Source organism: Dryobates pubescens, chromosome 21 (genome assembly GCF_014839835.1).
Source record: "Dryobates pubescens isolate bDryPub1 chromosome 21, bDryPub1.pri, whole genome shotgun sequence".
Lineage (NCBI taxonomy): Eukaryota > Metazoa > Chordata > Aves > Piciformes > Picidae > Dryobates > Dryobates pubescens.
This window is the reverse complement of record NC_071632.1, coordinates 16388434-16531355: the sequence shown is the minus strand read 5'-3', so window position 1 is coordinate 16531355 and position 142922 is coordinate 16388434. Positions and strand designations below refer to the sequence as shown.

The window sequence follows — 142922 nt, the reverse complement described above, 5'->3', positions numbered from 1 at the left end:
AATGAACCTTTGCCTATAAGGCCCATACACCTTTTGGAGATCAAATCTTTGTGGACCCAAAATTTCCTCCAGGGGCCAGGCCTTGGTGCTATGCACCAAGCATCTTCAAATGGTCCAAATTCCCCAGAGAGGTCAAATATTGCTTGTGAACCCCAAACTTCTCATAGGGCCGTTCAGGGTCCACTGCTTGTGGGGCTTGAAGCTGTTGTAGCTGCTGCTGGGCTTTCTGAGCCCAGCCCACTCATGAATACCAAAATCCTTATGGATTCCCCAATCCCCTTCAGGGATCAACCCATGTTCATCAACCCAAAACCCCCTTGTAGGGCCATAACTCCCTGTGGTGTACAAATCTGTTGTGGGATCAAATCCCTGCCTGTGAGCCTCCAACCCCCTGTGAGGTCCAAATCCTTTACTGGTGCCCAGTCTGTTTGTGGGCCACAAACCACTGTGAGGTCCAAATTCCTGTGGTGCCTCACTCCTGTGATACAAGCTGTGCCTGTGGGTCCCACATCCCTTGTGGGTCCCAAACTCCCCGTTGTCCTCAAATCTGTTTCCAGGTTCAGACTTTGCTTGCCACTCCCCAACCCCCTTGCGGGTCCACAGCACCCTGCGGTGCTCAAAATCCATTATGGGGTCCAAGCTGTGCCTGCAGCTTCTCAACCCCCTTGCGGGTCCACAGCACCCTGCGGTGCACAAAATCCATTGTGGGGTCCAAGCTGTGCCTGCAGCTTCCCAACCCCTTGCGGGTCCACAGCACCCTGCGGTGCTCAAAATCCATTGTGGGGTCCGAGCTGTGCCTGTGGGTACTCAGTCTCTTGCGGGACACCGACTCCCCGTGAGACTCATACCCATTTTGCAGTCCACGCCCGCTTGTGGTTCCCCAACCCCCTGGTGCTCGGGCACACACTCCCACTCCCTCCCCCGCTCCCCGGCCCGCCGCAGCGCGGTGCCGGTGCCGGGGCGGTGCGTGCCGCCGGCCCTGACTCAGCGCCCCGCCCCTGGGGGGGCGGCAGGAAGCCGGGCGGGCCGGGCCGGGCCTGTCACCGCCTGCGTCAGAGCCCGGAGTTTTCCACTGACGAAAAAGGGCAGCGCGGCGCGGCGCGGCGCAGCCCCGGCCCCGGCAGCGGCAGAGCGGGAGCCGCCGCGCCAGCCATCGCCGCTGCAGCCGGAGCCGCCGCGCCGACACCCGCAGCAGCCAAGGTAGGGCCCGCCGGGGGGGCAGCCGGCGCCGGGATGGGGCTCGGTGCTTCTCCGTCCGGAATCGAGTGTCGGGGTTCGGTGCTTGCTTGTTGAGAGGTCTCCGGTGCAGTGTCCGGCGCGGTGCTTGGCTCTCGGGTCGACCTGTTCAGACCTACATCGGTGCTTGCTTGTCCGGGGTCCAGTGCAGTGTCCGGCGCAGTGCTCGGCTTCGGGGGTCCGAATCGGAGCCCGTCCCGCTGTCCCGGTATTCTGGTGTTCCGCTGTCCCGAGGGTCTGTCTCGGTTCCCCCGCCGTCCAGGCGCCGTCTAGCCGGGCCGCTCCTGCCCGGGGGTGAGAGGAGCCCGGCGCGGCTGGGGCTGAGTCTAGCCGGGCGTGAGGGTCCGAGAGCCCCCAGGGCAGAGGGACCGCGTTCCTCGGGGGGCCTTCGGGGCTGCCCCCGGCTCTCCCGCACTTCCCATCGGCAGAAGACGCAGCGCTATCTATCCATAGAAATGCCGATATATTTATTGGGAGTAGCGCTGAGTTTCCCCTCTGTCAGTTCAGGCTTTTCTCCATCTTTACGGCTGCGGTTCAAATTTTCTGATGTTGAAAGAAAGACTTGGGGGGGTGGGGAGGAGGATGTTGGAGGCGGGGGGAGAACCTTGCCGGCTCGCTCTTCCCCGAGTCCTCCCGACCGGGAATGCTTTCCCGTCGCTACAGCAACACCTACCGACCGGCACACGGATGGACCGACCGAAGGACGGACGGGGAGCGGGCACCCCTCCTATCCCGTCCCGCCGCCTCCAGAAATAAAAATCGGAGGCTTTCACAGCGCACCTGAGGAAAAAGTGAAAAAGAAAAAAGGAAAACAAAAAAAATAGAAGAAGAAAAGCAAACCCCCAAAATCTCACCAGATAAACAGCAACAAACAAACAAAACCCCCCAAACCAACAACAAAACTACTAAGTTTTTTTTTTAGTGGTGGTTTTGGGTTTTTTTTTCCTCCCCTTTATGAATGCTGCCTCCCTCCTCCCCTCCGCATCCTCCAAAGTGTCTGTCACCTCTCAGTTACATAATATCGCTGTAGGAAGAGGCGACACAGGGGGACAACCCATTCCTAAAGCAGCCCGGCTTTACTAGCGTCTGTACTGACAGCGCCTCGGTGGGATGGAGAGGAAAAACCCTCACGGCCATTTACAAACCTCGAAGTCTTGTCATTCGTTACAAGCAAACTCATCAGCAGTTATTTACTTTTTAGTTATTTTTTTTTTCCACGAGAATTTTATTTTCCCCTCTCCTCAGCAGTTTGCAGATGAGATTGGAGAGTTTTATTTTCATAGAATCATGGAATCGTAGGTTCGAAGGGATCTCAAGGATCATCTGGTCCAACCTTTCCCGGCTCGGGCACGGCCGGGTTGGTGCTTTTGCTCTCCGTGTGGAGAGACTCTGCAGCTCTCGGCAAGCCTTTAATAATTCAGCACAGGAAACGCGTGCGTATATATAGCAGGCAAGGTAACGCACAGCGTGTACCTACAGGAGGACAAATATGGAAACCTGGTGTGAATTATTCATGAGGTGTAATCAAATAGAGGATTTTCCTAGACAAAGCACACTTTGCTGTTTTCATATTTATTGCAGCACAATCTGCGCTGGGTACATTTGAACCTCGTTTCATTTGGGCCGTGTCAGATAACCTTTAATGTATTTGCTAATGTTTCTTATTTACCTTTCAAGCTGTCAGCAAGAAGTAAGGGCTTGATAGACAAATCTTAAAAGCCTTTTGCATTGTGGCCTTTTGAAAATTAGTAGATGGAGTACATGCTTCTGATGCTCTTCCTGGGGAAGGCATTTTGCCTGTTCAGTCCCTGGCAAGAGGATAAACTCGTGGTGCTGTGAACTGATTCATGCTCCTGCTCTGTGGCACGGGGTACTTTGGGTTTTGCTGTTGCATAGTAGGCAGAGGCTATTTTTAAACCAAGCAAGGTTATGAAACCTTAGACCCAGCTGGGTGAAAATAATCTGGTCTGAACTGGAAAGCACAGCTTGCGTAGCTGGAAACACACGGGACCATCGCCTGGAGGGTCCTGATGGGATGATCCTGCTTGCCGTGGGCCAGGTCAGCCCTGAAACTAGGAAATGTTGTCATCGTGGAGGCTGTCACAGCGGTGCTGGGGAAACCACTTAAGAAAATATGCAAAGAATTAAAATAGTTAAACGAACGTGCAGTGAATCAGTGTTGATAGTACGCTGATTATTTGAGTAACCCAGAGGCGTTACAGGCATCACGGCTGCTGTTAGACATCAAGTATCTGCTACAGATAAATGGGAAACTCGGCACAGCACCAGTTTTTGGTAATACTTGCACCAAAGTTGTCTGACAATAAACAGCAGTGTGCAAATAAACACTGGCCCCAGAAACTCCCCCAGGTTTAGCTCCACGAGTTGCATTTGGAGCCGTACCTGGCTAAAATATGTGGTTGGTGTTTTTTAAACTAATATTTACTCCTGCTAGACCTGCACAGCCACTGTGGCTCTGGGGGAGGGAGCAGGAGCTGCTCTGACTCACGGCTCGGCAGAGTTGTTAACTCGCTCCCGGCACCCCAGCCCTTGTCCTGGTGTGCCAGCAAGAGTCCACCTTGGCTTCCCAGGCTGCAGGCAGATGGCTGTGCTTGTAAAGTCAGCAAACCAGCTCAAAAAGTCACTGGAAAATAAATGCTTTTTAGGGCTTTGCACTGAAGGGTGTTTTTAATGTGTCTGGGGCTTGTTTGTTTGTTTGTTTTTACCCAAATTGTTCTGCAGAAGAAAGTTGGCTTACAATAGCTTATGCACAGATTTGGGATCCTTCCCTTCTTAAGTAATCTTCACCGATGGAAACCTCCAGCATTATGATACCCTTGCTCGTAGGTGTGCTACAATACCATGGGAGTTGTGGCACAAGCAAACACAGCTGCTGGACTTGCTGGGAGAAGTTTCCTTTGCCTCCCTTGCCCTGCTGCTTTCCTCTGCCTTGTGCAAAGCACACGGCCCCAACATACATACACCAAAACATCTTCTCCACGCACTTATGCACGAAGCCACGAATCTTCGCCGTGCAGCCTCTTACAGCTAGAGTCACTGGACACTGGTAGGGGTTTTAGCTGCCTTCCTCTGCGCTTGGCTAAACAAATGCCAAACCTTCTTAAATCTAAATTACTCGAAATATTTACTGTCGAGACGTCGTCCAAGAGGAGGATAGTTAAAACATTAATTCCTCACATTCCAGTGCATTAGGGCTTTACCCTGCGCCTTGCCGAGCGCCAGAAATGGGACTTTGCAGATTCAATTCCCTTCCCCCCCCCAACTAGACAGCTACCCCACTACCTCCCCCCACCCAAACTTTAATGCTTGAGAGAAAAAAAAAAAAAAAAAAGAAGGAGGGAGAGCAAAAGAAAGGAATGCACATCTGGGCTAAATATTTGTTAGAAAGTATTCCCAGGATAGTGGGAGTTCTGGTGCCAGAGAGGAATTCCTGCGGGTTTGATCCATTGCATTATGTACTTGTTCCAAAAGCTGTTTTCAGTAAAATAGATGAGTAAGAAGTCTTAGCCAAGAACAGAATGTCTTTTTTGGCAACTAAAAGGAAGATAGGATTATTTTATTTCAGGTTATGTAAAAAAAAAAAGGAGAGAGAGAGAGAGAGAGAGAAGGTGGTAAACTCCTGTGCTCGGCGGTGCCTGGGAGATTTGCAATGACAAGCATGGAGAGAGAGATTTGTAATTTTAGGGTTTTTTTCCCTAAGCTGCTGTGCACGTTTTTCTGACTTCTTTTTAAGCCATCAATGTGGATTTAAGATTATTTGTGGAGTTTGTGAGTTGGCCTCTGGGTGTTTTTGGCCGGGTGGGCAACGTTTTCAGCGACATGGCTTTCAAGGCAGCATCCAAATCACTGGTGTGAATTCTGCTCCCAAATGCTGGGATGGGGAGGGGCACAGAGGATTGTCTGTGCCTTGACAGCAAAACCCCTGTCTGGAGGATTTTTTTGGGGGGTGGATGCAAGTAGACATCAATGGGTGTAGCCCCACTACATGGCCTGTATCTCCTGACAAGGATATGAAAACATCACCCTGAAGATGTCACAGCTATAAATCAGCGAAGGGAGGGAAGGCATTGTGGAGGGAGGGGGAATTAATGTTTTGGCTGGTGGGCAACAGGTTCACCAGCTTTTTCCCATTAATTGAGAATTATGTTTGCATGGCACCTACTTTGCATTAACAAAACAATCAGTGTTTTGAATATGACAGTGTGCCAAAAAGTTGTTGTGGTTCTGTGTTCCCCCCCCATGCATTTGGCATATTCTGATAGATGGGAGATGCACACACCTCCCTTCATTCTTCTGCCAGACATGGTTGATCAGCACTGATAGTATTTTCAAAATACATAAATTAAATGGCACCATTTTCTACACAGCTTGCCTTGGCTCTGACTTTGTGGTTGTGTTAGTTCAGTTAGCTGGCTTGAAGAAAATGCTGCAATATTTTTCTCGCTGTGTGGTTTAGGGGGATGGTGCCATGGCCCGTGATGGGTTTGCACTGTTGGGTATGCAGGTGACCTGAGCATCAGGGCAGCATTGCTCTGCAGCATCACCATGTCTCCTTTATTGCATTGCTGGGGGTTGTGTAAACCAGGTAGCTCCCAGCGGAAATGGATGCCAGGTATGGTTTGGGGGTTTTTTTTGTGGGCTTTTTTTTTGGTCTGGACCTAGGAGTTATCCTTCCTTCAGCAGTGTGGTCTTGGCTGCTTCACTACCCTACAGTGTCTCCTGTGTCACTTGGATGTGATAAACATCACATCTCTGAGGGCATTTTTGTCTTACAGGCTTTTCAGGGAGTTGGTTTCTCCCTTCAGTGGCTAAACAGTGGCTTACTTCAATGGCAATGTTGGAGGTGTGCTTTGGAGCAGTGAGCCGTTGCTCTGCAGCATGAACTGGTGCTCTTTCAAGCCACATATGGGATCTTTTTGCAAAGTTTTTGGCCCCTCCAGGTGGATGATAGGGTCACCTGGGATAAGCAAAGCTCTGGCTGCAGCCCAAGCTTTGATTCGGACTCCTGCCCTGGATTTGGAGGGTTTCCTTGCTCCTGGTTGTTTCTTAAAGCAAGTATGAGACAGAGTAGAAGGTTTTATGAATTTAAAATTGAAAAAAAAAAAAAAAAAAGAAAGAAAGAGAAGATGATTGTAAATGCAGCCAGGCAGCTGGCTTGGGCATCATGGCTGCCTGCAAGCTCTGCACTGCCAGCACACAGGCAGGAAAGGGGTTAATTCAGGTGTCAGGTAGGACATGTGCTGCTGAGGCTGGAGGGTGGCCAAATCCACCTTCTCCCCATCTGTTTTGGATTAAGACCAAATAACCAATCACCCCTCCATGGCAAAACCACCTGCAGCTCCAGGGCTGCTGAGAAGGAGGAGGGATGGAGGGGATTGCCTCTCCGTGGCCCCCATAGACGCACATTGCAGTGAATGATTAACTTTAGGCTGAGGAACTGCTTCATCCAGGGCTTTTTTTTTTGTTGACCTTTTCGGGGACTATTGTCTCTGGGGAAGCTGTTGGTAAACATAATTAAGGAGGGCTGGTGCAGGACTTTGAAGGCACAGTGTGTGCTCCTGTCCTGCTACATGTTCCTGTGCTGTGCTGTCGAGATGTTGAAAATCCCATCACTGGGAGAGTTTGAAGCCTCTGTGGTTTCTGTACTGTCTGCTCAGGGCTGTTGGGAAGGAAGGTTTAATGTTTTCTTTTTTGTTGTTGTTTTCTTTCTTTTTTTTTTTTTTTTTTTTTTGTCAGAGACTTAAATTAACTTCAGACATGCAAAAGAGAGTGAGAAAGTGCTACGGTTACAAAGAACCAATTTAGCTGGTGGAGGAGTTTCAGCTGGCAGGTTCCCGTCACTGGTGTCTGGCACCCCGGTATCTGCACTTTCACCATCCCAGGGCTGTATGTGCCTGTCCCCATGTCATACAAATTCTAGGGATGCTTTAGGTTTTGTGTATTGCCTCTGGTTTTATTGAAGCCAGCATTTCTGGGTGTCTTCCCTCCTCGCTGGAAGGAGTTTCTGGGCCAGGACAGCATCTTCCCCACTGTGGTAGTGCTTTATGCATGGAGTCAAAGCAAGTCACTCCTCCAGCAGTGGCTTGGTTGTCAGCTTTGGGTATGGCTCACCAGTTTCAAAATAAGGTGGCAGTGACTTCTGCAGAAGCAGGAGGATCTGATGTGGTGTTGCCAATGTCTAAAAGGAGAAACAATCTGTTCTTTATGCAAGAGCATCCCAGGTTAGGTGGACTTTGATATCCATTATCCTATTGTAGACAAAGTGTGTATCTGTTTCAGGAGGACAAAAACCCTACAAGCTTTATAAAAGCAAAGGTTAGAAGATGGCAGCAGAGTTTATTTTTTTGTGGGGTTTTTTTTTTTTTTGGTTGGTTGGATTTGGGTTTGGGTTTTTGTTTGGTTGTCTTTTTCCTAAAATGAGCAGGGGAAAAGCATGCAGGAAATTTAGGAATCTAGGCAAGTACAGAACTCCTTTGTTTTTAATTAGCTGCATTGTTTTTAATTGCTACTATGCTTGATACATCACCCAGCCTAAACAAGAATAGCTTATTGAATGGGGGACTGACTATGAAAGGCACCGTGAGGAGAAGGGCTGTTCTTCACAGCTGATATATTTGTATTTCAGTGCTTCATTTAATAAGTCTGTTTCCCCAGGGGGCTGTAGCAAGTAAATCATGCCAACAGATTGTTCTCTGCAAACTGGCTTATTTTTGTAATTAGCAAGACGTTGAAGCTGTAACTGCATATAAAGCGATCTGGGTGAGGAGTTAACATAAAAGAATTAGTAAGCAAAATGTAATACTTATTGTTTGATAACATTTGTGTTGATTGAATTGGTTTCTGGACAGCTTGTTGTCTCTGGTAGTTGGGTTTTCTGCAGCGTGGTACAGTGAGAGAGAGAGATCAGCAGGTGTGCAGAGCAAGGGTGGGAAGGAGTGGGTTGTGGGGGGGGGAGCATTTTTTTTTGGCATTGCACCTGCATGGCCAGGTGGACTGACTTGGTGGAGAAGCCTTGGTGGGGGTTAAAGCCATCCTGCTTGTCACCAGAAACTGCTACTATTTCCCTTGCTTGATTTTGCTTTTCTCCTTTGTTTTGCAGTTATATGAAAAATACAGCATCACCATGAGTGGAGTATTGAAAAGGAAGTACGAAGAGCTGGGGGATGACAATACCTACTGCTCCTCTTCCTCCTGCTCCCCTCTCTCCTCCTCAGCATCCTCGGGCTGGGAGTCAGATGAGGAGAGCTCCCATGGAGAGCCCAAGCTCAGCTCTGCCTTAACACCAAGCTTCACTCGTGAGTATCCCTAGCAGCCCCTTTCCTGGGATCAGACATGCTTCTGGTAGCACGGTGGTGGATCATCACCATGCAGAGACTCGCTTGGAGCACATCTTTATAGAGGGAAGCGGCTGTAACACCAGCTCCCTGTCATTACACCAATGCATCTTGGTGTTAAAATCAGCCAGCATTCCTAGGGTAGTCTTCCTCAACCCTTCCTCCTGGCATTTATTGTTCCTTTATAATTTTTTTTTTACTGAAGTCCAAGTGTCCAGAAACACAAACCTAAGGCCCTGGATGTACAGAGGAATGCAGAAGCCAATGCTGTAGGATGATCCCACCACCCTTCAATTCCCTGCCAAGTTATTCCATAGGCAAAAACTGAACAGACAGCAAAGACCCATAAGGCTGAGTTTAAAAAATTATTAACCAGTGGTGTAATTGCCATTTCAGAACTCGTTTCCTCCATAAGCTGGGTACTTTGCCAAAGAACATGACACGTTTGACATTGCCTCCGCTGTTGGTACAGATAAATGCTACTTTGTTTTCCCAGCAATATCAGTTTTGAGAGCTTTTAGGGAAACACACAGATACAGAAATTTACAACCTTCCCTTCTGCCACGTGAAGGGAAGAATAAAAAATACAATAGGGGAGCATCTTCACAGAGGAGAAGTGGTCCAGCCTAGTAAATTAGACTGAACACCCACTGTATATAGCAGTTAAGGTCCACTTAGCAGACATATACAAACACACAGTGGTCTGAAAAGGCTTTAGAAGTCTTGTAATAATAAAGAGTCTCATTCTTGCTTGTCTTCCCAGGTTTTGTGGCATAACAATGAACTTTTTGTATTCTCTGGCTCAATTGGAAAAGGGTCAGGAACGGGAAAACCACTTTGGAGGAGGGGTGCAGGGAGAGAAGAGCAAATGCCAAAGTGCAGCAGCTCAGCTGATAGCTGATGGTGGTGGTGAACTTGCCTTTTGATAAAGAGCTAATGTTTTAGAAGATTGACTCAAGGTTGTTATGAAAATGCAACGCACAGCGCAAAGATATCATCAGAGCCACTGCAGGGCCCAGTGTGAAACTCTCAGCTATTTAGCAGAAGCTGCTGATGCAGCTGGGTGAACACTTTTTTTCTTCCTCCCCTCCCACCCCCCCCCTTTTTTTTTTTTAATATGAAACTGAAATGCTGTCTCTTGGCAAATGAGACTTGTGAAATGTAGGTGCAGCTAACTCTCCCATCTTGCACTTTCTTAGCCTTTGGGGCCAGGCAAACCAGCCAAGCTCACTTGGGTTTTTGGCTGCCTCCCCACAGCGGGGCTGCCTGTGACTCTGCCATCCAAAGAGCCACTATTTCTGGGTTATTTCATCCCATGTTTTCCACAGTGGCAACCCAGACATCCATGCACCAGCAGAGAATGGAACTGAAAAAACCCACCACTGAATTTGTGTGCAGCTGGCTCTCGTTCCTGAGACAGCACCAAAAGCGTCTCTGTAACCCAGTGCCGCTGCATTTTGCTTTGCTTTCCATGGTCAGCCACATGCGTGAAAACTCATTGACTCTGAAGCTGCCCTGACTAATTAGTCCACCTTCATCTACTATGTTTGCATGTGCAAATGTGCAGAACCAGGTATCTCTAGAGAGCCTCTGCTTTAAATGGTGTGTAGCATGTTTCAGCAGTTTAAGATAAACCAGACTCATGTATTGCCATGTTTACCCTGGGATCACCTGCATAGAGATTAACATCTTTGCAGCTGCTCCCAAATGAGTCTCTGGAGAATGAGCTATGGATTCACAGTTCCTCCCAGTGGATGGTGAAAGGAAGTACCAGAAAACCACTCATTTGCCTATTGTATGCCCTGCCAGAAAAACTGGAGCCACACAGTGCTGGAGTCTTAGTGTTCTGCCATCCTGGGAGCAGACCATGAGCTCCTGAACGTGGGGCAGAGTTTGGAGCAAGACAGGCATGCAGGATGGTTTGTTGCTTGTTCGTTATGCTCTGCTGCATGTGAAGAATAAGCAAATGTATGTTTCCTGGAGGAAGTCAAGCGAGAAGGAGAAGCAGCAGCCACCGTTTCTTAGGGTGAATCTGATCAGTGACTCCACTGCATCAGGCCTTGGCTTAGTTTCCTCCATCTTCATCTTACCTTAGAAGCGTTAGATCCTAAAACGCCACAAGCCATCAAGCAGCGTTCTAACCTTGTCCCGTCATGTCCCTGTTGAGAGAATAATTGCAGGGCCTGCCTGTTTGTAATATTTACAGCCTGATTATAATATTTCTAACCTGCCTGCAGGATGGCAGTACTGACTTTGTGCTTTTTTTTACCCACCCCCCCCCTTCTCCCCGCATTTTTAGCCACGTCTATCCTGAAGAAATCCAAGCGACTAAAGAAGAACAATGTGGAGTTTGACCGGGTCACTGTGTTTTACTTCCCACGCTGCCAGGGGTTCACGAGCGTGCCTAGTCGCGGGGGCTGTACCCTGGGGATGGTGAGCAAACACAGCTCCTCCCGGCAGTTCACCCTCGCCGAGTTTTCAAAGGAGCAGGAAAATGTTCGTCGTGAGAAACTCGAGGAGAAATTAAAGGAGGAGAAATTGGAAGCGCTGAAATGGAAAGTGAGTAGGAGCGTGGGGTTGGGTTGGTGAGGAGCTGGTGGATATCATTAGTAAATGGCCCATTTTTAGTAGGAGCCTCTCTGAGACCTGGGGGCATTAGTCGTCAACCCTGTTTGAGTCTCCAAAACACGCAGGCTCCAGTGTGGGATTTTCAGCTCAGTTCTCTTCCTTTGAGAAGTGACTGAACTCCACATGTCAGGTGACTTTAAGGTCTTTGGGGGCTCTGACACAGATATTGGTCCTGGGGTCAGCCACCAGGGAGGGCAGATCTTCTTTTTTATTTCTCCTGACTTCCCAACAGGTCCTTAATGCTTTGTCTATTTTTTTGCCCTTAGCTAACCATGAATGGCACGAAAGAGTCAGAGGAGGCTAACCAGCTCACCATTGAAGACATCTCTGACGACGACATCGACGTCAGCAACATGGACCTAGAGGATGGATTCTTCCTTCAGCCCTACCCTGCCAAGAAGAGACGTGCACTGCTAAAAGCCATGGGGGTGAAGAAAATCGACAAGGAGGAGAAGCGGGAGCTGCACAACATCCGCCTGTCCCGGGAGGACTGCGGCTGTGACTGCCGGGAGGTCTGCGACCCAGAGACCTGCAGCTGCAGCTTGGCAGGCATCAAATGTCAGGTACTGCCCTCGCCTCTGGGCACAGGGGAAAAGCTGCAGCTCCAGTTGATGTTTATGTTAAAGCAGCAGGGTTCTGAGCAAGCGGGTCAAAGTTAGGGCAGCCTGTAAAATGCATCTGTTCCCACCTGCACTCAAAGCAAAGTAAGCGAGAAAAGCTCTTGGAGATGTTCCCCAGGCTGCAGAGCAGACGCTGCTCAAAAGTGCCTGCTCCCCAGGTCACACATGCAGCCATCCCTGCATTGCCACTGCAGCTGTGAGGATGTGCCTGAGCTCACAGCCTGGAAGTGCCTACCTCATCCATTCCCAGGGGCCCTGTATCTGCTTGGTCTCCTGCTGGAGGTGGGCCACCTGGGAATGTCTTTGCAAATGAAAGCTGCTTGCTCTTCATACGAGGCTGCGGTTTCTCCTCTTTGTTTTCCCTTGCTGTGTGTCACCACTCCCAGCACACTCAACCAAACATGGGAGTGTCATCAGTCCCCAGCTAGCTGTGCAGATCCACCTGCAAAGTGGGATAATCCCTCTATATTCCATTAATTTACCATATTTTTCATTTTATCTTTTCATGAGTGCCTGCCCAGCTGTGCTTGGAGAGCTATATTCCCTGTTCTGGGTGCCACTCGTTCCCTCCATGTGCTGTTTGCAGACTGGGGGCTGTGCAAGGTGGGGACACCCAGACAGACAAGTGCTCCGTGTGTGTGTTCCAGTCCCCCTCTAGTGGCTGCTGTTAACAGGGACATTAAGGCGCCGCAGTCGCCTGTTAGGCAATTTGTCCTTGGCTCAGTGAGGGGCAGAAGCTCACAATACAAGGGAGGTATTAAATATCATGATGCAATATATAAAACCTCATATTTTTCCCCCTTGTGTCCCCTTTTGGAGTGTGATATTTTGATATTTTTCCCCACAGAATTATTGAATCGTTTAGGCTGGAAAAGACCTTTAATGCCATGAAGTCCAACCATTAACCTAGCACAGCCAAGTCCACTGCTAACCCACATCCCTAAGGGCCACATCTGCATGCCTTTTGAGTACCTCTAGGTATTTAAACAGGGCAGCCTGTTCCCAGGGCTTGACAACCTTTCTGCTGAAGAAATTTTTCCTAATAGCCAGCCTAGACCTTCCATGGTGCAATTTGAGGACATTTTCTCTTGTTCTATTGCTTGTTACTAGTGACCTCCACCTCACTACAACTTCCTTTCAGGTAGTTGTAAAGAGCAGTAAGGTCTCCCCTGAGCCTCCTTTTCTCCAGTAAACAACCTCAGCTCCATTAGCTGCTCCTCCTAACATTTGTGCTCTAGACCCTTCACAAACTTTGCTGCCTTTCTTTGGACACACTCCAGCACCTCAATGTCCTTCTTGTGGCAATAAACTGAACACAGTATTGAAGGTGTGGCCTCACCAGTGCTGAGCATAAGGGGACAATCACTTCCATGGTCCTCCTGGTCCTTCCTGATACAGGGTAGAATGCTGTTGGTTTTCTCGGCCAACTGGACGCATTGCTGGCTCATACTCATCTGACTTTTGGAATCTTTTAACTTTTCTTTGATTGTACAGAAGTCCAACTTTTAAAATGTATTTTATTATATTTTTAGTCTGCTTTTAAACCCCTCAGCTGGTATTTGGTTTCCTAGGGTGTAGGCTACAAGTGGTTTCAATTTAGTGCTGCCAGGTTTGGTCCTAACCTTCTGCCTTTGTTTCTTCCTGTGCCAGATGGATCACACCTCCTTCCCCTGCGGCTGCACCAAGGATGGCTGTGGCAACACCGAGGGCAGGATTGAGTTCAACCAGGCCCGCGTGCAGACTCACTTCATCCACACCATCATGAAGCTGGAGCTAGAGAAGCAGCAGCGGAGCAATGAGAAGGTGGTGGAGGCTGAGCCTCCTTTTCGGGAGCGGCTCTCGCCTTTGGGATGTGCAGCAGGGAAGGGCTCCTTGGAAGAGCGTGCAGTGCCACTGGCTCCTGCCTTCCAGTTCAGCCCTGACCTGGATGCCCTGGGAGAGAACAGCTGCAGCAGTGACATGACAGATTCCTCCATCTCCTCCCATCCCAGTGAGGACCTGGAAGAGCCTTACGAGAGCCTCCCTTCTGACAAATCCCAGTCAGATGTGGATGATGACGGTTTGGCACGCATCCTCCACTTCAACGACTCAGATGCTGAGGAGGAGGGTGGCAATGGCCAGGATGACCTGAGCTGCTTCCACCCTGCTGACTTCTTCATTGAGGACCACAGCAGCGAGGCCAAGCCTGTCCCTGGCCACTTGTCCCACCTCTCTGAGTGCCTGGATGAGAATGCTAACCAGGACAGCGGGGGTTTGCTGGAGGATGCTGCCCACGAACGGTGTGATGGGCTGTCCTGCTGCGCCTCATCCCCAGCAGAGCCCTGCTCCAAGAGCTATGCCGACCTCAGCCTTTCATCTGACTCCTTGGATTTCTTCCAGTCCTTCTCAGACTATAATTTGGGACCCCTTTACAACTCCTTAAAGGAGTACGAGAACCTTGATAACTTCTCAGCGTTACAGTTTCAGTTGCCTAATTTCCCTGGCTTCCCGCAAGCTGGAGACCAGGGCTCGTGTTTCTTGGAGTCCCTCATTGGTTTGTCCGAATCCGTCCCTGAAACCCCAGCCCCCTTCACAGACAATCAACTCTTGGAGGACGCCATCAAGTCGTCGCTGATGGAGACGGTGAAAGTGTGAAACGCCCGCGTGGCTCAGGTGGCAAAGACTCGCGCTGAAAGGAAGGGAGAGGAACAGTTGGATGGGCAAAATTCAAAGTGAAAGGACGATGGGCTACTCAAAAGCAACGAGGCAAAAAAAAACAACCCCCCCACCACCACCGAGAGACTTTCTAAGGAAACAAACTATTTTTGGTCTTTGTAGAACTTCAGACGTTTTGACATACCGCAGCTACAATCAGTTCTCTCGCTGTTTGTGCAAAAATTTCTAAACTTTCCTGATGGTTTGGGGTGGGGAGGGAGGGAGGGAGGAAGGGAGGGAGGGAAACAGACTTTGGCCTACGAATTTCCTTGTGTTTTGGGTTTGGGTTTTTTTTTTTTTTATGAGAAGACCTGTTGAGAAATGCTCCTCGCTAACGTCGCCAGTTGTACACACGCAGCCCCTTCTAGAAACGTTTCAGTGTTGCAGGGACTTTTTAAGACAGCCTGGTTTTGAAACTGTATTTATTGTGAAAATCCGTGGTTTGCCTAAGGGCTTGGCCCAGCGTCGCTCTTGCGGTGGAATCAGACAAGGTTTGCGGAAGAGGTCCATGCGCTTTACAACACGATCGTTCTTCATCTATTTATTGCTAAAGGTCCAGAAGTTAACTAGCCACCGAAGCTTGAACTAGCATGAACCCTTATTTAAATTGGGAATACCTCAGATGTATTATGTGTACAATCATCATTTATTATTATTTTTTTTTTTGGCATAATATATCTGTATTTATTTATTTTCTACCTGTAGTACGTGAATAGCACTGTGGTTTCTCAACGACCTGGAAGGGCGGTAAGGTCTTCAGCAGCATCTGTCCTAAAGACAACCCTGGGTTTCATTTTTCTGAATCTGAAAGATGTTGGCTGTTTGGTCTTCACTTTACATTTCTAATAGTGCAGAGTAGGAAGGGACAGGAGAAACATTCATGCAATGTCCTTTTGACTTCTGTCAGCCCACTAGTAGACACAGTGATGGTGTCTGAGCTCTGTAATGCTGCCATGGAGAGCAACACAAACAAAGCCTTCAACTGGTCAAGAAATAACATGAACTAGCTATTAAAAGCAAACCAACAAAACAAATAACACCAGACCCTTTTTCATAAATTATTTTCTAATTTATTAAACTTCCTAAGGATTTGGCCATGAGATCTTTCCTGATCAATTACGGTGCCTGGAATGTGCAGAGGAACCATTAATGGTGGGGGTGTCGGAGAGCAAAGCCAGCAACAGCAACACTTTGCACATGCTCCTCAACAAGTGCTCCTTGGGATTCCCCAGTGTTGAGAGCACTGCAGCTCCAAAATCTGGTGGATAAGACCATTTATACTATTTTTTAAATGTATAGGTAAGATGGATAGGAAGATTATTGGATTACTTATCCCTTTGAGTGTGATTTTAGAGGGAAGAAAAATTAATGCCTCAAGACAAAGCTGAAAAACTTGAAAGCTTTGGGGTTTTTTTTTTTAAATGAGAGGAAATCATGTTTAGGAAGGATATTAGAGGCCCTCTTGGCCTTTTGCTGTTGAAATCAGTCCAAGAACATGACACTGTTTGGCCACAAGGTGTAACCGAACGTGAAGTCTGTACGTCAGTGGTACGCGAAGTGCCAGCAGTATGAAGAACAAACCCAAACGACTTTAAAACCTTCCAGCTTGAAATGTGCACTTGGAAAACGTGAAGTGTGGTGATGGGAATGATGCCTGGCATTACTGGCACCAGGGTTAGCCCCCAGCCCTGCTGCTGTGGGAGCTCCTTGGCTGCAGAGCCACCCAAATGGGGGTGAAAAAATTCCCATAAGTCATCTATTTGAGGCTTTTTCCACCGGCTGAGCTGTGACAGGGATGGTGCTTTTGGGTACCTGCTGCTCCACAGGTGCCTCATGCAAACCTGCTGGCAATTCAGGAAACATCTGGTGTACAAGTATGGCAAAAGCTGGGTTGTTTGGGAGTTTTTAATCGTTGTTACCATTATTTAATTAACCATCTTCTCTGGTATTGGTCAACTGGGAAGCGGAGCTGACCCACCACGGTCAGGAGCGGGTGGCTCACCCCACGCTCACCACTGCATCCTCCCACAAAGCATTGCCTCCGGGGACCTCCCCACTGGGCAGGAGGGCAACTGTAGGAATACTACTGGCAGATGGAGGATTTCCTGGAGATATATATATATATATATATATATAATTATTATTATTATTATTTGTCGTTGTCATTGTTTCTTTGGACAAAAAACATCCCCTTCAGTTATCTCCTAGGTGGTAGTCTCTATCCTTCAGACTGCATCACAGATACTGACAGTTGGAAGTCTGGTACTGGTCTCTATTTATTGGCACTAATATATTTTGTAACATTCCTGGGTTTCTCTGCATATATATATATATATATTTATATATATAAAATATATCCTTATATTTTATATATACCTTTATGTGTATAAAATATGTGCTCATATTTTATATATGTAAAAATATATACAAAATATATCCTTATATTTTATGTATACCTTTATGTGTATAAAATATGTGCTCATATTTTATATGTGTAAAAATATATACAAAATATATCCTTATATTTTATGTATATCTTTATGTGTATAAAATATGTGCTCATATTTTATATGTGTAAAAATATATACAAAATATATCCTTATATTTTATGTATATCTTTATGTGTATAAAATATGTGCTCATATTTTATATGTGTAAAAATATATACAAAATATATCCTTATATTTTATGTATATCTTTATGTGTATAAAATATGTGCTTTATTTTATACACATAATTGTATATATAAAATAAAAGTCTGTATTTTATACACATAAATATGAGAATTTATGTGCATAAAATATATACTTATATTTTATCTCTCTCTCTCTCCACACACACTTGTTTTTTTAATGAATGACGGGGATGGACTCCTGCCTTTGTGGATTATTTTTTGTTGGTCATAATTTATTCTCTTTATTTGTGTTGGTGCCAAAAAAAAAGGAAAATAAAAGATTTTCCCCCTTCCCCCCCCCCCCCCTATTATTTTGTTTTCATCCCCTCCTCCCCCCCCTCCACCAGGCACTGACTTGTAAATATATATATTTTGTTTTGTTTTGTTTTCTCTTCTTGGTATCTGTGTACAAAGTTGCCTGTTAAAACAGTTTAAGGACTGGGTATTTATTGACACAATCTGTAATTATCTAATGTATTTGATTGAAACGCTTCGGTTTCAACATAGCTTTATTTTAGCTTCCTTTGTGTATATATTGTGATTATGTTGCTTAAAGGTACAAGTTAAAAAGAAAAGGAAAAAAAAAAAAAGCTTTATTTTTACCTTATCCATTTGCATTTGTTTATAAAAAAAAAAAAAAGAAAAAGGAAAGAAAAAGCATATTTGTCTACAGCTGCTGTCTCTCATTTCATCAAAGCAATATGAAGAAATTTCCATTACACTTTCAATAAAAGGAGTTTTGTTTGAGTATGGCAGCACCTTTGCCACCTTTATTCTTTACTGTGGCTCAAAAACCTGGAGGAGGAGGATGATGGCCTGCATCAGGAATAGTGTGGCCAGCAGGAGCAGGGAAGTCATTGCGCCCCTATACTTGGCACTGGTTAGGCCACACCTTAAGTACTGTGTCCAGTTCTGGGCCCCTCAGTTTAAGAAGGATGTTGAGATTCTTGAATGTGTCCAGAGAAGGGCAGTGAAGCTAAGGAGAGGTCTGGAGCACAGCCCTATGAGGAGAGGCTGAGGGAGCTGGGGTTGCTTAGCCTGGAGAAGAGGAGGCTCAGGGGAGACCTTCTTGCTGTCTACAACTACCTGAAGGGAGGTTATAGCCAGGAGGGGGTTGGGCTCTTCTCCCAGGCAACCAGCACCAGAACAAGAGGACACAGTCTCAAGCTGTGCCAGGGGAGGTTTAGGCTGGATGTTAGGAAGAAGTTCTTCATAGAAAGAGTGATTGGCCATTGGGATGTGCTGCCCAGGGAGGTGGTGGAGTCACCATCACTGGAGGTGTTCAAGAGGGGATTGGACATGGCACTTGGTGCTATGGTTTACTGGTTAGGTTATGAGGTGTTGGGTGACAGGTTGGACTTGATGATCTTTGAGGTCTCTTCCAACCCTATTGATTCTATGATTCTATGTTGTGTACACTGCACTTTGTTGCAGTTGTCCCTTTTTTGCTTGTTTTTATCTTTTTTTGGTCTCTTTTTAAAGCTAATTAGTGCCCCAGGGTTTCCCCAACAAATACCAAGGTGGGAGCATCCTACAAGTGCAGGAGCAGCCCTTGTCCCAGACTAGTGTCCTCAAGAGGCTTCTCCTGAGCTTGGCAACCCCTGTTGCTTTTCTCAGTCCCCCAAAAACACCCCAGGGAAGAACAAACTCGTGGAGAAAAGGTGTAGGGGGAGCCTGGAAAAGTGAGTACCAGCATGGAGCCAGTCCCATAGCAGGAAACCAGCTGTAGGGTCAGTCCCCAGACTGGAGCCTAATGGAGTGCCTATGATGGGGTCTATCTCTGTTTCCTCAGCTTGCTTGGCTTGTGGATGGTGGCTGCCCATCACCATGAAATGATGGAAGAGGTGGTGGTGGAAATATCCCCATAGCTGAAGGGCACATAGAAGAAATGTTGGGAATCTCTGGAAACTTCCCTCCCTTGTGGGCTACAAACCATTTCTTGTCAGCCCATGGGCCCTTTGGGATTGGAAGGATGCAGCTAAGAAGGAGCATCACCATGACTTTGTGCCTTTGGGGGAAAGCAGAGAGAATATACTTGGTGCTAGTCAAGGCAGGGAAAGAAGGAGAAGGTGAGGATGTGATCCAGCCTGTGGTGCAAAGACAAATCGGGCCCAGAAACCTGGCTGGGGAAACACATGCCTGTCCCCTGGGCTTGCATTCGATAGCATAGGCATAAATCATAACCACTGGCATTGACCTGAAAGCAAGGGAAATTGGCCCAACAATGCCATTGTCTCATTTTCCATTGGGAATCCATTTCTAACACTTGCCATCTGCCCCTGGAGCAGAGAAGCTCAATTAATTGAATAAACTATTTGTTACAAACTATTTTCTCAGCCATAAAAGCAGCAATATTGAAAAGAGTCCTGTCTGTGGCTGCTCTGCAAAGTGTGGTGAAGCCCAGCCCCAGCTTCTGCTCCCAGAGGGATGTGTCTGGATGTAGCTGTTTTTTTTTTTCTCCCATGGAGTTTATGCCAGTAATTTCCTCTTACATTAAGTATTTTCTGACTGGGAGGAGTATACAGCTCCAGCCATCACACTTGTAGGTTTTATGCTCACAGTGATGACTTTGTGCTCTTCCCCAACAAATGGCATCATAGCCCCAGGACCCACCACCCCCAAAGAATGGTGATGGAACAGCCCTGAAGTGCTGGATCCCATAAACCAGCTTTTAGCATGGGAATCTTCAGGAGGAACTATAGAATCATCATAGAATACTTCAGGCTGGAAGGGACCTTGAAGATTATCTAGCTCCAACCCTGCTGAGCAGGATCACCTTCCACTAGGCTAGGTTGCTCAAAGCCCCACCCAGCCTGGCTCCAGGGAGAGGGCATCCACAACTTCTCTGGGCAACCTGTTTCAGTGCCTTGCCACCTTTACAGTAAAGAGTTTCTTCTTTAATCTAAATCTACCCTCTTTCAGATTAAAATCATCACCCTTTGTCTTATCCCTACACTCCCTTGCTAAAAAGCCTATCCCCATCTTTTTGGTAGCCCTCCTTTAAGTACTGGAAGGCTACTATAAGGTCTCCCTGGAGCCTTCTCTTCTCCAGGCTGAACAACTCCAACTCTCCACCTGTCTTGCCAGAAGAGATCTTTCAGCCCCCTGATCATCTTTGTGGGCTCTCCTCTGGACCCACTCCAACAGGTCTGTGTCTTTCTTATGTTGGAGGCCCCAGAGCTGGACACAGTACTGCAGGGGCAGAATTTATCATGGGCTCTCTGTGCCAAGAGGAGTTCATGTTTGCATTGAAAAGGGAGGCAGGAGATGCCCTGGATGGGTTTTCCTGGCTGTTTGGAGATCATCCTTCTGCAAGGTGCTGGCATTAAAGCCATAACCACTAGGTTTTCACAGGGCTGCATCTTAAAGTGGTGAAAGCAGATGCAACCCTCAGTCTGCTCCCTGGCCATGGCAGGGTGGAGGCCAGCTGATTTTCTTGCAGACACCAGGACACACATACCCCAATCAGGTGATGCAGAGCTGGGACTCACACCTCATTTGACAGCAGGCAGCGGTGCTCCTTCCCATCACCGGGAACTGGCGCCTCATTGACCCCAATTAAACCCTGCTGTGCACTCCCCACCTTGCTCAGGGCTTCATCACCCTCTTTATCTTCATTGATTTTCCTCCCCTCCGCCTTCACACAGCCACCCTGTGCACCGTGCTTGTAACACCCAGAGGCACAGAATTACTCATCGCCCCTTTTCGTTTCGTTTTCAGATGCCTCCAAGAGCTGAACCCTGCGCGCAGCTCCCAGAAGAGAAAAGCCTTTCTCTGCAGGTGGTGGAGCAGCCTCTGGAACAGGGATGAGTCATCCGGCCAGCCCACGGCTGCCGGGCATGTGGACAGGACTTGACGCCAGGCTCCTCCAGACCTGGCGCCGGGTGGGAATGAGGTACCCGAGGACTCTTCTCGTCAGGAAATGCTATAAAATGATAGACAGGATGGACTTTATCTCCAACGAGGAAAAAACCAACCTAGAGGCTCCAGGGCAAGGTGAGGGCAGAGGTGTTGGCTCTGCAGCAACAGGGGCATTTCCACAGGGCATGGACGGGCTTGTGTCTGGTTTGGAGGCAGAAGCTTTGGGAGGAAACACATTTTCTCTTCACTTGTCTGGTTGATAGAAGGAAAAGGCAGATTTTCACTGTGTGGCTGAGCACTGCAGAGAATAGAATTGTCCCAGGTCCTCTGCAAAGAGCATAGACGCATCCCAGATTTGAAACCATTACCCCTGTCACTGCACTCCCTGAGGAAGAGTCCCTCCCCAGCTTTCCCGTGGGCCTCCTTTGGAAGGCTGCTCTAAGGTCTCCCTGGAGCCTTCCCTTCTCCAAAGTGAACAACCCCAATACTCTCAACCTGTCCTGATATTCAGCACCACAGAAATCTTCATTGCACTGTCAGTAAGTGTCCTCTCCACCAAATCAACCCACCTTACACACTAGAATTAAAGCAGTTTGATTTCTGCCCCATGTGAGGGCCCCTCTGACATCATTGTCTCTGGAGGAGATGCGAGACCTTAGTGTCTGGAGAAATGGATGATGCTAAATGCACTGAATAAATGTAAATATTCTTGCTTCAGTGGTTTTTTCCCTGCAAAAAATCCTCCTTTGCCAGGGCTCTGGCTGACAGGACACTTCAGGCAAGCTGTTATTCGAGAGACCTAAGTTTTCTCCCTCACAGCTATGACCAGAGTCTGCAATGCTGCTTAATCCACACATTGCCACCAGCCTGTTTAACACCGCTAAGCCTGCTGCTGAATGGCAGTATTGCCATCTACTGGGCAGCTGCCTCCTTCTCCCATCCTCTGGGGGTGGCCACCTTGCTCTTGGGCAGCACCTGTTCTCTGTGGGACCAGAAGCACCATGTATCTCACTAAGGTATCATATTAACAAAAAAAACCCCATAAAATAAAGCAAAACTTAAATCATAAAATTACAGAATGATTTGGGTTGGAAGGGGCTTTGAAGACCATCTAGTTCTAAACCCCCCCCCCCCCATCTTCTTTTCCAAAGGGTCTAGAGGAGAGGTGTGGATGTCCTGGGGCTTAGATGTGTCTCCATGACTGGCATGGCACACACATCCACAGCTGGTGGAAACCATCTTCTGAAGGTAAGTGCTCAAAAACCTCTCACAGATACACCTACACTTTGGCCAGGGAAGCTGAGTGAGGGACCAAAACACCTGTAGCTGGACATGCTCTGACTCCATTGCATCAGGAAGTGTATGAACCCTGCCAAAGCATCAATATCTGTGACCAGTAGAGCTGAAATACTTCGGCATGAGCATAGAGACAGTGAAGACTTTCCGGTTGGTACAGCCAAGCTGACAGAAAGGCTCAGCATGACCTGGGGACCCAATTCCCTGGGTATTGCACGAGCCACACACCAGGGTTAAAAATTACAGGAGAACCCTGCCACCAGGAGGAATAACATAAAATGGTCTTCCTCCAAAATAAACCTGATGAGATACCCTGCTTAGGAAACTATCACCTATTGCACTCCCCTGGAAATAAACACTTGGCTACTACGTTGGGGTCACCAGTGATGAGAACTTAAAGGTCCTTAAGTGCATTTCATAGTCAAAGCATCCCAAAAAGCTTTCCAGTAATGAAAGCTGTATATCTGTCAGGAGGAAAGGGAGCCCATTGTAGTTGTTAGTCATAGCCCCAAATCCCTGTCCCAAATCCCCACCATTTTTTGTCTGCAAGTGATCAAGGGAATGACTAGATGAAGGTACAATTTCAGCTACAGATTTTGAGGGTTATTCTGAAAAATCATAGCAGCGCCAGGGGAGGATTTGGATGAAATATCTATATCCAGAACACTTCTGTTCAGCTGTAGTGTGACTGAAGTCTCTGTTGTTGACCTCATGCCTGTGTGGCTTTAAAACTCCCCAGCTCTTTTGTGTTTTGGCCCAGTTGAGATGCTCCAGAGTATGAAGACATCTCCATGGGGCTGGTGGAGATAACAAGGGACCTCAGGAGAGCTACGCCCCTTTGATATGGCAGGATGGGATAAGATGGGATGTCCTCAGAAATTCCTAATGGCACTAACCACTGTATTTGATCCCTGCACTCCCAAGCTGTGTTTCACATCTACAGCCTTGCCTCCCTAAATAGCTCAAGATACTGTAGCCACTCTTTACACCTCAGCTGAGCACCCTACACTTAGTAGGATCAGCCTCAGGAGATGTCTCCTGTTGCTGCAGTTGTCTCCTTTTTCTGCCCCCCCTAACAGTGAAGGAAGAATCAGTTTCCCAAAATCTAGTTCATTCCCTGGTTTAGCTTCAACCTCACCACCTAGCTTTGGGGAAAATGATGGGAACACTAAGTGTGAGCATTAGAGTGCTGTGCCCAGTTGTGTTTTCCCAGCATCCCTGGGTATTAGATGGCTGTGACACTCAGTATCCTCACACAGTAGAACCTGCGTGAAGCATGGCATTTTTCACAGGCTTCCCGAGGTGTGCCCCTGGGATCACAGCTTTGCCTGGCAGCACTGAGGTACAAGTAGCTCTAGCAAGCCTCTTGGACAGTGAGAGGTAAATGAGGCACAGGAGAAGCACATGCACCCCGTCCGTGTGCTGCCAGGCTATCAGCTTCCTCTCATCCTACGCAATAAATCATGGCTGAGCAGCACAAGCTGTTCCTGTCATCAAAATGTGGAAAGAATAACTTGTCTTGGCACCAGGGACGTGATAATGGCCCTGAATTAAAGCTGTATGTCTCAGGCTGTCTCCTGCTCCTGGTCATGCAGCCTGATGTTCCTCCTCCTGGCTGTTGCAGGAACTGGATCAGGCCTTGCTCACACAGAGGAAGAACTTAAAGGAGCAATGTCCAGCCTGGCTTTCAGAGCACATTGTGACAAGAGGTTTCAAACCCCCGATGGCCACAGCTGCCTTGTGGAGACCAGGGGCAGGTGCATGGCTGCAGGCAGGGGCAGGGACAGCCTCTTCATGCAGGAGTGAACAGAGGATGGCTGTAGTGTTTTGGGTGGTAGTGAGGCACATGCATGCTCAGTAAATTGCTAACCGAGTCCCAGAGTGCTTCTGGCCCAGGGAGCAGCAACCTCCCCAGCAGTTCCCAGGGATGGAGGACTTGGGATTCTCTGTGACATCCCCAAATCCCTCCATGGCCCATGCAACAAGCACACAGAGATAGACTCCTCCAACCCAGGCATCAGGCACTGCAAACCCACCAGGCACTCTGAGCACTTAACTTCATCAGACTAATTTTTGGAAGTGGTTTAAGAAAAAAAGAAATCTCATTTCCTAAACCCTTTGATCTGTGTCTTTTTACTGCCTTCTGAAACTCAAAGGGAAAATCTTGAATACAGCCAGGCCAAGATCTCAGATGCCAGCATGTTTCAAGTGCTCTTATAAGGGACATTACTCCATCACGGAGCCTAACAGATCCAGGCTCTTTCAGGAGAAGTTAAATGCTTGCACTTGATAAAGCAGCAGAAGTCACAAATGCTGTCTTGAAAGGAGCAAGAACCATTCAGTAATTTGAAGGGACAGGAAAGAAGAGATTCAAGGTTTTAACTTGTCAAAAGAGGAGAGTTGCCAAACTACTGAGCAGCCAGGAGACACTGCCAAGTGCAGTCCAATAAAGCAGAGAGCTAAAAATACAGCTGGGACTCCACTCCTTCACAAGCCTGAATGCTTCTGGTTTCGTTTTCGGTTGCACTTGCTGCAATAAGGAAGATTTATCTGTTTGCAAGTCAGACCTCTGGGTAACAGCAGTGCAAAGCAGCTCCTGTGTGTCACAGCTTATCTGTGTGTCTATGAGCAAACACCAAGGACAGAGTGCAAGGGTGCCATTTTATCATTCTTGGCCCAGAAGACCTCTTTATTCGCTGTCGACAAGCGGATTGCATATTGCTTTGGTTTGTCAATGCCCTCTAGTGGCTTTTGGGAAGAAGGAGAGGGCATTGCCAAAGAAAAAAGGTGGGGGGGGTGGGGGTGGCAAAAATCCTGCATTGCGTTGCATTGGTGAGGCCACACTTCGAGTATTGTGTTCAGTTTTGGGCACCTCGATAAAAGAAAGATGTCAAGGTGCTGGAGCAGGTCCAGAGAAGAGCAACTAAGCTGGTGAAGGGCCTAAAGAACAGGGTTTGTGAGAAGCAGCTGAGGCAACTGGAGTTGTTGAGTCTGGAGAAAAGGAGGCTGAGGAGAGACCTTATCACGTGTCACTCTCTACAACTACCTGAATGGAGGTTGTTGTGAGGTGGGTGCTGCTTCTTCTCTCAAGTGACTAGTGGAATGGTCTCAAACTGCACCAGGGGAGGTTTAGGCTGGACATTACCATTTTTTTTTCACTGAAAAGGTTGTCAGGCATTGGAACAGGCTGCACAGGGCAGTGGTTGAGTGAGCAACCCTGGATGTGTTTCAAAGGTGTGTAGATGTAGTGCTTGGGGATGTGACTTAGTGGTAGACTTAGTAGAGTAGGGTCCATGGTTGGACTCAATAAATTTGAGGCCACATTTACACTGAATACAGCAGAAAAATCACATCTTCTAACTGGTCATGCTGTGTTTGATGTACCTCAAGATGCAGTTTACCCTCTTGGCTGCCAGGTCACATTAAGACTCCTGTCAACTAGCACCTCTAGAACCTTTTCTGCAGGTCTGTCCTCCAGCCACTCTTCCCCCAGTTCATACTCATGCCCAGAAATGTCACATCATTGCTCTGCTGACCACCCCTGCTGCTGGTGGGTTTATCCCTATGGGATCCCTCAGTAGAAAACCTCATTGTGGTGATTTTCTGGTGGTTTTGGTGCCAAAATGATAGTCCTAAAGAGTTGTGCTTGCTGCCTTCAACTGAGCCCCAGGTAAAGGACAGGGTCATCACTTTGTATTGTCATGACAGGCTGTGTCACTTGCTGCAGCCTCCTTCCCTGGTGCCTGGGTCTGCACTAGTACAAACACAGCAATGGATCATTGGTTGCAGTCACTGATAATTTATTACACTCTTGGCCAAACCTTGCAACTAACAGCCGAAAGAGATGAAAGAAGTGTTGAGGAGCAGAAATGCTTCTTCATTCTAGCCCTTCTCATATTTGAGCACCAGTTGATTCTTCTCTAGAAACCCCCATTTTCCTCCATAGTCTGGAAAACAAAAGAGGTTAATTCAGTAGAGAGTGAGAATAACACGTCTCCATCCCATGAAAGTGGTCTGAAGAAGGGCTTCTTTCCAGCTGGGACAGGGGACTGCTCTAGCAACCTGTTCTCACCCACAAAGCTTTATAGCCTCCTTCTTCCTTGCAGTGATTTAAAATACCTCTCCCCACTTGTCTTTCCAGCAGGCCCTGTATTTTACAGCAGCATTTTCACAAAGCCATGCCCTGTGCCTGGGAAATGGCTGTTCCTTGTGCCAGGCATCATTTCTAGGAGCAAAAAGCTCATTGCTCATTACCAGATGTAAAGCTGAGAGTGCACAGTGCAGCATCTGCAGAGATGCTTTATGTTTGCTGCATTTGCCCTTAGCAGCAGCTAATGCTTTTCTGCAGTAAGGTTTTGTCTGGGTGAATGGTAATGGTCACTGTTTGGACAGTTCCTGCTTGGCTTGAATTTTGTCCATGTGCCTCAGCAGAGCATTTCAACTCCAAGGTGGCAGCTCCTTCCTTAAAATTATTTGACTACAGCAGAAGTACCATCAAATATCCTGAATTTAGGCCTTCCTAGATCTCTCCGTTCAACTCCTAATGGTTTAGTAAATCAAAGACTCCAACTCCTCTGGTGCTCTCTTGTCCTCATGGGAGATGTAGCAGGCTACCTTGCAGGCACTAAGTGACTTACACTGTAGATCCAGTCCACGTAGGCTGATACACGTGTGAAGACTGTCGGCTTCTTGTAGATGTTACAGTAAGGAGCAAGCCCAAAACTGACAATCCCATGGACTTCCCAGTGATCATCTCTGTAGCAGCTGAGAGGACCCCCAGAGTCCCCCTGGGTCAGGGGAAGGAGTGGAACATGTTGAGCTAAAGTATCTGAGCACCTGAGGAATGACTGGATAGAACTGAGAGGCTGGGAAGAAGAAAAGTGACTTGTGTGTGGGAGCACTGCCTAGCCCAGAATAGAATAGAATAGAATAGAATAGAATAGAATAGAATAGAATAGAATAGAATAGAATAGAATAGAATAGAATAGACCAGGTTGAAAGAGACCTTCAAGATCATCGTGTCCAACCTATCAATCAATCCAACCCACCTAATCAACTAAACCATGCAACCAAGCACCCTATCAAGTCTCCTTGATGATGAAACACGACAGCAACATTGAAAGAGTGGTAAGATGGAAGTCTTACACAGCTTTACCCTTTGGATGAGGGCAGAGAGAACTGTCTAAGTCTCAACCTAGTAGCCCCCAGGATCTGGTCAATGAGATATGCTGCTGGAATACAGGGCAAATCTCCTCTCAAAATCAGAAGATGCACTCTGAGGATTTGGGAGTTTTCTCTCTGCTGGCTGGTTGGTGAGATGTGGAGCACTCTGGTTTAGATATTCAGCAGAAGGCAGCAAAGGGACCAGGATTTGCAGAAGAGCTATTGCAGCAGGTGAAGAAATGGCAGAAACAGATCCCAGCTGAAGCAATAGCAAGGTCATATAGGAAGGAAAGAGAAAAGGGGGGAGTTTGAAAGTCCTCAGATAATAACAGCTCTTACACTGCATCCAGCCCTTGTGCCATCTCCACCTGCACAGATCATAGTGGGTTTTACTTGAGAACCCCACCAGTCCTCCTGGGAGCAGATCTCATAGCCAATCACTGGCAGCATCACCTCCTGCAGTCTGTCAGCACTGACGCCATCGGCTAGCAAAGAAAGGGTGAGGCTTTGGTCCAGGAGCTCCAGTGGCTGAGGAAGGAAGCCTGCACCCTGCCTTGTGCAGCTTTACCTGCACAGTAGCCCCTCTGAAAACAGGAGGGACCCTCAAAACTCCTCCTTCCCCCTTGCTTACCACTAACCAACCCCCATCCAGTCACATAGCAGGGATAGTAATCAGGCAAAATGTCTCCTTGAGGTGGAAGCACTCCCATCTCAACAAACCCATTGGCATAGGCAGAAGATTCGAGGTGCAGCAGGGCAATGTCATAGCTGAAATGAGATACAGGTAAAAGAGTCTTTACTGAAAATCCTCAATTAGTCATAAAGCAGATATTCCTCACTCATATCTCATCCCTTATACAGGTCTCTAGCCTCTGGCAAGGATAGACAAGCACACTGCAAACATCATTAATTATTCCTTATGGCTATCACAGGAAAATGAGAGCAATTAAGAGAGAAGAGGCCATGGTCTGGACTGCCAAAGGGTTCGCCACTACCACCCCCAACCCCAAAATCTCTTTCTCCCTTACAGGAGAGAAATTCACCAGCCTCAAGGTGAATTTCAGTGGACTCTGGGTGGGCAGGCACGCCTCTGATTTAGGACAGTCCTTCAGCATTTCCTTGCTGGCAGCTTTAGCAGATGCAAACAGTGATGTGACTGCTGGCAAGCTTTGGAATCTGCTGCATATCCCGGCTCCATCTGCGAGCCCTCTTGTTCCCCCATCTTGGGCAAAACAGGGCTGAGGTCACCCACACAGACACCCTGTAACACTTCCATAAGCCATGGCCATCTGGGAAATCTCCACTGCATCATCTTGCAGTGCTTCCCACAAATCCATCCTCACTGGGGACCGGGCTGAATATACTCATAAATGCTAGTGTGGCAGGGTGCCAAGTATCCTTCAGCCCTTCAGAATAATTACCCATTGTCAATCTCACTGGGATTCCAGCCATCATGAATGAAGATTCTATCCACATCAATATAGTACTCGGTGCCCTCCTCCTCCGAGAGACTGTGCTCACCCAGAGCCACTCGATAGTTTGTTCCTGGTGGCCTGAAAATGAATCACAGAATATGTGATGAATATAAATGAAATGTAAATGGGTTGCAAAAAAACCTACTCCCCACTGCTAGCTCTGCAGTGTAATTCCTGCACCACTGAGACCTTGCACCAGTGTAATCATTCCATCTTCCACCAGAGGATTTTCGATGGACTGAACTTGATGAACTCAATGGTCTTTTCCAATCTGAGTGATCCTAGGATTCCAGGAGTCCATAAATGCTCTTATGAATTAGGTGAATGCTGCCTGCAGTTTGCTGGGGAAGTGAGCGAAGGTGCAGCATCAGCAAACAGTGCTGAGCTTGGTCTTGAACAAGAACATTCCTTTTGCATCTTTGCCTCTGTCTGAAACAGGTTAAGGATCAGCTTGTTACACTTCACTGTAAGCACCAAAGGCATAAGTAATTAAAGAGGAGAGTTGGCTTGCTGGTGGCACACTGTTGTTTGGGTGGTGCACACTGGACACGCTGCAGAGCAAATTGTGAGTGAGGAAATGCCTTTTGTTCAGTCTTTCCAGCTCTGTGGAGGTTCCTCAACATGCAAATGTTCACGCTCATGCAAATACACCTCCTCTTATGCAAATCAGCAATCAGCTTGATTTCCACTCCCAGGAAGTCAGCAATTAATATGTAAAATCAAGGCTAAAGCAAACAGAGTTTTCCAGTTCCCTTGATTAAGTGTGCAGCGAAGTGTCCAGCTGTGCAAGGATTGGTACCAGAAGGGGAGCTCAGAGGATGAGAAGGGTCTGGCTCCCATCTGCAGCAAGAATGAGGAATAGAACAGAACTATTGGTGCTTTTTGTCCTACTCACATGCTGAGGCAATGGGCTGCAGTCAGGACCCATTGGCCACTGATAAGGGTTCCACCACAAATGTGAGCGTAGTACCCTGGGGAGTCACTGTAGGCAATCTGAAGCGATACCTGCATCAAACAACACATATTTCACATCCAAGCCATGCTGTGCCTCTGCAGGAATGATGTGTGTGGCTTTGGACAGTGAAAGCTGTCAGTATAAGATGCCAGAATTACCTGCCACTTCCAGCTGCGTGGTTTGGCCTCCTGGCCTCCAATTACTCGTCCCGTCAGTACATCCTTCTGAAGAACATCCCTTAGGGACTTCCAGAGATTGCCCCTAACCACATGGAAAAAAAAAGAAAAGGTGCACAGTTTGTCATGTGGATTCCTAAAGAGCACCAGTCACTGGGGGTTACTGCCACCGACAGCCTTGTGCTGTGCAGGGCAGCCAGCTAAGCAAGCCTGAAAAAGCCAGTGATTGAGACTTGCATGTGGTGACACTGTGATTGCTCTTCATCCTGGAGGCTGTCTTTAAGAATCTCCATGGCTGAAAAATACCAGCAAAAGCTCTCACATAAACTGACTTGTTTCCCATACTCCCTCCAACCCCACCCTAACTGCCAGGTGGTTGTGCACCAACCTAAATCGCCTTTCTTTCAGGGTTGAGGTTTCCACTCCCCTCCCTCAGAGAACTACCAGATATTTCTCATGGAGATCTTGTTCTCACAACACAGACAAAAGCTTCCAGTTGTGTCCACATTAGGTTTTGCCCTAGGGCAGTAACTATAGAGAAAAAAATTATGGGTCAGATCTAATCTGCACCACATAGAAGCTGAGAGGTTCATTCTTCCCCATCTCAAATATTTCAGCTGCAACTCACCCAGGCAACGAAGAAAAACCAGAAACTGAAACATCTTTAGGTGAAGTGGTAGCATTTTACCTCCCCTCCCCCCAAAAAAAGAGTCTTTTTATGCTAAAATACCTGATAAGAAGCTGTGTCTAAATTGGTGATCAATACTATTTATCTACATTCCTAACTTATTAAACTGATCAAAAACTTTCCCTATATGGAAAAAAAACAAGAAGGTGGTAACAGTGAACTCTTCAAGGCAGAGCTCAAGGTTAAACAAACAGCTCCAGACTGCACAGTTCCCACAGGGCCATGAAGCAAAAAAACCCTCATTAATAGCCTGATAAATTTGGAGTGCTCCCAGATCATGTCAAAACCAAAGCAGGCCAAACCCAGGCTCAAGAAGCCAACACTTCAGGCTAGCAAGGGTTGATGCAAGTGTTGTAGTCCCTTGTAAGACATTTATCTGTCAGTCCAGCTGTCTGCCACTCCATGCAACATGATCTTTGTCAACTAGCTAAAAAGAGCTATAGCAAACAGGGAGAAGGGTAACCACTCAGAGTGGTTCAGTCTTGGCTGGACATGTTGAACCTTTTTTCAGATAATTTCCTGTTTTCTCTTCCCTGCTGAATAACTTTTCCTCGTCCCGACCCAAAGTGCTGGCTCTCAGTGGCCAGCGGGGAGGTAGGGAGCTGGGCTATGACTAAGAGGGATGCTGCAGCTGGAAGAAACTTGGGCTACCTCTGAGAAACTGGAAAGGTCCCAAAATTACAGAATGGTGGAGTCTGGAAGCCTGGAGGTCATCTGGTCCAATTCCCCTGCTCAAGCAGAGCCATTGAGAGCTGGTTGCCCAGGGCTAGGTCCAGACAGTTTTTAGTATCTCCCAGGACAGAAACTCCACAACTGCCCTGGGCAACCTGTGCCCAGTGCTCAGGCACCCTCCCAGTAGAAAAGAGCACAGGCCATGGTGAAGAGCAGGAAACACGGCTACCATGCTGCTGATCCTACTTGGCCTGTCATCCTTCTGCTTGACACCATCATTGCTTTAACCATGCTGTTCTTATGGCTCCTCCCCAGCAGTGTATCTGAAAGAGTCTCTGCCCTGCTCTCAGTAGCTGGGCTACCACATTACCCCCACCATGCTGATTGTAAAAATTTCTTTGGCCAGGCTTTTAGCTGAGAAAGTTCTTTTGTTGGTTATTTGACAGATGGATCCAACAGATGCCAACAGATAGCACAAGAATGGTTTTACAGTAGGCAAAGAAGGGTTTCTCTATTCAGACAGAAGGCACTCTTGCCTTTTTTGTAGAGATTATATTAGATACATATAAAAAGTAAAACCAAAACCAAACCAAACCAAAGATAGAATGAACAGGCTCTGAAAAAGGTGTTTCCTTCTCCCAGGGAGCTGCCTTCACCAGGGTGGGTAGTAGGAGCCTGGGGGGCTGGCTTCACTCTCGTTCCACCCACACAGATTAGAGACAAGTCTCTACCAACTCAGCAACCTGGCTTTGTTGCCCTTCTCTGGACACATTCCAGCATCTCAACATCTTTCCTAAACTGAGTGGCCCAGAACTGAACACAGGACTCAAGGTGCACTGGCCTAACCAGTGCTGAATACAGGGGCAGAATGACCCCCCTGCTCCTGCTGGCCACATCGCTCCTGATACAGACCAGGATGCCATTGGCCTTCTTGGCCACCTGGGCACACTGCTGGCTCAGATTCAGCCTACTGTCTACCAGTACCCCCAGGTCCCTTTCTGCCTGGCTGCTCTCCAGCCACTCTGACCCCAGCCTGTAGCACTGCCTGGGGCTGTTGTGGCCAAAGAATGTTTATATTATGGTAACATGCTACTGACAAACTAGATGGGATATACAAATCAAAAGCTCTTATAATTGAAACACCTGTAAAAACTTCTCAGCTTGCCTGAACATTGAGCACAGAAGGCACAAAATGAAAACCATCTCCCATGTTACAGGCAAAGACACAATTCCCAGGAACAGCCTTGTACAGCTGGGTGCTGTCACCTGACAGAGTTTCCTCAGTGCTATATGAAGAACTTGGCTTAGTCAGCTCTTAATTATTCAAAACACTGCTAATCAAATCAAAGGGCTCCTTTGAGTAGCAAAACATGTTGCCCACTTGAATATGTTTAATGAGTGATGATTAGTTTTGAGCAGTCATATAGCTCTATTAAAGTCATTAAGCATACATATTCGTGCAGAAGATGCGTGCAATTAAATGTCTTGATAGCTCAAGACCAGAGTGTTCGGAGTGTTCAGTTGTAGTTCCACACTGTGATTTCTCAATATTTATTTGACTACATTGAAAACCTCGGGAAAGGAGCAAAACATCAATAATTCAACTTATTTATGCACAGCACAGAACCCAGAGAGCAAGTCTGGAGAAATGCTGCCCTATTTATTTACTTTTAGCAGCAGAGCTGCTTGATCTCTGCAGAACACTCAGTACATAATTCAGGCTCTTGTTTCAGTTAAGTAACTGTTGTGCTAGAAAGCAGTTTATTGGAACCCACAGATTTCATAACTCTTGAGGAGTTATGGGTGTGATTTTTCTACAAGGGAATAAAGTGTATGCTTCAGAACAAAAACAGGCCATGAAGCTTTGCAAACACTGGGACTCCTAACTCCCCTGAAACGAATGGAAAAGCTTACTATTAATGACATCAGAATCTCACCCAGTGTGTTTACTGGAAAAGTTCTCTTTGACCTTAAATAATAAGGAAACAGAACAAGATAAATAGCCTACAACTGGCTGGAGGAGATGCCCATCTAGATTAGTTTCAGTTAAGCATGTTCGCAGTGCCTGGTATTTCAGCCAAACCAACAAAAGCATCTGAGAAGACAGCAGTTGAGGAACATGTGCACTTGGAGGTACAGAAAGCAATTTTGGACTGAAGACCAGAATTCCTCTAGCTAAGAAGCTTCAGGTGTGCTCTTATTCAGGAGGAAAACCAATATCAGCACCACTGGACAGGGACAGAAGAGCCTGGGATGGGAACTCTGGTCTGAAATGAGTACAAGAAGATCTGGAAGGAAGGGCAGTGCTCTTGGGCTCATTGGATACACACGAACTAGAAGGACCCTGGCCAGAGTAACATCAGCTGAATCGTTACTGGCAAACCCCGCTTGGCAAGTATCCTGAGTGCAGCAGCAGGTGCTGTAACCCTGTTCTCAGAGCCCTGGGTGTTCAGCTGCCTCTGTTCAGGGTCAGCTCTGATACAGTGGAACTGTGACCTTGGATCCTTTCTGTGGAAATGGCTACTTTGTGAGAAAATCATGCTAAATGAGGAAAAGAATAAAGCTGAGACATCTCATCTGAGGCCATACCCATTGAGCCTGCTGCTCGTGCCCCTTTTTACTGGTCCTTGCTTGAGTTGCATTGCTTAGGATACAATTCTCCATCCCTTCTCTCCTCACTCCACATTTCATGGTCATCAGGTATAAATTAGCCCTTTCACTAGTACATTTGAAGCCCCTGGCAGGTATGACATTAAGCAATAAACCTGATGTTAAATGCTTGCTGGTAAAGAAGGTGGAAACCTTGAAGTACCTTATTTATTGATATTATAGCAGTGATATTACTTGTTGCTATGTGTGGTGGGTGGATCTTCTTCATAGAATCATACAATTGTTAGGGTTGGAAGGGATCTCAAGGATCATCTAGTTCCAACCCCCCTACCGTGGGCAGGGCTTTGGCATATTCCACAAGAAGAATGACACATTTTGAGCTTTCAGATCACTGGGATGAACCTTCCAACCAGGTAAGGAGGCAACCATGACTCTTAACTAAGATAGCAAAGATCATCTGAAAGGCATCTTCTACAAGTTTGCCATTGATAAAGAACACCATGAACTTTCTACCCAAGTGGCATACATATTCATGCTGAAGTGACCAGAAGAGTTAGTAAACTGACTAACCCCACGTTCTCCATCTTTAATATCTGTAATATCACCAAACCCAAGCCAAAGCCAGAACTCCAGAGGTTTAGTCAGCTCAACCAGAACTTTTCTACACTTATCTTCAGACCCAGAACTCCATCTACACCAAGAACTAAACTGCACCAGATGTCTACATTGTGAAACTGTTTGCACAGTTCCTGCTGTGGTTTTGCCCCATGTCAGCCACTACAGTCTCAGACAATACTTGGTCACATTTTCATGCATAACATGGGCCATGAACGATTCCAATGGGCAACTGGGTTGCACACACTGGTTTAAAGATGAAAGAGTTTAATCACAAGGACGTGAGATGTTTCTTGCCAGATGGACTCAGGAATAAAGAATGAGTTCCACCCATTTGATTTACTAATAGACTCAGAATGAGGGTTTTTTTGTTGTCATCTGAAACTCTGTCCAGATGCTTCCTTTGTCAGCCTGCTGCTGATGGAAGGTGAAGCAATTAATCTTTTTTTGCAAAGTCTGGGCACTGCAAAACAATTGAGCAAGAGAGCTCTCTACTGGACATGGTGCTGACCCATGGTAAACAGAGTACAGCCAGATTGAGACAAAAAGGTACTAAGTCTGTCTTCCTAATGAGGATTGCCAATGACAAACTTTAGTAAGTTTCTGAATACTGTGTTCAAGTTCCTTAACTCCTCAGTGCATTTCCAGCTTCCTCTGTTCTTTAATACTAGCAAACAGCTATTAGGAACCTTGCTTTGGAACTTTCTCCAGATGGGTTTTGATATTTCCAGGTAAGATGTTCATGTGCAGCAGAAGCAGTTTCTAACTGCAATCTCATTCTTGCCCTGAGAAATTCAAGGAAAAGGGCTGCAGCAGAAGAGAGGCTCAAACTGAATTGTGCAGCTCCAGGATATGATGCTAAACACCTACTTGTCTGCTGTAACAGACCTGACAGTTTTTCAGTGAACATGTGCTGCTGCAGAAAGATGGGAATAGAAGGGAAAGAGTAGATAGCTGTCACATCTTGAACATGAACTCTGAATGCTTATTTTAGTGCTAAAGGTCCAAGGACCTCAAGCACAAAGCTGAGTGCTACTGTCAGTACTGCCAGCTTTTAACAGGTTCACACTGTTCTTGAAGAGTTTGTGGTGATTGAGGGTAAGAGAACACGGTGAGCTTTAAAAGAGTTGAGACAACAGTGGCAACACTATTCTCCCCCTGGTGAATAACAGGATGGCTCCTAGAAAGTGGTGAATCAAATTAGTCTTTTGTAGTGTGCAAGAACTTGGTTCAAGCATTGAAAAAGGACTGTACAAGAGAGCAATCTATTTGATAATTAAATGAAAATGCTCCACAAAAGGTCCAGACAGCAGCCATCCTACCTTACAGACATCCTTACAAGTAGAAGCCTTGGATTTGATAGAGACAAAGCATTGCTCAGGAATGCAGTCTTAACCCAAACAATGGAAGGAGGGCTAAGTTCACCAGAGCAGAAAAAAAAATTACTTCCATAAGTTATAAACAGCCTGTCAGAAAAGTTGTGGTCATGTAGTGCATGAAGAGGCAAAGTCCTAAAGGATTCAGACAAATCTGAATCATAATGCTGACAGCTCTCTGGCCCCCAGTCACTGTCCTTCTGGCTTTGTTAAATTATCTCAGAACTTGATTAAAGTGTCCCATGTGCCTATTTGAAAAGAGCAGAGGGCAATCAATCTTCTCTCTAGGAAGTTTCCCTAGTTACCTATGCAAAGAGCCATGAAAAAGAAGTCTTTCTGGAATAAGAAAATGTTGAAATGTTTGCAGTGAGCACACATCTGTACACAAACTAGAAAGAGTAAGTGTAGGAAATTCTTCAGATAGATGTTTAACTTATAATATATTGATGGTTGTATATATTTTCTCATACCTCTGCCATCCCTTCATTTATAGAATAAAACAGAATAGAATGCAATTAACCAGGTTGGAAAAGACCTTCAAGATCATCAAGTCCAACCTATCATCCAACACCATCTCATCAACTAAACCATGGCAACAAGTGCCTCATCTGGGCTCTTCTTAAACACCTCCAGTGATGGTGAATCCACCACCTCCCTGGGCAGCACATTCCAATGGCAAATCACTCTTTCTATGGAGAACTTCTTCCTAACATCCAGCCTAAAGCTCCCCTGGCGCAGCTTGAGACTGTGTCCTCTTGTTCTGGTGCTGGTTGCCTGGGAGAAGAGACTAACCCTCACATGGCTACAACCTCCCTTCAGGGAGTTGTAGAGAGCAATAAGGCCTCCTCTGAGCCTCTTCTTCTCCTCTTCTCCAGGCTCAGCAACCCCAGCTCACTCAGCCTCTCCTCCCAGGGCTGTGCTCCAGACCCCTCCCCAGCTTTGTTGCCCTTCTCTGGAGACCTTCCAGCGAGTCAACATCTTTCCTAAACTGAGGGCCCAGAAGTGGACACAGGACTCAATACATATAGCTTCACAGTTTTCTTACAGTTTTACAGATTAGGTATTTGCCAGCTGTCTTGCACAGATAATACAAAACCAACCATTTAAAAAGGAGACAAATCATGCACCAGCCAGGTAAACTCTGCCGAGGAAGGAGGAAGTCAGCCCAGGAGGAGAATGGCTTTGTTTAGTTTTCCCTAGTTACCACAACTCTTGTATTGAACCATGAATGCCTAAGTACCTACTTTCTGCTTTGACAAAAAGTATTTCTGTAATTGATGAAGTGCTTTTGTTTAGGTACTGAATTAATTTAAAATTCATTCAGTGGTATGTGTTGCTGGGAACATGCCAATTCAGAGCTCTCTCTGGGACACGGATGCCCACATTGCCCCAAAATTCTACATTAAATGTCTAAGCTGATGCTCTCCCTCTCACCCTGAAACTTACCTCTGTGGAATGAACAATACTCCATTGGGGAACAGGAAGCAAGCCAGATTTACCTAAGTTGTTTAACACAGTTCACAAAGATACACCTGGACTATGGTGACGATGACAAATGAAATAGTGAAGAGCAACATTGATAAAGAACAGCATTTCCTCTCACAGCTGTGGTCTGGAAGGAATCCCTTCAAGCAACTGGAGGATTTATTAGAGGAGCATACAGCATTAAGGTATTGGCTCATGTGCTCTCCTGTTACAGGGACTTACATAGCCCCAAACCAATGATGTGACAAGCTCCATGAGCTGTGCCAAGGGTAATATTATATGTATGGCTGAGCTGCTCTAACAGCTTGATGCTACAAAAATAAAAGTGCCTTGTTATCACTCTATTCCTGGCACCAAGGTCCTTGCTTGCCTTGAGCTCTGGAACTTTTCCTCTCACATGGTAAAATGATTTGATTCACTAATCCAGCAAAAATATATTCATAGTTTTATGGTTATTTCTCCCTCATTTTAGAAAGCTGGTACAGGCAGGTACAGACTTGGTTGATTTTCAGAGCCTGTGCAAAGAAGGAGGTGAGACCATGTGGCAAGAAGCAAGGCAGGACTTTAGCAGAGCAAGTACTTAAGGAGCTTGAACTTATATAATGTAGTTAGACATCAATGCTCAGAAGTGAAAACTTTGCATATGTACATAATGAATGTTTTATTCAGCTTTTTATTCAGTGCTGCAAAGCCAGTCCAGTGCAGGCTGAAAGAGCCAAGCCATGTACTCTCTGTTGTGTCTTCACATATTTAACATATCTCAGTGACTTATGCCTGCAGACACCTACTCTGAGTAGTCCAGTTGTAAAGAAATCGAGAAGAGAAGAGAAGAGAAGAGAAGAGAAGAGAAGAGAAGAGAAGAGAAGAGAAGAGAAGAGAAGAGAAGAGAAGAGAAGAGAAGAGAAGAGAAGAGAAGAGAAGAGAAGAGAAGAGAAGAGAAGAGAAGAGAAGAGAAGAGAGAAATTAACCAGGTTGGAAAAGACCTTTGAGATCATCAAGACCAACCTATCACCCAACACCATCTAATCAATTAAACCATGGCACCAAGTGCCTTATCCAGTCTCTTCTTAAACACCTCCAGTGATGGTGACCCCACCACTTCCCTGGGCAGCCCATTAAACAGATTCCAGTTAGAAACAGTTTGGGCTTGTACATGTGGTAAAAAGGAAAGTGAAGTTGTCACTGTTAGATTGATTATATAGTGCAAATTAGTTTTGTTAGATTGTATTCTGATGCATCACTTACAGATACATATTAGATGTAAAACCCTAATGCCAAAAGTATCCAAAGGTAAAACACAGACTAAGTACTACCCAGACTACCAGACACAACTGGGAAATGAGTAAAGCTCCACATTTACAGAATGGAATTGAATGGAATGGAATGGAGTAGAATAGAGTACAGTAGAGTAGAGTAGAGGGGAGTGGAGTGGAGTAGAGTAGAGTAGAGTAGAGTAGAGTAGGATAGGATAGGATAGGATAGGATAGGATAGGATAGGATTATGAGTGCACTGGGTTGGAAGAGACCTTTAGAGGTCATCTAGTCCAACCCTCTTGCAGCAAGCAGGGTCATCCCCAACTAAGATCAGGATGCTCAGAGCTCCATCAAACGTGGCCTTGAAAGTCTCCAAGGTAGAATATAGAGGTATAATATAAATGTGTGGTTGAAGTTCTTCCAAATAAACAGGTGCCTTTTGAAGTATTCCTTCTAAAGAATGTTCCTTTTCTAAGACTTGATCTGGAAAAAAATTACTGATGCCAAACTATCTTGCCAGCAATTTAACCACTAGTGCTTTCATGTAAGAACAATGGGCTGGCGTGCAGACTGGGAAACCAGTTATTTGATCTCGACAATCAATCACCCAGATTAATACAGGCCAACTTCAGAATTATCTGAGAAAATTAGAAGTAATTAAAAATGAAGTATTTAGATAACAATTATAATAAGCATCAAGAGCTGCTAATTTTCTCTCCACGAGTTCTATCTTAGAAGACAGAAACAGAGCAGATCAATTTTTTTTTTCCCCCCCAATCCAATTTCAATCTACTTTTATAATTAAATCAAAGATAGATTTCCCCATTAGCACAGCTACTGCAGTATCCATGTAATTATGAATAATCAGCAAAGGATATTCTTTACTGAGTTTTCTTGTGCATTGTTCATTAGCTGAAGTGACGGGGCTGGCATTCTTTCTGTTATGAATAAACAGCTTGAGGAAACACGGAGGAAGTCACACACAAATAACAGCAGTAAGATGGGCACTCTTCAAAAATCAGTGTAATCCTGGAGAATGTTAACAGCAGCTCTATTTAAATGAAGCTGCCTGTGCTTGACAGACATTAAAGCTTGCAATAAGTTGCATGTCATTAGTTCTCAGTGAAAGCGTAGGTGGAATTCATAGCCAATTCAGTGCTATTTTCTGCCAGTTAATGGCCCTGAGAATCAGCACTCACAAATGTAAATGGGAGTTTTTTCCAAACCAGCACTCCATGGGCTTCAAGAACTAGCTTTTACTGCAAGGAGAACCCCATACCTGAGCAGTATTCTGTGCTGTGTCACCTGAATTTTACATCGGCAAGACAATATTATCTTCTGATGATCTACACATGAATTTTGAACCTCATGAGGTTCAACAAGACCAAGTGCAGGGTCCTGCATCTGGGTCGAGGCAATCCCAGGCACAAATACAGGCTGGGCAGTGACTGGCTGGAAAGCAGCCCTGAGGAGAGAGACTTGGGGGTGTGGGTGGATGAGAAGCTCAGAACAATTTCTCTCAGCTTGTGTATAGGTACTGTGAGTGAGATGTTGATGGAAATGTTTAGAAATACTTTCTTTAGGACCTCTTGGAGTACAGGTTAATGTTTTTTTTATAGCTTTCAGTAGCTTGTACATAGCCCTTCTGACTCAGACAGTGCTGGGCACCAACCAGTGCTGCTAGCTTCTTCGCAGAAGAAATTGATTCCGATTGCTCCAAAGGGACACGTTTCAGTGTTCTCTGTTGTATTTCATAGAATCATAGGATCAACAAGGTTGGAAAAGACCACAAAGATCATCAAGTCCAACCTGTCACCACAGACCTCATGCCTACTGGGCCATGGCACCAAGTGCCACATCCAATCCCTTCTTGAACACCTCCAGGGATGGCGACTCCACCACCTCCCTGGGCAGCACATTCCAATGGCTAACAACTCTCTCTGGGAAGAACTTTCTCCTCACCTCCAGCCTAAACTTCCCCTGGAGCAGCTTGAGACTGTGTCCTCTAAAAAGCCTTCAAAAGCCTGTAGCTCTGATGAACAGTGCAGGAGAGATCCATGAAAATGAAATAACAACTGCAACCATTTCTGACAATTCTTCAGAGCTCTCCCATTACATTTGCAGATATTATGCAACCAGGACAGTGGTTGGAGGAAACAGAGAGATGTAGGCAGCTGGAAATCTCCTGAAGTTCAGCAAAGGCAAATGCAAAGTCTTGTGCCTGGGGTGGAAAAACAACATGCAGTTGTGCAGGCTGGGGGATAACCAGCTGGAAAGCAGCTCTGCAGAAAAGGATTTGGGAATCCTGGTGAACAACACACTGAGCAGCAGTGAGCCTGTGAAGTGACCAAAACCTACCATGTGCTGTGCTGAATTAGCCAGAGTGTAACCAGCAGGCCAGGGGATGCAATTCTCGCTCTCTGTTTCACAGCTGTTAGACTGCATCCCTGCAGTGCTGTGTCCAGTTCTGTGCTTCCCTAGGCAAGAAAAACATCCATATACCAGAACAAGTCCAGTAAGGGGCTGCAAAGATGATAAGGGGGATGAAGCCTAAAGACTTAATCAGTTCTCCCTCTCTGGATTCTCTTGGGAGGAACCCAGTCATTCTAACATAGGCTTGTACAGCCATTTTTAGTGCCTCAGAGTAGCTAACACATCCTCACTGGGCTGATAGTCTGCCATGGGGGCCTATGTCTAGACATGGTCCTGGGCAATCAGTTTTAGAAGACCCTGCTTGAGCACTGTGATGGGACAAGATGATCTCTAGAAGTCCTCTCCAACCTTCCAGCCTTCTGTGATTCTGTGGAATGTGAAGCTTTGAGGTGGCTTAATCCAAACACTATTGAAGTTATTTCAGCTTGCTGATGACTGCATGATTTCTTGACTGCTACCAACAGAGTTAACCTTCTCCTTCATCCAGCAGTGCAGCTCAAATGCTGGAACATTTCCAGTAGCTCTGTTTGTACAGGAAATGTTTTCACCTACCAGCTTGAGCAGTTGTCATAGCACTGGCATGCTGGTACAGTAAGAGAGATGTAAGAAAAATGTGCTGAGTCTCTGCAAATCTCAGTAATGTGAAAAATAAGACCATTAAGCACATATTATGCTATGCAGCTATACCAAATTTAGTTGCACTCCGGAGCTTTGGAAACACCACAGCTTTCTTTTCCAGTGAACACTGAAGTGTTAACTGATATTAAATGGAAATTCACAAGAGGGAGCTTGAAACTCACTAGTACAACACAACCCACAAAACTGGATACAGCTGAACCCTTGCCTCTGCCTGGCAACTTTTAAGTGTAGAAACATCTTTATTTATGCTTCTCCGGGGCTGCAAGATCAAGTTCTTTTAGAAGTTGTGAAGAGGTGATGCTGTTAACAAGGCAATGATAATTGACACCTTTTATGCATGATGTATACATGAAAATGCCATCTTAACATGGTTACAGAGGCTGCTGTGCTCTTTGCATATTTTCAGAAACTCTTTTAAATGCAGACTGTTTCCTGCAAACACAAAGCAGAGGAAAGAAGAATCCCCAAAAGAAACACAGGGAGAACAGGCTTGAAATTCTCCTTGAACACCTTGCACCTTTTTCTCAGGAGGTCAGGAGCTGCCTCTTAGTGCAGCAGACTGTAAGACCTGTTCAGAAAGCCTTTTCAACTCAGACTCCTTGCCTCTGGCATATAATGAGATCAAAGTAATTCCAAAGTTACAACCAAATGTAAATAAACCAGATGAAACAGCTTTACTCCCAAGCTCGATGTTATTTTTCCACTGTAGGAATAGAATAGAATAATAGAATAGAATAAACCAGGTTGGAAGAGACCTTCAAGATCATCGTGTCCGACCTATCATCCAACACCACCTAAGCAACTAAACCATGGCACCAAGCACCCTATCAAGTCTCCTCCTGAACACCTCCAGTGATGGTGACTCCACCACCTCCTTGGGCAGCCCATTCCAATGGGCAATCACTCCCTCTGTGTAAAACATCCTCCTAACCTCCAGCCTAAACATCCCCTGGCACAGCCTGAGACTGTGTCCTCTTGTTCTGGTGCTGGTTGCCTGGGAGAAGAGACTAACCTCTGCCCGTCTACAACCTCCCTTAAGGTAGTTGTAGACAGCAATAAGGTCTGCCCTGAGCCTCCTCTTCTCCAGGCTAAGCAACCCCAGCTCCCTCAGTCTCTCCTTATAGGGTTTGTGTTCCAAGCCCCTCACCAACTTTGTTGCCCTTCTCTCCTCAATAGAACAAGTGTTTTGCATTAATGCAGAAACAGGCACTTTAAAAGGATAATAAATAATGAATTTACTCAGATTTTTACAGTCAAGATTAAATGTAACCTATCTTAATAACAACCTTAGGTGCAGTATACATTATACTTTGCATATTTATGTTTTCTTTTATTTGGCTAGAAGTCTGACGATCTCACTTGGCTTTTCAAACAGTGAGAACTTGTGCCTTGTTATGGGTGAAATGTCATTTATACACTACCTCTCTAGATCCAGGAAACATCTTCAGCGTTCTGCCAAAGTCCTTCACCATTTTAATCCATTAGGCATAAAACCATTCCTGCATAATAGAATTCATTACTGGCTGCATTTTTCCTGTTTCTCTTGTTTCCCAGCTCTCAATCAATTATCCCATCAAAAATGTACTCAATGTGTTAAACTTTGAAGAGCCATGTAATGACCAAACCACTCAAATGAAACAAGCTTCCTTATCCTTGAAAAACACAGGCAAGCAGCTCCTCAGGTGGTGTTGCTGAAATCAGAATTGTCCAGCGTTTGCCAGATAGCAAGTTAGCAAGATTTTCTCCATGAGAAATTATACCTTTTAAAAAAGGAATTATTTTTGCTCAAAGGCAAATGCAATTCTCCCACTGCCTTTTATGGGACTTTGCCTCAGTCTCAACTGATGTGACTCTGTGTGAGCTGCAAGTGTTGTGTGTCTCCCAGGATCTTCGCATTCTTAAGTATTTTTTACCTCTAAAAGAAGAAATAGCTACTAGATAGTGTTCTCTTCTACTGTCTGAAACATCCTTGTGCTGATATTCTGGGAATACCCACAACTGGATGGAGCCACCATCACTGGAGGTGTTTAGGAAGGGACTGGATGGGGTGCTGGGTGCCATGGTTTAGTCGATTAGATGGTGTTGGGTGATAGGTTGGACTCAATGATCTCAAAGGTCTCTTCCAACCTGGTTAATTCCATTCCATTCCATTCCATTCCATTCCATTCCATTCCATTCCATTCCATTCCATTCCATTCCATTCCAATCTAATTCTATTCTATTCTATTCTATTCTATTCTATTCTATTCTATTCTATTCTATTCTATTCTATTCTATTCTATTCTAATTCCATTCCATTCCAATTCTATTCTATTCTGTTCTACTCTACTCTACTCTACTCTACTCTAAATTCTACCCTTATAACCAGTCAAAATAAATCTTCAGTGTGGCACTGAATCACCTTCAAGGTAGCTACCTGAAAATAAAACTTCTTTTCTCTTCATGAGAACACCGTAAGGGGATCACTACGAATTCTGCTATGCAATGTTGTGGTTAATAATTTATAGGAGACTCTAAGCTTTGTGCAAGTTGGAAACTTGAATATGGAAACAGAGTTTAAGTGTAGAATAAACATGAGCTAAAGGATTTTCCTAAACAAACAAAAATGCATTGCAGAAGAGTGGTCCTGGGCAGATTAGGGTCTTTTCCCAGTCATGCTAGTGACAGCAATACTGGTTTTGGTACTATTTCATTCAGCAAATTAGGTAAAGTATTATTTAAAACATACCTACATTCATTAATCAAATAATCTCTAGATTTCTTTAGTTCTACAGCTCCTAATTTAACCTGTGGAAGAAACACTGGAGTAATAGATTGTCAAGTTTCTGACTGTTAAACTTGTCACAAGTAATGTCTAAGATCACAGGGTGGAAAAAGCCCTTACTCTTAAGCTTCTCTTCATGGAACCTTCAGGGTTCTACTTTGTGTCTGCTGTCCCTTGTCCTGTCACTGGGCACCACTGGAAAGGGTCTGACCTCATCCTTTTGCCCCATTAGCCTTCAGGTATTTAAAAGCATTGGGAGGATCCCCTCTTAGTTTTCTCTAGTCTAAACTTAAAAGTGTTTCACTTGGCAGCAAAGGCAGAGAATGGAGAAAACAGCTTTTTCCCTCTCTCTCTCTCTTTCCTGCCTTTATGCATTACTCTTGAACCACAGAGATCATGTGCATTGATCCTCTGGAAAAATTTCAGAGGTGAGAGCAGTAATTACCAGGAGTTTTATTAAAATGGATGCTTTTATACTGGAAAGGAATTACAAAGGAAATAAACCTGGTACTTTATGGATACAATAATGCTTCAAATTATTACTGCTACTTTGAAAACTTTCAGAACTTTTCCATTAAGAATAAAATAGAATAGAATTAACCAGGTTGGAAGAAACCTTTGAGATCATCAAGTCCAACCTATCATCCAACACTATCTCATCAACTAAACCATGGCACCAAGTACCCCATCCAGTCTCTTCCTAAACATCTCCAGTGATGGTGACTCTACCACCTCCCTGGGCAGCCAATCACTCTGTGAAGAACTTCTTCCTAACATCCAGCCTAAACCTCCCCTGGTGCAGCTTGAGACTGTGTCCTCTTGTTCTGGAGCTGGTTGCCTGGGAGATGAGACCAATCCCCACCTGGCTACAACCTCCCTTCAGGTAGTTGTAGAGAGCAATAAGGTCTCCCCTGAGCCTCCTCTTCTCCAGGCTGAGCAACCCCAGCTCCCTCAGAAGTTAAAAGGCAGAATCAAGAGAATTCACCCTAGAGCAAAACACAGAGCAGACATAAAATTTCAGGGGAAAGGAGGTATCCCAAATTCTTAGCCATTACCTATACACAAGGCTGCCTGTGCCTTGAAAAAATAGCCAACACTGGACCATTAATTTGCTTCCCCAGCTCTAACACTGCAAATTGTCTCAGCTGGTGGAAATAATTTTCTTGGACACAATTCATGTCTACAGGGAGGCACAAGGCAGAAACACTTGCTCTTTCTAAATGTGTGAAGTAGGTGCTGGTCAAAACCACAACGAACTCTTTCTGAATTTTATTATCTGAAGTATAATTTTTAAAAGGCTCTTAGAATAAGAACTTTTTTCCCCCCTCTTTTCTTTTCCAGAGCTCTGTAGAAATACGTGTGGGAAAAAATGCTCTGAGACCCAAACTGCCACTCAGCTGCATGCTGATGCTTAGCAGGCAGCATGCTGATGCTTAGCAGGCAGCATCCTGATCCTCGTACCAAATGCCAAGCAGGTCCGGGCATTTCAAGCACAAGGGTACCACGAGGGGAGAGCAAGTTGCTCAGTGCCCCATCCAACCCGACCTGGAATGTTTCCAGGGATGAAAGCACCACCTCTCCGAGCAACCTGTGCCCGTGTTTCACCACGTTGAGTATAGACAAATTCTCCCTCCCTCCGCCTGCTGCCCACGCCGCTGGGGATGCAGTCCGGGATACGGTCGGTCTTCAGGGCTGCGATCGCACGTTGCCCACTCACGCCCAGCAGCCCCCAAGCCCTCCCCGCAGCGCCGCTCCCGCAACGCCCTCCCGGTCCGCCCCAGGCGGCACGGCCGTCGCTAGGGGCGTCACGCGTCACGCGCCCGCAGGCCGGCAGGCAGAGGAGAGGAGCGCAGATCCCGCTGCTCGCCGCCGCGCGGGCGCTGCTCTCGGTGCTCGCTTGCTCAGGCCTGCGGCGCGCACAGCGAGAGGGAGTGGCGGGAGCGTGATGCTCGTTGCCGCTGCCTCCGCCGCTGCCACCTGAACGTCTGGTCCCGTCCCGCCGTGGTGGGCATGGGGCTGGGCTCGAGCTCCGAGGTCCCCGACGGCGGCGCCGAGGGCTTCCACGTACACGGGGTGAGGCGGCTGTGGCCGGGCCCGCAGCGTGGGGAGAGTGAGGGAGGGCCGTGAGGGGCGGCGGGCGTGAGGTGGGGTCCTGCAGGGCACGGGGCTCCAGCTTCCCCGCTCCGGCCCAGGCAGGACGAGTCCCTAGCTTGACACGTGGAGGCCGGAGGGCTCGGCGCGGCGGGGCTCTCTGGTCCTTCACCTGTTGGTTCCGTTCAGGGAACTGCCACGGCGGCAGGGGAGGAGCACTCGCAGCCCTCCGGCTAGGCGCTGGGTACCCGCCCGGCGCGGCCTCACACCTGCTCCAGCGGTTTCACCGAAGCCTCGACCTTCTATGTCCTGGCTGCCGGACCGCTGTCGAGGGATCTGAAATCGTTTAAGAGTAGTGTAGCCCTCCCTCCTTTCTACAAAGCAAATCCCCCTGACTTGAAGATGTGACTGATCTCTTAGCAGACCTTGAGAGCGCTCTGCCTGAGCTAAGTTAATTCCTGCTCCAGTGTTTTCCTGGGGACCTAGGTCTCACGGTATTGTATGTGGATGCGAATTTGTTATGATTGATTTATCTGGCTTGTTGTCTGCACACACATCGGTTTAACTGCGTATCTGGGAGCTTAATGGCAGGCAGAGGCGTTGCTGCTAACAGTTCTTGCCTCGGTTAGTGTTTCATTTAGTTGGTGGTTTTCCTCCTTGAAATGAGAGTGGAACGGTGGCCACATGCTGCTTTCCACTTCAGCAGCAGTTTGTGTTTCTCAGCGTCAAAAGATGTGTTCAGGGTACCAGTTTTGTGAGGTAATCTGCTTATGTCAGTCTCCTTAACTGAGTTACCTCCATCAGAAATGACATCTGCTCCTGAAATGCCCCCTCTGTTTATATTAAGTGCAGGACTCTGCTCAGTGTTCTCTACTAGAGAATGGTTTTGGTGACCTACAGTCTGCAGGAGAAAAAGTAAAAATTACTCTTTTTCCCCCCCCCCAGGAATTCATGCAACTTTTGATATGGTGTCATTTTGAAAACCAAGTGTGGCAGGGGTTTTGCAACTTAGAGCTTCATATGGGAATCTGTATGTCCTTTAGGCATCTGACTAACAATGCCATGAGCTCCAGAATAACATCCATATAGTTCCATATAGTCCATATAGTTCCTAGGTTAAGAAAAAGTACAAACTCTGAGCACATCTGCAGTGGTTTCCCCTTCATAGTACTTTGTTAGTATACATTGAAGTGGGTACACTCTCATGTAATCTGCATACATCAAGTTTTGTATAACTTGTGGTGGATTTTATCCTGGTGTGGATGCACTTTAATAGCTGTTTTCTCCATGTATTTTTTTTATTACACCTGTTTTACAATAACTTGATTATTGTGAAATTGAGATGTTGCAACTCTCATTTCTTATGAATATTTTTAAAGGGATGGCAGTCTTTTTGACCAGAGCTTGGGGTTAGTCATGTGCTTGTAGCACACTCCTTCAAGAGTTCCCCTTCTAATGTGCTGGAAATTGTGGGAACCTGAATATAAATTGGGTTTATGTGGGAAAAAATATGGCTGTGATGCCATGGGGACCTCTCAATGTGCTCAGGCTGTTAGTAGCATGGAAGAAAAATCCTCTAGCAGAAGTCTGAAAACTAAGTCTTTCTTTGGGGTCTTCAGTATTTAGTAATCCCATGCTGTGCACTCTGAATAACAATACTTGTGTCATGTGTGAGGTTCAAAACCTGCTTTTTACAGCTTCATTTGGGCAGTCAGAAAAATGAGCTCACAGTTGTGAGCTGCTTTCCAAGGCCTGCCACTGGATGTCTTATCTGTGGCTCAGCTCAAAAGTAAATATTGAATCAAGTGTAAAGTTTAACTTTCTCACTTCATGTAAGTAGCAATCAGTGTAATAACAAACCCAAAATGTATGTTTTGCAGGTTCAGGAAAACTCTCCAGCTCAACAAGGAGGACTGGAACCTTTCTTTGATTTCATCATTGCCATAGGACACACAAGGCTTGTAAGCCTCAAAAGATTTGTGTTGTTTTTTTCTCTCCTGCATGAAATGTGGGTACTGTAATGATAAAAAGCAGAAGTCAAAGCTGTCACAGTAAAGAAAGATTTTCTTAATGGACATTGCATATGGCATTAGAAAGGTAAAGTGAAGCTTAGTGGTGTCCTAAGTCTCCTCTCTGGCTGGATCCAGATGTGAGGAAAGAGCCTCATGCCTTCAACCACCTTAACTTTGTAACAGATTAACACAATGTTTATGATATTACTCATTTACACATACTTTCTGCCACAAGGTGAGTATTGAACTAGTGAGTCAATGGTAAGAGCTCAACATGTGTTTGAACAAACTTGTTTCAGCATTTGATAAAGCATGAAAAAGAAGGCCTGGGATCAGAAGCATGACATAAAATGTTGCTGCTTGTTGTTAGACTACATAGTTGAGATCTAATATTGCTGGTATTACTCCATGGCAGTTATGAAGAACAGGAAGGTAAGCAATGAAACAGAGTAATTAGTAACACTCATGTCAGGGAACATGAACTGACAGTACTGACTTCTTTCTAATAAAAAAATGTGGAACTGCTGGAACTGATCATGAAAGACTAAGCCTAAGCTTTGACAGTTTGGGTTCTTCATACTCAAATTCAGCCACAAGCATGACATACAGGAGTAAGTAGAAATAATCATGTATCTTTCTCTGTGCTTTACAGAATAAAGAAAACAATATGTTGAAAGATCTGCTGAAGGCAAATGCTGAAAAAGTAGTGAAGCTGGAGGTGTATAATATCAAAACAATGAAAATAAGAGAGGTGGAGGTGATCCCCAGTAACATGTGGGGAGGACAAGGCCTTCTTGGAGCCAGTGTGAGGTTCTGCAGCTTCCAGGGAGCCAATGAACATGTGTGGCATGTTTTGGTAAGAGAATTCTTCAGTGGCTCTTTACGCTTGACAACAAGGTTATATGAATGCTGATGTTTAGAAGTAGCCTGTATGTAGAGTTTCAGTGAGAAGAACATGGCCTTGAAGGTTTGTCTGAGCTACTTGAATAGGAGCAAACAGTGGGTGACTATTACTCTTGCCTGTCACTATGAAAAATAACTCTGTCTCAACCCGACCAAGTGGTGTGTTATGGGGAGAAGGTCTTCTGGTGTTATGTTGAAGAATCAATGGCAAAAGCGAAAACATTCTGACCTCATTGGTGTCTTTGTGTTGCATGAACTTTATTAAATTAACACTAATGTCACATAAAGCACCAAAAAATGATATTAAACTTAAGAAAGAGAGCATGAAGGAGTAGAATTGACTAGGACAGACTGTTATGTTTCTGGTTATTTACATAAATGCAACCTCTCAACGTCTTCAGTGTCTCATTTTGAATTGGTAGCATCTTGGTCTTTCTTTCTGAATGTGTTTTACAAGATGTCACACCTAGGTGTAGACTGTCTAAGTTTAGTCCCATAAGCAAAATGTTCTGATGGTTTTGGAGTTAGCTTTGCTCTTTGATCTTGAGGTAGTTTTATCCTGCTGTAAGTGCAGATGAGACCTCTCATTCCTTCACAGGATGTTGAACCTGCATCTCCTGCAGCTCTAGCTGGCCTCCAGCCGAACACTGACTACATTGTTGGATCTGATCAGATTCTTCAGGAGGTAGGATGTGTGTGCCTTCAATCAGTGGTTGTCTTCCTGCCTTCCAAGTGTCTGCTGTAGGATTTGGCTTTATTATAACTCAGTGGGCATAGTGTTTGGGGGTGGGAGTTGATGGTTATGACAGATGCTTTATGGATGAGGTAAACATTATCTTTTTGTAATGTGGCAATGAAACCAAACTTGCCCCTAAAGACCAGCCTGCTCTGACAAAGTTTTAGTCTGTACCTGGGGTTTTAGCATCTCACATCAAAGTAAGCAACTATGTAAAATCCTAACTTTGCTTTCAGCTCCTTGTCTTACATATTTGAGTTTAGTAACTACTCTTGTTTTTTGTTTAGTCAGAGGATTTCTTTTCACTGATTGAATCCCATGAGGGGAAGCCACTGAAGCTGATGGTTTATAACACTGAAGCTGATTCCATTCGAGAGGTAGTTGTGACTCCCAATGGAGCTTGGGGTGGAGAAGGAAGGTACTGATCTTGACAGTCACTGGCTGATGACATGCACTCACTGGATATGAGCTCCTCTTAAGAGTAGTATTGCTAGCTTGCTGTTTTCACATTTACCCTTGTTTCCTTACACTTCTCACACAAAACTGTTCAGCTTTCCATAAAAACATTAGCTCAGAACTAGGAATTATGCATGTTCTGCATCTAATCCTGCTTGAGTTGAAACCAGTGGCATAACCTGGATGTAGCAGATTCACTAGCTCCATTCTCATAGTCAGACCTTCAGTTAAATGGCAAAATCCACATCAGATCAGATTGTATCTTGTAAAGATATAAAAATAATCAAGTAAAAAAGCTGAGCTCTATTTGTCTAGGTGCTCCTTCAGTACTCTAAAATGATCCTTGCAGCTACAGAACACAGACTTACACTTCTCTTGTACTAAAGAATAAAAGTTTAAAACATGTGTTACCTTTGTTAAGAGCACCTCTTTTTCAAGTCTTATCCTGCTTTTCTTGTACAGCTTAGGATGTGGCATTGGCTATGGCTATTTGCACAGAATTCCAACACAGGCTGCAACATCAAAGAAAAAGCCAGAAAGCAAACCACCTTCACCCTTACCGGAAGCTGGAACTCCTGTACCTTCAACTAATGGCTACACTGAGGTATGCAAGAAAGTTCCTATCTCTGGTATATTCTCTGGAGTCCTCATCATGTTGCTGACTCTCAGTTCCTGCATTGTAGATTCTCTCTGTACTGGTGTACTTGGGGGACTGAGGCAGAATGCTTTGATAGGAAGGTCATCTTCAGGTGAAGCTTGCAATATAAAAAGATGCTCTTCCTTCTTCCTGTTGTTATTCCAGACTCCATTACTGGCACCTACTTCTCAGAGTGACAACTCAGGAGCAGTTATGGACTTGCATCATTCCACAGATCAAGAAATGAGTGGTTATTCACCAGAAAGCTCACTTTCCCCTCCTCCCCCTCTCCAGAGAGTTATGGATCCAGGTATATTTTCTTAGGTGCTTGTTTCAACAGTTCTTTATAGGACATCTAAGTAAAGTAATAAGGTCTTCAACAAGTTTGAGAATTAAATGAGTTAAATGACTTAAATTAGGAGTTTTCCATGGAACCTTTTGACTTCCCTGGATTTCAGAGCTGCAGAATTTGGGTACTGTGAGCCTGACTGAGGTTAACACTCTGCAGAAGTCTTTCCACGGGCATTGGCTAACATTTAGGTTATATTCATTTGGATTAAGTGGGGAGGGAATTTCACTGACTTCAGTCTGGATATTTTGTGTTACTGTACTGTAATACTTGCTTTCTCCTTCAGGATTTCTAGATATGTCTGATATTTCACTTCCTGAACTCACTAACTTAACCAGTGTGCCCAACATGTCTTCAGCTGCCTCCTCCACCATGCCAGCAGCAGATGCTTCAGTAGGCACTGAGAAGTTAATGCTGAGCACTGACGTTTCTGCTTATTTTGGTAAGTGTGCTCAAGATTTCCTTTAGGCCTCTGACTTCATTTCTGGACTGGCACCAGCTCCTGCCTGTCAGCAGGATTGTGCCTTTTTGGAAGTAAGCCAATTGTAAAGGAAAGATCAGGAAGGGGACTAGTAGCAGAAATCAGGTGTAGGAGCGGACAAAAGCTAATAGGCTTTTTAAATAAGATTACAGAATGTGTCTGTGTCTTTGAATGAAAATGTTGATGATCCAAATTAAACTGACCTTCAGAGCAGGTATTTCTGAAATCAGTTGTGAAAACAAAATTGCAGTCATCTTAATAGTGACTTTTCTGTTTATTAAGAACCAAAAATTGCAGTCATCTTAACAGTGACTTTTCTGTTTATTAAGAACCAACAAGCTTGACGTTATGGATGCCTTTCTCCTTTAAAAGGAGGGGTGACTGAGTTGCAGCATGAAATCAAACATAAAAATACAGCAGCACAAATAGGTTGTGGTCTCTGAAAAGCCTGCTTGCACCATCAGATTTTTCTGGATGTGAGGAGAGCTGAGCAGACACAGCCCATGTTTGACACTTGTGTGCCTGGTTGTTGCCTGCACGAGGAATCTCATTCAGCTGATTTTTCTAGATGTGTGGTAGCTGTCTCTGTTTGCCTGACAGTTTGGGGGTTTTTACCAACTATTTCCATTTCCCAGAAAATGCCACAGCCTTGGACCCTGAAGATGTCCCCATGCATTCTGAAGGCTCAGTTAAACAGCTGGATGACCTCCTGCCTTCAGTTCCATCTTTACCTTCTTTTGCTCTTCCTAATGAAATTTCTTCAAACCCAACACTTGGAACTGATCCTGACAACCCAGAATCAAAGCTGCTCTTAAACAGTATTGAGAGCTCATTAACCACAAGTCCAGGGAATCCAGATGCTGAAGCAGCAAGTGAACAGAAAGAAGCAGCAGCTGCACAAGAGCGTGAGTGAAATGGATGCTGCTTTTGTTTACAGACTGCCACGTGCTGCAAGACTACAGCCAGGAATAGTTTTCTGACCTTGAAAGAATTAACAGTTACTCTATTTTGTTAGTGTAGACCACATTATAAAAGAAACACCAATCTTGCTGTCATGCCCAGTCATTGTTTAATGGATTGGTCTATGTTCAGACTTTGAATGCTGTGCAAAATCACCGAATGAATGGAGAAATGAAAGCAGAAACAGGTTGGAGATGGGCAAAACGTCAAGCTCCTGAATTCACAGGTCTGTGAATGCTCCTGAATGTATTTATCAAGGCAACCTGCCTGAACAGTGACACTTAATGATGATCTTCTCAGTGTGATTGATAGCACTGAAAAGAAATGTATGGTTTTGGCTTGCTTGAAAGCTTTATAATGGTACACCTCAATTAGTTCCTGTGATTTTTAAGGTATTGCCTACCCTAAGCCATCTTTATTTCTACTGACTGCTCTGCAAACTGTTATTCTTCTTGTTTTACAGTCCCTCCTCTGTCACTGTGATTCATGTGTCTTCTCTACAGCTACTTTTGCAGGAAGTAAAGTACCATATGGTTTGAAGCTGCAGCATCTAGCTAAGGCAAAATCATGTTGGTGGGTCCTGTGATTCACTTCAGCTCTTCAGTGGCTCGTGTGGTGGTTTCACAGCTAAAAAAAATCCCCAAACAGTGGGGATGGAATGATGGTCATTTAAAACAAACTGATTTCAGGCCTGTGTGTTTTCAGGGTGCTGAACCTTTTCAGTGGAGCTGAAGAAGTCTTGGTTTCTGTAGTGACAGAGAAATAGCTTTTAATCAGTTATGCTTTTGTATTTACCCATTTCTGGTTTGATACAAATCATTTTGATTTTAAGGCTTAGTGATGGAGCAGGTTAGTGCAACAACATTACTGCTTCTTGGAGGAGTTTTTTTTGGTTGTGTTTGCATTTGTTTTCAAATAGTTCCTGAATGTAATGGGAAACATGAAATGAACATGAAAGAAATATGGGTATTTTTATGCCTCTCAGGGCAGTGATTTATCATGGAATTTCAAAGCTACTGATTTGGAATAGCTTTACTATAGCTGGTACAGTTGGTGTGGTGAGAATTCTTCCTAAATGAAGAGAGTGAGGTAGAAGGTTGTGTGTGTGTTGAAGCTATAAACAAGAATATACTTGTTTAACACAATATTGCCAAATTTCCTTTGCTTTGCTCTATGCACATAAGCAAGTGAAGTGACTGATGAGGCTGAAACACAGTCACAATGCAGGAGGGGGAGCCTGGCTCACACAGCTGAGCCCTTGACAGCTCAGGTACAGGTGAAGTTAGAGTGGCAGAGAGGTCTTCAAAAGAGTAAACCCTTACATAAAATCTGTCCTTCACCTCTGCTGTTAGTCTTAAATAATGCTTTCACGTCAAATACAGGAGCTTTGACCAGGATGGTCCAAGTCTCTTTTGCTTTGAAGAAGGAAGCCCTGAGTGCAGGGAGTTCAAAAGAGATTTGAAATCTGATCTGCCTAATGGTCTGTCAACAGTGAACAGGTTTTATTTTTCCTACATTGCTAAAATAAATTTTCTCTCTTCCTTCAACTGCTTGCTGCAGGGGTGGGCAGCCAAACACTAACAATAAATGTAACTTAAGCTATGGGTAAGTTAGGTCTCAGAGCTTGATGACTTAAGACATCTGAGTGATTTGTTTAGGCTTTTGTTGTTTATTTAAGACCATTTCTAATCTGGTTTTAAGCTGGTAGTAGCTCATGCAAGTGATGCTGGAGCATAAAAGGGAACAGGGAATGTCAAAACTCGTACTAAATTTCCAATGTCACAGTAATAAATGAGTTAACTGAACTTGAATGTGTGAATGAATGTACTTGGTGTCTTTAGGGTGAACAACTACTGGCAAGAACTGTTGAAATACCAAATTCAGGCGGTGAAGACTTTGTTTTCCCTCTTCAGCTTTCACAGTAGGCTTGATACTTACTGAATCTTCTGCTGTACTACTCTAGGTTATGTTCAGAAGCTGCTCGTCCTAGCTGCCACACTTCACTGAACTCCTCTTAGCTGTAAATGAGAAATGCTGCAGGAAGAGAGATTACAACACAGAAATTACACCACTGACATGTAATGGGCTTGAATTACATATTTCCAGCTGCCTGGGGGTTCAGAATTTAACCTCACCTAGCAGTAAGAATTACAGCACTAACTGGGGCAGTGGGAGACTTGAGCTGTTTCAGCACCCTGTGCTCCCGCACTGTGGCACCATGAATTAGCAGAAATGAAAAGCAGAGGCAGCCTCCCAGGGAGCAGCCTTTAATTTAACATTCCCTTCATCACCCTCACCATTCCTCATATTCCCCCACCAGTGGGCAAATATGAAAGAACCAAGCACCACTGCCTCTGGCTTAAAAGCAGCTACACCTTCCTTGCTGCATTTGATCTGTGTTAATCTGCTGTTATTTCCTGGGCATTGCCACTAACGTCCACACATCCTCCCTCTCTGCCTTAAGCAAACAACTTTGCATTGGTTCTGCTGTAAGGGCAATTTCAAAGCAATTACATTTCTAAGTAATTTAGCATTCTCAGTCCCCAGAAATAGATGGCTAGAACAGTGTCACCGTACCCTCAGAGATTGGGCATGTCCCACCCACTCTCTAATCAATACCTCTGGTCTGCATGATGTTTGTACAGCTGCCTTTCAGAAAAACCTTCAGAACATGGTACAGGAAACTATTTAGTCAATCACTTACTTGATATTGAAGTCTGCATGTGCTTTTAACAGTTCTGTTACCTTGCTGGGTGGGAATTCCACCTGGCCAAGATCAGGACAAGTGTGAAGTCATGTGCTTAAAGACTGATGCTAAATGTCAAGTTCCAGAAATTTCTAGGGATGAAGCTGGAATCAAAAGGGACCTTAGTGAAAGAAACAGCAATACCTTGGTGCAATGTACTGGCCATAATCTGGAGTATTTTAACCAGATTAAGGTTTTCAGTTGCTCTGTGCCTTCACCTCTGGCAAACACATTCTCTCCCCTCCCCTGGCACTGAAGAGGAAAAAAAATGCCTGTTATAGACAAATGCTTTCTTTGGGACAGGTTAGTCTACTAAATAATAGATTTACAACTCCTTTCCATTGTGAAATAAAAAACCTCATCCAGCTTCTACAACTCCACAGCCTTTCCTCTGCTTCTGGCAAACTGGAACTCTGCTTACAATGTCCTAGTGAGCTGAACCCCTGAATGCTGGGCAGGGGCCTCTCCTCCTCTTCTTGCCTTCAGGACTTCCAGACCTCACAACTGCAGAAAAGGTGACAAATTAAAAAGGAATAGCAAAAAAAAATAATAATCCTCACACTTGAGACTCCATCCAAGCTGGGTGCTCAGAGTCACCAGGAGCACATTCAGTCACTGAACTACTGTGTCATCTCAGAGCAGCCCAGCTGACAGGCCCCACAGCACCTGCTTTGAGCATTTTCAGTGTCAGCAAATCCAGTCTTGGCCTTCCATCTGTCTCTTAGGGGGCTATAACCCTGCCACATCCAGAAAACTGAGTGCCAGCTGGCACAAGTCATTTGCAGCAGGGCTGTCTTATGTAGTCCATGGATGTTAGCACAGAGTATTTCCACAGTACAAAAGCAGGCACTGCCCATGCAAACGCCACGGCTTGAGCACATTCTCCACCTCAAAAGTATCTCAGAGCATCTATTTGAAGGCCTGAATCCCTCCTCAGTTTTATATCCAACCATGTAATAAGATCATCTTTAAGGCATTTTGTGAAGGCACTGCCCCTTCTTCAGCCATTCTGTTACTTGATGCTTCAAAGGACTTTGAAGTCCTTTGTGGAACAACCATCAGGTGGCAACGGTCCAGGCTCTCGAATGGCATCATTGATCCAAGACACAAAACAACTGGAAGATATTTTAACTAAAGCCTTTTATTCTATACAACTGTGAAGCATCATTTACCCTTCTGGCATTGCAGACTCTTTTTGTCAATCTTTCCAGAAACTGTGTATTGGGATGGTTAGAAAGGGGGAAAAAAAAAGGGGGGGGGCAGGGGGGGGGAGAAAACAGAAAGGGGAAAAAAAAGTGGGGAAAGAAAAGGAAAAAATAAAAGGAAAAAATAAAAGGAAAAAAAGAAAGAAAATAAAAGAAACAAAAATTACAACCTTGACTGATTTCAAACAAAGTTCCTGGGAGCAATTCCAATGTATACAATGGGACAGCAGGACAACCAGAACAAAACCAACCAAACAATGCCTCTTGAAACAAGTGTAGACCCTTGCTGTTAATAAATACAAGTCAGAACAATTTCTCAATGAAAGTTACCAGTTCTGGTTAACTATTTCAGTCACAAATACCAATACAAATGTGCAGCTGGGGCACAGCTGTGTCAAACTGAGCAATACACAGAAATGGGGATTAGAAACTGAAAATGCCTCAAAAGACAGGGACAAGACATGCCAGCTTAGCGCTGAGCCACGCTTTCTGTTTAAGCCGTGAGTTTGTGTGGCTGGGTTCAAGAGTGCAGAAGGTAATGACCTGACTTATTTTCTTCTTAAATAAAATAGGATGAAAAATATTTTCCTTTTTTTGTTTGACCAATACAATCCCAGTAAGACAATTTATTGGGAATTCCTTTAGGCCTCAACCTAAATCTTGATAGCAAGATACAGGAAGGGCAAGAGCGTATGTCTCCTGAAGAAACTCGAGTAATATACTGCCCTTTGAAGGCACTTGTGCTTCTGCTTCGGACAAGAGTCATTTTTACACCATTGGTTTAACGAGGATTTTGTAATATGTTCTGGCTACAAAGGGGTTTCTGGGACAGCCCCACCTTTATCTCCTGAAAAGCCAAAATGCCTTTCCCCCCCTCCCCCCCCCCCCAATAAGTTAACCTCTATAAAAGACTATTAGGAGTCTATGACAGTCACAGAGTTCTAGAAAGAGCAGTGTAAAGAAGATCCCACGTCAGTCTGTAACAAAAGAATAACTGCGTACAAAACGTTGGGAAAGAAGAGCCAACTATTTTGGTATCGTGAATATGGAATCTGCTGAGAAGTTTCTAAGGTTTTTAAACATGAAACAGAAGAAGGTATTTTTCAGAATGGTTTGAACATAATGTCAATGTCATTTTGGAGCACGGTCACCAAAAATCAAACTAGTGTGTCTTGCGAACACCTAAGGGCACAGTGCAGGAAGTAGTCGGATGTGTATCTAAAACCAACCAACCAAGCAAGCTCTCTTTAACTGCTGCAAAGCATGTTCACTCTGTTATGATGCACAGCATCACTGGACTGACCCTGCTACAATATTTATCTAGTGTTCTCGTTTGCATCTTACCATGTTTCTAACGCTAACCCTTCCTGTGCAATTAAATGGGTTGATTCATTCACAAAGGGTCTGTTTGCTGTTGGGTTTCTTCTCCCAGTTTCTCCTATGTGGCAGAAAGGTTTGAGTAACCTGTGAGAAATCACTGCAGGAACTTGATGAATGGAATGTACTAAAAAATAGCTGGTGTGCGGTTCCGAATGATATTGTGAACGCAACGATTAATATGGCCAAAACGGTTTCATACCAAGCACGAGCAGATGAGGATATTATGTGGTGGAAAAACAAGGAGCAAAAAGGAGGAAGCAAAAGTCTGCACTGGATTATCATCTGTTCTCTGTACACCTCACACAACACGAACCACTCGGGGACTTCCCATCTCACTGGCTGAGACTACGAGAGACTTTGAAGTCATATAGATTTTTTTTTCCTCTATATTACAGATTTATTAGTCACTTCAATTAAATGTATACTTTCCATCCATACTGAGTCATTAGAAGTCTCATCTACCTTAGGGGTTCAGTGGGCTTCTATAGTACTACTCTTGGAACCAGTACAGTATGGTCAAGTACATAAGTAACCATTTGGGTCCAGCACTGCCTTCACGTCGATTTCTGGCGATAATGAAGCGTCAGATCGCCGCCACTCTTCCAAATGAAGTGCTTTACAGTTCGAAGGTCCATATTTGGATCCAAAACCTAAAGAGGAAAAAGTCCTTTTTTTTATTCCACTGATCTGCTAGACTGACAGAAATGTAGAGGTAGAGCACTCTGGTTTGTGTGTATGGCTGAACTGACAGCAAAGATCACAGGATGTCAGGGGTTGGAAGAGACCCAAAGAAATCATTGAGTCCAAACTCCCCTGCCAGAGCAGGACCATACAATCTAGCTCAGGTCACAGAGGAGCACATCCAGACATCTCCAGCGAAGGAGACTCCACAACCTCTCGGAAAAGGCTCAGATTTTTCAACTAGCAAGTAAACCTGAGGCATTACTCAAAGATTTTAGCAATGTACCATTGAACTTCACATACTAGCACCCACTTTGATATTTTATCTTCGTGCACTTAGTACACTTTCTAGACAATTCACAATTTTGGATATTCTGCTAGAAACATGCAATTCAAAACACTCCCAAAATGCTAGAGATAGAGCTCTATGGGATCATGTTCAGCCTATTTGTTGAGTGTAAGTAATCCTCTAAAGGCTTCTAGTCAGTCCCAATTCCACAGCCATACTGTGTAAACATTGTGATCCAGCTGTCTGCCGCTGTCTGAACTTGTGTCAGCAGTAAGTTAACACGATGTCAAAACATTTACTTACATTTCAAGGTAACAGATCATTGGTGGCATAGAGATAGAACAATGTGAAGCCCAGCATTCAGAAATTCATAACTGATTCACTGCTAGACATTGGTTTTGTTTGCAGTCTAAACCTGTGGAGTAACTTACCTGGTCCTGGCACAGAAGTTCAATCTTCTCCTCTGCTAGCACAGCAATGTCCTCCTCTTTCTCTTGCTCTCCTGCTTTTTCATTATTGGAAGAGCTAGTTGTCTGAGACTCATTATCCAAGTTAATGATCTTCTCATACACGTGTTCCATCACTTTTCTCACCTGAAGCATGTCACTTGCTGACAATCGATCTCTATACAAAGGTAAGCAAAGTTTGGCAGGAAAAAAACCTTGAGAAACTGTATTTCTCTTCACATTATCTTCATCTGTAGCAAAGTGCACAGATTACCTTAGAAGTTTAATAGTAAATTATCAGGTTCATCGACAACAAGATGATAACAGCTATTTATCCAAAGAGTCACACAACAGGGACTCAGGAAAGTGCCAAGATATTCAAAAGACTGAATTAAAAATCAGAAGCCTCATCCCTGGAGGTTTTTCAAGGCCAGGTTGGATGTGGCTCTGAGCAACCTGATCTAGCATGAGGTGTCCCTGCCCAAGGCAGAGGGGCTGGAACTAGATGATCCTTGAGGTCCCTTCCAACCCTAACAATTCTATGATTCTATGAAGAGTACTGTACACAACCCCCACTCGTTCAACAGCAAAAGGATTATTAAGAGGACAGAGGATATTGAGCAATGAAAGAAGTCAGAATATGCTATTCACTCTACATCAGCAGAATTCTAAAGTGAAAACCAGCAGCAGTTTCCCCACAAAGTACAAAAACACCCTGTGAAGTGCCTCCTTCACAAACTGTCTCTGATATGAAGACCCCAGTACGAATTGAAGTGGAAAGACCAAATACTGTTGTAAATAAATGGAAGGCATGGCGTCTGTGACCCTAACTTTCTGTCTGAGGGTCTGCATTGATTTCTAACCTCTGCAGCTCCCAGTTAATGCAGCAGGCAGACAGAAATACTAAATTTCAGCATTTAGTTCTTGGACATCTGTCAGCATAAACTTAAGCAACTGCCTGTTGCATTCTGGTATAATTCAGTGCTTCTGAGTAATGCTGCTTAAATCATAGAATCATAGAATCAGTCAGGGTTGGAAGAGACCACAAGGATCATCTAGTTCCAACCCCCCTGCCATGGGCAGGGACACCTCACACTAGATCTGGCTGGCCAGAGCCTCATCCAGCCTGCTCTTAAACACCTCCGAGGGATGGGGCCTCAACCACCTCCCTGGACAACCCATTCCAGGGCTTCACCACTCTCATGGGGAAGAACTTCCTCCTCACATCCAGCCTGAATCTCCCCACCTCCAGCTTCATTCCATTCCCCCTAGTCCTATCACTACCTGAGATCCTGAGAAGTCCCTCCCCAGCCTTCTTGTAGGGCCCCTTCAGATACTGGAAGGCCACAATAAGGTCAGCTCTGAGCCTTCTTTTCTCCAGACCGAACAGCCCCAACTCTTTCAGTCTGTCCTCATAGGAGAGGTGCTCCAGCCCTCTGCTCATCCTCGTGGCCCTTCTCTGGACACCTTCCAGCACCTCCATATCCCTCTTGTAATAGAGGCTCAATGGGCAAATGACTCAAACTTGGGAAATTCATCAATTCATCAAGCACAAAGCTTGCAATTCTCTGCAGGTCTGAGAGGCAAATATGCATTACTTACTTTTTGAGAGTTTTTGCCCCTGATGATGAGTGAGGCTGGAGGTAGAAGGGAATCTTATTGAACTTGGGCATATTTTTCTAGGAGGAAACAAATTTGCAAAGCATTAATTTAGGATAAACTCTAATCAGCTCCTGCTTCCACCAGCTGGTATCTGAAGTATGTTCAGCTTCTAATTATCAAAAACCAAGAGAGATTCTTAATCAACATCACCACCACAGCCAACTTTCAAATTACTCACACTGCTGAAATGCTTCAATTTAGATGATGCACAGATCAGCCAGCTTGTGAATATAAATTATCATGTATTTCAAAGGAAATTAGATAGCATCAGAAGATTGTAGAGCATTCTCTGTTCCTGAGCTCCACACTGAAAAAAGGATACCAAGGATGCAGAGTGCTTTGAATTCCTCTTCTAAAGACTCTCTGTCAAAATGAAAATGCCTTAAATGGACACAGCAAAGAATAAAGCACCTCGAACGGTCTTGAATATAGACCTTGTGAGCACTTCTTTTAAATACAAACAGAGCTAAACTTTAAAATGTGACTTCAGGTGCCCTACAGTTAAAAAAAATGGTAGTTTACCTTAAAAAGCCCAACAAAACATGCAGACCCACACAGATGATACTTACATCCACAGTGATGTCAATGACCCATTGTGGCACAGTTTCATTAAGAAGCATAGACTCCGTTTCACCACCCGAATCCCGACACAATAACCTAAGACACAGGGAAATAACCTCTGTGAATCAAAACAATTATTGTAATGTGCATTAAAAAGCTTTCAGGAGAGGACCAGCCCTTTTAATGGGCAGAGAGCTTGAGCTTGGTTAGCTGGCTCTTCACATCAACAAACTTACTGGGGAAATGATCAAGTGTTTTTTTGTTAAGGACTAGAAAAAGTAGCTGCAGGAAGAAGATTAATCTCTGGAGCAGAAACAGGAAGAAGTATCTCAAGAGACTATAAACTGTGGCATAGAGAAATTAGAACAACTTTGCTTGTGCATTGTGTATGTGTTGTGCTGGAGGACAAAACTGTCAGGAGAAGGGGAATGGCACCTGGAATAAAGCAGCTCTTTTCTGCTTGGGAAAAATAAGCTTTGCCTGTAAAGCATCTGCTAACCCCTCACCAAATGGAAAAGACAGAGCCAGTGTTAAGAAGTGGTACATAAAACACTGATACAAAACCAGAGAGAATTTCATAAATTGCCATTAACTATTTTGTCACAGAGTCCTGCAAGCTACCTTTTAGGTCCAACAAGCATGGCTTGCATCCTCCAATGACATCTTTTTTGTGTTCTTTTGAGAACAAGCTTAAGATCCACCAGCACAGTATGGATGCCAATATTAAGCTCCAGCTACAATGTAGATACATTGATAGATACTGCAGAAAAAGCCATCACTTCTCAAAGCTGTTTTACTGACCAATTCATGGACTGAAAGTTACATAGCTTTTTGGAGCTATTCAGCCTGGGAAACAAAACCAACAAATCTGCCATCTCCCACCCCTCAAATTTAAAAGCCACTTTGTCAGTAAACATCAAATGTTTCAAAGCATTCAAAAGCCTGGCATTTGATTTGCAGCACTACTAAACTGTCTCTTACGTATCATATATCACAGTTAGGCTTTTCAATGTAGAATTAAAAGAAATAGAAGGGTAAACAGGATGTACACATTACAACACAGAACCCATGTTCTAACCTTCTAGACCCTTCTAATGGGTCACCAGCTATAATTTTGGGAGCAGAAACCAACTCTCTAGTGAGCAAGATCTCCTGAGTCATTAATGCTCAAAAACCAGCACACCAGACACACAAGAGAAGTTCTACAAGAATCTGAAGCAGAAAAATTTCCTTCTAAACTGAAGTTCAGTTAATCAGTTTGCAGGAAGAGGATGCCCCCATCCCTAAAAGACCTCAAAGCTATGACATGTAACTAACAATATACCACACCTTTTGGTCTTCAAACTCACCTACACTGTTGGACAATGCAAAACTTTCACTAACAGCTGCTTACGTTGCCTGTTAAGGGCATGACTTGAATATTCAGTACAGAATGGATGCAGGTATCACATTCTGAAAACACTTCTGCCTGCATAAAGGAAGTGAGTATTTACAGTCACTGAAATTATGCCCTTGTGTTTTTATACCTGAACAAAGTGCGTCCTCCAGCCTCACCAAAAATAACTGGTGTATGTGGTGGCACTTGGAAATATCCATTCCCCTTCTGGACTCTGTTCTCCTGCTCACCATTCACTGTTGGAAAAAAAACAACAAGAAGAAAATGATGAGACTGCACTAGGCCTTAAAACTGGGCACATACAGAAAGTGTCTTTTCCACCTACAGCTAATGTATTTCCTATTAATAAAATCATAAGATTCATAACACCCCCCCCCCCAATTTCCAACACATACCAAGTGTATAAAAAGGAACACTATGAGACTAAGTACAATCAGTACAGGTTTTTGGAAGGCCAACTTCAAAGGCCTTTGAGAAAAAGGAAACAGAGCTCATGTGTCAAAACCTGATTACCAGTTTTCTCCAGTTTCTTGTTACTTTTAAACAGGAAACTGAAGACTGATTATGTAGTGAATAGTCTAAATATTCCACTAATCCACAACACTTCACAGACACAAGAATGCACCATGAGTGTCAGAACAATACACAAGCCTGAGATGTATACATTTCTTAATGTATTGTCTGGCTCTCATGTTGCTGACTGCCAATACACAGAAGTAAGAGAATCAACAACTCTATCCAGGAAAATCTTCCAAGTGCTGCAACCCTCCATGAAACCACTTTTGAAAGAAGAAATTAACTAACTCTTGGCACAGCCTTTGTCACAAAATAGCATGGCATTGCTGAACTTACAGCTTCCTTAATTAGATTTATCTGTAGAAAGACATTTCTTCATTGTCATAGACAAGACTCTCATCTGGGCTGAATTAATTTCAAAGTAATCCACAAACTTAGGAGTTACACAGTCTCTTCTCTTTGACCAAATGTTTTTTCATAGCTGTGCTTTTTATCTCATGCCTGATTAGACTTAGCATTATTACCTGGAAACACCACTCTAACCTGCTTTTATTTAAACCTACCCCATTGAATACTTTGTTTTCCAATAAATCTGTCTTTTATTTTATGCTGTTCATGATACCTAGAAACAAACTGGAATGATAGCAAGAGCATATTGGCAAATGTTGAATAACTGAACTGCTGCTCTCAGCTGTCATGATCTAGGCTGTTTCTTTTCCAAGTCAAGCCTTAGTTTTGCCAGTAACTGTTGTTCATTAAGGCATCATGGTTCTGTAACTTCAAAATCATCTATTCACCTCTTTTTATTTTTTTACAGACTGGTGTTTTTAAGCTTTTTGCTGATACTTTTACAAGAAAGCTACTCAGCAGATTTTGGTGTAAGGAAAGTTTGAAAGCACTTTAAAGAGCAGTCTATAATAAATACAACGATAGGTGAAAGACAGAGAGACAAGTTGCATCTATTAACAAAAAGACAGAATGTATGAACAAGTCCTAAAAAAGGAAAAGACTCAAATACTAACCATGATTTATTTCATTTTCTTCTTCATCCATTGGATTGATATGTGTCCTAGGCCAATATTCCAGAAGTGCTTGTAGCAGAAGACCTCCAAGGTTTACTGTCAAGACACAGTGAGGTAGAACTTCAGTTACACAAAAACTTCTGGCATCACAATATTCTGCATTTCAGCCCCAGCTGAACACTGTCCCAAAAGCCTGAGAATCTCTGTTCCCTAGATGAACTATTTATGGGCACCCTCTCAGAGCTATATGTTACTAACTTTCAGAAAAAGCTGATTTTAGAATCAATACTGTTGGATCACTCACTTGCAATCACAGTCTCAGGATTAAGCAATAGTTCCAAGTTTAGGAATACAACTTTGTGTTGTTTTGTTAATATTCAAGAATATTACTTTGGTTTAAACCCAAGTTAAATAGAAAACTTGGATATGACTGAAATGTTCCAGAAAACCACCCAAACATTCTTACTTCAGGATCTCTGCAGAGTTCAGCCTCAAGAAAATAAGCCTTAAAATTCAACCAGCTATTGATGTACATGGACTGGAATACTTTGAAACATACACACTGGAATTTCACAGAATCACCAAGGTTGGAAGAGACCTCAAAGATCATCAAGTCCAACCTGCCACCACAGACCTCATGACTAAACCATGGCACCAAGTGCCATGTCCAATCCCCTCTTGAACACCTCCAGGGATGGTGACTCCACCACCTCCCTGGGCAGCACATTCCAATGGCTAACAACTCTCTCTGGGAAGAACTCTCTCCTCACCTCCAGCCTAAACTTCCCATGGCACAGCTTGAGACTGTGTCCTCTTGTTCTGGTTTACTTCTGTGTCTCAATAAAACACTAATATTAGCTAAAACTTACATTTTGGGTCAGAACCATCTGGACTGCTAAATCCAGCATCCTTTGCTGACACCCAGGCTGCAAAGCAGTCACTTTCATCCAAAGTAATTGTCAGCATCTGTTGGATAAAGAGCACCAGGGAAGAGGAATGCAATAGTTGTTTTGTATTAAACTAAGTCTATACATTCATTTTGTTCATACTTAGCTGGGAAGACAAAGCAAGGAATTTCCAAACACACGATAGAACACTTTGTTTTACCAAACTGTATTAATTAATAATTGGTGCTGGTGGATTTAACCTCAACATAACAGAACAAAAAAATAAGAAGAAAAACACTAGACAATTGTTACTGAGATTATTAGCAACTGATGCAAGATCTGATACTCTGCTTCAAAATAAATCTCACCCATCAGATATACGATGATGGTTCTTCAAAGGTTGTAACACACTAAATCCTTTGTGACTAAACAGTACATGAAAATACAGGAAATGTGATAATTAAAACACTAAATGAAGGAGTTGTATCTCACCCCAGTTTTCAAATCTACTGAGAACCAGTTTGGCACATACACCATTTTAAATCTCTTCTTAATTTCTTCTTCAAAATCTACTTTCCCCAGGTCTTCCACTTTACAGGCCTGGATACCAAAAGAAATAAGTTATTAAATTCTGAGTCTTAAGTGATATTAAAACCTCAACTCTTCTACTTCACTTTCACACACACTTGGAATGATTTCTCCATGAGTACTGACTGCAACCCAGAAATGCAAAAGTCAAAGGTTGAAATTTTTCTGAGAAAAATGGAACAGCAGTTTATGGGGCAAGTAATTTATGTATTACTTATTTCTGAGGTACTGGAATCAAGCTGGTGGAGAGGTATGGAAGTATTAGTTCATACAAACAAAACCCAATTTTCCCTACCACTGAGTAAATAACTGTTGTCTAGCATCCTGTGTCCTCCTTCTCCCTCCCAGTGTCAGTATTTCAGTACAATTTGAGGTAAATGAAGACACCAATACTTCACTGAAGTCAGGCACAACAAGAGGTCAGCCTCATGACAGGGCAAAGATGCAGAAAAGCTCAGCAATGCTCCCTCCCCTTTCAAAAAGCAATCTTTGCAGTACATTTTGAGACAGAAAACTACCTTTTTTTCTACTGCAGGCATTTCACAGACTAAAAAAAGACACAAATGCATTAAAAAGTGCAAAACAATTAATCATCCAACAGCAGAGGCTTGATCCAAAATGTCATACTTACCTTCAAGACATCCCAGTATGCCACGTTGTTATTTGTGTCTTTGGTTAATATGTGTCTCTTGTCATTAAGAATGTGGCACTGAATGATACTAGCACCCCCTGGCAAACAAACAAGAATGAAGGTGATGATTTTTTTTTCCCTTCTAATACTACATTAAGCTCTAGAGTACAATATGTGACTGTTCTCTTGTTTCACTACTTTATGCAAGAGTGTTTAAACACTACTCTAACACTAGACAGATGGCAAGCACGTTGTTTCAGTGGAAATCACATTATCAAGTTGAGCTACTCTTAAAGACCCACCATTATCTGCTAATGGTAACAGATTTTCTAAGGAAAACAACTGGTTTCTGATTTTCTGGAAAAAAACTCTTTACCTTTTATAACTTGGTCAGGCTGTGTACACAGGGGTGGTATAGGATTGGTACAATCATTATCATAATCTCCAGATGCTCTGAAGTTATGAATTCCCTTCAAAGTCTAAAGAAAGAAACAAAATGACTCATTCACGATCAGTCTAAACACTTGGCTTTTACCTGTGAGTAACAACTGCCAGTTCATGCTGCTACTTAGATGTGAACAGTCCAGTTCTGATTGAGGTAAATTATTTCTAAAGGCAGCATAAACAGGCAAAGAAAGCACTTCAGAGCTTCATGTTTTTTGATCAATTTCCAATATTAGTATTTTATGAGTTGTTTTTTTTTTAAAGAAAGCTTACAGGTATACATTTCAATCACACACTCCTTATACACCTACATGTTCCTAAGCAAGGCACAGTCACATTGCATGCAACAGTTCAACACTTTCCAAACCAAGACTGCAAATTCCATGACTACTTAATTGAATTCAGAGTGTAAAATCTATCACTTACCCATTTATTCACAGAGGATTTAGTTGTTGCAACCCAAATTGCTGGAGGAGGATCAGCTGATCTATCAAGTTCCATCTAAACAACGAAACCACAGACACTTTCAGGCATGCTTAACTTCATTTTCCATTATTCAATTAATATTTGCTCTGTGTAGACCTGCTGTCACACTTGGATCTACCTCAGAAACAGCACAATTTCCAGTTGGGTAAAGAAACACAAAGTTTAAATAGAAATGTAACTAAGCTGCAATTTTTGAAACTCCAGAGAAACTGTTTCAAATATTCAAATAAATCCTGGACATGGGCAGCAGGTGTAATGTGTCTAAATACCCAGTATTTAAAGTTGCTGTCTAGCAAGATGCAATTTTCCCTAATGGACAATTTGATGAGTTCAACATTTTCTCAATTACTTTGCATTTAGATACTTCACACAGTTAAAGAAAGAACATAAGAAGTTCTGTGCTAATTAAAAAGAAGAACTGTATACACTTGGCTCTGCTGTTATATTTCCTAGACAGTAACAAATCACTGCTGATATTGGAGACCCCTTCTGATCTTTGTTCAGCTGACAGTAGCTTTCTTCCCATTTTGAACTGAAATTGCTCAGATTCTACATGTTGAATGCTACATTAATATATCCAGGATTTTATCTGAGAATGCTAAGGAAGGAAAGCCAGATTTGCTTACACAATGGTATACATTTCAATCACACACTCCTTATACACCTAAGCCATGTCATTTAAGGACACTGAGATACCTGAACGTGTCCAGAGAAGGGCAGCAAAGCTCCTAAGAGGTCTCGAGCACAAGCCCTAAGATGAGAGACTGAGGGAGCTGGGGTTGGTTAGCCTGGAGAGGAGGAGGCTCAGGGGAGACCTTATTGCTCTCTACAACTACCTGAAGAGAGACTGTAGCCAGGCAGAAGTTGGTCTCTTCTCCCAGGCAACCAGCACCAGAACAAGAGGACACAGTCTCAAGCTGTGCCAGGGGAGGTTTAGGCTGGAGGTTAGGAAGAAATTCTACACAGAGAGAGCGAATGCCCATTGGAATGGGCTGCCCAGGGAGGTGGTGGAGTCACCATCACTGGAGGTGTTTAGGAGAAGACTTGATAGGGTGCTTGGTTGCATGGTTTAGTTGATTAGGTGGTGTTGGATAATAGGTTGGATGCAATGATCTCAAAGGTCTTTTCCAACCTGGTCTATTCCATTCCATTCCATTCCATTCCATTCCATTCCATTCCATTCCATTCCATTCCATTCCATTCCATTCCAAAGTTTCCATCCATGTAGACAGACAAAAGCCATCTGGACATGGCCCCAGGCAATCAGCTTTCGGTGCCTTGCTTGAGCAGGGGGCGTGGACCAGATGACTTTGAGAGTCACTTCCAACCTCACCCATTCTGTGACTGCCTGAATGAAACTGGATTTACCTTAAGGACTGGGGCCTTTTCTTCACAGATAAGCACACGGATATCAGGATTCCGTAAATCTGTACAATAGATCTTCCTGTCTCTTCCCCCTGAATAAACGTGAGTGAAGGCTTCATTGACCTGCAGAGCCCAGACACCTTCGTCGTGGACACGGTACGTGGCTATGCATCTCTGCTGCCCAAGGGACCACAGGCGGATGGTCCCATCAGAGCTGCCTGAAAGACACTGAGCAACAACCATCATACTTAAAGCAGGTACTTAAGTCTTTGAAAACATGTTTGTTTGGTTTTTTCCATAAAGAGCTTTCACAGTTCTTATGGTTCTATTTTGTTTTCCATTAAGACTGGCAGTCAACAATTCTTATCACCATTTTCAGCCATTTTGAAGTAAACCACCCCCTCCATAACTAGGTGGGCCTGTAACAAATCAGAGCCTTCACCCAGCACTCTCCCTCCTTCAAAGACTAAATATCTGTAAGATACTTGGTTCAGCTACCTTCTGTAATCTATGGCGTAAAATAATTATACTGAAATAGATTAACTATAAATGGGTAGGTTCAGATTGGATGTTAAGAAGAAGCTCTTGACCAGGAGGGTGGTGAGACACTGGCACAGATTGCCCAGGGAGGTGGTGGAGGCCTCATCCCTGGAGGTTTTTAAGGCAGGGTTGGACGTGGCTCTGAGCAACCTGGTCTAGTGTGAGGCATCCCTGCCCATGGCAGGGGGGTTGGAACTGGCTGATCCTTGAGGTCCCTTCCAACCCTAACAATCCTATGATTCTATGATTAATGACATTCTGTGAAGAGCCTTTGTCTCAGGTTACAGCACATACCTGGGTGCCATCTCTGTTCAACAACAAAGCTTTTACATTGTCCGTGTGCCCTTTGAGTTTCATTAGTTTTGCACAAGTTCTTGGATCCCACACCCTTAGAACCTATGCAAACAGACATTGGATAACTGGCATTAACATCATTCTTCCCAGCAATGCATTTTCTCTACAGAAAATGAAGTTCTTTCTGAATAGATTGACACCAATTCCAAACACACAGACCTCCATCACCAGAATGATACTTTATGAGAACAAGACAGACGTAACTAGATCTTAGGCACTTCTAATAATCAAATGTGATTTTCTTCTCAAGATTTTCATTTCATTTGCCCTGGCTTTTTCTGTCTTCTTATGAAATTAAAGAATGGAAGTGACTGGAATGCTCTCAGATGATTCACTGATGTATCTGTACCCCATATTCATTTTTAAATTGACCTAGAAATAAAATACTCCCAAAGTCAGATCAGGTAAACAAAAAACAAACCAACAAAAAAACCCAACACAACCCCCACAAAATCAAACAAAAGAAAGAAAGAAACAAACAAACCACCAAAAACCCACACAAAACACCACCCCATGAGCTCTACCAAACAAACAGAAAACCCCACAAAATAAATAATAACAAAAAAACTTGCAGGAGACTTCAGGGTATTTCCCTTTCCTTTACAACAAAGAGCACGGGCTGTCTCTTGGGAACACTTGAACTTCTTCAGCTCACTTCATTTCCTAACTCCTGCAGGGATCTTATAAATTCCTAGCAGCACTTCTTCCTTGCCCAAGGCAACTGCTTCAGTTTTTATAACCATTTGAATAATGTGCCCCCAAAATCAGAGCTCTTGTGGTGAAATGTAATCATCTCTGATAGTCAGAAGGTTACACAAGATGATCTGATTGTCTCCTCTGTGAATTAACACTACATGGAGATCTAAACAACTTCAAACTGAGGCAGGTATTTGTATCCTACACTTACACAATCCCCTGAAATGTCTACCCTCACTATTAAAAACACAAAAGCTACTGCAGGCATGACATTGAAATGTCTCTTTACTGAGCTGTGAACTGAAGTGGAATGAGCCTTACCAGATTTTTGCTTACCTTTTCAGTGGACCCTGATACAATAACTGTTCCCATTTGATTCATTGCAAGGCTGTAGATAGAGTCTTTGTTCCCACTCAGGGAAGAAGCTATTTCAAAATAAAATTTACATTTTCAACTTTAATACTGCAAATTGAAAAACATATGTATTCATTCAAAAATGCTCTTTTAGGGTATTTTAGTGCCCTTTGGTTCGGGAAAATAGTGCCACTCCACTCCAAAAATAATTAACTACTGTAGACAGCATAGTGCTAGGGTTACACACATCCCAATTCTTAGCCTACTGCTACATAAAAACAAAGTAACACCTCAGAGTTATGGTCATTACAATCCTGGTGTCCTTTTGACACCACAATTCAGTGGCAGGACCATCAGCATACTCCTGCTCTTCACAATTACTTTATCAGAGAATGATACTTCTGTGTGGCCTTGTAATACACAGCATTTGGGTTTTAAGTGCAGAGATTTTTCTTCCAAGCCAAGTAGCACTGAAATTCCACATGATACATTAAAGGCTCCTCTCTTAGTTCAGCAGAGATGCATTACTGAAGTTACACTGCAGAGCTAAAATGTGCTACTTGAACACAGATGCTATCTCTGTGTTTGTGAAAACCATATGGCAACTCCTTCCCATCACAGCTAGCATCAGAGCTGTGGAATTCAGTACCATCTAATCCACTTTTAGACAAGCTAAAGTATCAATCCTTCAACCAGGAAAAGCACACACATAGCAAATGAAAATCATCTATTCAGAGAGCACCACTGAAGTATTTGACCAAGCCTCAAAACTGTACAATCAGTATGCCAGAAAGGCTGAAAATAGCAGCACCTCTTGCCAGCAAAGATGTGAAACTCTGTATAATGATTTATGTATATTATGGAAATTAGTTTCTAACACAGTATTTCATAACATAAATAATGTCATAAATGTTTTATCACAGCAAAAGAATTATGCAGCTTTACTTAAGGGTCCTCCTAACCACTAGCTATGGCTAGCCAAAGGTAAACTTTCAAATTAAATCTATTACTATTTGTAGCCAAAATAAAGTGATAGGCTTCCACTGTCCCCAGACAATAGCTGAAGGCAAAAAAGCTGAACTGAAAACTCTTGAAGGTTTGCACACTGTTCAACAACCATAATGATTTATGAAAGGATAATGTACAGAGCTATCACAAAGAATGGAAGAGAGAATCTTAAGTGTACAGGAGCAAAACTCATGCCAGAAGTAAAGCTCTTCTGGAAGGGACTACCTTTCAAAAGCCAAGTCTCTCCACTTAATTTAAATTGTGGCTATTGTTGATTGAGCCTCTTTAAAAATTGGCTTCCTTTTAAAGCCTGGTTTGTGACATTGCTTCCCCTGTAATCAGATAGGAAATTAATGCACAAGAGCAATCTTATTTGCACTCTGAAAAAAAAAAATCAATATTGTTTGAAAGGACTGAGGAAAACTAGCATACATCTGAGACTCTGATACTGTTTAAACAAGGATCAAACATCAAGTATTAAATGTAAGATCAGTCACTTAAAACGCTATTTTTCCAACCTGCCTACAAGCAGCAAAATAGAGTGTGGCCAAAATGGACCTCATTCTGAAAAATATATTGCTAAATAGCCAATACAAACCAGGATGTTGATGGAGCAATCAAATCTAACTGAACTTGAAGATTGGTGTCATACTTCCCAGAAGAGAAACTGAACTGGCTCTATCCTGACAATTCTAAGCAAGCTATGCAGGAATTGTTCTATGGGAAAGTATCCCATGATTTACTATAATGTTCTTATTGGGATAGATAAGCAGGCCAGACCACTTCTTAAAAGATGCTGATAGCATTAAGGATTAACTCTGATAATCTGTGGACAGTTACCCCTTGCATTCTAATATCTAAGCAGTGAGTTAGATCTCGCTAGTGTGCTATTGCTTACATCTCAGTACTTCACACTTCTTTTAAATTCAAATTTATCTAGTAACTTACTTCTTCTGACAGGTAAGAGTTGATAAATGCATCCAATTCTGCTTTTAGAAGCTGTGCTGCACCTTTTGTATAAATGAAACAACCCTCAAAAACCAACAAAAATGCCCTGACAAATAACCCGAGGGAAAATTTCTAGGAGAGGTTTAGTTGAGGAGCAAAAAACTTCTGAAACCCAAGTTCTAGCAAGTTTCAGAGAATACCAGCACACTATATTTCAGGAGTAAATGTTCAAAGAGACTCTAGTCTAGGCTGCTCTCTAGTCTAAATGCTGTGACTGTTGGCTGCTCCAGATTTTCAGCTATTATGTAACACAACAAACGGACCGAGTACATGCTAACATCACCTTACAATTTCCTGTACATCTTTTGTGTGTAGTCAGAAACAAGTATCTGTAGTTTTAAATGGATCTCACACAAGATGCAACTCAATCAAATCCATTGCATTTGCCTTCCCTCCCCAGGTACCTACTTGTTACGGTGTTATTTGAGGCAGTCAGTGCTGTTAAAGTATTTACATCCCAGAGGAATATCTGTCTGTCCAGGCCGGCAGATGCCACCAGCTCCTTATCTTTTGCGTACGCCAAGGCTTTGACATAATCCTACAATAAAGCAAATTTAACAACCTGAATCAACAATGTTATCTATGTGAAATCCACACCTTAACATTGAAAAGATTGTCAGTGGTAAGATACAGGGTTTACTGATAATGTTCTTCACCTTATGCGTCCTTAGTGTCGACATGCAAAACCCCTTATGCGCGTTCCACACCTTCACAGTTGTATCTGAAGAAGCAGATATCACTACATTGGAAAGAATAAAGAGGGAACTTCAGTGGCATATGTGTTACTTGAAAGCATTTTGCACTACACTGATTTTCTTTCCACAAAGATCAAAAGACTCATTTAATTGCACATTGACACTTTCATTAAAACATTTCCTGCTACTGTATAGAATTTGCAATGTGCATCACAACTGAATTGTACGTGCTAGGAGCAGATGGAAAAGAACTAAAGCAGCAGCTAAAATATTTTTATGCACAATTTCTGAATGCTGTAGTTTAAGTATACTTACATGTTTTACCATTGCAGCAGAGCACAATGTCGTTTACCCAATCTGTGTGATGCTCCATAGATGCTATATAGGGGTCTTGCTGCAAATTAAGGGAAAAAAGGGTTTATAAGATCTCATGACAAATGAAAAAGACTGTGATTATCAGATCCTGTTGTGATAGTTTCCTCAGCTTTCCAATGGATCAAAAGTTGCCCAATGCAGTCTCACTTGAAGTCACTATTCCAGAACCATACAGGTATGTAAGATACCACAGAGCGAGCAGTATCAGAATGATCTTCCTATCAGAATAATTGGCAGCTGTTAAGACACAGAATCAGAAATACACCTGTAGGCAGCTTACTAGTTTCATAACTTGGAAAAGAAGTAGGTTTAGACATAGGAATCCTCTCATAACTCACCTTGTGCTGATTGACACTCCATATCCTTATAATAGAGTCTCGCCCTGCTGTGAAGAGTCTGTTTAACGCTGGATCCAGCTGAAGTGCATTCACCCCATTTCGGTTATACTTCTCCACTTCATCTCTAATCACATAGGACACCTAAAACACATTTAAAAAATCCAATTGTGGCATTAAGATATTGACTTGGCCATAAAATCCTAACATCTTATTTCACCTTTGTGAGGTTCTTGGGTAGAAAATATTAGGAGCTTTGCAAGCATTAAGTCTGTCAGTTTGAGAGTTACCAAAACCACCTCAGTCATTTTCCCCCTCCTGCTGAAAATGGGGAAGAACCATAGAGAAGAGATTAGCAGAGAGAACTGGAGCCCAAAGGATACTTTAATCATTACAACTCAAGCTTAGATGCAGAGAACCCTTAGTTCAAATTCCCTGCTCTGCACAAACATTCTGGGTGATCTTAGACAACACACAGAGTTTGTGTTACAAATCTTAAGTAGGCTTCATAGTTTCTGTAGCTGGGATGACAGTACTTCCAGACTCACTAGGGAGAGGATATGGTCACTAAGGACTACAAAGCACTGAGAAGCCAGAGAAACAAATTCTAGCTATGTATTTCAGGAATCACTATTACTCTGAAGCCAGTTTTTAAAACACTACCTACTTGCTAATATAATAAGAACAACCAACAAATATTTACTGCTCTTGCAGTCAAATTATTCCCCTAGTTTCTTTCCTTCTGCATCTGACAGCACCCTGCACAGAGATTATTTCATTGTTTTGTTCAGAAACACCAAAAAAGATTCAAGGAGACATACTGAAAAGGCTATAACACAATTAAAAGTTGCTGCAGTTTTTTCAGATCTGCCCCATTCACACTGTGCTGCATCCCTCCTGACCACAGGGTTTCTGCATTGCTCTGAAGAAAGCCCTCCCACTTAGAGAAAAGGGAGGGAGGTTGCCAGCTATGTCTCTTCCCAGATTCTGTAAAACATAATCAGGGCAACAAAGGAAAATTTTAGGCTTGGTATAATCCAATCTGCTCACAGCAGGAATCATTTGGATACATAAGTACCAGTGTTTTGACAACATTTTCAAGCAGTAGTCTGGGGCTAGAAATCTGCAAGCAATTTTTCACTCCAATAACAGCATTCTAGCAGTATAAAGAGAATGTTTTCCAGAGCAGGTCTCAGTTATGCAAAAAACCCCCCCCGAAAACTGAACAAAACATTCAGTGGTGCTTATCTTTTACAATGTCTCAGGTTTTATAGCAAAAGAACTGGCAAGTCCATTTGAAGAATTGGGGGATGGGGCAACACCTCAACAGAATTATTCCATTCCAGTGCAGAACAGTAAGAGAACTGATGCTTCTGGAAAGCATACATCCAGTCTTATTCTTCATTTTATAACTACAGCTCTAATGACCAACACTGAAGGATCAAAATTGAGAGCCTCCTGAATCCTTCTGCTTTAATATACTGCATTACTGTTCCACAAGTGCTTTACTACATTTATGATGTTATATTCCAATGTTCTTAAAGCACTTCTGGCTCACAGTCTTTGCCAGCCACTCATAGTTCTTGTAGAGTCACTGTTCTTTCTCCCAATTTCAGACTGTGTCCCAGTTTCCAACACTCTTGGTTTCTCTCATGCACTCCACTCATCCATAATATTTTTGCAATTCATGCTCAAGTCTCCACCTACACACAGCCTCAGAGATGTTACTGAGAGAACACACCATGGACAACAGCAAGAAACAATAAGTGTGAGCAGGTATCACAAGTTAAAGGAATTAAAAACCTAAAGATCAGTAGATCAAATTTGATGTTAGTTCCTAGGGAAAACAAACTCCCCCTGAAAGTGTCAGGTTTGAGATTGGTAGGAGTCCCTCAGTTCTCCAAATTGCTAGAAGGATGTATTTTGACAAATTACATGAGATTTAACACACCTAAGTGCAACCCCATGCAGTGCTACAGGCTGGGGTCAGAATGGCTGGAGAGCAGCCAGGCAGAAAGGGACCTGGGGGTCCTGGTTGATAGTAGGCTGAACATGAGCCAGCAGGTGCCCAGGTGGCCAAGAAGGCTAATGGCATCATGGCCTGTGTCAGGAACAGTTTGGCCAGCAGGAACAGGGAAGTCATTGTGCCCCTGTACTCAGCACTGGTTAGGCCACACCTTGAGTACTGTGTCCAGTTCTGGGGCCCCTGAATTTAAGAAGGACATTGAGACACTTGAATGTGTGCAAAGAAGGGCAACAAAGCTGGGGAGAGGTCGGGAGCACAAGCCCTACGAGGAGAGGCTGAGGGAGCTGGGGTTGGTTAGCCTGGAGAAGAGGAGGCTCAGGGGGGACCTTATTGCTCTCTACAACTACCTGAAGGGAGGTTGTAGCCAGGTGGGGGTTGGTCTCTTCTCCCAGGCAACCAGCACCAGAACAAGAGGACACAGTCTCAAGCTGCACCAGGGGAGATTTAGGCTGGATGTTAGGAAGAAATTCTTCACAGAAAGAGAGACTGGCCATTGGAATGTGCTGCCCAGGGAGGTGGTGGAGTCACCATCACTGGAAGCGTTTAAAAAGAGATTGGATGAGGCACTTAGTGCCATGGTTTAGTTGATTAGATGGTGTTGGGTGATAGGTTGGACTTGATGATCTTGAAGGTCTTTTCCAAGCTGGTTAATTCTGTATCCTCAATTTTTTGGGTTTGCTCACCTTCTGTCAGCCACCTCCCATATTTATTATAGTTTCAGGTATAATATACAGCTCTTTATTCCACTCATAAATAAAACTGTCAAAGTACGTTACCCACCCAAGCATTTTAAGGAGCTTTTTGCTCATCATAATGTGATTTCTTTAGTTTGCAGGAGTTCAAGTAAAGAACAGCCATAAATAACTGCATTTAAAATGCAGAAAAAAGCAAACAGTGGCTTACTTCAGTAAATAAGGTACAGTTCATGTATGATTGATACTTTCACAGGACTGCAGAAATTGAGACTCATATTTCTCTGTTCATCACAGAATTAGTTCCTTAATTTCTTAAAATGCAATGGATAAAACACTTTCATGTTAAAATGAAGTAAATATTGTTCTCAAAATAGAAACAAGCAGTGTAAAAAGCTCATCTAGATTAGAAGTAGTAATTTTCACTTCTTTCTACAATGGAATTTGCATTAACTTAAATTGCCATCTAGAAGGCCCTTGAAACTGAGGCTGTTGGCTCAACTGGGTGCTGGTCTTCCATCATTAAAAGACAGGACCAGGGAAGACTGACAACTGTTTCCCACTGCCACAGCTCTCTGTTGTATAAGGAATAGGTAAGGATCATTTCCTGCATGTCATGGGAAGAAACTGTGACAGCTGTTTTTCAAGGGTAGAGGTGACTTTAATCCAAACTAAAATGTGCTGCTTAAAATTCTTTTATTTCTAGTACTTAAAGGAGAAAGAAGAAAATGACTTTGGAGTCAGCATGTTTATTTGATACCACATCAACATTTCAAATGAATACTCCTATTTGAACAGTTATTGAACTTTTTGTGAAGAGAGTATTATTTGAAAATGATGACTATGGCACAAAAATGAACTCTTCACTTCCCACTGTAAGCCTAAAGACATTCTAGCAACTGTCAGCTGCTTACACTGAAAATACTTAATCCATTTCTTCTCATTCAAAACAAGAAGTGTTAAAGAGTCCATCCCTTGCAAACCAGTCATTCAGAATGAAATAAACATCTTGTGTACTCAAAAAACTGGAACAAGACACGCAGAATATGTGGACAAACTAAAAATAACCTCACTAGACATTTGCTGTACACCATGAAGAACCCTTAAGACAAAGAGGTGCAACACCAGAAGCATCCAGGCTTGTGTTCAAATACATTAATTATATATTAACACAGAGGGACAAATTAAGGGTTCCATAAAATCTGTTAAAAGGGTGTTGAAATGACTTTCTTAACACAGGGAACTTCAAGTGGATCAATAAAAGCAACAGCTTGAAAAACGGGTCAGTGCCAACTGCACGAGGTTCAACAAGACAAAGAGCAAGGTCCTGCATCTGGGTCAGCCCAATGCCAGGCACAAATCCAGGCTGAGTGCAGAGTGGGTTGAGAGAAGCTCTGAAGAAACACTCGGATGCATTGACTGATGAGAAGCTCACCAAGAGTGGGCAGAGCACTCATGCAGCCCAGCAGGCAGGTTGTATCCTGGGCTGGACCAAGAGGAGTGTGGCCAGAAGGTCAAGAGAGGTGATTCTGCCCCTTTGCTTTTGTGACTGCATCCAGTTCTGGTGTCCCCATCATAAGAAGGACACAGAACACTTGGAGTGAGTCCAGAGAAGGGCCGCAAAGATGATTCAAGAGCTGGAACACCTCTGCTATGAAAACAGACTCAGGGAGCTGCAATTATTCAGCCTAGAGAAGACTCTGGAGTCTCCAATACCTGAAGGCATCCTACAGGAAGGCTGTAGAGGCTACTTTTCATAAGGGTGTCTAGCAATAGGTCAAAGGGGAATGGTTTTAAGCTGAGGGACAGCAGGTTTAGACTGAATCTCAGGAAGAAGTTCTTCAGTATGAGGGTGATGATACTCTGGAATAGGTTGATCAGGGAAATTGTGGATGCCTCTCCCCTGGGAGTGTTTAAAGCCAGGCTGGATAAGGCCTTGAGCAGCCAAGTTTAGTTGAGAGGCATCCCTGCCCATAGCTTTGTGTGCTGAATTGTTGACAGTGACTTTATCTTTGGGGGTCTTACATAGTCATTAAAATCCTGATCCTTTTAGGGTACTGAATCCCATCAATTCCTGATAATGAGGGCACACAGTACCACCTTGTAACGTTTGTGTACTGCTGCAGTGAAAGATTCTTTTTCATTATGAGAGTTTATAAAAGCTACAGCAGTATAAAAGTAAAAGGTCTTGGTCATTATTAAAATATGTCATATCCCACAAATCTTACCCCTCCCAGACCATCATGGCAATAAAATGACTGATCTCTACCACAGCCATTATTATCTTTGTGGTTTTGCAACTGACTCCAAATTGGAGCACTGAACAAAACAGTAATGTGCTCTCAGCCTGCCCTCTTTGCAGTGGATGCCAGTTGGTGCTGAAGTTCTGACTTCCTGGTGACCTTTGCAGTCTTCTCCATGTGCAATGGAGCGATGCAGATGTGCATGCTGCGGGTCAGGGTTCAATTTTACCACAGCAATTTCTTCTCAGCTTAAAGCCTTGTGCTGCGACCTTGCTTAGATCTGTTTGTGTACACACATACCTGTACTGTTACTGTATTTACCAATAGTTCTAATATTTTAATACTCAGTAACTCACCAAAAAAACCTCACTTCCTTGTTTGTAAGCAAAGAAAAATTTCAGAGACAAATGTTATTGTGAGCAGTCATTGGAAGCACTCCAGCAGGGGCAGCTGCTTTAAGCCACCTGCTGAAAAATGGTTTCATCTTGACTGATTTCACAGCAATGTATCCGAAAGCTACATCATCTGGACAACTGCTTCTCATCACATAGCACTGTCTGACATACCTCTGCATCCCCATTCCCTTCCCCAAACCAGACAACTTCACTACTGCAGCCTTGAGACGTGCATAGCAAAGCTTAAGAAACACCAACAGACTGCCACTGGACATTTCAAATGCCTGCTTTACATTTAAATAATTAAGCTGCTTATATTTTTATGCATGGAATTTATTTTGAGGCCTAGAGCATCTATTCTGATTCAACCCTTAGAAACATACAATTACATGCAGAAATACCCTAAACTGAGTATTTCGGATGGTTCTGCTTATATGTAAAGCAGGTTGGATCCGAGATAATAATAGCTCTACTTTCCATAAACTTCAACCAGCTCTCCTCTTGCCATGGAAGGAATCAGGTTCTTCCATGCCTGAGAGGTAATTTTTTAAACAGCTTCTTCCCCCTGCCACAGAGGTTTGGGAGAAATTCCTCCTTCAAACTCTCTCTAAAGCTTGAGGTAGCAGCACCCTAAATTCCCAGCCACTGGGAAGCCAAACAAATCATTAGTGGTTTTACCTTTCCATCAGCAGTTGATGGATACAATAGCCACTTAAAATTCCATTACATGAAGAAAATCCTTTCTGTAACCAATTAGGTGAAGTAATAAGAGCTTAAGAAAATGCCTGCCTTCCACCCAAGGCTTTACACTGATAATATAAGCAAAGTTATTCTTTGCAGATCTAGACTTACAATGTACTTACTGGTTGAGACAGATCAGCATGGCGAAAAAAAGCAATAATGAGAGTGGAGAAGACGACATCATAAACTAGCACAAATCTACCTGTAAATACAAGCTCAGGAGCTAAGTAATGCTTCAAAAAGGAATGCAGTAGTAAAAAAAGGAAACAATGAACTCTTTGACGCAGGTGGCTGTCAGGGAAGTACTACTTTATAAAGAGGCAGAACTACATCAAAGTAATACCGAGTTATCATCAAACCCCCCTCCTTAGGAGAGCAACCTGCAAAAACTTGTTTATGGAACAGACAATGAAATCAAAGGGATAGAATAATTTGGATTCTTTTTATTTTTAAGAATGTCAGAGGATTTTTTTTTTTTTTTTAATTTTTTTTTTAGGACAAGGGAATTCTTTCTACAGTATTGATTGCTTCCTTTAACCACAAGGCCATAAAAACACACAACTTCCTCTGTGTGATAAAACACAAAAGGTCTGTTCAAACCCAAACCCCCACCTCTGTCTGGAAGGATTCTACTGCTATTTTGGTCTTGATCAATATTGCTTTGGATCACAGTGGACAGAGATGAAACTTGCACTTGCCACTGAAGGTAGGCAGCTCTGCACATTGATAAAGCATTAAATCTTTTCCATAGTGAAAGCTATGGAAAGCTTACTTTCCTTTGAAAGTAAGAATGTTTAAAATGCTGGTAGTACCATGAACAAGAGCAAAAACAAACAAACAAAAAAGGTGAGGACTATAACAAAACCATCTTCATGACTTTTGCTGTTAAAAAAAGGATTGATTCCGACGCAGTAATTCCAGTCGCTACCCAGACTACAATAGTGTACCAGTAACTACAGGTAAGTTCACACCAGGAGGTCCGATCGCCTCTCAGGTGAGCTTAGAAAGTTTACACCCATCGGGCTGCCTAGGCTACAGTCATCCTTTAAGTAACGCTGACCGGAGATGGAAGGGGCAGATGGGCGGTGTGGTGCAGTTCTGTCCTCTCCGGACCTGGGAACCTGACCCCGATCGGCAGCAATCAGCACTTCTCTCTAGGCCGGCCAGGCCGCGGTGCCAAGGGCAGCCACTCGTCCCCTCCACGGACGTGATCGAAGTTGGTAGAGGGGCACCGGGGGCGCGTGGGGTGTCTCCCCTTCAACTCAGGGTTGCCAGGAAAAGGAAGGAGGCGACTGCGTTGCCATAGAAACCCCCAATCGTTGCTCCCCCCTAGCTGAGAGCAACCGCTGCCGCAGCCCCTCAAGCCAGGGCGGCAGCACTCCCGAGGGGAACCTTCCCCTGTCTGGTGCCCTTCCGCCCCGCCACCTGTCCCCCACCACCACCCCTGCCCGCGGATCCCACCCCCGCCACCGCCCCTCTCGGGCCGCGCGATCCGCCTCGCCACTGCAAACTGTCCTCCTCTCCCAGGCCAGGCCGTGCCAGGATCAGGCTCTGCCAGGGCAGCGCCCCTCGACAGCCCCCACCGGGCCCTTCTTCGCCCTCACCTGCACTTTCCGCCGCCCCGCCGTGTTCTGCCGATGATGCGCCGCCATCTTGCATGTTGACACTCTGATGTCATTTCCGAGGAGGGAGAGCCGGCCCGGAAGTCCCGCCCCCTCCCGCGGCGAGCCCGCGCAGCGCGGAGCGGTCACCGCTGGCGGCGTTGCCAGGGGGACGGGGGTGCGCCCCGGGTCTCCCTGCCTGGGGCGTACTGCGCGAAGCAAAGAGCTGGGGGTCTTGTCTTTGTCTGTGCTACTGTTTATGGGTTCTCCTCTCCTTGTGGTGTCCCGGGGTCCATGTTTTCACCCAGCGGGCCGGGCCGGCGGAGTAAGGTCGCTTGTGCTGTGTGGGGGGGGCCTCCTCAGAGCAGGAGAATTCAGACAAGGTTGGCACTGGGTGCTCCAGCTCAAAGCCTGAGGCTGAGTGTGGTGGGCAGCGCTTTTGAAGTGCTGGCGGCTGTGTACGTGCCCTTTGAGTACCCAGATCCACCCTCTTCTTTTTAAAGGTCTGTGGTGTTGGTCAAATGTTTAAAAGCAGCATCCTGCCTTTAAAGTGTGTGAGGCTCCCACAACTGAACAGAGGAGCGAAAACTCATCTGCCTTCCCCAGACGACCAGGGAAGATTGTATTCTTTCCTAATAGTGTTACATTGGCCTAATAAATAACAGTATTCCTGAACATGATCCTGTGGTGGTATGAAATTCCAAACTGTTTTCCACAGATGCTCCCTGCTCCCCTCCCCCAATTCCCAAATATCTCTTTGACACTTAAACTATTAATGCAAAAAGTGTGCAGGACTAACTTCTTGGCAAACCTTTTTATTGCACTGGTTGCTTCATTTTGGTAGAACAGTACAGATGCTAATAGTTATTAGTGGGGGAAAAAAGTTGCTCTAACAGGAAAAAATAAATGTGTAAAGAGATAAAGGAAAAAGATTCAGGTATTCATGTTCATTGCTGGTTGCAGTGGTAAGCAGAAGGCATAAATGACCATTTTTTTTGCTAATGTAAGCTTTGCTTATTTTGACACACATTTTCTAGCATTGCTGGATGCATGGTGTCCTCATCACAGTTAAAGTATGATTCTTAAATGGGGTCTGCCTTGACCAAAGTTCTTCCTTAACTGCATTATTTCTACTATTTCATCTTGTTACAGCAGTGGGAAGCATATGATTTAAGGCATCTCCTAAGAGAGATGTGAAATGTGCCTATTGTTAATAAATTTCCTTCTTCTTTTCTTTTTTTCTTTGCCAAAGACAAAAGTTAATGCTCATTTTGTTCAGTCTGGTTGTGCACTGGCTTCAGGCTAATGGTAGCTGTCAAAGTATTTCAGCTGCTCTCATGCATAAAGTATGTAATTTTATTGGATTCTGGACTGGTGAAAAATGAGACAGAGTGAAATTTTCTCTGTAAGTAAATACTGAGCAAATTGCCTTACTACATTTCAGTGTGCATTAGTCCATTAAGAGGTTGATGACTTCTTTTCATAATGCAACAATTTTCATGCATACTTTACAGTCATTTCTTGTTTTCTCTTAAAGATACTGAAATTCTTATATTATTTTTGTGTTACTCTCTGATAAAATGAAATAATAATGTCATTCATAAACCCTAATCATCATTTCATTATCCATAATCACCAATGGATTATTCATTTAGTCAAGTTAATGCAGTGTCTTCAAGGGCAGTCATCTTTTATACATTTAATTCCAAACTGGATTTGTTTATGAACAGAGAGCCTTCACTTTTTAGGTTATTATGCATTTTGAAAATTGCTTTTCCTCTTGTGTGCATCAAAGACATTTCTGTGGATAGTCACAGCTATTTGTGTGTACAATACAGTCTTTCTTCAACCTTTCAAATCAAGAACTCATTAGTTAAAGGAGAGAAAATGTATAGTGATCCCTTTGTATAACATAACCATTGTGGTTGAAAGGGATCTCTGGAGAGCGCCTAGTCCAACAAAGATCATATTTACTGTGGGCTGCTGAAAATAGGAATAGTCTAATAGTGATTTTTAAATTGGTTTCTGTGTGTATGTCTCTCAAGCCTGAATTAAAGGCAATATTATTAACATGGCATATTAAAAATATGGTAGGTAAAATGTAATCACATTTGTCAGTTTTAGGGAACTGGTAAGATGATCTAGTTTATGATGTGAGCTGTTTGCTTTTGGGTTTGGAGAAGAAGAAATATGATGTATACATGAGTCTAGGGATTCTTTTTCAATTTCCATGAAATCTGATCATCTTTGGCTACACTGGATTTCTGAGAAGGCTAGAGTAAACAAACAGCTGTTGAGCCAAAAAGGAAATGGTGGAGAACCAAACATGTCTCAGGAGTGAAACCAGGATGTTGAGATAAAGAGAAGTGAGGATGGAAATGCCCAGAATGTAAGTGTTGGGTGAATAATCATTGTAATAAGCAAGAGTATACAGTGTGTGGTACTTCCTTAATAATAGGAACTCAAGAATGCCATAGAATTTCCCAGCTTCTTCTGTCTGCTCCATTCCCTCTGTTTCACAGTCACAGCTTTCAAAGACAATGTTAAAAGAATTTAGAAATACAACTGTTAAGAATTATTTGGAGCCTGAGAAGTATAAATTGCAGTATAAAATTCAGATGGATTTTGTCTACAGAAGAGAAGATGAAAGGAAACACAACAGCAGTTTTCAAATAAATAAGAAGAAATGTGGAATAAACTCATCCTCATGTCTGTGGTGAGTGAAATGAAGTAACAGGCTGCGTTTGCAGTTCAGGAAATTGAGATGAAGCACAGAAGAAAAGCCTTTTTTTTTGGCAGTGAGAATAGTGAAGCAGTAGAATATGCTGCATATGAAGATTTTGGAATCACCATCTGTTGTAACAAGAGACTACTCAAATTATCTCCAGGAATTACACCGGTAGAGTTAGTGCTGTTTGGAGCTGAAGCGTGAACTAGGCAGCTTTAGGACACCACTTCCAGCCCCATTTTAAAAAACATAGTTGTACAACCACAAGTAGAAATGTTTTTCATAAACAAAGGCCTCTTTAGTCTTCCAGGAAAAGCTGTAATAGGTTCTGTAGTTGGAGTAAGAGCTACATAAATTCAAGATATGGAGAAGGCATGCACTCTAAAACCAGCTAACCACTGGGGAAAATTCCCAAAGGACAGAGTAGGTTCTACAGAGCTTGAAACTCAAAGTGTTGCAGCCTATATATAATTTATGGGCATGACTCAGATGTAACTGCTTGAAATGACTGTGTTTGGTCTGTATTTTATGGGATGTGAAGCTTGGTGATCTTAAATCCTATTTAATATTATTATGTGGCTAAATTCTCCTGGCATATCATATTCTATGTGTCTGCATGAGCAAGACATTCAAGTAATAGAACCTTCTGGTTTAGACCCTTTCATGTCCAAAATCTGCTGTAAAAGACACAAAAATGCATTCACAGAACAATGTACAATGAGCAGTCTTCCCTATGGTTCTCTGGAAGTGGGGTGTCTGTAACTGCCTCATGCTGCTGGATTAAGCCTGGAAAAGTTGCCAGATATCATTTGGAATAAAATAGTGATTGTAGATGACAGGCAGGCAGAACTCCAGACTTTCTCTATTATTTTCTCCTTTTTTCACCATTTTCAGTGAGGGAATATTTGTAGAAGTCTAATGAAAATTACTGCAGATGAGCTCACAATTGCTCTGGGTTTGGCCGATGGATGAGATGTTGGTTTCTCTGCTGACACAGAGGAGTGAGACAGACTTCCTTGAGTCACTAAGTAGTCAGCATGTCTCAGTGTGTATCACAGTTGGGCCATGTATGAGCAAACGGCTTTGCAGATGTGATAGCAAAGAGAGAGACTGCATAGACATTCAATTTCCTGAAAGGAGGTTGTAGTGAGGTAGGTGTCAGGCTCTTCTCTCGAGCAACAAGTGCTAGGACGAGAGGAAATGGCCTCAAGTTGCACCAGGGAAAGTTTAGGTTGGATATGAGAAGAAACTCCTTCACTGAGATGGTTCTCAAACACTGCAACAGGCTCCCCAGGGATGTGGCTGAATCACCATTCCCAAAGGGTTTAAAAGAAGAAGAAATGTGGTGGTTTAGCACCAGACTTTATAGAGTTAGTTTGGAATGGAATGGAATGGAATGGAATGGAATGGAATGGAATGGAATAGAATAGAATAGAATAGAATAGAATAGAATAGAATAGAATAGAATAGAATAGAATAGAAATAGAATAGAAATAGAATAGAATAGAATAGAATAGAATAGAATAGAATAGAATAGAATAGAATAGAATTAACCTGGTTGGAAAAGACCTTTGAGATCATTGAGTCAAACCTCTCACCCAACACCATCTAATCAACTAAACCATGGCACCAAGCACCCCCTTCAGTCTCTTCCTAAACACCTCCAGTGATTGTGGCTCCACCACCTCCCTGGGCAGCCCATTCCAATGGTTGGACTAGATGAACTTAAAGGGCTTTTCCAACAAAACCAATTCTGAGATTCTTAATAACTGCCAATTATTGTAAGTAGGATACAGCAAAACAATGTGATGGCAACTGGAAGCAAAGGGAAAAACCTAAAATTTCGAGCCATTCTGATAAATCAGATACTCCAGCTAGCAAGAGAGACAGACAGAGCTGAAGTCCAGGAGGCTTTGGAGAAATCTAATAACTACTGTGCTCCAGTGCACTAGCATGTATTGTTTGGTTGGGTTTAATTGGTAAAGCTGTTTGATACTCCATGGTTTTCTATGAGTTCCATTCCTGATGTGAAGTTCAGATTTTAGAAATGGGTTTGAAACCAAATGGCTCAATCTTTGCTAGTGCTCCTACAGCTGTCATTTCGTGGCTGTGTTTGGAGCCGTGCCATAAAAGGTGAGACTTTAGAAAGAATAAACTGTTACCCAGATTGCATCATCAGAAAGGATGGAAATCTTGCAGGGATTGTGGCAGCAACATTTTGCCTGCTTTTAGCATCTTCAGAGACGTACAAAGTGCTTCAAAAACACTACCACTATTTTTCAGAGACTGAGAAGAAACAGATGGAATAACTTGAACTTCAGGCACTGAGCTAATTTTCAGACTTACTCAGTGTACATTAGATCATTAGGCAGAAAGCTACTTTGTGTAACAGTGTATTTAATGTGTACTTACCATAAAAGCCATTTCCTGCTATTCTGTAAAGCCAATTAGCTATTTACCAAATAGCAAATCTCATGTTCTTATTTCATTGGGCAGCATGAAAAAAAAGGGAAATGGCAATCATATAAATTATTATCTTGATAAATACCTCATTGACTTTACATTGTAAGAGTCTTTTCTAAGAGAGATTGGGGCATACCTTTCATTTGTCTTAGAGATACTTGTTAGCCAGACCCCTCGCTTTCTTTCTGTGACAAACTCATACCTTTAGGTATGTTTCTCTGTGTATGCATGTTGGTTATATTGTACCTGTAATATTTAGTTATTCTTCATTCCAGGCATAAGAAAGAAGATATATTTCCCCTCTACATTTCTTTTTGCATGCTCACTCATACTACTCTTGCCCCAGGGATATGATATAGAAACATTCCTGGAATCTCATCTAGTTCTGGAAACTGAAGCTGTGGGTTAGAAAATCCTGAAGGTGGGGATTAGAAAACAAAGATTTCATGTAATCAAACAGTAATGATTTTGAGCATTTGAGAAGACCACAAGTGTTCACGAGATGTTTCAGTACTTAGTTGTCCATCCTGTTAAATATGTGTGCCACATTTGACTAGCTTCAAGTTCAGCCTTCGTTTGCTGGATTGAAGAACCATCCACTATTAGAGCTTTCATTGATCTGTGAGCTCTTATGATATGATCAAGCCCAGTCTCCTCTTCTTGTTTGAATGATCCCATACAATGGAAACTGTCCCTGGATCTGCTGGTTTACCCTGTCCCAGATTTTTCAAAGATGTTTACCTGAAAGATGTAACTGAGATGGTTTTGATTTGCTTCTCTTCCCTTAAACACACAGCCATGTTTCTTGAAAAAGGTGAAACATCTTTCTCAGGATCAAGTTACTTTCCTTCCAACTTTTAGGGCTGAAGTTATGTGATGCTTTTAGTATGCAAGTAGTGTTGATTTTTCCTCTGACTTTTTTTTAATGTATGTGTGTAGTTTTTTACTTTTTTTTTTTTAAACTCACACTTTCTGTGCCTGAGTTTATGTGAATAATAAATAGGCTATCGAACAGACCAGTATATACATTTCAGAATTAGACATAAATCAGTTGACAAAAGGGACTGACTTGTTTGAAATTTAAGTTTTACTCCCTCTTGTATCCATCCCACATCTTGTGTCCATTTTACAATCCTACCCAATTATAGAGAAAGATACAGGAGTATCCTAAAGGGGGTTGTAGTGAGAAGGATTAGGTTATCAGTGATCTGAATTTCAGACTTCTCACATATAGCAGGGGGGCCCTGGTCAGTGAGCTATTGAGGGAAGCTCTCAATCAGATATGAAAAGGAGGGAAATGGTGCTGAATTTTTGGGAAATAGCAGTCTCATTCCCATAATAAATGGGGAAAATAGGAAAAGAAACCTTGCATGAACCTTCATCCCTCTAAGACAGGGGCACACGTTGTATGTCTGTTTTCCTGCTAAATTTAGGGGAGAGAGATTTCTAGGATTGTAGCACAGTGTTTCTCAGTAGGTAGACACTAGCAGACAATAGAGAGGTGTAGAACTAGAGGATGAGTGTCATGCAATGTACATGAACTGTCAAATACCTTGATATCTTTAATGCCTGTGTTTTTTCTGAACAGCAATTTAAAGCAGCATCTAGTCTTCAGAGTTATGTCACAGCCACAAGATACATTTAATTATGCAAAAAAATCTAGGTTTTCAGCTCTTGACATCTGCAGACTCTTAGTCATTAGACTGATGGTGGTGTACTAATGCTACCAAGAAAAAAAATAGTTATTGTTTTTTATCTTCTGGCAATAAAAAGGAAAGAGTGCTAAACTTCACAGTTAATGGAAGAGACAGATCCATGTCAGGAACATGCTGACTAATTAAGAGTCAGTCATTTCTATGATGTGCATTATCTTTTTGTCATTAAACTTTGGCTTTTTATTGTTTTTCTTTGGGGTTTTGTTCTTTTTTCTTTTCTTTTGTTTTTCATTATACTGCAGAGTAGTGAATGAAACTGTGAATGAAACAATGCCCTGATGCTGAAGCTATTTTTCTGCCTCTTACCTCGCCTTCAGGAAACTCTTTCTAATAGAAGAAAGTAAATCTTATGTAATCCCACAAGAAAAGTTACTACTTTAAATGTTTTACTCTTTGATGTAAGCTCTAAGGCTTTTTTTTTTTTAGCAGTTACAGATACAAATCTTGCTGTTTCCAAGTTTTCCTCTTTTTTTGATTGTAGAGATTACAGTGTGGCAAAAGGACAGAGGAGTGCAATTCCTTTCTCTCTTTTCTGTATTTATTCCCTGTGCCTCATTTTTCCTGGGATGGACTGATGAAGGAGATACAGCAGGCAAAAAAACCAACCAAACAAACATCCAGGTAAGGATCTTTTTTTGCATGTAGTAATACTAGCTGGTACAGCATTGTAAACGTGGCTGCTTTTGACTGTAGCAGATGCAGTGCCATTACAGAATAATGCTTTACTGATCCTTAAAATTGTGGTCTCTTAATTGTACTTACCTCGAGAACCTGCTCTTGCCTTCTGGAAAAATAACTTACACTGCAACTTAAAATGGCTCATGGTTGCCTGCAGCACAGAACACTTAGCGTTTTATGTCTTTAAAACCATCTTTAGTTGTTTCCTTTGCTGATTATACCTATCAAGCAAAGTGTTTGATCACGATTGTTTTTCTCTTTGCGTGCATTAGGGCTGCCTGGCTTTTAAGGACGAGGTAGTTCCTTCAGTAGAATTCTTCCAACAAAACCCATACTAACTCTCATAGCATCAGCAAAACAATGGGAAAGAATTAGAATGTACTCAATCAAGAGTGAAAAAAGGACACTAATATGTTCTGGTAATGTATCTAAGAGAAATAAATGTATTTAGCTTACCATCAATGTATACTTGTTATTATCCAGTACCTGTTGCTTGCAGGCACTTTACACAATTTTTATTTAAATAAGATACCAGATATTTATGATTTACCTTAATTTTAATATAATAATATTTTGAACAAGACTATATTTCATATTTAACAATATATGAATAACATAAATAATAGATATTATGTTTAAATATATACAAGATTCAGATAAATGTTGTGGGTTTTATTTGCTCAAACAAGCTTTGCATGTCTTCACAGAAGTTAAAACACAATGTGATGCTGGCTCTGATCTTGCATCTAAGACTTTGAGAATTTGTCTTTGTAAGGCATAATGAACATGCATCATAGCCTGGGAATAATAAAAAATAGAAATTAAAGAATGAAAACAAGTCATATATAACTAACTTCTGACCAAAAGCTTTTAATGAAGGGCAAAATTTGTGCCAATATTTAATACATGCTGGGTAGTTCAGCTGGTTAAAACCTCCGAATGAAAGGTGAAGCAGAACAGCTTTTGCTTTCATAGAATTTTACATTCACAGCTTGCATCAGGTTGGGAGGGACACTCAGAGGTTGTGGAAAACACCTCTTCTTTGCTTTTCATAAATGTACCTATGATTTCAGCAGAAAGCAGATAATTAGGATTTAGGTGATTATTCGTCAAAGGTATCACCCACATGCTTCTTTCTTTCTGACAAAGCTTCACTTATTAGTCAGAAGAGCAGCCAAGCTCCTCCCTCCATCCTTCCCTGAGGCGTCCCAATACAAAAGAAAACTTTCTGCATGGGAAATGACTGGTTAGGCAAGGCGTTCATTCGAACAGGATGCTGAAGGTGACAAAAATGAAGACTCTTTGAAGATAGAAGCTAGGCAAAATTACCTCAAGAAATCATTGTGAAGGGTTTTTATTTTGAAGGCGATGTTGTAAGTATTTTGCTTTTGCTAAATATTTGGATGCTATGAGAAATCTCCACTGCTAATCTGCTTAATGTAAATCTGTGTATGTTTGAGCAAAATATTCAGGGGTGTCTGTATACAGGTAGTGTATACATATGAAAAAAATTAGATGCACAAATGTTTGTAAGTTTTGGATGTGGTTTTAGTTTAGATATAGGCAGCACTGTATGTAAGAAAATGTGCCTTTAATGTACAACTACTATGTTGGTGTAAACATGTAGCTTTTCCTATAGTTTGCCTGTGGCACTGCAACATTTGACTAAAAATTAATGTTTTTCTCACATTAATTAGTGACTACTTTTTGTCTTGTTGGTTTGTTCTATCAGTTTATGCACTGTAGCTCTCAGACTGGCTTTAGAACTATCTAATCTGGGTTTTACTTATCCTGACACAGTGGAATCTCTTTACCTACACAAGCCCAAAATGCTTTTCTCACAAAAATTCTAGTGTTTGGGGTTTTTTTTCAGGGTGATTTTTCACAGTCTAGCCCGTTGCATACCTCTCTGATTTTGAAGGTAATAGATTATATTATGTTACATTGATATTGTGAATAACTTTTTGCATCTCTTATTAAAAAAAACCAAACAAACAAAAAAACCACCCCAAAATCTCCCTAAAACCTTAAACCCCTACAAGCAATATCAAAACCCCTCTGGTAAATATTTTTCCAGACACAAATATTTAACTATTTGGTTGGGGCAGGGGTTGTATGGGAAGTGGAGAACCGAGGACAAAATGCTAGGTGGAAGAAATGACGATGTATTCGAGAAACAGCAGTAGTCAAATAAAGTGTCCAACTTTGAGTTTATAAAGGACTAAAAATCTGTTAAATCTGTTGATAATTATTGGTAGTTACTTAGGAAAAAAAATGATGAACAGAGAGCAGAAGTATTTTCTCAGTGAATGTTTGTCTCATAATTTATAGTCACTGTTGCTGAGGGGGGTGCATGGGAGTTTTTAGCTCAGGATCATTGCTTTTTGCAGATTCTGAAAAAATCAACTTCCAAATCCTTAATACTAAGACAATGCCTTTGCTTACTACAACCATTGTCTTTGCTTCATTTACTACAGTCGATGTAGTTGCCTAAAATCTCAGTCTCACTGTTGTCCTTGAAACTGCTTTGAATTAATCTTCCTAGAATTATTAAAATTGAAGGGGGGGGGAAGCATGTTGATTTTTGCTTTTATCTTTTTTGAGCTTTCAACTGAAATGGGTCTGTGGTTTTGCAAAGTAACAGCTCTTTGATTATGTACTTTCGATCTCTGAGTTGTGGTCCCTGATCGGATCTGAACTTGCTGGTAAAGTTCCAGAGGAGGAAGAAAACCAGTCCAAATCCCCTAAACCAAAACAAAATCATTGCACAATCACTCTGGCTTCAGGTAATTGCATGTTACTTGAAATGAATATACATTTTTAAGGAAGAGCTGTAATAACAGGAGAATATTGATTCTTTACCATGGTCCACGTGAGCTCACAAAAATGAAGTAGCTCAGCTGGACCTTGGGCAATCAAAAATGTGGCCTTTTAAAGAGTTGTTTGTGACTGAAAGGGTTTGTTAGATGAAAACAATTTATATTTTGTCACAAAGAACACATCATTGTGTAATGGGCCAGCATTTTCTTCATTTTTTGTGGATGAGAGCTGCAGTCATGTAAATTGCTGTCATCTACAAGAGATATGGTAAATTCAGGCTGGAAGTCATTAGTAAATCAATACAATGATTTGCCTTAAGTCACTTCAGTGCGTCCCATTACCTTGCCAGCCTTCCCCTTTGTCAGTGTGCAAGAAGCATTTGAACAATACCCTTAATAACATGATTTAACTTTTGGTCAACCCTGAAGTGGTCAGATGGTTGGACTAGATGATCATTGTAGATCCCTTCCAGATGAAATTCTGTACTCTATTCTGTTTTCACAGAAGGAAGAAGTAATTTATGTAATGGGTATTAGGTTCAATTTGTGTATATTTCTGTTATTTTCTAATTGTAAAGCATCTTCTCCTTTAAATTACTTCTAGTACTGGAAACAAAGGCACAGAAGGAAAAATGGATCCCTTGGTTTGGCCAGCAGAAACTAACAACTTTCGACCTTTCACCCCTGAGTCCTTGGCAGCAATTGAGGAAAGAATTGCTGAGAAAAAAAAGCAGCAAGCCACAGTTAACCAGAAGCATAAGGGTCAACGAGTTGAAGAAGCAAAACTTACTCCTCAGCTTGATCTGAAAACCTACAAAAAACTGCCATCTCTGTATGGGGATGTTCCTGTGGAACTCATTGGGGAACCCCTGGAAGATCTTGATCCATACTACAGTGATCACAAGGTTAAAAGTTTCAGAGGTTTTTGGTTTGGTTTTGTTTGTTTTTCTTTAATTTACTTTTGTCTGCTGAACTCTTAGGAGATAAATAAAGAGCTCTGTTCAGGAGGTGATGACTTTTGATTGTTCTGTACAGATCTTTGAATATTTAACTAGTGTTTTGTGGGCAGGAGTGCTAAGGTGTGCTCAATGTTATGTAATGCAAAGATATTTTAAGGTCCAGTCAGTAAATAGAATTAATGATGAAAACAAGACATGCTTTGATAGGAAATATATCCTGGGATAACCAATGCTTTGTTTTCCAGAGCAATTTATGTGATGTCTGTGAGGCTGAACTCAGTCTCCTATACAAACAGTGCCTGTCAAACAGTAGATCACACTGGAATTGCTGACCTACTGCTTTTGCTGACTTACAAATATTATACAAATTAAGAGAGACATAATCAAGATGTTTTCTTCCTTGTAAATTAATTTTCTGTTATTTTATGTCTCATCATCTTTGTTTATTGTACCATCTTTACGTTGCATGTTGTTTGTGGTGTTGGCTGTAGGAGTATGCAAAGTAGATGCTTTAGGAAAATCCCTTCTAAATGAAATGTCTCTAGGATAATTGCTCACTATTGAACGGGACTTGAGCTGAAGAGCAGAAGATTCTAGCCAGTCCTATGTTGCTTATATATATATATATATATCAGCAAGTCATTGGAATATAATAGTTTAATCAGAGATCATGCAGAAAGCTTTGTTCTTCCAAAGATTATTTATTTCCCCTCAAAGAAATCAAAGTGATAGAGTCTTCACAAAGAGAAACAAAATCTGAAACAGGTGAAGAAATGTACATAGAAGTTACTGATTTAAGTTTTGATTTAAGAGATTTCATTTTTTGCTTCATGTGGCAAAAGTACAGAGCTGCGTGAACCTTAAGGTAGTATAGAGGGAATTTAGTATTACTTGATAATTTGGAAATACTTAAAAATTAATATCCATCATTGTTGCAGTCCTAGAATAGTATCCTTTAATTACTTTGACCAGGTGAGTATAATCACTTGGTCTTCAAATTCATTCCTTCACAGGCAACTATGAACTTTTATTTAGCTGGTGTCTTTCAAAATGTGGTATCATTAGGTCACAGCTCCTTGTAAGAATATAGGGAAGCTTTACTCATACCACAGTATATTAGAGGTTGGAAGGGACCTCAAGAGATCATCAGGTCCAACCCCCTCTGCCAAAGCAGGATCACTTAGGGTAGTCCGCACAGGAATGCATCAAGGTGGGTTTTGAAAGTCTCCAGAGAAGGGGACTCCATAACCTTCCAGGGCAGTTGTAATTGCAGTTAAATAAGATTCTAGGTGTGGATTTGCAAATCTAAGCATTTAATTTTTGTTTCATTAAAATATTTCATATACTCTCTGAACCTTTATCTCACAGACTTTCATGGTGATAAATAAAAGGAGGACCATCTTCCGGTTTACCGCCACACGTGCCTTGTGTTTGGCTGGCCCTTTCAATCCAGTCAGAAAAATGTCAATTAAAGTTCTGACCCATTCATATCCTTTTATTGGCTTCTTTTTGTGTTGTTTTTTTTTTAAAGTATGCTTTAGCATTTTTCTGCTATTCTGTGCTTCTGTTCATGTTAATGTAAATGTAAGTTTACGTGGCTGCATTTCTGTGCTTATGCTGAACGTTGTTATACAACAGCCAAAATAGTTACGTGGTGTTGGTAGAACAATTTCCTAAAGCTCCTATTTAAAGTCAGATTTGCAGCTACTGTTGTCATTCAGTACCTTCTAAATGTTGGTTCATATTTTATCTTTTCCCCAACCTTTTTCTAAATCTCTACTGTGGTGGCATATTTCAAGTGTTCAACACCCAAACCAGTTACTGTCTAGTTATTTAAGCATGGAGGCTGTGACTCATGGCAGTGCTTTGCTGTGAGAGTCTGGTGTTACCCTAGGAAACCTATTTTGCAGTCAACTTTAGAAAGTCCTGAAGAGTGCCCAGTTTTTGTATTTTTGCAAAAAAAATGTGAATGTGGCTTGGAGAATGTAAACATGTGAAAGGATGCAGGTGCAAACCCATAGGGTGATTAGTTGCTGCTCCGTCTACTAAACATCTGTTTTCAGTGGAGTGGATTTGCAGAAATACATCCTTCTGTGGGAACTTAGTGACTGACTTTGTATGACGTGCTATTAGAAATTACTAAATTTGCTATTCAGTTTCAAAGAAACTCTGAATTTAGGGCCAATGTTAAAGAGCTACCACATTTTATTAGACAACAAGTGAACTTGCATAAGAGGAGGGTTTTTTCATGTGCATGTTTTGATCTCCTGGCACATTAAGAAATTCTTTTGAACTTGTGGGAGTGCATAGGTGTCTCCTGTAACAATGTATATATGGACTCCCTGTTTCCCTGGTTACTGAAAATTAAGCTTTTTCATCTGGTTTGCCTAGGCTTAAAGTCCCTACTTATTATGGTCTTGTGATCCATTGCTCTTTATTCCATGCTCCTGTTGGGAAGAAATGGAGGTTTCTAAAGTTTCAAACAACAGCAGACTGCAGGGGACTCTGATATTTTATTCAATTTATTTTTTCCCCCCATTTATTTCTGTTCCTCATCTCTTCTGCAAAACATGTTTTGTCCAATTAATGTCCTAAGTTCCAACACTATCTCCACATGCAGATAACCCATTGTTATTTTTAAGTCGTGACATTTACCCAGCTGAGCAGGTTTGTTGTGGTTTTCTTTGGAAAACACATGGAAAGTCCTGACCATATTCAAAACTAAAGTCATTATCTGAATATCAATTTAGGGGGTTTTATGTATAAATCAGCAACTTTTCTGAATTTCATTGTTCTATAACATAGCACTTTGTCCTTAACTTATTATTCACATTATTTGTTTGCTTTATTACATGTACTGTAATACTCAATTGTGCTTCCATGGCTGTAAATAATCTTCCAGGAAATCTCAACTGGACTGAGTAAGTTGCCTTCTGTTCACTGTTTTTCTAAGATCACCAAGGTGCTGCACAGAAAAATGTAGCACTTCTGGGGATTCAAAATTTCAGACACACCTCTGAGGGAGGATAAGGATGATGATGATTATATCACACAGTCCTTTGTGGAGCCTCGGTGACTTTTTGAGGCTTACACCATATGCACTTTTCTTTACATTGGCTATTTTCCCATCTGCTCTGACATAGAAGATTGTCCCATTTTTCCTTTTAAGGACTAAGCCTTTTGCAGAGAGTGTGCAACAGGACCCTAACTTAGTATATGCCATTGAAAAGCAATAACTTGAATGTCTGTTATGTCTGAATGTCTGTTCATTCAAAAAGTATAAAGGGATAAATATTCCATTCTTTCTTGCTGGTTCCTGGGGATACTCCTAGTTTAGCTGTTGACATTAGGAAGCCATCTACCTGTAATGTCTTGTTACCTTTTGTAATTGTGCTCTGTATCCAGTGTAACTTCAGTTAAACTTCTGGAATTAAATCTTGAACATGTGCCTGGTGCCTCAGAGGTTCTATCATTTTGATTCCTCTTACTTTGAAGTAAGTGTGGTGCTAATGCAAGTTTAATTTCTTGCAGTTAAGGAGTATGTGTCAGAGTAAATGTACAAAATGTGCAAACTTCACAGGCTAAAATAAGGCTTTGCTGTTATTGTTGTGCCAAAATGTTAAGGCTTCGTAATTTTCCAGCCTGCTTTGAACATAAACACAATCTTAACATTTTTCATGAGGAAATGTGAGCTGTCCTTTATCCAGAAATTGTATGCTTATGTGAACATTGATGGCTATAGATTTATATGAAAATCCTAATGAAATTCAGAAAGGCATCTTCTTATACCCATGATGTTTCTGAAAATAATGTACCCTGTCCTAGTTTACTTAAAATTTCCCAGCTTTACCTGGAATCACCATAGAAAAGGTAGAAATGTGCCTGAACATGTCTCAATCTCCTGGATATTTTTATAACTTTAATATATGCATTTTGCTTCTCAGATATGTTTTTACTGGCATATATACTGGTGAAATATTAATAAAAATATCAGCAAGAGGATTTGTTTGGGATGAATTCACCTTTCTTCGAGATCCATGGAACTGTTTGGATCTTGTCGTTATTATTGTAATGTAAGTAAAACTCAGTTGTGCTTTTACACTCAAGGGAGAAACATGCAGATAAAATGCTCTCTGATATTGCTGAAGTTCTTTGGAGTGGTTGGCATCCTGCCTGCCTAAGAGCTACTGTGCTTGAATCACCCTTTGCATACCTGCAAAGAGAAAAATGGTCGTAGAGTTTTAAGGAAGACACATGAATGCAAAGATCATCTTAGAACCGATTGTTCTCAATTTACTACATATTTAAATTTAGTTAAGTTATTCCTGTGTGCTCAGTGTGCCTGTGCTCTGAAAAGCTTGATCTTTGCCATTCAGTTCTATGGTGGTTTAATATTTTAGGTACGTTACTATGTGTATCACCACGAGCAAGTTTTCAGCTCTTCGAACTTTCCGAGTACTGAGGACTTTGAAAGCTATTTCTGTAATACCAGGTAAGGAACAGCTTTTAATAACTTCCTCTCTCTTTCAGCAGTATTAGAAGGAAGTAAAAGACCTTAGGAAATTTAAGTAAAAATGCTATGCTCATTCTCATGCTTTATTTTATCTCATTGAATGCTCTAAAGTTGCAAAGCCATTTACGCTGTTTTAAACATGCTTGCAACTGCTCTCTATTGTCATATGGGAACACTGCTGCATTTCTCAACTCATTTTTTGTATTACTGAATCTTTTCTTTCTAGGTCTGAAAGTCATTGTAAATTCACTTATTGAATCTGTTAAGAAGCTTACTGATGTCTTGATCTTGACTGTTTCTTGCCTGAGTGTATTTGCTCTAATAGGCCTCCAGCTTTTCATGGGCAATTTAACATCCAAATGTGTCCTCACTGATGTAACATACAATGACTCACTGTGTAGGGATGCCAAGATATATTCACCAAATAATGGAGGTAAATTTTATTCTTTCTGTGCATCTTCTTGTGTATGTCTTATGCTTTCACAGAGATGGGAAAATGGAGTTGGTATATATTTCTCACAAGCAGGTGTGTCCTTGCATTTGCACAAGGACACATGGGGGCACCTGAATGTGAGATTAGTGAATCTTGGATTTGGAAAAGATTATCAGTCTGTGGGATGATTCTACGATTCTATGATTAGAGAGGATTGAGTTTTGCATAAGCATTTTCTTCTTTACCTACACATATTGCACGGGGATCCTAATTTGAGGGATACTGTGAAAAAGAGATTTTTGTTTCTGTCAGTCTGTGGGATTTTGCCTGCTTACCACAGAGATTCTTATTTTTATTGCAGATCAAATAAAATCTTAGTTTGTGAGTTGTGCAGTTAATAAACTATGTTTTTTAAAAGTGCCACAGGGACAGGTATGCAGAGAAACAGCCCTGTATGCCCTTTGCAGTGAAAGGAGGCTATCACACAAATGTAGTCCATCAAAGTGGGGTTTTTTAAGTGCAGTAATGTCTGGTTTCCTGTCAGAGTGCTGTAGGAACTGACAGCTGCTGATTTTTATTGACAACTTCTGAATCCTTGTTAATATTTTTTTAGTTGACATCTGCTACAGAATGAATAAATCTTCTGAGATACTGCTCTGTGGGTTCAGCTCAGATTCTAAGTAAGTGACAGAAACAGTTTTAATATTTTCTGATTTTTACCTCCAGATGTACTGTGGGTTTATTTTTGGCCTAAAGGAATGGTGATGACTTTTCATGAAGATGGAATGTGTGTGTGTTCTTAATTTAATAACTAGGTATTTCACATCAGAAAGAATGAAGTAAAGTACTAGGGTATGAGTAATTATATATGTGCTTTGTTGCTAACCACTGGCAATGCAGAATGATACAAAGGAGGAAGAGAACATATCAGTAAAGAGTTATGAGGTATTAATAAACTCTCCTTGTCTCAGTGAATTATTTGAAAGTAAACATTCCCCTTTCTTCCCTCCTCTATATCTCAAAGGTCTCTTCACACCTGGTCTATTCTATTCTATTCTATTCTATTCTGTTCTGTTCTGTTCTGTTCTGTTCAGTTCTGTTCTATGTGTTTGTTTGCATGTATCTTGCACCATTGGAATGTTTCTGTCTAATCACAAACTAGACAGAACTAGAGTTTTGGTCTAGTTTCTTCTGGCAGAGTTGTATTAGGGAGTGAATAAATGGACTTTCAGATAAACTGAACACAACTAGATTTAATGTTGTGTATTGGATGCTTCCAGGTACAATCTAATGCTGCAAGTAAGTATTGCTTAACATTTCTTTTGTGGTCAGAAACGAGTGCCCAAAAAACTATAGCTGTAAGAAGATTGGGAAGAATCCTGACTTTGGTTACACAAGTTTTGATCATTTTGGCTGGGCCTTCCTTTCTTTATTCCGTTTGATGACACAAGATTGCTGGGAGCGCCTCTACAGACAAGTAAGACCTTTTATTACCTACTAGAGTGACTTTAGACCTGTAATTTAAAGCTTTATGTCCACTAAAAAAGAAATCTGCATTTGTTTTAACCTTGCTGATACCAAAGTTAAGTAGCTTCAGCTGACTTCAGTTTTGATATCTTCTGCACGTAAGATAGGATGAGAGCAATCCTGCTGTGGATGCTAATAGTTTTGTGGGAGAACACACTTGGGTCAGTGATTAATAGTTAAATGCTGACATGTAAATAAATATCAGAGGATTGGGGTGTATAGCAGATCTAGCTAGTGAACTCACTGCTGCTGTAGAAGGTGTAAGGACTTGTTACATACTTTCTTTCACTTCCTTTAAAGTCCTGACTCCACCAAACCTGTTGGCTCAAGATACACATTTTACTTCAGATACTTTTTGACTACTGGTACTGAAAATGTGGAGTCTTTGTATTTTGATTCAGAGAGTTGAATGTAACTTTAAAATTCCTTTTTTATTTTTTTTCTGACAAAAATGATATATGAATTGAGTGTGAAGAGCTCTCTGGATCCCTTATACCTACCCTTTGCTAGAAGGGAATTATCCACTGTCTTACTCTGTAGCTTTCCCATGGTCCATTTTAACTTGTTTCCAGCAACCTTTATCATAGAATCATAGTGTCAATAAGGTTGGAAAAGACCTCAAAGATCATCAAGTCCAACCTGTCACCCAAGACCTCATGACTAGTAAACTATGGCACCAAGTACCATGTCCAATCCCCTCTTGAACACCTCCAGGAACTGGGATGACTCAAAATTACACTCTGAGATATTAAAAACTGAAAACCATGTAACATCCATATGTTAAAAAGATGTATCCTTTTTTTTTTAAACAGATATCTCTTCTGCTGCCATTTAAAAAAAAGAAAGTAAGAATAATCCATCAGTCTAAAAATATTTACTCTGCTTTTCTAATTGTGATTGTTCAGACAATCTTAGCTTGCTTCCTTATAACTGAGGTGTATGACTTGCTTCTGTGCCCACCCATAAATCTCATTACACCTGAAACTGACTTCTCATAAATAGAATCTGATGATCATTTGCCCAATTTGCTGGGAGTTATTTTCATTTCATTTTGAGAATGGGTTTTTTTTTTTCAGTTCTTCTCTGCAGTACATGGCATCATTAGGAATTATTGATGGTGTGTTACATAAAGAGAAAACACTGTACGGTCACAAAGATGTCTGGAAGAGCTGAAGTCTATTTACTTAAAGGCTAGGGGAATTCCTGACTAGATTTATTTCTAGACCTTCTGTATAACTCAAGACAAGAGGTAGATCCCACTGTTGTTCACTGAAAACCATGCAGTATGTTGTCCCTTTCAATTGCATAGGAAAACAAATAGCTTTAAGTCAGTTTGAAACTCTACTGTAAATATTAACTTTGTGAAGTATTTGTTACAACCTTTACCTTTTCCTCCCAGACTATCCGTACATCTGGGAAGAACTACATTCTGTTTTTTCTGGCAGTCATCTTTTTATGTGCATTTTATCTCTTCAACCTGATCTTGGCTGTGGTAACTATGGCATATGAAGAGCAAAATAAAGCTACTCTGGCTGAAACACGGACAAAGGAAAAATTACTTCAGGATGCCAAACAAGTTCTAGAGAAGGAAAAGGTTTGTAAATTGCTGTATGTAATATATAATGTAGTTCCTTCTGCTTTCTTCTGTTTGTGTGAAAAAAGGTTTTTAATTAAACATGTGCTTCATACAATACTTTTTCCACACTTCATTTCTCTTTCTCTCTCTGTCTCTAATTGTGTATGTATGGCTGAGAGACCTGGAGCTGTTTGGCCTGGAGAAGAGTGAAAGGGCATCTTGTCAGTGCTTATAAATATCTAAAGTGTGGAGGGCAAGATGACAGGGCCAGACTCTTTTCAGTGGTGCCCAGTGATAGAGCAAGGGCAATGGGCACAAACTAGACACAGGAAATTCCACCTCAATATAAGGAAAAACTTTTTCACTTTGAGGGTGGAAGAGAACTGAACAAACAATCCAGAGAGGTTGTGCAGTCTCCTTCTGTAGAGAATTTCAAAACCCACTGAGACATGATCCTGGGCAACCCACTTCAGGCAATCCTATTTTAGCAGGGTGTTGAAGTAGATGATCTCCAGAGTTCCCTTCCAGCCTGAACTATTCTGTGATTCTCTGTGTATGTGTATACATACATAATTATGTCAATGTTTCTGTCATACAAACAGCATCAGTCCAAGTTAAATCATATCAGGATATATCATATTAGGATTTGCAGACCTGATGTTGTATAGAAACAGCCTTGTGGGAAGTACATAGCTTTTTATGGTATTGCAGACTCCTTTCTCTGGATATTCCTTCTTGCTCCTAGTGTGCAGCCTGATGAAGGAAGTATGAGTAGATAAATGAGCATCCATAAGACAAATTGTCATTTCTATGGTTCCCTGAGATTGGAAGTTCTGATGCTGATAGATTTCAGGATTGATTAACAGTGCCAGCTTCCAGAGAGCTAGTGGGCTCAGCTGTTTGAGGGGTGTCATGCCTCTTTTTGAGTGACTGCATGCAGAAGTTCTACCAGGTGACAAGAGCAGGAATAGTCTTTGGCCAAGCTAATGCAGCTGGTTCCATATTAATGTAGAAGGACATCCAGAGACTGCATTAGTTTCTTTGCTGTTGGTTTGGAGACATAATAGCCACAGGTCAGATTTCTGCAATGTTTCCTCTTGGCACAGTATTGCCTTGATTTATTAATTCCTTGGCCTGTATGGGACCAGGGATCAGCTTGGTTTTGTTTCCTTTCTGAGAAGTGAAGCTCTGAGCTAAGGCAACAAGACAGACTGAAAACTTTATCTTCTAACTTTTTATAAAAGATGCATCTGATTTACTGCCAACAGTCAGAAAAGTCAGACTTGTAAGAGGACATACAAATGTTCTCTAGCAACTATCCAATTTTACTGTTAAGGTGAAAGGCATCACCAGTTTAGTGAATTACTCCCCTACAGCTGTTGAGGAGGCTCTATTTAACTTTACTAGGCTTTACTCAGACTTTTCTTCCTTCTGTTTTCCTTTCAACAAGATTAGTAGTTAAGAAAGGTTTAACATTTTAGGATTTAGTTTGAGTCTTTAGTCCTCTGTTGACTTTAGGCTCAAGGACCTTTCCAAAGCAAGAAAAGGAGACTAAAAGGATAATATTCTGTAATTCAGATGCAAAATACAATATCTGAAGTGTCAAGGACAAACTTTAATTACAGTAGCTGATAAGTAACTCTGCTTTATCTTTCAGTATTGTGAGCAGCATTTTATAATCCTATCTTTTTGTTGTGGTTTAATATTTCAAAGGTAAGAAACCTTAGTGCAAAGCAATCAGATAGTATAACAATTAAACTGTATATGAACTTAGTCCATGCATTGGCATTTGCCTTGTATTAAGACAGATTTTTTTGCTGCTTCTTTCTTTTACAGATGTTGGCTGAAGAAGAAGGTAATAAGGTTTTAAATGTCAGATCTGAAACATCAGTTGCTGGGTTGGAAAACCCCAAAGAAAAAGAGATGAAGCAAGGAAAGACTGGTTTAAGACAAAACTTAATTCTAGGTGATCGTGGCAAAGAGGGGCATGTCTTTCATTCACAGCCTGGTCACTGCCAGAAGAAACTTGTAAGTATTCAAAATAGAAGAGAGATTCATTGGGCTTGTATGTGATATGACAAGTTGATGAGCCAAAGTGTTTCCCTTATTTGCAATTTTTTTTCTCCTTGTTTATTTTTGTTGGTTTTCCCTTCCTCCCTGCATTACATGATTGTTATTTTTTCTTTAAAGCAAGATAAAATTTAGATTTTTGGATCCAAAAGAGGACAGCACTACACAGAATTGCAAGGAAGGCTCAAAGTGTACATCAGTAGAAAAAAATATTACTAGTTTTGATTAAAGATCCTTTGCCTTCAAAGGCAAACACCTGATATTGTTGTATTTTTGTTTGATGTTCTTTCAGCAAGGCAAGGCTTCATTACAATGTGTTTTTTAGAAGGCACATTTATCTTATGCTGGACATCATTTTTACATTACCATTTATTCATATTCTCTTGTTTTATTACCTTCTGTTGCCTTTCTAACCAAAGAGGCAGATACTGCTGTCCTATGAGTTGTCAGTGGAATCCATTAGTGATCCCTTTCGGAGACAGAGGTTAATGAGTGCAGCCACTGTTATTACAGATAATTTGGGTAAGTCATTGTTTAGAGTTTTAGTGATTGTGTATCTTGACCTAAGAGATCAAAGTGTCACAAACAATCAGCATTACTTTAAAAGTCACTAAGGGAAATTATGCTGCAATCAAATGTACGCTTCAACAAAATAAATATTCTTGTATCACACAAATACAACTTCCAGTTACTGAGGGTAAATCTTGCCTGACCAACTTGACTGCCCTGTACAGTACAATGACAGGGGCTTGTGGATCAGGGGAAAGCAATGTTTTCATTTACCTTGACTTCAGCAAGGCTTTCTGCACTGTCTCATACAGCATTTTTTTCATCCAAGCTAGAGTGTTAGGGTCTGCATAGGTGCACATCCAGGTGGACAAAATAATGGGTGGATGTTTGGGCTTTGAGTGTCTGGTGAAGAGGTTGGATTCTACTTGGAGACATGTAACTAATGGGGTACCACAGGGGCACATCCTAGGACACATCATGTCCTAAATGACCTGGAGGAGGCAACGAAGGGCTTATTCATGAATTTTGTACATAACATCAAACTGAGGGGGAACCACTTGGTACACCAGAGGTAAGGGCTGCCATCTAGAGGGACTTAGGCTGCAGGAATGGGCCAACAGGAACCTTATGAAAATTCAACCAGAACAAAGATAAACTTCTGCATATCTGCAGGAACCTCTTGCAACAATACAGGCTGGAAGCTGGGTCTGAGAAGCAGCTCTGCAGGAAAGATCTTGTGGGTCCCTATGGGCAGTGAGCTGAGCCAGCACCAATATCCTGGACTATATTAAAAGAAGAATAGCCAGGAGATAGGTGATTATTACCCTTTATTAAGCACTTGCTAGACCACAAACTATGCCCAGTTTCCCACCCCACCTCCAGGCCCTCCCAGTAGAAAAAGTACAGAGGGTTCAGTAGAGAGTCACCGAGTCAGGGGCTGGAGCGCTTACCCAGTGCTGGACTGGTGCAGCCTAGAAAGAAGGTGTTGAGAGGAAAATAATGCTCCCCTTCCAGTGTGTAGGAAGATGTTATCAAAGAGATGGAGCTGGGTTCATCACAATGGTGCACAGTAGGAAGACGAGACAACAGAGAGAGCTTCAAACTGTGTGTAAGGAGAAGCTTTCACCATGAGGGTAGTCAGACAGAGGAACAGGTTATGCAGTCTCTGATATTACCATGGCAGACTCTGCTTTGAGGAGGATGTTGTACCAGAGATCTCCTGAGGTCCCTTCCAGCATGACTTACCTGACAACTCTATCCTCAGCAATGGACATAAAGATATAAGGGGTGCCCTTCTTCATTTTATCCATGCTGCATCTGTGACTGTGCAGAAGCACCCCACAGAAAACAAGTCATCAATTTCCCAGACAGTTATTTCTCCTTATGTAGATCCTTTATCATCCTTTGATAGTAGAATAAACATGGAGGAGGGTAATTCCATTTATTTCTGTACTTCTGAGGTTCATTGAAGGGTGACACTTAAATAGCTTGTGATTAGATTGTGTAGGAGTAAAACAAATTCATTTTGATGATGCCATTCTGCTCAAAGAAAACTGATTTTTCTTTTCAATCTTTTCTATGACTGCTCTTTGGTTTGTTTTGGGTGGGGGTTTTGTTGATGTTGTTTGGTTTGGTTTGGGGTTTGTGTGTGTGTGTGATGTTGTTTTGTTTTGTATTGCTTGGTTTGGTTTTTTTCTTTTCTCTCCACACTATGGTATCCCACATAAAATTATTCCTGTGCCACCTTCCCTTCTTGTCATTTAGAACTGCAAGAGTCAAAACTGAAATGCCCTTCGTTTTGGACACGTTTTGCTCGAAAGTATTTGATTTGGAATTGTTGTCCATGCTGGAGAGCAATTAAAGAGAAGGTGAAATTGGTAATTTTGGATCCATTTGTTGATCTCCTAATCATGGTTTGCATTATTGTCAATACCTTCTTCATGGCTTTGGAGCACCCCGACCTGCAGTCTGATTACAAAACCATGATCTATATAAGTGACAAGGTAAATGAGGTCTATGGGAGGATGAGTGTGGAGTTGTAACCCACAAGCAGACATGCTTCTTGAGTGACCTTTTGCTGAATTTCATTCTTCTCTTTTCAGGTCTTCACCCTGATTTTTACAGCAGAAATGGTCTTGAAAATCATTGCTCTGGATCCTTACAACTATTTCCAGCAAAAGTGGAATATTTTTGACAGCATAGTTGTTATGATTGGCCTAATAAGCTTTCAAGAAAATCTGTCAGCTTTCAGGCTGGTAATTATTTCTTTGTCTTTTTTTAAATAAAATAAATAAAAAGCTCATGTGTTGCACAGATTTGTAAAAGTTTGTAGTGAAATACCCTCAAATTATTTTCCTGGTGAATGTGTTAAACCAGTACTCTTTGTTAGTAAATAGTAAGCCAACGTGAATGTTAATTAGAATGAACATGAAATGACTATTAAAGAATACTTTAATACTAATACATGCACAGTTTAATACAAACACAGTTTATTATACTGTGTATGTTGGAGACTGCAAATCCTCTGGCACAGTGCAATGCCTTGGAGATCTGACTTAGCAGAGGGTTCACTGGTTCTGTTAGATCTGCACAGTGGCCCTGCTCAACTACATTTCACAGTTACAAAAACATACTACCTGAGTGTTTTTATGAGCTGAAGGATAGCAAAGGTTTCTTTGCAGCTTTTCCTTTGGACTTGAGATTTGTTAAATAATATAGCATTCCTCAAGGCTTAGACTTGGCCTTGAGGTCTCTTCAAGGGTTTCCTCTGTCTTAGGGAAATAGAAGACTAGCTCTGAGGTGTCTGTGTATAATGTTACCTTTTTTTTCTTACATTTTTAGTGTGTATTTAGAATAGTAAATTTGATAACTATTTCTAACATTCTTTGTAGCTTCTCAGAGTCATCAAATCTAGAAATTCAGCTGAAGTCTGTTTTATCTTGGGTGCCATGACTGGGAGATTTTAACTGCCCTGAATGCTTAAATGACTAAAAAATGTCCTTTTTAATCATGAGGGTACAGACCCTATTTTAAGTCTGCTGGGTGAGAGGTCCTTTAGCAGTCTTCTGTTCTCAGTATCATTCAACCATCTGTTTTAGGTCAAAACAACTGAAAACTTTACTATGGGAGGAATGTTATGATGATGTTACTGAAGTGAAGCTAGCATGATAAGTACAGGGTCTGGCTTTTATGTGTGCTGTGCTATCTATTCAGTCTTTGCCACTCATGTTGTTCTCTTGTCTTTTGCTTGCAGCTCAGGATCTTCAAATTGGCAAAGTCCTGGCCAGCCTTAAATACTCTTATGAAAATAATTCTGAACTCAGTTGGTGCTCTGGGTAACCTCACTCTGGTTTTGATTATCACTGTATTTATTTTTGCTGTAGTAGGAAAGCAGGTTTTGGGCACTTACTATGAGACTAATTGGTTGAGAATAAGCACTGATGGGAATATGCGCTGGCATATGAAAGACTTTTGTCATTCATTCCTGATTATATTCCGAATATTATGTGGAGAATGGATTGAAACCATGTGGGAATGCATGGAAGTGGCTGGAAAAGGGCTGTGTCTTCCCATTTTCTTGCTAGTCCTGGTGATAGGAAACCTGGTGGTGAGTTTCAAGCTACTTTTCAGTTCCTACTGGCTGCACCCAGATATACTGGCATCTGTTTTTTTTGTTCCCAGGCAAACTTTGTCATTTGAAGAGTATTCCCATTTTACTCTCTTTTGGATGTTAATACATGTTTTCCTTCTGTCTTTTTTCCCCCTCTTTTCCCCTTTCTTTCTCTTTCTCACACAACAGGCAGGTGCTAAGAACAATACACAAAGTTATTCCTTCTCCCCAGAGTGCAGAAGTGCCATGCTTTTGATAGTTTGGTGTCTGATTTCTACCTCCTGTGTGTTACTAGGCTCAGCTGAGCACCCAGATATTCTTGTGTATGTCAGATGAATCAGATCTAATGTCTATGTGCGTTATCAATCTGATGTTGCTTGTTTTCTTGGTCTGTACTAGATCCTTTTTGATGATTAATGACATTAAAAGCTATCTTTGCCTTTTTTTACAATCTATCTACCTCCTTGTACATTATGAACATCAGAACAGGTGAAGATATATCTGATATACCTCATTTCCTTTTTGTCCTGCCATTCCTTCCAGGACCCATGTCATGCTATATTTATATTGCACTGTGATAGTAAATAATTTCATTGCAGTGGTTGATGAAAGTAAGACTTTTACTTTTTAAAATCTTAGTTAGGTTTTCTCAAATGTCTTTGCCTCTAGCAGCAGCTTCCTCAACTTACTTTAACTCTTTTAAGGTTCTCAACCTATTCATTGCCTTGCTGCTGAGTTCCTTCAGTACTGACTCCTCGATGGGACAAGAGGAAACTGGGCAAAAGACCAAATGTCAGATTGCCATTGCACAGATTTACAAGGGCCTGCAGTCAGTGAAAGACAGAATTTGTGATCATTGTGGCAAAATAATGAAACAACGGCACAAAACGACCGCCAAAAGGAAGACTTTGGGGAGGATTGCTGCCAAAGACATGGAGAGCGGTAACTATGCCATGACAGATATCAGAAAGGAGGTAGACAACAGTTGTTTTGACGTTGACTATTGCAATAGTGAAGAGAGTTCCTCAACAACAAGGAAATATGGAGGATTTTTAAGGAGCCGTAGTACCTGTGTTCCCATTGAAGCCCCAGAGACTTGCACAGATGAAGGTGATGATAAGCACAGTGCATGCACAGAAACAGACTATGGAAAACAGGTAAGGGATTACTAATATTTGAAAAAAAAATTACTGCAACTTGCATGTGTAAATAGAATCTTGAAGACTCAAGACTGAATGTTTTCCCTCCCTTCCTAGTATGATGCCATGGCAGTAGCATCAAAAGGAAGTGGTATTTGTGGATGGATTATCAGGGTCCTAGGTGGATTGTCAAGAGCCATTTTCTGTGGCTTGGGTCATAGAATAGAATAGAATAGAATAGAATAGAATAGAATAGAATAGAACAGAACAGAATTAACCAGGTTAGAAAAGACCTTTGAGATGGAGTCCAACATATCATCCAACAATATCTAATTAACTAAACCACGGCACCAAGCACCCCATCAAGTCTCTTCCCAAACATCTTCAGCGATGGTGACTCCACCACCTCCCCAGGCAGCCTATTCCAATGGTCAATCACTCTTTCTTTGAAGAACTTCTTCCTAACATCCAGCCTAAACCTCCCCTGGCACAGCTTGAGACTGTGTCCTCTTGTTCTAGTGCTGGCTGCCTGGGAGAAGAGACCAACCCTCACCTGTCTACAACCTCCCTTCAGGTAGTTGTAGACAGCAATGAGGTCTCCCCTGAGCCTCCTCTTCTTTAGGCTAAACAACCCCAGCTCCCTCAGCCTCTCCTCATAAGGCTTGTGCTCCAAACCCCTCCCCAGCTTTGTTGCCCTTCCCTGGACACATTCCAGCAACTCAACATCTTTCCTAAACTGAGGGGCCCAGAACTGGACACAGTGCTCAAGTTGTGGCCTAACCAGTGCCAGTGGAATATCTTTGGACAAATTCTCAAAGAAGCAGAAACTGCTGATCCCTTTAGGATCATTTGTGGCTGTTTGAAATATGTTGCCTACCAGCATTTGGTGGCAGAAATCCTTTCCCTGATGCAATAGAATTTGACATTGTTTGGAATCCGTGGTAGAAAAAGGGCTGAGAGCTGAGTGGGGTCACTTAGTTCTTCCACCTGTAACTAGAAACATGAGACTGTTGAGGTCCAGCTGCAAAAGTTGATACTGAGCCAGTTCATCAGAACTTAGTGATCTGGATGCAGGAATCCACCAGTGGGATGAATGTAGACTTTGAGCAATGATACATTTCCACAGGATGTGAAATAAGAAACCCTTCATTTACATAGCTTTTAGGGATAGCATTTAATTAGTTGCAAAAAGGCAAACATGCTGCATTTTGTGGATGCTTTAGATTCTGATAAAGAATTTAGACTTGTGAACAAAAATATGGGAAATCAATTGTTTTACATTTTTTTTCATGCAGAGAGACAGCTTAAGACGCAGAGAACAGTGCCAGAGCTCAAGTGGTTTCAGTCTGATTTCTGGGACTTCTGAAACTGTTAGTGGTTTTTCAGAAACACACCCAAAGAAAGAGCAGAAAGAGGTAATTGCAACTTCTATCAGCTGGTGGAATATGCTGGAGCTGAAAATTGCCACAGCCTTTTCTGTCCTATTATTTGTAACTTTATTTTGGTAGTTCAGCAACATGAAGATCATTTATATGCTGCAGATTATTTTTAGTGGGGTTTTTTTTTTGTCAGAAAACAAGTAATAAGCCTTATTTAGTAGCCTTAATCATGAAAAGCAAATAAGTTATCTTCTTTGCCCTTCTTTTGTGCAGAAGTGTGATTCTGGTAGCTATTCTGAAGCCAGCACTGTGGATCCAGTTTCTCTTCTGGAGGTGTTTTCCCAGCCTAAAAAGTCACACCCACCTAAGGACTGTTTTGGAGAAAGTAAGAAATTGTATTATATATTGCAGTGACACTGAATCACACACAGAGAAATGAACCAGTGTTCAAAGAGATCTGATTGGAACATTTCCAAATAGGCAGAAACACCTTGAGACACTTGTTTATATGTATAAAAACTCAGTTAAATATACCTGTAGCTAGCACAGAAACAGAGCAGGGTTAGGATGCCTGAACACAGGCTTTTAGTATTGTGAGATGCTTGAACTGTCACAGAAGCTGCAGGGTATCTGAAGAGACCTAAAATGGTTCTAAACTCCTGTGTTTAGGCAACAAAATGCTATCTTTGGAGTGTGATTCGGTCTTGAACTGAGGCATTAGACTGCAGGTATTAGTACATGAGCAAGGGCACTCAAAGCACTTCTGAAGAGGCAGCTAGAGGTCAGTTAGGATATGCATGTTGATATCTGGTATCTTAAATGGCACTTCAGCTGAATTTGTCTGAGCACCCAATACAGTGGATGAATATCCAGTCAATAAAGGAATTCAGAGGAATGTGCAGCTCATTCTGACATGGACACCTACTGCTGATTGCCTAAATGGCTCTTTAGAGTCCATTGACTCTCATAGTTCAATCCTTCTGCTTTTACAGATTAATGAGGAAATGTTTGGGATACAAAACAGTGATCAGAGAATCTAGTTCTAGCTTCTCTGCAGTGCAATATTCAAGTGGAATAATCAGTAAAAAACCCCAAACATTTACTGAACCAATATTCAAGTGGAATAATCCGTAAAAAACCCCAAACATTTCCTGAACCACTGGTATGGTATTATATATTTTTCCAACCAAAAAGAATAAATGCAGAAAACAAAACAAGAAAGTCTTTTAGAGAGAAGCAATGGGGGGGTTTGTCCCTTCAAGGGGTTTTGGGGCACAAGCTTCTCTTTTCCCATTCATGAGTTGCTCTATCACAAGAGATTATAATCATCTACAAATTTTGTACCCTTTTTTGGGGGGGTTGCTGTTGTTGGGGTTTTTTAAAGCTTGTTTCAGCCATAGTATCACCCCAGAGGTAAACCAGCAAATTCTTTGTTTAGCCTGTAGAAGCTCAATTTAAGATGCCTTACACTCTTTTAGGTTCCATGTCTCCACGCTTACCACAGAACTAAAATGCTGTTCTTTCTCTTTTCAAGGTTGTGCTGAATGTTGCCCGTGTTGTGCAGTGGATGTCACTAAGTTTCCTGGCAGAACTTGGTGGAGATTTAGGAAAACCTGCTACAGAATTGTTAAGCATAGCTGGTTTGAAAATTTTATCATTTTTATGATAATATTGAGCAGCGCAGCATTGGTAAATTCACTTTTATTTCTCAGTTTTGAATTGTTCTTTATCAGTAAAGGACAAAAAAACTCACAACTATCCAGTAAAGGAAAAAAAGAAAGTAGAGATGGGTAGATTCAGATTGGATGTTAGGAAGGAATTCCCCTTGAGGGTGGTGAGACACTGGAACAGGTTGCCCGGGGAGGCAGTAGATGCCTCATCCCTGGAGGGTGTTAAGGCCAGGCTGGATGTGGCTCTGAGCAACCTGATCTAGTGTGAGGGTTGGAACTGGATGACCCTTGAAGTCCCTTCCAACCCCAGGGAGATGGTGGAGTCACCGTCACTGGAGGTGTTTAGGAGGAGACTTGATGGGGTGCTTGGTGCCATGGTTTAGTTGATTAGATGGTGCTGGATGATAGGTTGGACATGATGATCTCAAAGGTGTCTTCCAACCTGGTCTGGTCTATTCTATTCTATTCTATTCTATTCTATTCTATTCTATTCTATTCTATTCTATTCTATTCTATTCTATTCTATTCTGTCATTAAGCCCATATCCTCCCTTCTCCCTTCTTGCAAGATGTGACTCCTAGAAAGGCAATGTTGAAGTGCTTCCCAGGAGGCCCTATCACCCTGCTGGTTTAGAGACTCTTAAGAAAATGCTAAAAGGGTCCTCTATTGTCCTTCAAAAATGTAACAGTGCCTCCTCACTTGTCCTCATGGGGCATATGATCAGTGATTCATAGGCAACCATGCAAGATTCAATTCCATTCAATTCCATTCAATTCCATTCAATTCTATTCTATTCTACTCTACTCTACTCTACTCTACTCTACTCTACTCTACTCTGCTCTATTCTATTCAATATTGCTATATAGAATTTATTTCCTTTACTCTCACATTCCTTTCATCAGCAAGATGCAAAAGTGTATCAAACATATCCCTTATAAAAGATAAGATTCTCCCTGAATTGGATAAGATACTTAAATGTGTGGAATCATAGTCTTAGCTCTTCATGGAATATGGTTCTTCACACACTGCTAGTGTGCTTCATTAGGAAGCTAAACCAGGGGCTCTGGAAAACTTAATAAAAGTACTACTAAATATGTAAAGCATACAGACTGCTCAGCAAAACTTTAGATTTAAAGTCATCCAAGCATTAAGATGCTCAGAACCTGAAATTAAAGATGGTTGCAAACTGGTAGTGACTTAATATCATGTTCCTACTCTGATTATATCAAGACATTTATTCGTTTACATTGGCTATATTTGTTTTCAAAGCATGGTCACTCAGTCAACTGCATTTGTTAGCATAAAACATTGATACAGTGCAAAAAGAACATAACCCACTAGTATGAAAGTGTAGATGCTAGAATTTTCCAAATAAAACCTGTTCTGTGTGCATTTTGGGTGGCACATCTGACCTTCATCAGATATTTTGAGGGGAAATGCTGAGTGTAAACAACTGAAAACATGTTATTTTTTTTCAGCTAAACTCAAAATGAGATTGTACTTATTGGACAGCTTAGGTTTTTACTACTAAGTGTAAAACTAAGTGGTGGTTGCCCATCATTTCAATATAAAATGGTTATAGCAAGCCAAATTGTATTACTGTTCAAAGATAGTTTTCCATGAAACTATTCAAACTGGCTTTGAAATTGCATCCTGAATTCCAGACATTTGAAGACATTCACCTGCATAAGAGGGAAAGAGTGAGAATTGTCCTGGAGTATGCTGACAGGATATTCACCTACATCTTTTTGCTGGAGATGCTTCTGAAGTGGGTAGCTTATGGCTTGCGCAGTTATTTCACCAATGCCTGGTGTTGGCTGGACTTCATCATTGTATGTGTAAGTACAGCTTGGAATTTTGGTAGTTTCTATACAGAGAGCTACATGTGAAATCTGATCAAGTGTAAAAGGCAGTTTCCAAGTGCTGGAAAAACATGCAATCCAAAGAGAGTTTAGGACAAATGGAAATGGAAATTGTCAGTAATAAACAGAAGATCCTAAAGGGAATTGATATTGAGGTGCTGGAGCGGGTCCAGAGGAGAGCAACCAGACTGGTGAGGGGGCTCAGGGGAGACCTTATTGCTGTCTACAACTACCTGAAGGGAGGTTGTAGCCAGGAGGGGGTTGGTCTCTTCTCCCAGGCAACCAGCACCAGAACAAGAGGACACAGTCTCAGACTGCACCAGGGGAAGTTTAGGCTGGAGCTGTTGGCAGCTCCAGCATTAAGAAACAAACATAAAGTAAAATTGCTTCTTTAAAGGAGAAGAAATATAGATGGTAAAGGGAATGGAAAAGTGCTGTTGGAAAAATGTTTTGCTTCCAACCAGAAAAATTTATGGAATCATAGAATAGTATGCACTGGAAGGGACCTCCAAATGTCATCTAGTCTAACCCCACTGGGGGGGAAAAAAAGTGAGGGGGAAGAAAAAAGAGAGGAAAAAAAGTGTTTCAAATTAGAATGAAAGAATTACATTATTTTTTTTTAAATACTAGGAAAGAATGAGGTAAAGTTCTGTTATGATAACTTCAAATGTGCATTTCCTTAATTGAAGTTACTGGTCAAAGCTACTGTGACAATCAGCCTGTGACTGTCTACTGACACAAGCAAAGACATTTTCATCTATTATCTAATAATCTCAATTTTAATTCAATGAACACAGCTGTCACTTCTTTCCTGGGGATTAAGTAGTGTTTCCAAAGACCCATCACCGTGTTCCTCTGGGAGTGCCCTGAAGTCTCTCAGGACACTTAGAGCATTGAGGCCTCTCCGAGCTCTGTCAAGATTTGAAGGGATCAAGGTGAGGATATAGGTGGGGGGGGTGTGTGCATTTTTGTGAAAACTACAACTTGAATCTCATGTTTTGGGACTTTGGCATTAAGATTGTTCAAGACTGCCTGCCTACTTGCATCTTATAATTGCTATTTTGAAATAAGACCTAGCACTTTCACAGTTTTCTCATAGGTCCATAGTGAGAAAATGAGAGCAAATGTGCTGGCTGTGAAGGACATTCCAATTAGCTATCTGGGGGGAAAAAAGATGGCAGTATGAGCACATAGTATTGCAAGAGGTTGTCCAGAGAGGTTGTTGAATCATCACCCTTGTAAAAATTCAGAACTTGACTGGCCAAGGTGCCAAGAAACTTGGTCTGTGTTGGTACAGCTGGTCTTCAGAGGTCATTTCCAATGTGCTTTGTTCTGTGTGATTCCAATGTACAAATATTATCCAAGGCTAGGAGAAAAGGCTCAGAATTTTCTCATAATGATAGGATTGAAACAATTCCAGAGAGATTTACACTATGCCTCACAAAATAGTGAAAAATGGTGAAAAGAAATATAGTCCTCAATTCCCCACTTGCAATAAGCATAATCCTGCCTGTCAGCATCAAATGTGCTGGATTCACAAAGGAAAGTTCTTATCACTGCTTGTGTCACATCCTTTGACATCGCCAGCAGAGACACCAAAAGCTGGAATCCTGTTTTCACTGGTACCATTTCTGGAACAGAAATGCATTAAATCTTGTCATGGGTTTGCATTCACCTTGTCCTCAGGCAAGCTTAAATGAAGGGAAACTACTGACCAAAACAACTCAGTCTTCTGCAAGCCAAACTTCTCTACCTTATGCAGCATGCAGACAGTGGTCATTGAGTGAGGTTCATTTTGCTATGGAGAGCAAGCCATTCTCTTACAAACCCCCTTCAAGAGGAAAGAGAGGGTTCTTTATGATATTGCAGTAAATGCAGATTACACAACCCATTCCCCTAAACCTGATTTTCAGATCCCACAGATGCTGCAGACTCATAACGTGATGTATTTCTTAGACCCAAGGGTGATTCCGGTTGCCATTTGTTTTACTTCCTCCCTAAAAAAGACAGTATAGATACCACAGACTTACATGTTAAGAGAAGCTTGAAGTTGGGCTGAATGCTGCCTTTACATTTATCATTTACTAGTTTTATATGAGTGAAAATCTGCAAGAGTTACAGAAGGTAAACTAAGTGGTTTTCTGCAAAGGTGTTCTACTGAATGTGAATAATTCATTCTTTTCTTTCCTTCTTTTTTTTACTGAAGGTTGTTGTGAATGCACTATTGGGAGCTATCCCCTCAATCCTGAATGTTTTGCTCGTCTGTGTTGTCTTCTGGCTCCTGTTTAACATTGCAGGAGTAAAACTGCTTGCAAAAAAATTTTTCAAATGCACACTCCAGAATGAAGATATCAAAAAAATTAATACCACAGCTGATTGTGCTGCCTACAATGGAAGCTGGACAAACAGTGATGTAAACTTTGATAATGTTGGGATGGGGTACTTGGCTCTCCTCCAAGTGGTAAGTTGTACAAAAACATGCTGAATAGAATAGAATAGAATAGAATAGAATAGAATAGAATAGAATAGAATAGAATAGAATAAACCAGGTTGGAAGAGACCTTCGAGATCATCATGTCCAACCTATCATCCAACACTACCCAATCAACTAAACCATGCAACCGAGCATCTTGTCAAGCCTCGTCCTGAACACCCCCAGCGACGGCGACCCCACCACCTCCTCAGGCAGCCCATTCCAGTGGGCAATTTTCTTTCCTTCTAGCAAATGAGTTGAGGGGGATGTTTAGGCTTGATCTTAGAAAGAAGTTCTTCAGAGAAAGAGAGATTGCCCTTTGGAATGGGCTGCCCAGGTCAGTGATGGGGTCAATGTCCCTGGAGGTGTTTAAGCAAAGCCTGGATGAGGCACTTAGTGCCATGGTCTAGTTGATTAGATAGAGTTGAGTGATCAGTTGGACTTGATGATCTTGGAGGTCTCTGCCAGCCTGGCTGGTTCTGTGATTCTGTGAGCCCACTGTACTTCTGTTTATTGCACTGAAATAGGGGCTATTTTTTTTTTTTTCAGATTCCATAAGTATTTTTGTTGTCTGTAAGAGGCTCTGTTCCTCCTAAAGAACACTTGAGCACATGCAGCCTTGTGTTAAAATCAAGAACTGTGTTTCATAGCATGTCAGTTTTGCTTTGTTAAAACCCTAAGTCTAAAATAGTTTGCATGTTACCAGATTTAAGGTTATTCTCAACTTCTTCAGTAGAAGTTAGTTCAATGTGGGTGAAAAAGTGTGATGCAGTTTGTTTCTGTTTCTATATATTTTCTCCTATTGTATAAATCTCCCTAATAGCACAACAAAGGAGAGAAAGGTATTTGTTAAAGTGGCTGTTATCCCTGTATCTTTGCTAGATGAAGTTCATTGCCCTGAGTTCTATAATTCTCAGACCTCCTAAAGATGGCAGGAAGGGTTGGACTTGATGATCTTTGAGGTCTCTTCCAACCTTGGTGATTCTGTGATTCTGTCTGAACACGAGCCAGCAGTGTGCCTAAGTGGCCAAGAAGGCCAATGGCAACCTGGCATGCATCAAGAATAGTATGGCCAGCAGGAGCAGGGAAGTCATTGTGCCCCTGTACTCCACACTGGTTAGGCCACACCTTGAGAGCTGTGTCCAGTTCTGGGCCCCTCAGAAGGACATTGAGACACTTGAACATGTCCAGGGAAGGGCAACGAGGCTGGGGAGAGGACTAGGGCACAAGCCCTATGAGGAGAGGCTGAGGGAGCTGGGGTTGTTTAGCCTGGAGAAGATGAGGAGGCTCAGGGGAGACCTTATTGCTGTCTACAACTACCTGAAGGGAGGCTGCAGCCAGGAGGGGGTTTGTCTCTTCTCCCAGGCAACCAGCACTAGGACAAGAGGACACAGTCTCAAGCTGTGCCAGGGGACGTTTAAGCTCGAGGTGAGGAGAGAGTTCTTCACAGAGAGTTGTTAGCCCTTGGAACGTGCTGCCCAGGGAGGTGGTGGAATCATCATCCCTGGAGGTGTTCAAGAGGGGATTGGACGTGGCACTTGGTGCCATGGTTTAGTCATGAGGTGTTGGGTGACAGGTTGGACTTGATGATCTTTGAGGTCTCTTCCAACCTTGGTGATTCTGTGATTCAGTGAATTGGTTGCTCTTTTCTTAGAAAGTGGTTTTATCAGTTTGGGATATAGTTGCTAGCCAAAACTTCTACTGCTTCATTCTCACTGGAGTTAACACTAAAAACTGTTTCACAGAATTCCTGTGAATTTTTACAGTTTATTTTATTTTTAAATTTTATTTCCAGGAATTGTTTGGTTAGGTTTTTTTTATTCCTTACTAAGCTTCACTGAATATCTCCAAGCATATCTTCAGACATTTTTTATTGCACACTGCTCAGTTTTACACACTTCTCAATACATTCATATTAGCTCTACCTAATTAATTATATATATATATATATTTAAGTTACATATATATGTATTTAAGTTAAATATATATATATATTTAAGTTACAATAACCTAAGCAATGCATTTTTTTTTTCAGGCAACTTTTAAAGGTTGGATGGATATTATGTATGCAGCAGTGGATTCACGTGGGGTATGTCACTACAGTGAAATTTTAGTTCTTTTCCCTTCTGACTCTTTCTATCCACACAATTAATTTTCCAGCTTTGTTTGCAATATCAAGTCAAAAATACAAGCAGGTGATTGCATCAAACTGTGCAGTGAAGCAATAATCCTTGGGGTACCAAAGAGCTGGGGCTTAGAGGAAAGAAAAATGATGGAAATAGAATGACACCGCACAAGAAACCCTATGGTATCGAGAATGCAGAGGACAGGATGTTGCTAGTTTGGGACAGGATGTTGCTAGTTTGGGACAGGATGTTGCTAGCTTTGGACAGGATGTTGCTAGTTTTGGACAAGTCTGTTCTGGGAAGAGAATTCAGAATTCTTGAAAGGATTGTGCCTCTGAAGCAAATGTCCTTCTTTTTCACATGTGTAGCATTGTAGCATTACAATGGCATGCATCCCCAGCAGTCATTTCTATTTGACATCATCATCATTTCTTCCCCATTTCCACGTGCTGCTCCTCACTCTCTCACCAGTACAGTGTGTTTAAACTTTTTTTTTTAAAAATGTTTTATTTAATATGAATTTTCCTTTTTTCCTTTAAGTGCTCTTCTCCTGAATGTAGTGAAATAGTTGCTGATTAAAAAGAGACCTCCTTGTAGGACTGGTCATAGTGAGGTGGCCTTTTAAAAGTTCTCTGGGAAAGCATTCAAGGGGATGGTGTTTCACCATTATGCTTTGGCTGAGCTGCTTTTCTAATCTAGGCATTCAAAGCATGACTTCTGATTGTCCAGTTCTGGGCCCCTCAGTTTAAGAAGGACATTGAGGCTCTTGAATGTGTCCAGGGAAGGGCAATGAGGCTGGGGAGAGGCCTCAAGCACAAGCCCTATGAGGAGAGGCTGAGGGAGCTGGGATTGTTTAGCCTGGAGAAGAGGAGGCTCAGGGGAGACCTTATTGCTGACTACAACTCCCTGAAGGGTGCTTGTAGCCAGGAGGGGGTTGGTCTCTTCTCCCAGGCAACCAGCACCAGGACAAGAGGACACAGTCTCAAACTGCGCCAGGGGACATTGAGGCTGGAGGTGAGGAGAAAGTTCTTCACTGAGAGAGTTGTTAGCCCTTGGAATGTGCTGCCCAGGGAGGTGGTGGAGTCACCATCCCTGGAAGTGTTCAAGAGGGGATTGGACATGGCACTGGGTGCCATGGTTTAGTCATGAGGTCTGTGGTGACAGGTTGGACTTGATGATCTTTGAGGTCTCTTCTAACCTTGATGATTCTGTGATTCTGTGATTCTTATTAGATAAGAATTTGCTAGAGCTGGATTTGGCTATATATCTTTGTTTGTAATTATCTTCATCAGCAGGACAGAACAAGATATTTGTTCAACTTGTACTTCAAATAAAGGTTAGAATGAAATAATTTATGCCTCCTGACAATAAAAAGATTTGCTATTATAAACTGGAAATTACATACCTGTGATTATCTGTTTTATACCAACATCATTTTAATGCTGATTATTCTTTTTAACAGGTGGATGAACAGCCAAAGTTTGAAGCATTCTTAGCCATGTATGTGTATTTTGTGATTTTCATTATTTTTGGATCGTTCTTCATGCTGAACCTTTTCATTGGAGTGGTTATCAGCAATTTTAACCAACAAAGGAAAAAGATAAGTACCACATAAGCTAATTCAGGCTCTCTTCTAATCCCAATTTGATTATGTGAATGCTGGTTTGACTTCTAGATGTGTAACATACTCAGATAACTGTTTGACTGGAGCAATTTAAAATAATGTTTAGATGCTGTCTCCAACTACCTGAAGGGAGGTTGTAGCCAGGTGGGGTTTGGTCTCTTCTCCCAGGCACCCAGCACCAGAACAAGAGGACACAGTCTCAAGCTGCACCAGGGGAGATTTAGGCTGGATGTTAGGAAGAAGTTCTTCGTAGAAAGTGTGATTTGCCTTTGGAATGGGCTGCCCAGGGAGGTGGTGGAGTCACCATCACTGGAGGTGTTTAGGAAGAGACTGGATGGGGTGCTTGGTGCCATGGTTTAGTTGATTAGATAGTGTTGGATGATAGGTTAGACTCGATGATCTCAAAGGTCTTTTCCAACCTGGTCTGGTCTATCCTATCCTATCCTATCCTATCCTATCCTATCCTATCCTATCCTATCCTATCCTATCCTATCCTATCCTACCAAGTTTTGAAAAGAATGTTTAGATACCAAGCTTTCAGTAATTTCCATGTGAATCCTGTTCTCATGCCAAGGCCTTCATTTGTTCCAAGTGGGAGGGTGGGGAGGAAGAAGAGGGTAGTTTTAGAAAAAAGAAGCTAAAAAAAAGGTTATTTAGACTTTCCTACAAGAGCATGGATTGGTGTTCTTCTGCTTTGAAGATTTACTTTGGAGAGCAGTCTTTTTGGCTGTGAGTAAACACCTAACAAATGTGATAACGATAATCAACCCCCCACTATTGCTCATGGAAGAGGCAGCCATTGCTTTCCTGGTGAAGAAGCTTGAAAAGATCTTGTTAATCAAAGCTTCTTCTAAAACTACCTTTTCCTGACAATGAATCACAGAATGTGAGGGGTTGGAAGGGACCTCAAAAGATGATCCAGTCCAACCCCCCCTGCCAGAGCAGGATCACCTAGAGTAGATCACACAGGATTGCATCCAGGCAGATTTTGAATGTCTCCAGAGAGGGAGACTCCACAGCCCCCCTGGGCAGCCTGCTCCAGTGTTCTGTCACCCTCACAGTGAAAATTTTTTTCCACATGTTTCCATGGAACTTCCTAAGCATCAACTTCCACCCATTGTCCCTTGTCCTATCATTGGGCATCACTGAGAAGAGCCTAACCCCATCCTCTTGGCACTCATCCTTTCCATATTTATGAAGCAAAGGATGAATTTAAAACTTTCTGCATTGAGGCCCCAGGAAGAGGCCATTTAGAAATGTAAAACCTTCCTAAAGCCCATGAAGCACTGACTGCTTACACTTCTCATGATTGTTAAGATTCTCTGTTCTTTTTAATCAGGCAAAAATCTCAGAATGGAAAATGCAATAATAAAATGAAAGCAACAGTCAACATTCCCTGGCATAGTCCTGCTTCTCTCTGCCAAGTTTGTTTGTCAATTGAGTTTTCTCCCTGATCCATTTAGGGGCTTAAATATCCAGAATATCGTGAGAAATTGAGTCAGTTAATCCACTTGGAAGTCTCAAAACAAATTAGCATCTTACTCATTAAAAAAATGCCACAAAAGCAGATTCCCAACACCAGGTTTACAATTTCAAGGTTCACATTGGGAAGACAGAATCTCTTTAGGAGCCATTTATTGTTTCCATAGGCTGACTTATGCACCACGTGTCGAAGAATGAATGCCCTTGGTAGAGATAGGTAGAAATAAGGCCCACCAGAAGTTACTCTGCCCTCTGCATCTGAACAGAGCAAGGATGTGTAAGGGCTGAGGAACAACAGTCCAGCTTCACTCTAATTGGGACTTTGTTATAAAAGGAAATTATAATAATCCCAACAGACAGAAACTATGCTGGTTAAGTAGTTTATGAGTCTGAACACTTGCTAGAAGCTGATGTGAACATAACAGCTTTTCCCAGTGCATGCTGTAATTAGCCATTTTTTTCCTTGCTAATTTCTTTGCCACTTCTTGGGGATTTTCAATGAGATGCCATGTAGTGAAATGAAACTGAGTTTAAGAGGTCTTGACAGAGCGATTCTGCCAAAGTGCAGAACAGAACTTAGAGTGTGTTTCACAAAGTGCTAATCATTCAGTGCTTTTATGATGAGTGGTTTCTGCTGAATACTCAGTTCAAAGTGATTGCTAAGCAATTCAGGTGGTGTAGATGGTAATGAGCACCAGAAATTTGTAATCAGGACCTCCACCCCACAACGTGTCGAATTTAATCCTAAAGTGCTTATTCATAATCCTCTGTTTATTTGCCCAGCAATGCATTTCTGTTCCTACTTTTCCCAGAAATATAGATTGAAATTATTCTAATTGTTAATGAGTCCTGGGTCATTTAAAAAATATGAAATAGATGTGTAAAACTTCAGAAAGGCTGTCACAGGTCAGGAAACTGACTTGAGGAGCACTGCCTAGACTACACTTTCATGGTCACACCCTGAGCAGCTTTTTGCAGTACATCTTTTCAAAGAAAAGGGGGAAAAGAGAAATTGTGAAGGCATTTTCATAGAATCATAGAATCAAAAAGGTTGGAAAAGACCTCAAAGATCATCAAGTCCAACCTGTCACCCAAGACCTCATGACTACTAAACCATGGCTTCAAGTGCCAAGTCCAATCCCTTTTTGAACAACTCCAGTGGATGGTGACTCCACCACCTCCCTGGGCAGCACATTCCAACGGCTAACAACTCTGTGAAGAACTTTCTCCTTACCTCCAGCCTAAACTTGCCCTGGTGCAGTTTGAGACTGTGTCTCTGTGCTCTCATAGATCCCAGTCATGACAGCTTTAACTTTGTTTTGTTTTGTTTTGTTTTTATTTGCAATTGGTGGTGTTCATTCAACTGACTGCTTAAACTTCAGCTGAATGACAATTTTCTTTACTTAGGTGGAAAAGATCTATTTTTGACCGAGGAACAGAAAAAATACTATAATGCCCTGAAGAAACTTGGATCCAAGAAACCTCAAAAACCCATCCCAAGACCATTGGTGAGAACATCTTTAGTAGAATATGGTAGGAGATATAAAGGTGATGATTTCCAGTAGCCAGGCCACTGGAAATAAGCTTCACGTTAGAGACCATCATCTTTCTCACTCAGCATAGTATTTACATTTTACTCTCATTTTCTTGATTTCATCTAATACAGTCTATGTGGGTGTCAGTTGAGGAAATTTCCTCTCTGTTTATCAGCCATTCAATTGTACAACCTATCCATAAAGGTTCATATTCAGTATTTGATATTCACAGTGTGATCTTGGTCGGTTAAGTTACGTGATATTGCTTCAGCTTGGTTGGATTACTGCAGGTGATAATGGCCCGTGGCTGCTATTTCCTCCTAATCTTCTGCTTTAGTTATTATAGTTTCTTAAATTTAATTCCAGGCTTGTTTTCACACAGCAGCTATTCAGAGTTTTCCTTGCTTATGACATTTTAATTAGAATTGCTTATTCTGAAATATCTGCTTCACCAAGTATTATTAATCTATTAAAGGAGCAATCACAATGGGCTCTGAGTGTTTTCCTGCTGTATAAAATGTGGTTGCATGATACCTGAAAATACTTAGCCAAGTACTGTTTTCTTTGTAGGTCTAAAGAAGTCACCTAACAATGCTTCTAGTAGCTTGCAGTTAAATTTATATCCTCTTGAGTTCTATTTCTAAGCACATATTACCGATTAATATTTGAATGTAGCATGAGTCTTAGAAGTAGCATTAACCAGTTCTTCTTCTCTCCACAGAATGCATTCCAAGGACTACTGTTTGATGTAGTATCACACAAAGCATTTGACATTACCATTGTGATCTTCATCTGTCTAAACATGGTTGTTATGATGGCAGAAATTAACCAGGAGGACGTCAGGAAGGTTCTGAATAAAATCAACTATTTTTTTGTGGCAGTATTTACTGCAGAATGTGTCATCAAGATACTAGCCTTAAGGCAATACTTCTTCACCAGTGGCTGGAACATATTTGATTTAGCTGTTGTGGTCCTTTCACTAGTTAGTAAGTATCAATCTTTATGAGCTCAGGTAATCTGAGCTAAATTTCAGTATAAAATAACCACTTACATGTGTCTGGTGAACAAATTCCAGATTCACTGTACTTTTCCAAACCATATGCTACGTGATTTGTTCTAAAATGATGGATTTTTGTTTTCCCTTATATTTTTTTCAGAGTGCTAAGAGGTATTTTTCTGGGTTGCATGGGATAGTAAAAGGATTCTGTGCCTAGGTGTGAAGCAGAGTTTTATTCAGTAAGGATGGGAATTTAATGCAGTAACATATATTGTAAGTTACTGTGCTTAAACTGTCTGACTTTGTTATGCTTTTGACTTACATGTAATCACACCAACTGTTGTTTCCCAAGTAAAAGTAAGCTCAGGTTAAAAATACATTTGTATGAAAAATGGGAAAGATGTATTCCATTTTTCAGGACTTTCTTCTAAAAAAACAAAAGTAAGATCCTGAGGGCTGATTTAGAAAGCTTAGCAAAATTCAGTTGCTCAGCACAGTTTAAAACCTGGGCTACTCTTTGTGACTGTGAAAAAAATCTTATCAAAACTGGTTTTGCTACATGCTTATCATTTCCTCTACAAAGGGTCATACACAGCCTCTGTTTCTGGCACACTGCTTGATCTGTGCTTCCTACTTGGGCTCAGGTTATGCCATAGAATAAATGCCAGAAAAGAAAACCTGATCTCTCTGCTTCATCCCTAAGCACACCATCCCTTTGCTGTCCCATGCAAGCCAGAAAATTGCTGACTTCTTAAATCTTCTGTTCGTGATCATTCACATTACTACTCTGTCACTCCTCTGATTGTAGAATCATAGAATGAGGTGTAATGGAGGGAGGATAAATAGTGCAAGACAATTTTCCTTTGTTTTCTTCTTGCTCTTCTCTGATGTTGTTCAAGTAATGGGCATCAATGAAAGCCTTGCACGCAGTGTGTCTCTCAGGCCTGTAGAAGAACAGAATATAACAAAGTGGATGTAGATAGGGAATTTTGCTGGTATGGCTTGACTACATTTTGCTTTCTCTTTCATTTCAAAGGTATTGGACTTTCTGAAGCCTTTAAAAGATTCTTCTCTCCTACACTCCTGAGAATTTTTCGTTTGGCACGAATTGGCCGAATCCTGAGGTTAATTCGAAGAGCTAGAGGAATCCGGACTCTCCTTTTTGCACTGCTGATGTCTCTCCCTGCACTCTTCAACATTGGCCTTTTGCTTTTCCTGGTCATGTTCATTTATGCCATTGTGGGCATGGCAAACTTTGCCTGTGTTGGCTGGGAAGGTGGGATCGACAACCTCTTCAACTTTCAAACCTTTGACAGCAGCATGCTCTGTCTCTTCCAAATTACAACATCAGCTGGCTGGGATAGTCTTCTGGTCCCTGTGTTGAAAAGCTCTAATTCATGTGCTCCCAACTTGAATTTAACAAATGAACAGAGAAACAATTGCACAAATAGGGGGGTGGGCATTTTATTCTTTGTAAGCTACGTCATCATATCATTTCTCATTGTTGTAAATATGTACATAGCTGTCATTTTAGAGAACTTCAGTGTTGCCACTGAAGAAAGCACTGATCCTCTTTGTGAGGATGACTTTGATATGTTTTATGAAACCTGGGGAAAATTTGATCCTCAGGCAACACAGTTTATTGAATATTCTGCTCTCCCAGACTTTGCAGATGCTCTGTCAGAACCTTTACGCATTCCAAAGCCTAATAAAATTCAGCTCATATCCATGGACCTCCCTATAGTTAGTGGAGATAAGATCCACTGCTTGGATATCTTGCTTGCCTTCACCAAAAGGGTCTTGGGAGAGTCTGGAGATTTAGATGGTCTTGAATTGCACATGGAAGAAAAATTTATGGCTTCCAATCCATCTAAAATTTCTTACAATCCAATTACCACTACTCTTAAAAGAAAACAAGAGGAGGTATCAGCTCTTGTTATTCAGAGGGCCTTCAGGAGGTATTTGGTGCAACGTTCCTTTAAGAACAAATCTCTCTTACACCCTCAGAAACGTTACAGCAGCCCTGACTTTGAAGAAGGAACACGTGAGAGGGAAAGTCTCATTGCATCAATGCCTAATGAATACAGTGGTAGGAAGCTAGACAAATCACGGACTGCATCTTCCATATCTCTCCCTTTATGTTATGATGGCATTGTTGAAACAGACAGCGATACCAACGTGGGCACATAAGGTTGCCCCAGGCTGCAGCATTTTTGTTTAAGCCAGTAGCAGTTATGTTCAGATGGAGGAAATATTTCTATTTCAGAAGTACTGTTCTAAATTTAGAACCTTCAGGTGTTGTGGTTGTTCAGTTTTGCCAATGCTCCTTAAAACAAGATTGGTGCAACCATGTCATAAATATGAAAGGAAAATGAAACCATGGATTTTTTTATCCCCCCCCTCAACTACTAGAATAGGTGAGTTAGTTTTTCACACTTGTCATTTTTTTGGGGGGGTATTGCTTCCTATTTCTGTGTTTACAGAAGAAATCTGTGAAAGATCAGTTGCAACTGTAATATGATGCACAGTGCAGAAGGCTGTAGAACCATGCATAGCTCTTTAGAGATACAGCCTGGTGTGCAAAACTGGTAGCAAAATCAAATAATTCCTGCATTGTCTGTAAAAAAAGGTCTCACTCAAGACACCTGAATACAATCAGCCACTACTTTCTGTGTTGCTTGGGATCATCTTCCTCCCAGTGCCTTTGGATGAATTTGTGCTTGAAAATGGTGAGGTGTCTTTCCATGTGCACCCAAATGGATTTAATGTCCCAACCTCATGTGCCCGTGCTTAAAAGCTGTATATAGGTCTTGTTGTTGTTTCAATGTATGAAAATGATGATAATAATAGTCACCAAAATCAAAGGTTGTTGCCTGACAGGTATTGTTTCCAGAAAATCTAAAGAGTTCTTGTACATAAAATGTCATCAATGTACTTACTTCATCCTACTGTCATAAGAAAGTATTACCTAGTGATCTGAAAGGGAATTCATGGTATATGTTTTCCAACCTGGTCTATTCTATTCTATTCTATTCTATTCTATTCTATTCTATTCCATTCCATTCCATTCCATTCCATTCCATTCCATTCCATTCCATTCTATCTTGTGGGACAACATTTGTTAAAGTTAATGGAAGTATTTATTTCATTGGTGCTGAAAAACAAGAAACATGTACGAATTATGTGTATTAAGATTACTTTTACTGGGTTTTTTTTTCCTAGTTTAAGTTGGTCAGGTGAAGTGTCATTGTGGCCTCAGAACTACTAAAAGGGCTGTTTATGATTCTTCAATAAAGAGTTCAGATGCTTAATGCATTTTTGTCTGTTTTTAAGGGCTATCCTCAGTTTAGTACAACACATAACCAGTTGTTACTCTCATTTCCTTGTTAAATGCTATTAAAATAAGGCAGATATAGGCACACTGAAGCTATTTGAAGCACAAATAAAGGCAAACAAATGCTGAGAGATAAAAGAGTTCAGGTGCAGTGCAATTTGAACTAGCTTTGTTACTTCCAGAACCAGCTTCTGTTTAGAACAAAATTGTCCCAGGTGGTGTGCAGACCTCTTAGGATAACTCAGAAATTTGCACTAAGCGTCAGCAGTGTATGACAGAGGGATGGAGAGATGCTTGGTGGGTCTGTTTAAGACATTCTAGCCAGCTTGGATTTCTTTTGTGTCTGTGGAGCCCAGTGGTGCTTTTGAGGTGAAACTTGCTCTGAGCTGGAAGGAGCCGACAGCTTCTGTTCACTGCTCGAAGGCCATTAGATGGCAGCATTTACTGCGTTTTAGGATGTGGCCAATGTGAAATTGATCTCGCGCTCGCACACTTGAGCATGGAGGTATTAAATTAATTGCAAATGACTTAGAAAATAGTAGCATCAATTTTGGAAGAAATTGCCAGGACATGCTGTGGCATCCATGTCCTTGAAATTCAGAACTTGATGTAAGAAGACACTGACCAGCCTAGACCCACGTGGTTCTAGTCTCTCTCTATGATAGAGTGACAAATTAATGCAAACTAACAAGAGATTTCTCATTTGTCCACCCCAGGAGCTAAATTTTGAGTCCTCTAACTTCTACAACTGTTTCTTCAGCAGCCCCATCCATCATAAGTATTCAGATAAAGACATTGAATGGTTTCAAAGCTGAATGTGGTGGTACAAGTTTAGGCTATTTGCCAGTTCCAGAGAAAATAAGTGAAGGCATCAACTTAGTAAGTGGTTTTATTGATCTACAGAGACTTTTGAAAGGGCAATAGAGATGTTTTGGCAGCCCCTCAGGAAAGTATAGCTGTTTGGGCAAATCCATCGCAGTTGTCTGCTCTGTGGTTCCATGGAGCTAAGGCAAGAGATGCCAGGCTGCTTTTGATAATAGTCATTATCTTAATGTAGGATGCTGGAGTTCTGGGCAAATTGAGGGCAATGCAGTTTCCTTTTCTCACCAGGTTCCAGGGAAGATGGAATTACACAGGAGCATTCAAAGATTCATAGGTTAAACTTAAACCAGCAGGCACCCTACCTTGCTGCCCAAACACTGAGAGAAACGAGCCACGGGTAAGATTGGCTCTTATGTAATTTCTCTTTTATGTATTCATACCCTTCTTGGAGGGAGTAGAACTGGAGGTAGTATTTTAATAGTACTATGCTGCCATTCTTAGCATAGTCTCTAGAATTCATCAGCAAAGATTTCACACTAGTACTTCAGTTTTCTGTTTCGTTGTACGGCTCTGGCTGGAGTAATAACACAGACAGCGAGATGAATAGAAAGTCATAGAATCACAGAAGGGTATGGGTTGGAAGGGAACTTAAAGATAATCTTTTTCCAACTCCCCTGCCACAGACATAGACACCTGCCAGTAGATCAGGTTGCCCCTTCCAGCCTGTCTTTGAACACTTGCAGGGATGGGCCATCCACAGCTCCTCCAGGCAACCTCCTCCTGTGCTTCATCACCCTGACAGTAAAGAATTTCTTCCTAAAACCTCATCTACCCTCCTTCACTTTGAAACCCTTACCCCTCATCCTATCACACACTCCCTAATAAATGCTTAAAAAGATGTATCAAACTGAATGCTATACCAAATAAAATAGAAGTTGTTTTTAAAAATCAACATTTGTCTCAGTTATTTCGATTATTATGTCCATATTTTTTTCATTGTGTGCATGATGAGCTGCACAGATGTGCATGATGAGTTGCACAGATGTGCATCATGAGTTGCACAGATATACCTGACTGCCAAAAGAGAATCTTTTTCTTAAACTGCTATTGCCCAACTCAGTTTTCTACACTTACCCCACTTGCAGTCTGAGACAAAAGTACTTTCTTCCTGCAGGACTGCCCAATAAAGCCTTAAAATAGGGAAAGCCTTACAGGGGCTGAGCAAGGGTAATGTGCCCCAGAAGCACAGGGGACAAGGTAGGAGGCAACTGATAACCAATAGCTGTTGCAAGGGAAGCCAGTTTGTCTCAACACAAAGGGAAGCCAAGGGTGGCATTTGTTTCAGATGAACAGCTGTCAACAACTGAGTGGATCAAGGGACTATACCAACAGCTGAGTGGATCTGCTGGTGGGGTAAAGTTTTCTTCCTGAGTTCATGAAAAGGGAGTGTCTCATTAAAGTTGGCAAGAACATTATAGGGGAAAGGTATATGTGGCTCAGCCCAACAGAGAATGTAAAAAAAGAAAGAACAACTAACAAAAGAATTGCAAAGAGAGCAATGGGTGTGAGCTGCTACAACCCATACACTTCTCCCTGGTGGCTGGGGATGTCCAGCGCGATGGTGGTGAGCGCATTATAGAGATGGTGACAGAGATCCCGTTGGTATTGTGGTTGAACTGCATATTGCAATTGGTGTGTTTTCCAAAGTGTAACCTTAAATGTGTATTCTGATTTCAGCATATTGTGTGTCACTCTGCTAGATCAAAAACCCTCATAGAAGCAAATCTGGTATTAAGCATTCTTCATGCATGGAATATCTCAAAGAATCTGGACAGAGGCTGTTGGACTTTGCCAGCCAGGCATAGCTGTTCTTTCTGCAATTCTCCTCAGCCAAGGATATAAATGACCAAACATTTAGGGAAAGGCTTTTCTAGTTGTTAAAGGTGGGGCAATGCTAAAAGAAAAATGACCATTTTAGAAGCCATTCACTCATCTTAATGGTTATAGAGACAGTAACAACAGCTTTCTTCATTGAAGGTTATACATTTTGTATGTTTCTCTATGTACACAGAAACAGGTATTTTAATTGCAGTGCAATTAAAACAACTTCATAATGTTTTATAGCATGCCATGAATAATATATACGAAGAGGAATCTATCTCCACAGATCCTGGTTTGATGATGCTGATTAGTGGATGTGAATACTACATCCAGCTGTAGTAAGGGAGAAACAATGGCCTTGATTGGCAGAGGCTTTTATTTCTAAGTGCCACATCATGGCCCTGCTCGTGATCTAACAGCCCACCCTGTCTAATGAGCCATTTCTCACTGGAAAATGCAATGGTTCAAATCTGGCTTTGTGGCCACTGCTTAAACAGTGCTCATCTTTCAGGAGATCACTGAAAATGTCTCTGGAGCAATAAGCCATTTCCTCACAAGACACTTTCTGGATTTCTGAAGGTGACTTAGTAAACCAGCTTTTCTCCATAACCAAATGTCATTCCATCCTTCCTGTAAGGCTTCTATCTTACTCCATCTTTTCATGGTGTTGAGGAGCATATAGGTATACAGTGCTGCTGGCTTTTTGCTGCTGCCAGTCCTACTAAATGCGAAGCTGAACTCCCAAGTCTTCTACCACAGCAAACAGAAAAGTTTAGGGCTGTCCACAGACTCTAGGAAGAAAATTAAATCCCCAGGAATCTCATAGGAAGGTCTGCTCTGCCCAGAAGACTCAGCAGTGTTATAAGTGATATATGCCCCCCAATTAATCAGACAGTCTTATGGTTGCCCAGTGTTGTAAGAGTGGAAGTAGGCTTGCACGTGCCCATAAATCCCAATATTGTCAAGATTTTGGGATGCCATCAAACCCAGCTATTAACACTATCCATTTAATGTTTTCCTGGAATTTTTAGCCAGAGTCTCTATGGCCCAAACACACACAAAAAAAAAATCAAGTATTTAACCAAAGTAATGGTTGTTAGTAAGTCCTCTTTTTTTTGTGTGTGTAATAGTGTCAGATGTTGCTACTCTAAAAATCCATCCCTACCTGAAGCACCAGTTCTGATATTATAGACTGATGATTTTATTTTCAAAGGAAAAGATCCTTTACATCAAACATCAGCTTTCCTCACTGAAAAAGAAACTGAATTCTGTTTCAGTAACTGAATAAGATGCTGTAGGAAACTTGTAGATCAACACAAGCACTTCCTTTTCCGCCTTGCCTTTTCTCTTTCCACCTTTTTTGTTTCCTCTTCAGCATTCGTTTCATTATGGTTTATGTCCTGCAAGAAGCTGCAGGATAAAAATGTTATGGTTAAGATATGATAATGAAACCAGCCTCTAAATACCTAGTGTTGGATGTGTTTTGTGTCTGGTACCCAAAAAGGCTTTGTGTTCTTGTAAGTAAATAAGAATGAAGGTGCTGATAAAATAACAGAAAAGTGTGGCCCCAGCTACAGGACATTTGATTTACTGGGGGAAAAAGACACCAAATTTATGCATTTACATGTGCACTGATGTTATTTCAGGTTATTGTTTCCCCTGGCCTTTACATTATTTTGACACAAAAATACTTGGGGCTGACATAGCACAGACGCTTAGAACATAACACATTCCAGTAGCAGGAGAAGGTCTCTTTGACCTTTCCATCACCACAAATTGACCTTTCAGTTCCCACAAACACAAAGCTCTTGGTTTAGTTTTAAAAGATGAGGGTGGGATGAGTGATGAAACAAAGTCTAGGTTTTTCCCCCCAGTTCTGTTTGTTGAATGTGATAGACTTTTAAAGCATGTCTTCTGAGAGGCAATTTCAGATGCTTCTCCTGGCATCATCCAATTATGCATTGGCTGCAGCTCACTATCTATCAAAGTGTCACAGATGCTTTCATGTAGGCAATATATTGCTTTCTCAGACCCAAGAGAGAGCAAAAATCAGGCACCCTGAATCTTCTCCTTAAGTAGGTGTTGAGCATATTAGCCCCATTACAATTCAACATGCATTAGTCCATTAAAGATCTGGAGGAAGATTCCTCTGTGTAAACAACCAAATGGTTTCACTGTGTATTTGTATTAGTCACTTCCTGCTGTTCCTTAAAGAAAGTTCTTGATACATAATATTTGACAGATCTTACTGTCCACATGAGCATAACTTAAAATAATTAATGAAAGTAATCCCATAATTGTAAAAGGTGATTAATTATTTCTTAATATCATCAAATTAAATCAATTTCTGGCTGCAAGAGCACAACACTCTCTCAGTTTGCAAATATCCATATAATTATCCCATGATTAATGTGACTCCTTGTATACAGAGCTTCTCTTCCTTCACCAAATAGTTTCTGCTGCTCTTTCCAGATTTTGTGGTAGCCCATGCAAAAGAGCAGCTGCTTGGCTCTTCAGTCCAAAAATGTAGACATCATACCTGGAATGAATATGCCTAATTCAAATCAGCAGGATTAGAGCTCTTCAAAAGTCCTGAAACACCAGGTTAGAAAGCCTTGTGGTACTGAACTGGTGCTTTGGCTGTGAATTTGCCTCTTCTCACACTCCTGTTACACAGGAAGTTTAATGATAACGTACAAGAAATGAATTTAAACCCCCCTGGGTGCTCAGTTCTCTTCTACCATAGATGACACAATCCAGGAAGACTGTCATGATAGAGGAAACCACAAAATAAGAGGTAGAGATGCTGAAGAAAGGCCGCTCTGAAACATGTAATAGACACAGAATTGTGCTATCAAGATCACAAAGAAAGAAGTGAACATTTCTGCAGCAAGCTGCTGAAGATGACAAGCAGTGACAACCTGCTCTGTTCCAGATAGGGTGGAAAGAATAAAGAAAGTAGCAGGCATAACAAGCTGGTGGGGATTATCTAATTCAGATCTTCTTTTGCAACTATTTTGCACACAGAAAAGGACCTCATTTTCTAAACAGTATTTGACACTGTCCTGGTGTGAGCTAGACCAGAACCAATTCTGTTCAGTGACTTTCCCTTTCAGCTCAATCTCTGCACTTTCTAAAGAAAATGACATATTTTTTGCAGGCAGCGTCTGCTGCTAGCAGTGATAACACTTGATGTTTACACTTACTGCCAAGGATTGGTGTGCAGAATGGCTCTTGCTCTACTTGCTCCTGTGCAGACTAAGATTACTGCTCAATCTTGTGCCTTATGTTGGGGGTGCAGTAAGAAGTCAAACCTACAGGGAGGAGTGGACAGGACAGGTGACTCTACACTGGGCAACAAGGGATTGTATTCATTATAAAACTGAGGGACCAGAAAGGTCAAGCTCTCTTCTTCAATGGCCAGTGTCTGAGGAAGACTGTCCTTTGTCTTCTATCCTGATCCAGGCATTTCTGAATCCAGTTTCAGAAGTCATCTCCTGAATCTGGTTCCAATCTGCTGCTGAGTCCAGACTGGGATTCCCAGAGCACTTTGCCGTATCATCAGCGGTGATGATGACTAATTGCCATCAGGAGGCCTGGATTTGATATTGATTTTGTATTTATTTGTGGAGATTTCATTTTATTGATATTATTTTCACTAAATCTGCTTTAGTTTTCTTTTCCAACCCACAAGTTTCTCTCCCTTATACCCTTTCTTTTCCCCTCTGGGAAGGGAGTGGGGTTCATAGAGTGTCTGTGTTTCTTCTAGTGGCTGGCCCAGTTCTAACCCTTGACAGATGCTGTTTCTCCCCCCAGCTATTCCAATGTGATGAATAATACAATCTCTATATCACTGTGCTGTGCCAAACAGATGCTTTAGTCAATCATCTTATTATGTATTAAATAGCTTGTCCACTTGTACTGTCTGTATAAGCCCTTCAAGCTGGCTGCTTCTGAAGGCTACAGTTATCCTTACCAGTCTGAACCTTCATTCCAGAGCATTGTATCTTCAGCTATCTAAAGTTACCTCTGATTTACATCAGATAATCAAGGGTTTGTGTTTTGTTTCTTCATAAAAGATAGCAATACAATGGGTGAAAGGAGTTTCACCAATAATATATATCCAGTGTCTGATACAGCTGGGGAAATCTCCAGAGAATACTTACTGCTGCTTGATGAAATAGTATTAGGAATATTAATTTTCCAACTCGATTTACTTGACTACCCTAATTCTCTTAGTATTATTTTGATAGACCACTGAGGAGAGAGAAAAGAGCAATCCATCTTTTTCTGTTTGAGTAGATGATAAGCAAATTTTCCTGATTGAAATGTGCATTGGACCACTTAGAAAGCTGAAGATTACTGTGTGTATCAGAATGATTTTAATACATACTTACAAAGAAAGCAATTTCCTGTTACTCTGTAATGCCAATTATCCATTCAAAAGAGTCTGAATTTTAAATCACCATGATTTTTTAAATATATATATATATATAATTTCATTCTCTGATAAAAGGAAATAAGATTCCTTTATACTAGCTCTTTATTTTGACAAAAATGCCAATTAACCATTTTATACCATTTAGACTTCCCTATTATGTGAATCTGAAAATGGCTTCAGCTATTCTCTTAAAATAAAGCAACAGTGTAATGTATTACAGAAGCTATTCTAATCTCTGTGCAGTAAAAGGCCTTCATAAATCACTAAAAGCTCTCTGCAGCATCATTTCTTCAGTTCCAGACTGGGCTGTGAATCACACATATGTTAATACTTGTCCCATAAACAGCAATTTATGAGGGTTTCCCCTCTTGACCAGAAACTCTCAGTCTCCATTGTATTGTAAGAGTGTCATAAAAAATAATAACAATAAAAAACTCCCATATCTATATATATCACACTGAAAAGGTTTGAGTTTTGTAAAGTCACAGGAACACTGTACTGATGAACACAGCTCCTGATCTGACAAACAGTTAGGTGTTTCAGAGAGTAGTTTCCATATCATACTTTCAATGACAGAATATAACTAGTAACACCTCACACACACAAAAAAAGGGGAGTTTAATGATATAAGTCTCATCATGATGATTTCTTTATGGGAAAGAGAAAGCATAAGATAGGTGATATGGTCCTTGATCTTGCTGTTTAAAACCATAGCAGCTAAGTGATTCTAAATTAACTGAAATGGCTGCACTGAAGTAGCGCACACACACCTGGACGTTGCAAAACTGCTTTTCCCAGGCCATGTTGGTTGGCACTAGAAATCACAACACTTGCAATGGAAACGTTATCATTTATTACTTCAGGTAGAAATACACTGCTCAGAGCATGCAAAGTTTCCTTTTATTAATGACTACTGCTCACAGCAAGAGTAATTGGCCCCTGGAAAGTGCTGCCCAGAGAGGTGGTAGAGTCCCTGTCCCTGGAGGTGTTCAATAAAGGATTGGATGTGGCACTTGAAGCCATGGTTTAGTTGTCATGAGGTGTTAGGTATGAGAGAATAGGTTGGACTTGATGACCTCTGAGGTCTTTTCCAACCTGGTTGACCCTATAATTCTGCACTGCATATCTAAAATCTGTCAAAGAGTTCTAAGATGACATACAGTTAGCAACACTGAAGGAAAGGTATCACAACAACGATACTTTTTCCTTTCATTGCATGGAGAATTCAGGTCTGTTTTCAGCATTAGATAGGAGCACTTTCCAGTTGGTTTTCATCTCCTTTCCTCTCATATTGTGCTGCTGAAATGGTTCTGACTGATGCATCTCTTTTTTTTTTTGCCATGAAAAACTATGGTTGGTTACAAAATGAGAGCCCACGCTGCGTCCTTAAAAAGAAGATGATAGCAAAAATGCAAAAGAATTTATAGTTAAGATTTACAAAATGACATCTAGCTTCTCAGAAAGGACCAGAAATTAATCTTTGCTAAATCTGGTGGTGTTGTAAGATTCCAGAAACACATTAAAAGAAAAATGATTGCAGTTGTGCAACTCATCTGTTTTGTCTCAATTAAAGCAGCCATTGTATTCACCATTGTGTCCCTGTTACTATAGCAATGAGATCTATGTAAAAGCTGGGTAAGATGCTGACTGATTGCTGCACCTGATATATAATTTTTCACAATCTACCTTCCATTCATTATTTCTTAAATTGCTATAAAAGAGCATAATTTATCATAGCAGATAGGTATGCACACACATACCAATTACAGCATAGGCAGAAAACACCCCAAAAATAAGTTGTTGGTTATTTCTGAAAGAGCTAAGGACTACATTCTTTTCTACTATTCTTAAGCAACCATTCCCTACTCCAAAGTTATTGCTATGCTGTGGAGGGTAAAACTGAAAGGCAACATGAATCTCACTTTAAGCTGACTGTTCAGCTTTGTTGTAGATTAGACTGCTTTACATTTAATGAATATTCTTCTTTTCTAATAGCAAACATACATCACATGAATATGTTTCACTTGTCTTTAAGTATTAATTTGTCTGAAGTTCAAACATCCATTAATGTCAATTATTTGCCCACTTCCATTAAGGCATTTCTGTATCATTTGCAAATGCAGATATTGCTCAGCTTGTTAAAGACATTTTTCTCTAAACACCATGACCTTTTACAGACTAATTCCATAGGCTTCCTTTACAAATGAGGAATGCTTTTTGGCTTTTCTTTTTCATTTAGCAAAGTGGAGATTTTGTCATGGCAGCTATTCTTGCTTTCACAAGTTTCTTTTAGATTGAGGTTCATTTCCCTCCAGCTGCTCTCATTGCCTTGAGTTCCATGAGTTTGGAGGTTCTTCACTTTCCTTTCTGACAGAGGAGAGTGGACTCACACAGCCTTGCTGTGAGTACAATGAGTGAAATGAGGATTTGATTTCAACAGGGAAACAAATGTCAATGCCAAAGGTGCCTCACTCTTCCCTGCCCAGCAGTGAATCTCTATTTTCCCCCAATACATTTAAAAAAAGGTGGGACATGTCTACATTTATCTCAGGGGAAACTTCATCAACACAGTCAGTGGAGCTGCTTCTCTCACCAAATGTGCATTTTGTTTGGCTACTACAGTTCAACATTTCCTCCTTTTGTCATGGATTTGCTGCTATTTTCAGGTGGTAGCGAACCAAGACCACTTTGTAGCATGAATAGAATAGAATAGAATAGAATAGAATTAACCAGGTTGGAAGAGACCTTTGAGATCGAGTCCAACCTATCACCCAACACCATCTAATCAATTAAAGCAGTGATGGTGAATCCACCACCTCCCCAGGCAGCACATTCCAATGGCCAATTATTTTCTATGAAGAACTTCTTCCTAACATCCAGCCTAAACCTCCCCTGGTGCAGCTTGAGACTGTGTCCTCTTGTTCCGGTGCTGGCCGCCTGGGAGAAGAGACCAACCCCCTTCTGGCAACAACCTCCCTTCAGGTGGTTGTAGACAGCAAAAAGGTCTACCCTGAGCCTCCTTCTCTCCAGGCTAAGCAAACCCAGATCCCTCAGTCTCTCCTCACAGGGCTTGTGCTCCAAACCCTTCACCAGCTTTGTGATACTAGATGATACTAGACACCTGATTTCTCAAACAATCCTTGGGGTATGACTGGCTGGCTGCTACAACTGAATTAGTTATCCTTTGCCATGTTCAGTCTATGGCAACCTGCCTTTAGAAAACACCCTGGGATAGTTTTAATTAATGACATCTAAGCTATCTCTGATTCAGCCTGAGCCAGAGCTGACAAGTAACCTGCCCATCTCAAGGTTAGCACAAGGGCCTGAGAAAGTCTGAGATAAGCATGAGGTGACATTCTTGCTTTCTTCACCTAGAGATGGCATCAATTTCCTTCTTGTCTCTGAAAACTACTGGTCATCTTTTCCCCAAAGCAGTGGAGAATAGGTAATAGGGAGGAAGCCAAACCTAGTGAGCATCTCTATGTATCTTTGAGGGGCATGAATACATTTTAAAACCTACCCTTATTTGTCTGTTCCTTCCATATGAGTGCAAGGTGCAGGTGTTTATATGAAGGAGGTGAACTTTATGCACATTCACAGACACCTAAGAAAAACTTCAACCAGTTCAAACTTCATAACATTAGTATCAGACAGGTTTAAAGCTCTGTAGGACCTGTAAGACAGAGAGCTTACACAGAACAAGAGATAATATGATTTCAATTAGCATCATGAAATCTGAGGTTCATATGACTGATCTGAATATGCTTCTTCCTGTAAGTGATGTTACTTTAAAGTGTGATAGTGGTGAGAACTGTGAAGTCAGATGGATTAATAAATCTTTTATCTAATCTAATTTGCCATGAAAACTCCTAATATTTTTGGGGGGGCTGGGGGTGTAATAGTCTTCCTGAGCAGCACAGATGTGCTTCTTCCAGTGAAATTAAACCTTCTGTACAACACTCTGTCCAAAGCATCCAAGAGAAATTTCAGCTTCCTGCAGCAACACTCATTACGTTCAGAGACTAATGAACCAAAGCTGTTGCCAAAAGATGGCAATGTTCAGCCAACATATCAAAGCCACAGACCAGGTGTACTGTCAAGGTTTTCTTTCTCTTCTTTTTTCTTTCTTTTTTTTTTTTTCTTTCTCATTAACCCAAATTCAACAGAAAACAAAATAGGATTTGTCTCACTGTATTGCAAGACTATTTTCCTTGAAAGTTTCTGTTCTGTCTGAAGCAAAGCTGCCAAGGACAAAATGCAGATGGAAAGGGGAAAAAAAATGTTCTATTGATCCTGATTGTGTTTAGTATAGGAGAGGATGGGATCCTCCTCAGGCTGCAGGTAGACTTTTGTTCCACTGTTTATCTCTGTGGGGTGTATGGGTTGAGCTTCCTGTCTTACCATAGGCTGGGAGGAATGGCTGCCCTGGCATGCCTCCTCCACTCTTGCACTGACCTGGGCATTCACGTGGTTGTCTCTACTGTGTCCCACTTCTCCCTCACACACAGAGTGAGTGAACTCTTCCAGCTCCTCATCTACTCCTTGCATGCATCATCATCCATATATATAACTAAATGGAATCATATATATGCACTGGCATTTTGTTTTATACATATGTGCATATACACACCTATATACACATGTATACACACACAGACACAGAGAAATCATCAGTGTTCCTGCCTTCTACCCAGCCATAGGCTTCCAGTAGAATTTATAGATTCAGTTACACATTTTTCTGACTTTGCCAAGCAGAGAACTGAAACTGAAATATTCCAACAAAATGTAAAGGCTATTTTTCTTTTGTTTTGTTTTGTTTTCTGATTTCTTTTTAAATCCTGCTGTAGAAAAAACAGCTCTCGCTGTGAGGCCGACAAAGACATTCACCCCCATGTTTCCCACCCTCTTTGTTCTGCTTCACTCCTGATTGTCTGTAAAAGGCTCGGGAAAGCAAGGATGGAAAAGTATCTTAAAGAAATGCTCAGCTTGGAGCCTCCCCAGCTTGCTTACTGAAGTTACAGCCTTCCCCACGAGACCTTGTAGAATCACATCAGTTACTTTAATGGCTAAATAGGCACCTCCCTCAACACCCCCCCATGTACAAATAACACAGTTCCTGAAGGAAGAGTGCTGCCAGAGTGGCAAGGGATTCCTGAAAGGGGAAACAGAGATGATAAAGACAGTGAGGAGGTTTTTTCAGGTACTTCCTGGGAGATAACTGGGCTGAGCTATGTTTCTCTTGCATAGAAAGAAGTGACTCCTCGAACCTTCACTTAGAGGGGATGGAAAAACAATGTAAGTTCTGTGGTTTACTGCACTTTTGCTTCTTATATAAAAGGTCGTTTGTGGTAGGGTCTTCTCCAGGATTCAGTGACCTTCTACTTGGCTAAAAGCCATTAGAAAAACCTGAGCAGAAACTTTTTGCTCTTTTTTTTTTTTATTTTTTTTTTGAGGTAAGTGACCTATAAAAGAAAATGGAAGCGTGGAGAATTCAGTGTTTATTCCCTCCAGTGCAGTATGTTTGTGCAAGAGTTTTCTTTCTTCCTTTGATTACTTTTTTTTCCCCTCTGCTGTTTTGCTGAAATGAGTTAACTAGGGTCAAAAATAAGATGTACCATAGTAAATAGCTATACAAGGAAGTTTTTCTTCTGTGCATAAAAGTGGCAGAGATATTTATTTTACATACAAAGCTCAGATTCTTTGGTTCTAATTTTTACTTCAAAGGCAGAAAAGTGTGAATAACCTGAAGTCCTATGACATTGCTCTATGGTTATGCTTAGTAATATTGCTCCAATAAAGACAAACATTATTTTTTTGAGGATTGTGAATGGATCTTATTTTAAATTGATATTCTCCTGTTAAGAGGGCTTAATTAAATATGAGGGGGTTTGGTGGTATACACCAGGGTGAATGCTTTTATTGTGGTAAAATATGGGGCAGATTAATAAGTGAATATTGATGGGGAAGGAGATTAACAAAAGATGCAATCAAGAGGAGAATACAAATTTGGGCATTAGGTGGAGAATTGGCAATAGAATAGAAGACAGTCTTTCAAAACTCACAGAAACAGGTCTCTTTGCTTTCATGGAGCAGAAGGGATTAAATGTTTCAGGTTTGCATTTGAAGCAGCTACAATAGATTTATCTGCCAGGACTAGCTTAGGGTTCTTCAGTTCACCTCAGAGACAAGCAGCAAACCTCTAGAGAGATGATTTAAAGTGGAATAAGGCTTTACGTTCCATGAAGGTGTTTTATAAGGATGACAAACTGTGGAGGTAACCTGTGGAGGGACCCAGTGCTGCCAGGTGCTTCAGAAGTTTCTCTGATGGTACTGTGCCTTTACTGTATTTCATAGGTTTTGATTTATTTTTTTCTTTTCTCCTTATATTACATTTTCATTTCCTTTGTAATTATTTGACTTGACCTGAGACTATTTTCCACATTGATGGAGAAAGGTTCTTTGAAATGTGGGGTTCTTTCTGTAGGATGCAAAGTGCAAATGGGTGAAGTTAATCACAGAAAGTGAGCAACCTAATAATGACATGAGGTATGTTATTATTAAATGACATAGTTGATGCAAATGGGCTCTTTGGAACTGACTTTTGACTGGATTACATTTTTACTTACTAAATGTTTCTGTTTAGAAAACTGTGGTGGACAAGAGATCACATCACTTGAAAATGTCATACAATTTGTGGTGTCACTACACTTCTGGCAACTGCAGTTCAAATTTAGGTTGTAGACTGAAGATAGGTTTTGTTTTGTTTGTTTCCAATTTGCATGCTAAAAGTTTTCTCACTCTCTTTTACTAACAGGAAGGCTGTTTTGTGGGCTGTTTTTTTCTTTTATACCCAGGTTTTATCTGAGGGACCATTTGACTTCTGTTATGATTTGGGGGAGAAATGTTATTCTTCTGTTGTCTCTAAAGTTTTGTCCACCAGAGCATACATTCAGCTCCCAAGAGGGCTTTCTGTAGCAAATTCACATGATGAAACCAACCTTCAGAACTACATTATGGCAGATCTGCCTTACATTTAGTGCATTTAGTGCTTTCTGTTAATGGGAACTGTCCAAAATCCAGTCCACGTGTTTCACTGAGTTTCTATGGCTTTTGTTTGTAACATTCAAGTTATATTCATATAAGCCAAAAGTTTACAGCCCTGCTAATCATGTTAAACACTGCTTACATGTGGCAACAGAAAAAATCTGACATATTGTCAATCTGACTTTAGAGCTCTAAATCTCAAAAGGGAAAAAAAAACCCACAAGTTACCATTTAATAATGTTATCTGGATACAGGTTGGGTTGCAGCAAATCTTACCCAGGTGTCCTTAGCTCCTGGTACATTTGAGGCAGTGACAGCTTTGTTCTCCTTCCTTTAGGGTGAAGAGAATTCAAATTCCCTTTGTTTGCTGCAGTGCTTGAATTCCCATAACATCTGCAGATGGTTCAGTCCAGAACATATCTGGTTAAAAGTCATAACTTCTCCTGTCTGCACAATACAACCTGCAGCACATGCTCCTTCCTTTCACTCTTGTCCATTTGGCAGGACCCAGCCTGCCAAGCTTGAGGAAGTGAATGATGTGGTTTCCCTCCTTTCTCTTTTTCTTCCCTTCTCTTTTTCTTCCCTTCTCTTTTTCTTCCCTTCTCTTTTTCTTCCTTTCTCTTTTTCTTCCTTCTCTCTCTTTCTTCCTTCTCTCTCTTTTTCCTCTTCCTCATCTTACAACAAGGGACTAGTCTATGATCATTAAAAGCTTTTCAGCTCTTTTCTCTCAGATCCCTGTGCTGCCACAGAGTTTCTTAACTTCCTCAAGTGCTTGCAACTGGCCGTTTGACAACTTGTCAATTGACTGCTCAAGCACTTACAGAAAATGATCTCTATACAGATTTAAATT

General features: G+C 42.0%; 5 protein-coding genes across 5 annotated transcripts; 3 read left to right on the top strand and 2 right to left on the bottom strand.

Annotated features, from left to right (window-relative positions):
- The first annotated feature begins 1093 nt into the window (after nt 1–1093).
- On the top strand, nt 1094–14612 carry CSRNP1 (cysteine and serine rich nuclear protein 1). Its single transcript, XM_054171386.1, has 5 exons — nt 1094–1200; nt 8357–8552; nt 10891–11150; nt 11486–11782; nt 13490–14612. Exons 2-5 carry the CDS (start codon nt 8381–8383, stop codon nt 14471–14473), a joined length of 1713 nt encoding a protein of 570 aa, XP_054027361.1. The 5' UTR covers nt 1094–1200; nt 8357–8380; the 3' UTR covers nt 14474–14612.
- A 12362-nt stretch (nt 14613–26974) lies between these two features.
- Nucleotides 26975–43377, bottom strand: LOC104302322 (elastase-1). The gene is made up of 8 exons (XM_054171275.1): nt 43327–43377; nt 37541–37593; nt 30116–30218; nt 29898–30007; nt 28949–29080; nt 28159–28295; nt 27867–28012; nt 26975–27151 (listed from the first exon to the last, which is right to left on the bottom strand). Exons 1-8 carry the CDS (start codon nt 43375–43377, stop codon nt 26975–26977), a joined length of 909 nt encoding a protein of 302 aa, XP_054027250.1.
- Nucleotides 43378–46611: 3234 nt separating this feature from the next.
- GORASP1 (golgi reassembly stacking protein 1) lies at nt 46612–54395 on the top strand. The gene is made up of 9 exons (XM_054171402.1): nt 46612–46742; nt 48641–48721; nt 49425–49628; nt 50274–50360; nt 50699–50829; nt 51330–51471; nt 51670–51814; nt 52140–52295; nt 52970–54395. The coding sequence occupies exons 1-9, from the start codon at nt 46680–46682 to the stop codon at nt 53245–53247; spliced, it is 1287 nt and encodes a 428-aa protein (XP_054027377.1). The 5' UTR covers nt 46612–46679; the 3' UTR covers nt 53248–54395.
- A 3967-nt stretch (nt 54396–58362) lies between these two features.
- On the bottom strand, nt 58363–82728 carry WDR48 (WD repeat domain 48). Its single transcript, XM_009902811.2, has 19 exons — nt 82666–82728; nt 74968–75108; nt 74570–74648; nt 74216–74298; nt 73968–74097; nt 71526–71614; nt 70434–70535; nt 69603–69827; nt 68175–68249; nt 67681–67783; nt 67305–67402; nt 66578–66685; nt 66068–66164; nt 65199–65294; nt 63791–63896; nt 62273–62360; nt 61644–61720; nt 60027–60219; nt 58363–59275 (listed from the first exon to the last, which is right to left on the bottom strand). Exons 1-19 carry the CDS (start codon nt 82711–82713, stop codon nt 59180–59182), a joined length of 2034 nt encoding a protein of 677 aa, XP_009901113.1. The 5' UTR covers nt 82714–82728; the 3' UTR covers nt 58363–59179.
- Nucleotides 82729–93697: 10969 nt separating this feature from the next.
- On the top strand, nt 93698–126740 carry LOC104302321 (sodium channel protein type 5 subunit alpha-like). Its single transcript, XM_054171274.1, has 25 exons — nt 93698–93970; nt 95393–95511; nt 96856–96945; nt 97969–98097; nt 98425–98516; nt 98764–98988; nt 99584–99650; nt 100303–100447; nt 101897–102091; nt 103910–104101; nt 104563–104665; nt 106418–106656; nt 106756–106908; nt 107907–108260; nt 108968–109420; nt 111055–111166; nt 112316–112470; nt 114116–114314; nt 115151–115248; nt 116520–116774; nt 118822–118875; nt 120375–120516; nt 123426–123526; nt 124275–124539; nt 125587–126740. The coding sequence occupies exons 1-25, from the start codon at nt 93698–93700 to the stop codon at nt 126738–126740; spliced, it is 5364 nt and encodes a 1787-aa protein (XP_054027249.1).
- Nucleotides 126741–142922: the final 16182 nt, after the last annotated feature.

What these genes read in the sequence shown, in the direction of transcription:
- LOC104302322 (XM_054171275.1), bottom strand. Translation starts at nt 43,377, where the DNA reads ATGGTGAAGGACTTTGGCAGAACGCTGAAGATGTTTCCTGGATCTAGA. An exon ending in CACGCAGCTGGAAGTGGCAG is followed by an intron (nt 30,008 to 30,115) that starts GTAATTCTGGCA and finishes TGTTTGATGCAG; the next exon opens with GTATCGCTTCAGATTGCCTA. An exon ending in GCAGCCCATTGCCTCAGCAT is followed by an intron (nt 29,081 to 29,897) that starts GTGAGTAGGACA and finishes ATTCATTTTCAG; the next exon opens with GCCACCAGGAACAAACTATC.
- LOC104302321 (XM_054171274.1), top strand. Translation starts at nt 93,698, where the DNA reads ATGGATCCCTTGGTTTGGCCAGCAGAAACTAACAACTTTCGACCTTTC. An exon ending in AGCTATTTCTGTAATACCAG is followed by an intron (nt 98,517 to 98,763) that starts GTAAGGAACAGC and finishes TTTTCTTTCTAG; the next exon opens with GTCTGAAAGTCATTGTAAAT. An exon ending in CCAACAAAGGAAAAAGATAA is followed by an intron (nt 120,517 to 123,425) that starts GTACCACATAAG and finishes TTCTTTACTTAG; the next exon opens with GTGGAAAAGATCTATTTTTG.
- GORASP1 (XM_054171402.1), top strand. Translation starts at nt 46,680, where the DNA reads ATGGGGCTGGGCTCGAGCTCCGAGGTCCCCGACGGCGGCGCCGAGGGC. An exon ending in GCTTGGGGTGGAGAAGGAAG is followed by an intron (nt 50,830 to 51,329) that starts GTACTGATCTTG and finishes TTTCTTGTACAG; the next exon opens with CTTAGGATGTGGCATTGGCT. An exon ending in CAACTAATGGCTACACTGAG is followed by an intron (nt 51,472 to 51,669) that starts GTATGCAAGAAA and finishes TTGTTATTCCAG; the next exon opens with ACTCCATTACTGGCACCTAC.
- WDR48 (XM_009902811.2), bottom strand. Translation starts at nt 82,713, where the DNA reads ATGGCGGCGCATCATCGGCAGAACACGGCGGGGCGGCGGAAAGTGCAG. An exon ending in AAAAGGCCCCAGTCCTTAAG is followed by an intron (nt 68,250 to 69,602) that starts GTAAATCCAGTT and finishes TTCGTTGTTTAG; the next exon opens with ATGGAACTTGATAGATCAGC. An exon ending in GGAGGACGCACTTTGTTCAG is followed by an intron (nt 62,361 to 63,790) that starts GTATAAAAACAC and finishes CCTGTGTCTTAG; the next exon opens with GTTATTGTGTCGGGATTCGG.
- CSRNP1 (XM_054171386.1), top strand. Translation starts at nt 8,381, where the DNA reads ATGAGTGGAGTATTGAAAAGGAAGTACGAAGAGCTGGGGGATGACAAT. An exon ending in CTTAACACCAAGCTTCACTC is followed by an intron (nt 8,553 to 10,890) that starts GTGAGTATCCCT and finishes CCGCATTTTTAG; the next exon opens with CCACGTCTATCCTGAAGAAA. An exon ending in TGGCAGGCATCAAATGTCAG is followed by an intron (nt 11,783 to 13,489) that starts GTACTGCCCTCG and finishes TTCCTGTGCCAG; the next exon opens with ATGGATCACACCTCCTTCCC.